General features: G+C 44.1%; 1 protein-coding gene across 1 annotated transcript; it reads left to right on the forward strand.

Annotated features, from left to right (window-relative positions):
• The first annotated feature begins 1,321 nt into the window (after positions 1 to 1,321).
• On the forward strand, positions 1,322 to 121,291 carry LOC142292037 (uncharacterized). The gene is made up of 7 exons (XM_075337140.1): positions 1,322 to 1,405; positions 13,805 to 13,882; positions 14,004 to 14,145; positions 14,247 to 14,397; positions 14,508 to 14,842; positions 119,989 to 120,332; positions 121,250 to 121,291. Exons 1-7 carry the CDS (start codon positions 1,322 to 1,324, stop codon positions 121,289 to 121,291), a joined length of 1,176 nt encoding a protein of 391 aa, XP_075193255.1.
• The last annotated feature ends 22,888 nt before the right edge of the window (positions 121,292 to 144,179 follow it).

The raw sequence follows: 144,179 nt of genomic DNA on the forward strand, positions 1-144,179 counted from the left end.
CGTCATAGTCATGTGACCAGTCTGTAGCCAATGAGATAATAGCCACGTAACTGGTCACATGGCTATTTTGACGTCACGATAGGTCCTGCATCACTGCTGGCAGTGCTGGTCACCGGGAGGATTCAGCGATCATCGGATGGAATAGCGGCACGAGACAGAGTGCAGGAGGGATCGCGGGGACCGGTATGTGTTATGGCAATGTTTATTAACTGTTTGTGTACATTTATCATGCATTTTTATGTGTTTGTGATTGCCTCTCATTATATCCTATAGGTTCGAGTTTGGTTCGTCGAACGTTCGACGAACCGAACTCGAACGGGACCTCCGTTCGACGAACCGAACTCGAGCCGAACCACGACCGGTTCGCTCATCTCTAGTAATGATGCCCTATATGTCATCAGAAGCTACTGTTTGGCCACATGGCAGGGCTGAGCTTGAAGGAGTGATATTTGGCTTATGGAGCACAGCTTTTGCTAAAGTAGCCCTTTGGGTGCCAGAACTGCAGAAACACCCCAAAAGTAACCCAATTATAGAAATTACAAATAATGTATCTGTGGCTGCAGTGGCTATTTTGTAGCATCCATGTCATGCTCTTTTTCTGGAAAATAACAAATATGCCAGTTTAGTGCCCATACATTGTACCCCATATATTGTAGAGCTTGCATATATTATGCCCAGTTTGTGCTTCTAGATAGAGATGAGCAAACTTGTTCAAAAAAGGTTAACAATTTCAAATTCAGCACTAGCCTTTAGGTACTTGAGATAGTTCAGAGGGCTATAGTGTAGGAATAGATATATAGGTATAGAATAGGAAAGTGCAAGGGCATGCAGAGTAGGGAATTTTGTGTGCCAAAAATCGTCATTTAATCATCTAGTGATTGCCAATTGTGCAGGCCTTCTAAAAATTTATATTTTATCATGTAGAGATTGCAAAATCTGTCATCCAGCCCCAAATTTCTATTTTATCATATAAATGCTTTTAATTGTTTGGTCAAGCACAAAATTGCTATTTCATTGCAATTTCATCATCTAAATAGGGTCAGATCTTTCAACCAGCTAAAAGTAGCAATTTTATCATCTAAATAGTGCTAATTATGAAATCCATCCCAAAATTGCTATTCAATCATCTAAATAGTGCCAAATCTTTTACCCATCCAAAAGTTGCCATTTTATCATCTAAATAGTGGTAATTGTGTGGTCCTGCCCAATATTGCTATTTCATCATTTAACTAGTCATTGGTAATTTAGTGACAGGTGACTGAAAGGTGTAGGCCCAGGGTTTTGAAACAGCTGGTAAAAAGAGGGGAAGGGTACATCAAACATGAGTGGGAAATCCCATGGTCATGGTAAAAGGGGAATAAGTGTGGTGTTGGAGGTGTATTGTAATGGTGTTGGAGGGTCAGAGGTAATGTTGCTAAAAGCTCTACTAAAAAAATACCGGCTGATCTTACAAAAAATACAAGTGACAACTTCTATTACTGGATGGGCTACTTGACTCCCTTTCTTTAACAGGCGCACAGCAGTATGACTTGTAGATGAGGGCAAGAAAGGGCTTGTGCTACAGTGGATGGCAAGCACTGCGTCTAGTGGCCTCTCCTCCTCTTCCTCCACCTCAACATCATATACAGTCTAGTACTCAGAAGTGGCACCCCAATTACCCTTCTTTCCCCCGACATCAACACTCTTCAATTGGCCAACTGACTGTGGGGAACCATAGATGGGCAAGTCTGCTGAGATTTTCACCCAATCTATTACATGATCAACAGAGGGCTGCTCCAAAGATTCCCAGACTTAGGAGGAGGAAGGAACCTGCATCGATGTCCAAAATCTTTGTCAGTTGGATCTGGCGTTAGACAAAGTAGGTGCAGTGCCCGGTCGTGGTCTTAGCTTGTCACCCCCACACGCTCCTACTCCCAGGCCTTCGCTCTTCTTACCTGCCCAGAATTTCCACACTCTTCTCTTCTGCCCTGGGGTCTGCCGCTGTCTCTCCCTACTTCCAGATCATGCACAGGCTTTCAGTGAGTGTCCGTAGGGTGTGCTTGGCCATGCCCAGTTTCTTAAAAGGCCGGCGCCCAATTACCCGGAAGTGATCCCTGAGGTCACTTATTATCTTAAGATATTTAAGACCGCCTTCCCTTATAGGAGGCACCTGAGCAACGTTGCCTCCTAGTGTGTTTCTAGTTCTCAGGTACCATTATGCTACTGTGTCTAGTACTGCTTGCCTTGTCCTACTTCCAAGTCTGTGTTTCTAACCTGTGTCTCATCCTAGAGCCTGCTTACTACCATCACCTCCGTGCTGTCACGTCTGAGCAACCATCTCAGTGCTGCCACGTCTGAGCCACCTTCTCTGTGTTGCCTAGTCCAAGTTAGTCTCCGTGCTTCCCCATTCAAGCACACCAGCAGCAGACACTAAGAGACTTTACCAGTCCATATGAGCCGACCTCCACTGGTTCCTGGCAGTTATGCATTTAGGCCCCCTGTTGCTACTCCAGACAATCCCTCTTTTAGGGGTTTGCTACTGATTAACTCCTTCAGTGGAGTCCGGTGTACGGCCCAGTGGGTCCACTCCCGGATGTTTGCCGTTCTTTGGCGACCATAACAATAGGGTATGAGCAGAATTCAGACCCTGATCAACAAACATTAATCCCAGGGGTGGAGATGATAATAATGAGACTCAGACACCTGAGATGCACACATACTGTACTGTGCTGTCAGGGAAGGAAGAGGTGGAATGTGACTGTCAGGGAGAGGAGTGGGAAAACAGAGAGGATGATTTTGAGGGTCTATATTCCACTGGGTATGAATCCAGAGGCATGCAGCTGAGTAGCTCAGCAGAGGAGGTGTAGAAGGAGGAAGATGACTAGGTTACGTTGTCACTTCCCACACAAACACGTAGTGATGCAACCACAACAAGAATTATATCCTCAGCTACAACTTTGTAGAGGCATAAATTGCAATAATTTTACTACTACGTGCATGAACCGGCACATGTGCAGCCAACATGTGTTATTCTGGGAACATTACTGCACCAAAACGCGACCTAGCGGGTCTGGTCAACTACCTTAATAGTAGGCACTGTAATGCACCGGAAACATGGCAAGGCTGGGAGTGGTTTGTGACCTAATGCCATGTTTTAATGCAACTTTGTCATGGTTCGCCTTCCTGTCCACATGGCTAGGCGACGGAGCCTTCTCTTGGGCCTCACTTCCGGACCCTGCATGCCTTAAAAGCTGACATTTCCAGTGAACCAGCGCCGGCTATAAGCTTAGAACTGCTTTGCCTGTGATTGCTGGTCCTGTGAGTGATATCCTGATCTGTTTGTTCCTGTGCCCTTGTCTGTGTTCTGTCCCCTGGTCATCCCTCCTGTCCTCTGTCCCCTCTCCTATTTCCCCACTCAGTTGCTTCCTCCGTTACTGACCTTGGCCTGACTCCTCTTCTGCTCGTTCCACCGGTCCTGCTTCTGCCCGTATGGTGTTTGACCCAGCCTGACTGACTATTCCTCGCATGCCCTGCAGTTCTGCTTTTCAGCTGTGCTGTGAGGCAGTGTATGAGAACGCTGTGTATTTACTTTCTGGTTCTCGTTGCTCTGTGTAGTGTTTTCTGCTGCAGAGCTCTGGCTCCCCCTGGTGGCAGCTTGACAAACTTATAATGAAGGAATCTACTTTTTAATTTACACATTGATGTACCAGATATTTCTCCTTTTCTTCAAGATAGTGTTACTTTTCTCAACAAATGTAAAATGTCTGTGAGGTATTAGAATAGTTAAAAAGTTAAAAGATGATTATTGCTACAGAAATTTCTTTATATTATTTTCATGTTCATCACTACAACACAATAATTTTAAAAATGCTATGAATTATCATGTGTAATATTTAAAATTTTTCTACTGACCATAAAATTTCCTTTTTGCTAATCTTCGGGGATTTCTTAATACATTTCTGCAGAACTGTACGGAAAAGTGCCTTGAGTCATCATTGTACTGACCTTGAATTTATCTGTGTATGTAAATTCATATTCCTTTTTAGTTCTGTTTTTTGATGCTAGGAAAATTAATTTATAATAAGCATTTATGCATCCAACAAAATCATCTTCTTTAAATCATTGTAGAGTTTGACATTCATACTATCCCAAGTTTAGAGTGTATGTGCACTGCCAGGTAACTTTTCAGAATAAGTAACTTGGATTCTACATATTGTGGCATTTTTTTTCCACAGTTTTTTGGCTCTAGTCATTAGAAAGTCTAAGGGGCACTTTGCACACTGCGACATCGCAGGTGCGATGTCGGTGGGGTCAAATTGAAAATGACGCACTTCCGGCATCGCATGCGACATCGCAGTGTGTAAAGGCTGGATGATACGATTAACGAGCGCAAAAGCGTCGTAATCGTATCATCGGTACTGCGTCGGCGTAATCCATGATTACGCTGACGCAATGGTCCGATGTTGTTCCTCGCTCCTGCGGCAGCACACATCGCTGTGTGTGAAGTCGCAGGAGCGAGGAACGTCTCCTACCGGCCTCCCTGCGGCTTCCGTAGGATATGCGGAAGGAAGGAGGTGGGCAGGATGTTTACATCCTGCTCATCTCCGCCCCTCCGCTCTGATTGGCCGCCTGCCGTGTGACGTCGCAGTGACGCCGCACGACCCGCCCCCTTAACAAGGAGGCGGGTCGCCGGCCACAGGGACGTCGCACGGGAGGTGAGTGTGTGTGTGAAGCTGGTGTAGCGATAACTTTCGCTACGCCAGCTATCACCTCATATCGCTGCTGCGACGGGGGCGGGCACTATCGCACTCGGCATCGCAGCATCGGCCTGCGATGTCGTAGTGTGCAAAGCCCGCCTAACAGTGATCTTTATTTGTGCTACATCTATCTCTCTCCAACTCCTTCCCTTTCCCCTCTCCCTTGAATTCCATAGGCAGCAGAAGTAATTTGATGCCTCCCTAAAGATATGTCTGTAGCCAGATTTAGGCGGGCTTTGCACACTACGACATCGCAGGTGTGATGTCGGTGGGGTCAAATTGAAAATGACGCACTTCCGGCATCTCATGCGACATCGTTGTGTGTAAAGCCTAGATGATATGATTAACGAGCGCAAAAGCGTCGTAATCGTATCATCGGTGCAGCGTCAGCGTAATCCATGATTATGCTGACGCGACAGTCCGATGTTGTTCCTCGCTCCAGCGGCAGCACACATCGCTGTGTGAGAAGCCGCAGGAGCGAGGAACATCTCCTACCGGCGTCACTGCGGCTTCCGTAGGATATGCAGAAGGAAGGAGATGGGCGGGATGTTTACATCCCACTCATCTCCGCCCCTCCGCTCCGATTGGCCGCCTGGCGTGTGATGTCGCTATGACGCCGCACGACTCGCCCCCTTAACAAGGAGGCGGGTCGCCGGGCAGAGCGACGGTCGCAGGACAGGTGAGTCCATGTGAAGCTGCCATAGCGATAATGTTCGCTACGGCAGCTATCACAAGGAAATCGCTGCTGCGACGGGGGCAGGTACTATCTCGCTCGGCATCGCAGCATCGGCCTGCGATGTCGCAGCGTGCAAAGTACCCCTTAGGCTATGTGCGCACTAGAAAGTGCCATTTTCTTAACAAAAAAATGGATCCTCTGAAAGAATCCTGCACCCGCGGTAAAAAACGCGGTAAAACCGCGTTTTTGCAGCGATCTGCTGCAGTTTTGCCACGGTTTGCCGTGGATTCACCGCGGATTTACCGCGGATTTTCCACAATTTGGTCCCCGCGGTATTTACCATTATCTATGGCAAAAACCGCAGGTACCTGCGGAAAAGAAGTGACATGCTCATTAATTCTGCGATGGAAAATCCGCAAGCATAAAAAAAACGCAGTGTGCACACAGAATTTTTTAAAACCCATAAGATTTGCTGGGGAATGACTGCAGCAATGTTAGACACATTTTCTGCTGCAATTCCGCGTCAAATCTATGGCAAAATCCGCGGTAAATCTGCAGCATTCGCACAGGGCCTTAAGCAGCTTTTGTTAGTAAATGATCAGTGCAGAAGAGAAGACATGACTGATAAGTCAGAAAGAAGCATATTATTCTGATAATTTATTTTTTATTTCTCTAAGGCCAACATAATCTGCAGCATTTAACAATTCAAGGGGTATTTTTATAGATAAGGCTACGTTACCATGTCCTGTAATGTAATCCGTTTTGAGATCCATTTGGAAAATGCAAAAAAGCATCTGTTAACAGATCCGTATATTCCCCATTGACTTTAATAGTGATTGATCCATTAACAGATGGTCCAAAATGTGTCCATTAGGACCAATCTGTTAGTGTCCATTGTTAGAAAGACCAAAATGAATGAATGCAAGACCTTTTTCCAATGGATCTAAATACGGATGTCTAACAGATCTGTTAGTGTATAACTGGAGTCAATGGTCAACAGATCTGTTAGGAATGTATCCATTAAAGGATCCATTGCCCATCAACTCTTATTCTCTTATTATGCTATAATGGATCCGTTGCCCACAAATGCTAGATCAATAGAATAGAATGGAATAAAATAGGATAAGATCATACAGGATAGGACAATTGATACAATAGACAGACAGATAGCATGGGCAGCTGTTTAGCTGAATTAAAAATAATTTTTTGGAAAAAAATGATGTGACGTTCTTCCTGCTCTGGATACCTCGTGGCACACTTTCTCATTGCGGTGATCCTCCCAGCCTCCTCCGCTTGTCCACATTGATCCCCAAGGCTCCAACACAGCGGTAAGACCTTTACCTGGCTTACTGCATAGCGTTTCTTCTGTGTTACTTTTGGGCTGCCATTTCCCCTTCTATTCTAGTTCGACTGTAGTTGTCCTTTGCCTCTCATGTCATCCACAGCCTGAGGGTACTTCCCTCCATCCTACCTTTCCATTACCTTCTCCTTGCCATTGTATTTTGTATTATTGCTATATTATCCATTATTGATATTTATGTATTTACTTATGTGTTTCATATTATCTATTTGGGCAGTCTTGACTAATATCCCAAGACAAAAAAGGAAAATGACACAAAAAACACATGTGATCAATACCAGTAATTTAGAAATGCTGATGAAGTTGTGTTTACACACTCCATGCAGGACTCATGATTGGCAGGTATCCTTCATGTGTTTTATTAGAGAGGCTGTGAGTTTTTAGACACACTGGTAAAATCATAATGAGACTGCCTCACTTTTATCTTTCGTGCATCTCCACACGTCATCTAGAACTGGATCTGTAACCAGGAATTCCAACTGTTATACTAAATTCCCAATTATCTGTAAATTTCTGAATCTTAAAATATTTTGTAGTCTACCCCTATTAAAAATTTGTCACATTTTACTTGTGCTGATACTGCATCTTCATGTGCCTTCGGTTTGTTACAGAATCAAATAAATATGATTCTATGACAAAACAATGTGGGTTTAAAGTTAATTGACATTCTTGTTACTTAGGCCTCCTTCACACATCAGTGATTCTGGTATGTATGTTGTTGTTTTTACATGTTGTTTTTACTAATCACGGATGTATGAAGACCCATTAAAATCAATAGGTCAGCGCACACATCAGTGATTTCTCACTGACCATGTTTCTGTGCGGTGCCAAGTCCGTTTTTGTCTGGCATCCACAGTCCACACAGTCATGGGATCCATTTAACATGAACCAGAGAAAATAGATATTTTTGAAATAGAATTATTTTTATACTCACCTGTCTCCAAAGATGCTGTCTCCGTCCGCTGCCATCTCCTGCTTCCAGGCTGGCTAATTATGCTCATGAATGTTCACTGCACCGTGACTGTTAAGTAATTACAGAGGGGAGACAGCAGCGGTCGGAGAGAGGAGAGCCGGAGACATCAGCACCAAGGAGAGCAGCACCGGGGACAGGTGAGTATAGGAGTGTGTGATCTCCATGTGCTATCATGTATGGAGTACATGGAGAACACACGGGTGCCAAAATCACGGCACACGGAGGGCCAAATGCATCTTTAACTCATTAATGATAAATGTGTGTGTTTTTGACTGACGCGTGAAAGAGGCCTTAGGAGCTAATCTCCATGGAGTGGCTTAAGGTGGCTTAAGGTGGCTTTACACACTGCAACATCGTAAACAACATCACTGTAACGTCACCGGTTTTGTGACGTAATAGCGACCTCCCCAGTGACATTGCAGTGTGTGAAACACATCAGCAACCTGGCCCCTGCTGTGAAGTTGCTGATCGCTACAAATCGTTCAGGACCATTCTTTGGTCCTTTGTTTCCCGCTGTGCAGCAAAGTCTCAGTGTGTAAAGGGGACTTAAAACACTGGAAACGAGTGATGTGTCACAATATCTGTCAATCACTATTCTCTGTCAGTCGGTCTCTCCCTCTCGGTCTCTATTCTCTCTCTATCAGCGGGTAACCTCAGTGACAGCTCAGCTGATCGCGCTACTCACCTCATTTTCTGCGTGGAGGTGACAGGAGCGGCGGTGTCTTCTGCTGCTCCTGTCACCTGCATGCAGCAGAGCTGGATGCGACGCTGGAGGTCCGTGGATTACGCCGGACATGGAGGGCTTTTTGGGGCTGATTAAATTGATGATGAGGGAATGTGTTTGTGTTTTTTATTTCTAATAAATGATTTTTTCAGTTGTGTGTGTTTATTTACTGTAATTTACAGATTAATCATGGAAGGTATCTCGGGGAGATGCCTGACATGATTAATCTAGGACTTATTGGCAGCTATGGGCTGCCAATAACTCCTTATTACCCCGATTTGCCAACGCACCAGGGCAAATCGGGAAGTGCCGGGTACAGTCCCAGAACTGTCGCATCTAATGTATGCGGCAATTCTGGGCGGCTGCTGACTGATATTGTTAGGCTGGGGGGCTCCCCATAACGTGGAGCTCCCCATCCTGAGAATACCAGCCCTCAGCCGTATGGCTTTATCTGGCTGGTATTAAAATTGGGGGGGACCGCACGCCGTTTTTTTTAATTATTTAATTATTTATTTCACTGCACAGTATAGACCCGCCCACCGGCTGCTGTGATTGGGTGCAGTGAGACACCTGTCACTCAGCGTGGGGGTGTGTCTCACTGCAACCAATCATAGGCGCCTGTGGGCAGGGAAAGTAGGGAATACGAAATTGTTTAATGAGCGGCCGGCTTTTTCAAAATAGTAAAAGCCGCCGCAGCAGTGTGAATGCCGTGCAGTGCCGCATCGGGGATCGGTGAGTATGAGAGAGGAGGGGAAAATGACCGACAGACTGTGAGAGAGGGACAGAGATAGTGAGAGACCGACAGAGAGAGAATAGAGACCGAGAGGGAGAGACCGACTGACAGAGAATAGTGATTGACAGATATTGTGACACATCACTCGTTTCCAGTGTTTGACTAGCTAGGTCGTTCTGCAGGTCCGGATCGCTGTTGCGTCGTTGGCCAGGTTTGACTGTTTGACAGCTCACCAGAGACTCACCAGAGACTTTGTAGCGATCCCGGCCAGGTTGGGATTGCTGGTGGGATCGCTGAAAGTCTCAGTGTGTAAAGGGGCCTTTAGAGACATGTGCACCGATACACCTTTGTAGTGTACAATTACCCTTAGGTTTTGTGATCACACTGGAAAATTAGATGAGATGAGACTACAAATGGAGCAAGCCAAATATAAACACTTTAATTATAATACGATGTTAACAATTCCTCCCAGTGTCAACAACAGCATTTGTTATTTTGTTTCAGTTATTTGATTATTGGATTATTTCCTTTCCTCACAATTTCTTGATAACTTCTGCAATAAAACTACCTTCCAGTTCTCTAATTAGTGTTCTACCTGAGTGTACAGAGAAGGTTTCCAGTGTAACTACTTGCTAACTGCATCCATTAAACTGAGTTATCTGCCCTGCTGCTTTTACTTGCTTAGAAATGATTATCTTTATTTTAAACGCAAAGTTAATGTAATGTAAGGAAGAGGACAATAAAAGGGATTGTGCAATGAGGGTGAAAATAAACTTGCAAAGTTTAAAGTAGACTTTGCTTAATACATGGTTAATAAAGGGAATGGAGTACTGAGACAAAACAGAATTTGTACCGTACTCGGCACTGGAACATTAACGGGAATCTTCTATTTGTTGAGACAAGCAGATGCATCTGTTTATTTGATAATTCTAATGAGACATTATTAAGCAAAACAACCCGGTCTCCCTTTTCTATTCATATAGTACATGGCGAAATATGTCAATTACCACTTCTCTATGCAAATGGCAGTACATAGAAAGCTGAACACACATTAATAACTTTATGCGTTATAATAAAGAATATGTAAATAGGTGACATCAAACTGGGGAAAAAAAAGTAAATTAAGAAGACTCAATTCTACACAATTCAGTGGTAGAGTAAAAGTCGCAAAAAAACAAACAAACAATAAATCCTGAAGGAAAAATCTGTCACCCCAGAACGGGACCGGATGGGAGAGAAACTGGTTGGGGGCCCTTGCCGCTTACCCTCAAGCTAAAGGGAAGCCCTAGGCTGACCCTCATCCAAGAATTACACTTAAGGGTAATGACATTAGAGTCTCCAACCTTGCCCTATCTCCTGTCTTTTCCCTGATGGTAAAGTCCCTCCCACCCCCACCACCCAAGGGGACAAACTGGGATGGAGTCCCTCACAAACACCCCACCAATAATGTTCCAAAACGGGCAAAGGCACATACAGACATCAACAAATAACTAAACAACTAGAGGAAAACATACAGAGGTGAACTGGAACCAACAGGGAATAAGGAAAAGTAACTACACCAAGGATTACTTCCAAACAACCCATCAACAGGGAAGACAAGCAGCAGCAAAAGGAATGTGTCCGTCCACCTCCGGGCCAAGCTACAAAAGGATGATGAATAATCGGAACCCTCTGCTGGAGGCAGGAGGTTTTTATCCAGGCCAGATGTGAACATCAGTGGACACAGCTGAACGGCATTAGGAAGTCTGCTGCTTCTGCATCAGAAACTGCATTAACCCCTAGAGTGCCCAAGTAAAGAAATATGTTTAATCATAAACAAAGTAAGCAACACAACAATTGCCCCAAGTCCGTGGCAAGTCACACGGTACCATGTGAGATAGCGTGACAAAATCACACCACAGGTAGCCATGAAAACTGCTATATTTGAACCAGCATTTTCAATTCAAGGGCTTGATGCTCATGTGTTTAGATTCATTTTCATTTTCCGAATCTGAGATATATTTTAGACTATATTTCTGATAATACATCCCATTTAATGCAATAGACGAATATCACTAGGGCTTAATGAAAATACCTTTCAGGTCCTCTGTGGTGCCGCATCCGGAGGAGCCACTTCCACTTCCTTCACAATTGCCGTGTCTTCGCATGTTGTGCTGTGCCACTGTCCGGGTACACTTACCAGAGACTTTGCTCTTTCTCTGTGATGCGGTGAGTCATAACCACTGTCTTGGAGATCAGGCACTTAGGCCCCCTAGGGTTGGGCTGGACAGCCCCTGTATAGGGGTTTTCTCCTGGCTGCTCCTCCAGGGGAGTCCGGTGCATGTTCCGGTGGTGCCTCTTCTGGTCACCTTCGCACTCCTTTCCTGTTTAAGGATTATCAATAAACCTAGTCTATTGCTCACCATCTACGCTCTCCCGTGTCCTGCTTGCGGTCAGCTACCGCAGTCCACTGCGGTCTAGTGGCTTCACACATCCATGATCACCATGTTGCTGCGAGCGTTATAGATCACCACAGGGTTAATATCTAAATATGGAACTAAACCAGTTTATTGTGCAAGTTAACAAGGTTTAAAAATGAATGATGAGAGAGCATCCACGCATTAGTTGTTACTCGTTCGAGCATCAGGGTGTTCAAGTGCGACTTCATTAATGAGTATAATATAAGTCAATGGGCATTTTGTAGCTCAGATGTTTGAGGCTTGATTGAGTAACGAGCTTTGCTGAGCTCATCACTAAATATCCCACCATGCAATTGCTCCCCAAAAAAGCTCCACAATTATCCTAATGGGTGTTGAAGCACTAAAAGCAGATCTGGCTGTCCAGACTTTAGATGTCTATAGAAGAAAGTAAAATATTCATATTCAAACCATCCATTTCCACTGGGCTTCGCCTTTGTTGTCCAACACAGAAACAAAAGACCAGTTCAGATCACCATACTAGATAGGATACCACAGAAGATGCGGTGCACTGAAAAAAATATCAGGCCGATTCCTGACTAGAAGTAATCCAGATTAGAAGGAGACTAGCATTCGCAGATAGTATATTAAAATCTTTGCTTTATTTTTCCATAAGTTAAAACATAGACATAGTCTACGTATTTCGAACAAAAAATGTTCTTAACCCCTTCACCCCGGGGGATTTTCAGTTTTTGTTTTTTGCTCCCCTTCTCCTGAGAGCTGTAACTTTTTTTTATTTTTCAGTCAATCTTACCATATAAGGGCTTATTTTTTGCTGGATGAGTTGTACTTTTAAATGAAACCATAAGTTTTACCATATAGTGTACTGGAAAATGACGAAAAAATTCCAAGTATGAAAAAATTGCAGAAAAAGTGCAATTGCACAATTGTTTTTTGGATATTTTATTCACCGTGTTCGATATATGGTGAAACTGATGTGTTGGTGTGATGCCTCAGGTCAGTACAAGTTCGTAGACACCAAACATGTACAGGTTTACTATTATCTAATGGGTTGAAAAAATTCAGACGTTTGTCCAAAAAAAGTGGAGCACTTTTTGCGCCATTTTATGAAACCCGTAGAGTTTTATTTTTTCGGCATCTATAGCTCATTGATGGCTTATGATTTGCATCTTGAGCTGACATTTTTAATAGTACCATTTATGCACAGATGCTACATTTTATCACCTGTTATTCCATTTTGTGCAAAATTTGCGGCGGCCAAAAATTGTAATTTTGGCATTTGGAATTTTTTGCTGCTACGCTATTTACCGATCAGATTAATTGTGTAAATTAAGTAAACAAAATACCATGAAGAAATATATGTATATATAACCATAAAACTAAATAAAGAATAATACAAAAAAAGGGAAAATAATAAATAATTAAATATATTCATCTAGAATACTCTATTGCCAGCTCTCTCTCCTCATGCATGTACTACAAACTGGTCCCCAAATACTCGATAGGTGCAAGATACCAATATATGCACGATAAAAAAATATAAATCAATTTATAAAACAAATATTTGGATATTATGTAATATTTATTTTGGTTGGATTTATGGTATCTGCAGATGCTGGTCTCCTTCTAATCTGGTTTGCCTTTGTAGGTTTAACCTCACTTGAGCTTCTGAGATAGAGTGATAGAGCCCCACTGGCAGTTTCTATCCCAGTCTGCGATACTTAGGCTATGTTCGCACGTTGCGTTTTTTACCGCGTTTCTGCAGCGTTTTTGGCAGCAGCGTTTTTGGGCAAAAAGGCATGCGTTTTTGTTTTCCAGCAAAGTCTATGGTAAAAGCAGAAATCCTGTCTGCACTTTGCTTTTTTTTCAGCAGCGTTTAATTTGCATATTTGTGGTCAAAAACCATGCTGAAAAAGAAGCAGCATGTCAGTTGTTTTTGCCATTTCTGCAGCGTTTCCTTAACATTGGAGTCAATGAGAAATGGCAAAACGCATGTTGAAGTGAATAATCTGCGTTTAATGTGCGTTTTACATGCTTTTTACCAGCGTTTTACAAACCAAAAACGCAGGTGCAGTAGGCAAATAAACCAGGCACAAACGTCATTACCTACATCACTTCCTTTGTACTATAAATACAGAGCTGAGTATGTTTCAGTGCCTGCTACTATTGTGATTTCTCATAATAGATAAACTTTGATCTACTGAAATTTATAATGGCTTGGTTCCAGCGAATGAAGATCGATGTTGCAAAATTAATTGCTATGGTAAGTACCTGATTTATTTTTCAATATTTTGCTTAAAAAATGTTATAATGATAATGGCAAGCTTTATAATCTTAGAAATTTAGGAATCACTTCTTTACTAATTTGTAAAATTATGTTACAGGTTGAATCCATGCCATGCCTTTGGGATCCCACATGCCCTGACTATATGCAAAAAAACAAGAGGATGGACTGTTGGGGAACAATCTGTGCTGAACTGTTCCCACAATGGCATGAGGCTGATGCAGCCTTACAACATAAAATTGGTATATTTCTTGTTTAAATTAGTTGTTTTTATACTGTTACTATACTTATTAAAATTAATATAAGTTTTGTGTTTTTTTATTTCATTGCACAATTAAAATAGAGCTTGATGTGCGGAAAAGGTGGCGTTCAGTTAAGGACAGATTTCACAAGATAAGGAATGAGGGCATGAAAAGTGGCAGTTCCCCTAAAAAACCAAATTTCATCTATTATGATGAGCTGTCATTTCTCTGCACAAGTCGGAAAACTAGAGAGTAAGTATTCATGTAACAGTATGTTAAATTTGTTTTATGACAATAATGTTATCATCACAATAAATTACATTGTATTTATTTGTTTTTTATTTTTTCTTTCACCTCAACAGAACTTCAGGAAATGTAGCAGTACAAACACCTGTTGATGATGAAGAGGGGCAAGAGAGCCTTCTTCAACCACACCAGGAAGGGCCATCAGCCAATATAGATCAATTTTCATCTGAACATGAAGGGGATATAGAAAGTGGTACTGTTCAAGATAAATCACCACCTAGACCTACAATAATTACCTCAGGTCCCACAAAATATATTAAGCCAAAAAACAAAAAAAAAAACACCAAAAATATCCAATTAGAGGAGGACGTTATTTGTAACGAAACCTTAAAATTATTGAATACTAGTGCCAAAGAAGATGACATTGATCATTTTGGCATTAGTATAGCAGGTAGAATCAGAAAAATTAAAGATGAGAAGAAAAAAAATACATGCATGACAGCCATATGTGGGATGCTGACTTGCTATGAGGAAGAGGGTAGTTTCCCTTCCTCTGGCGCAATTATTTCTAAAATTGAACAATTTTTTGATGACGTCAAAAACCCACCAGCCCAAAAGAATACAGCTACTATTGCCCATAACCCAATCTACATACAAAAACCTTATTCTCTAAATACAAATACATATAATCAAAATGTGCCCCAACAATATTTGCATCCAGGCATTCAAACTCAAAAACCACAATCTAGTCAAATGAATCTACAACCCCCGTTAAATGTTAATTTGCATTCCCAACAACCACCACAAGGATATTTCAGCAGGCAATTATTTTCAGAACCATAATGTCATAATGATATAATGTTGTTTATGTTTATAAAAAATTATGTATTTTTCAAAAATATCAATTATATGTTGCACATATGTTTAAATGTGCATAAAAATGGCTTTATGACGTAAATAAAGCTTTGAAAATAAATTATTTTATTTGTGACATCAAAATCTGTGTTTGTATACTTTAAATTTGCAACATATGAAGTGTTTTCATGTTCAATCTTGATGATTTTAGAGTTATCATTGCGTCAGGAAGTGACATCATAACAAATTAACATAAGCAAGACAGGAAAGGCAGACATTTTTGTATTTGAATCATTTAACTTTATTTTTGAGTTCAATGACATGACAAACGCATATGCGTTTTTAAGAAGAAAAACGCATGTAAAAAGCGCTAAAAACGCAATAAAAACGCTACAAAAACGCATGCGTTTTTAGCGCTAAAAAATGGTCAGAAGCCATTTGGTCAAAAACCAAGGGAAGGAAAACGTGCAGAATAAACTGCAGGTACACCGACGCAACGTGCGCACATAGCCTTACAAGGAACTCTGGATGAATGTGGTGATGTCACATCAATTAGCTACAAAGTCCTGCAAAGTCCAGCACAATGCATTAAACAGGTTACAGAGACCAGGGTGGAGTTAAACCTACAAAGGCAAAGCCCAATACCCATTAAGGTAATTGTGAAACTTTTTGAGGGGTGTAACTGCCTGGTGGGCCATTATACCTTGTCATCTTGCACAATAGCCTGGTTTACATCCCATTAAATGGTTATTCCCATTTTTCATAATAAGTATGGATGGACAATACCTGTAAAAGTAAAGAACTTTCCAATTTACATTTTATTAGAAAAAAAAATTATTCTACCAATATTTGCAAATATATTTGTTATTGTTGGCAGCTCATTTTTGAAGAGAGGCAACCACTGCCAGATGGCTTTGTGGCAAAACAGGCATCATACTAACAAACTCTCTACTTTTCAGCTTGTAAGCACTGCTGTGATGCTTGGTGAGATTGCTGTGGTTCATTGTTTTCTCCTAATCACAATAAGCTTTATCTGAGATGCAGAGTTCAAGCGTTCTCATCAAGAGCTGCTAATCTGAACAGTCACTACAGTAGATTTACTTCCACCCCATATACCAGCAAGTTGGGAGACTATGGACCACTGCACGTCTAAGGAAACAAGATAGTAACAACTCAAGGGAATCTGTCACCAGGTGCTTGCAACCTAATCTGAGAGCAGCACAATGTGGAGACAGAGACTCTGATTCCAGCGATGTGTCAATTACTGGACTGCATGCTATAGTTTTGATAAAATCACTGTTTTATCAGGTGGAGATTATCAAAAGAGGATGAGAAAATCTATTGCTATGTAGTGCTCCATATTTATGAGCTTTGTTTATCCCTTTCTCAACCACTGATTGGTAGCTTTCTGCTTACACACAGTGCACACAGAAAACTGTCAATCAGTTTTGTTGGCAGGGTTATGTAGAGCTCAGCGTTTGGAGAACTAATACATATGCAACAGATAAAACAGTGATTTTATCAAAACTACATCAAAAAGCCCAGTTAAGCTGGGTTCACACATAGCGACAGCGACGTCGCTGTTACGTCACCATTTTCTGTGACGCAACAGCGACCTTGTAAGTCGCTGTTATGATCGCTGCTTAGCTGTCAAACACAGCAGAAGTAGCAGCGATCATAACGACATGCGTCACTGTGCTTCATGTGCAGAGAGAAGGGAGCTGCGCACACTGCTTAGCGCTGGCTCCCCTGCACTCCTAGCTACAGTACACATTGGGTTAATTACCCGATGTGTACTGCAGCTACATGTGAAGAGAGCAGGGAGCCGCGCACACTGCTTAGCACTGGCTCCATGCTCTCCTAGCTACAGTACACATCGGGTTAATTACCCGATGTGTACTGCAGCTACATGTGCAGAGAGCAGGGAGCCGGCGCTGGCAGCAAGAGCGGCGGAGGCTGGTAACGAAGGTAAATATCGGGTACCCAGGGAAAGGTCTTCCCTTGGTTACCCGATGTTTACCGTGGTTACAGCTTACCGCAGGTTGTCAGAAGCCGGCTCCTGCTCCCTGCTCGCTTCATTTCGTCACTCTCTCGCTGTCACACACAGCGATGTGTGCATCACAGCGGGAGAGCAATGACCAAAAAATGAAGCTGGACATTCAGCAACGACCGGCGACCTCACAGCAGGGGCCAGGTCGTTGCTGGATGTCACACACAGTGACAGCGATGGGACGTCGCTGCAACGTCACAGAAAATGGTGATGTAGCAGTGACATTTTTGTCATCGTCGCTGTGTGTGACACCACCCTAAGTGATTGCACATGAGCGGATCTCTTTAAATTTACCAAACGTAAAAAAATTTGATTTGCAGTGGATACATTTGAGTGAATTTCAATACAGAAAGTTTGTAAGTGCTTGAAAAATACATGTGGGGAGAAGAGAGAAAACTCTGCAGATTATAACACCTCACACGCTACAGGAGAGAGGGAACCCTGCTGATTATAAGAGCTTACACACTACAGGAGAGAGAAATAAGAAGACCCCTTTGATCATAAGAACTTACACTCTACAGGAGAGAGGACCCTGCTGATCATAATAATAATAATTTTATTTATACAGTGCCAACATATTCTGCAGCATTTTACAACTGAGCGAGGACATATACCTACAAAAAGTCATCACAAAGCAACATGTAATTCAACAGATACAGAAGGAGTTAGGGCCATGTTCACAAGCTACATAAGGAAAGGGTAGTAAATAGGGATGATCGAATACCTCAAATATTCGGCTTCATGAATATTTGCCGAATAGGTCACTGCTATTCACCACTATTCGTGAATATTCGATGCACAATGTAAGTCTATGGGAAACCCGAATAACAACTATTCAGAACTATTTGCCATAGACTTACATTGCGCATCAAATATTCTCATAGTGGCTTCTATTCGTCGGATATTCGCAAAGCCGAAAATTTGAGGTATTCAATTATCCCTAGTAGTAAAATAAGGAAATAGATAACAAGTGCTTGTCATATACAGTTCGATAAGATATATAATTGTAAGGTTTTTAAATAAAGCTGCATGAGCCGTCATCAGCTAGTATTTGTCTGCGTACAGTTACCAAGTGCTACTGGGTGAATGGAGGATATTGAGACAGATGAATAAGAGGGACCAGATTCTGAGGAAAAGAAAGAAAGAGAGAACAGAGAAGAGTTAGATTAGTGAAGTGAGGAAAGAAGTCCATATAAAGAGATTTGTTGTTAATGCACGTTTAAAAATGTAGGGGTTCGATGAATCATCCAGGGTAGTACATTCCGGAACACTGGTGTAGCATGAGAGAAGCCTCAGAAATTAAAGTGGGTGGTTTTCGATTAAGTAATATGTTAGTCTTAGAGCACTTTCAGAATAGAAATCACAGGAAGGGTGATAAACAGATGAATAAAATAATGTAGGGTGGTGCAGAACTGTGGAGAGCTTTGTCGGTGAAATGAGGAGTTTATATTGTACTGTGTAGTGGATAAGTAATCAGTGCAATAAATGTCGCATGGTGGAGGTATTGGTTAAGCAGTTGGAAAGTGATAGAAGCTGGCTGCTGCATTTACAACAGCCTTTAAAGGAGGAAGTTTGGCAAGGGGGAGATCGAACGGGGAGTTGCAGTAGTCCAGATGAGAATGAAAAGGAGTGTAAGTAACAGTTTTTAGAGTTTCAAAGGTCCATAAAGTTGTATTCTGGATTAGTGTTGAACGGACTCGGATCGGCAAAATCCGGATCCGCATGGTTTGAGCGGCAGATCCGAGTCCGACCCCACCGCGGGATTCCGGGTGCCCGATCAGGATCCGGATTTTTTTTTTCCCTCTCTCTCTCTTTCTCTCGTCCCGCATTCCACTCCCCATTGACATATATGGTGCCGGATTCCGTATCGGATCCGAACTTCTATATCAACCCGCCGCGGATCCGCAGGACCCGGATTATTCCCAGTCCTCTCAACTCTATTCTGGGTATATCTTTAAAACGCAGGTGACATGAATAAGTGGAGCGATCAAGTATAGGGAATAAAATAAAGTTCTGTGTCACTTTTGACCCCTGAGACATCAAGCATGCTGCTTGAGCGTTATGATTGAACCACTCAAGGAAATTGCAATACCAAGTATAGGTAGCTAAGTAAATGGAGGAAATACAAGTTCAGTTTTGTAGAGATGCAGTTATAGATAAATGGAAGACATGATGTTAGAGACAGTGGACACACAGTCACTAGTATTTTGCATTGAGATGGAGTGAAATCAGTTGAACAATTGTATAATTGGGTGTCATTAGCATCTGGATGGTACTGGAAACCAAATCTGCCAATAGTTTATCCAATAAGGACAGTGTACAGATAGAACAGGAGGTGGCCTAGGAGTGAACCTCGGAGCAACCCTGACAGTAAGTGGAAGAGAAGAGGAAGAATAGATGGCAAATTATACAATGAAGGAGCAAGTAAGAGAGAGAATGAAGAGAGAGAGAGCAGTTTTTTTGAGGCCTACAGTTAGGTCCAGAAATATTTGGACAGTGACACAAGTTTTGTTATTTTAGCTGTTTACAACAACATGTTCAGAAATACAATTATATATATAATATGGGCTGAAAGTGCACACTCCCAGCTGCAATATGAGAGTTTTCACATCCAAATCGGAGAAAGGGTTTAGGAATCATAGCTCTGTAATGCATAGCCTCCTCTTTTTCAAGGGATCAAAAGTAATTGGAAAAGGGACTTTAAGGGCTGCAATTAACTCTGAAGGCGTCTCCCTCATTAACCTGTAATCAATGAATGAAGTAATTAAAAGGTCTGGGGTTGGTTACAGGTGTGTGGTTTTGCATTTGGAAGCTGTTGCTGTGACCAGACAACATGCGGTCTAAGGAACTCTCAATTGAGGTGAAGCAGAACATCCTGAGGCTGAAAAAAAAGAAAAAATCCATCAGAGAGATAGCAGACATGCTTGGAGTAGCAAAATCAACAGTCGGGTACATTCTGAGAAAAAAGGAATTGACTGGTGAGCTTGGGAACTCAAAAAGGCCTGGGCGTCCACGGATGACAACAGTGGTGGATGATCGCCGCATACTTTCTTTGGTGAAGAAGAACCCGTTCACAACATCAACTAAAGTCCAGAACACTCTCAGTGAAGTAGGTGTATCTCTCTCTAAGTCAACAGTAAAGAAAAGACTCCATGAAAGTAAATACAAAGGGTTCACATCTAGATGCAAACCATTCATCAATTCCAAAAATAGACAGGCCAGAGTTAAATTTGCTGAAAAACACCTCATGAAGCCAGCTCAGTTCTGGAAAAGTATTCTATGGACAGATGAGACAAAGATCAACCTGTACCAGAATGATGGGAAGAAAAAAGTTTGGAGAAGAAAGGGAACGGCACATGATCCAAGGCACACCACATCCTCTGTAAAACATGGTGGAGGCAACGTGATGGCATGGGCATGCATTGCTTTCAATGGCACTGGGTCACTTGTGTTTATTGATGACATAACAGCAGACAAGAGTAGCCGGATGAATTCTGAAGTGTACCGGGATATACTTTCAGCCCAGATTCAGCCAAATGCCACAAAGTTGATTGGACGGCGCTTCATAGTACAGATGGACAATGACCCCAAGCATACAGCCAAAGCTACCCAGGAGTTCATGAGTGCAAAAAAGTGGAACATTCTGCAATGGCCAAGTCAATCACAAGATCTTAACCCAATTGAGCATGCATTTCACTTGCTCAAATCCAGACTTGAAAGACGGAAAGACCCACAAACAAGCAAGACCTGAAGGCTGCGGCTGTAAAGGCCTGGCAAAGCATTAAGAAGGAGGAAACCCAGCGTTTGGTGATGTCCATGGGTTGCAGACTTAAAGCAGTGATTGCCTCCAAAGGATTCGCAACAAAATATTGAAAATAAAAATATTTTGTTTGGGTTTGGTTTATTTGTCCAATTACTTTTGACCTCCTAAAATGTGGAGTGTTTTTAAAGAAATGTGTACAATTCCTACAATTTCTATCAGATATTTTTGTTCAAACCTTCAAATTAAACGTTACAATCTGCACTTGAATTCTGTTGTAGAGATTTCATTTCAAATCCAATGTGGTGGCATGCAGAGCCCAACTCGCGAAAATTGTGTCACTTTCCAAATATTTCTGGACCTAACTGTATAGAGAGGAGCACAGTGAGAAGGAATTAGTGATCCACAGTGTCAACTGCAACAGAGAGATCCAGTAGAATCATTAGATTTAGTTGTAAATTGATTGTTAGAAACTTTAATAAGAGCAGTTTCTGTAGTGTATAGAATATAAACCAGATTGTAAAGAGTCAAGAAGTAATTTATCTGAGAGACAACAATTTAGACAAGAGTGGACCATGTGTTCCAGGAGTATAGAGTTGAAGAAGAGATTATAGACAGGTCTGTAGTTAGCAGAACAGTTCAGTCGAGGTATCTTTTTAGTAGAGGAGTTATTAGAAAGAGCTTACGCAATAGAGGGAAGAGAGAGAGAACCGTGCTGACCATAAGATCTTAAACTCTACAGGTGACAGAAATTTATCCAGTGACTCTGAAGATGGAAAATGACTCATACAAACTGTGATCCACTGGGAACCGTTGATCGTTGATGGCCCTGGTATGCACCATTGCACTAGTATAATAATCTATAAGATGTCAGAGCTGCAGGGCATCATGGGAAGACCAGCGCTGCAACGCAAATGATGTTAGCCTGCTCTGACGCTTCAGCAGTGTTGGAAATAGTGCTGGACAATATATTATTTTTGCGAATGAGATCACAAGATGTTCGAATATCCATGACCTGAAGCCAAACATCATATTAATAACAAACATATTAATTAATGATAACAAGCTGGAATCAGTGTTTTTGCCAATACATCATGCAGTTCTCAAACATCATAGCAAAAAGCTAGTGACAGATTCCTTTTAGGACTCATATGGCAGAAAATGATCCATTATCAGGGGTGCATCTACTAGCAATGAAAAACTAAATTAATGCAACTGCAAAAAATAAAGATAAAAAGTTAGAAAGGTAGTGTGAGTATTGTCTAATCAGGCTTTTTTGGGCTTTGACTCTAATATGACTTTAAATTGCATGTGGACATGGTATATGCATCCCCATACCATCTATGCTGTCTTTAATCCCTTAACGACCAATGACAAACATAGGAATAGCATGTCATGAACAGTTCCCAGTTCCCACACCATGAAGTGTTATGTCTGTCATGGCTTTAAACTGTCACTTTAGGAAAACAGTAAAAAATAGGCCAGGAAAAGGGTTAAACAACACTGTGGTGCCGCAAAGGTAAAATTCCATTTGAAACTGGTATAAAAAAGTGATGCTATTGGACTACTTGTTTCATAGATTAATCTCCTTCTTCAGGACAGAAATCACATTACAGCTTGTCCGAAACGCATAGACCAATAAAACAAATTTTTTTATACAAGATGTGACTGGATTCTACCTTTGCGGAAGCGCCGTGTTATTAAACTCTTTATCTCATCTGTTTTTTACTACATATATTGGTCTTGGTTATGACTCTCACAACCCCACAGGTGAGCCTCCATAATCTGTCCTCACCCCATTGTTCTGCTTGAATAAGATTCTATCTGTTCTTTTGTTTCCCACCTTTGTTTTACTGTAGAAAAACACCCGCGTCAAAAAAAACGCGGCAAAAAACGCACGCGTTTTGCCGCGATTTGGTGCGTTTTTTTGCTGCTTTTTACTGTGTTTTTGCTCACTGCATCTTTATGCGTTTTTTATCAGTGAACAAAAAAAAAGGTCTGATGTCATTTCCTTCTTCAATGTGTTCTTCATTCTCCACTAGTGTATGCAGAAGAGCAGACAGCTGCAGAACTACAAGGCTCAGCATGCTCCATCCAATAGTGTATGCAGGAGAGCAGACAGCAGCTGCAGAACTACAAGGCTCAGCATGCTCCATCCAGGACTGTATGCTTGAGGGAGAGTCAGGTGGAGCAGACCTACAAGGCTCAGCATCCTCCATCCAATAGTGTATGCAGGAGAGCAGACAGCAGCTGTTGAACTACAAGGCTCAGCATCCTCCTTCCAGGACTGTATGCAGGATTTCTTTGCCCCCCCAAACAAAAAAAATGACGTGGGCTTCGCCATATTTTTGTATGCTAGCCAGGTACAGCAGGCAGGTACGGGCTGCCCCCAACCCCCAGCTGCCTATTTGTACCTGGCTGGGAACCAAAAATATAGGGAAGCCCTTTTTTTTTTAATTATTTCATGAATTTCATGCAATAATTAAAAAAAAAAAATGACGTGAGCTTCGCCTAATTTTTGAGTCCAGCCGGGTACAACTAGGCAGCTGGGGATTGGAATCCACAGTGCAGGGTGCCCATGCTTTCTGGGCACCCCCGCTGTGAATTGTAGTCCCGCAGCCACCCCAGAAAATGGCGCTTTCATAGAGGCGCCATCTTCTGGCGCTGTATCCAACTCTTCCAGCTGCCCTGATGCCGGGTGGCTCGCTGGGTAATAATGGGGTTAGGGCTAGCTGTATAGCTGGCCCTAAGCCCGAAATTCATGGTGTCACGCCAATATTAGACATGGCCACCATGAATTTCTAGTAAAGATAAAAAAAACCACAACACACAGAAAAATATTTTTATTAGAAATAAAACACAACACAATTAGTGACTCCATCTTTATTGAAATAAAGAACCCCCCTCCGCAGTAATCCTGGGTCAAGGGTCCCGTGCCATCCAATCCGGATCCAATATCATCTGATGGATTTGCTGGAAGGCAAAGCGATCAGATGATGTGTCAGGTTCTAGGGGCTGAAGCACATCACACATCAGCTGATTGTATAAAAGCCGTTTATACAATCAGATGATGCATCGGTGCAAAAAAAAAAATACTCACTTATGTGCTGATTACCGGCAGCTCCTGCAGCGGAGTCTGATCCCGTCCGATCGCTGCAGCAGCTGCCGGTAATCAGGGATGAAGTCTCCTGACGCATCCGCTGATAGGTGAAGCCGGCCGGCCGCTGGCGTCAGCCCGAGACTTACGATCACCTGATGCGTCAGGTGACTACATCAGGTGATCCATCGCCAGGTCCTGCATCTATCGTACTGCACACACCCGGAGCGGCGATACCGTGAGAGGAGCTGGGAGCGGGCATGGCAACGGGAGGCTGCAGAAAGGTGTTCACTTTTGTTTTCGCAGCCGCTTCCACCTCCCGCCCAGACATGGCGCCGCACGGCAGCATACATGCACAGGACGGGAGGTGGAAGCGGCGGTGACGGTACCGGGAGGATTCACGCTTCTGTGTTTACTGACAAAAGGAATCCTCTTCCTGTACACGTCACTTTACTACTGACCTCCTGCGTTTATAGCTGCGTTTTTGGTCTTAAAAACGCACCAAAACGCACCAAAACACAGCTATTTGCGTTTCTCATTGCGTCTTTCAGCATCCCATTGCACTCAATGGATGAAAAGCACAGTGAAAAACGCGGGAATAATTGACATGCTGCGTTTTTGTGGCACCACAAAAACGCAGCTGAAAAAAAACGCTGTGTGCAGACAGCAAAAATGAAAACTCATAGACTTTGCTGGGGAAGCAAAGTCATGCAGTTTTCTGAGCAAAAACGCACCCGAAAACTGCGCAAAAATGCCGCGAAAAATGCACTGTGTGAACTTACCCCAACAGTCCAGTGCTGACAGCTGTAGCTACCAACTGACTGTCACGTGAAGAGGTGTGGGGACCCATTTCATTTGTCCCCACTCTCAAATCGCTGTGATCGGTGAGGCAATCTAACTGACCAATCCCAGCATGGTTATTAGGGAGGTACTATTATTTAAGCATCTCCCTAATAATCACTGCAGGGGCTCAGCACAGCTTGCATTCGAGCTCCTGTTTAAAAGCCAGGGATAGTGCCTTGGATTTTTTCCAAGACCTGGAGATGGTATATATATAATGGCAAATTCTCGATTGGAATGGATTTGTATGTTTTAAAGTTTTTTTATTGAAATTGGAAGCTGGATCATTTACCCTTTCACCTGCTAATTTAAAGTAGAGCTGCAGAAAATGTTTTTAGGAACTTTTTTGTGTGGTATAACTATATGGTTTAAAAGTATAAAAATTCAAAATTTAAAAATTGTAAAATTTTCAAAACTGTTGCCAAGTTTTTTATATTTTCATAAACGCAAACAATATCGAACAAATTTTTCCAATATCATGAAATACAAAATGTTATGAAAAAACAGTCTCAGAATCGCTGGGATATGTTGAAGCGTTCCAGAGTTTTAAACTCATAACTTGTTACTGTCCACATTTAAAAAAATAGGCTAAGTCATTAACATACAATGTGGCTTGGTTCTTAAGCAGTTAATATGAAAAGATATAACATGAAAAACAAAAACCCTAAATGTAACTCATTATCCATATAAATAGTTGTGAAGAAAATGAGCAATTTGGCAGAGTAGTCATGTTTTCTGATTAAAACCTAATACCCGGCATTTTCAGAGACTGAATACCTTGCATAATAGTTATCATTTTATCTATGAATAACTATCATTATTATACAATATATAAATTGTTAATAGAATACATAAATTGAAGATTTTCTTCAATCCAACTGATTTACATATGACATAAGAAAGGAAATAGGTCCAGTATTTTTGGAAAGATATTTTTGAAAGCATTTTTGGATAGACATCAAAGCAATAAAATAAAAACTATAATATAACACATAAACAAACATAATTGCTGCAATTACAATGCCTTTCACAGAACACAAGCTGTTTTTATTACCAGCTCACACAGACTATAAAAACACATGAAATCAAAATATATTTTGCATACATTTATATCCTGAGTTTACGATCATTTCATACAATGCAGCTGTTTGGATTTGAAGAACCAGACTTTCCAAAAGTGGTGTTATTTAAAGCAAAATTGTCTCCTTTTGTTATTTCTGATAATCTTTCTATGGTAGTAATGTATCCCACAGTGCCAAATGGTTAAATAATAAAACACTAAACTATAATCAGCGCTTCCCTTTCCTAAGATCTGAGAAGAAGCTTTGAATTCAGTCCAAAACCTAATATCCTACAATGAAAAGAATATATATATTTTTTGTAAAATGCAATGATTATCAGGCACTTTATTATTAGATTCATTGTTCTGGGTCTCATGAACAAGTCGGGCAAATAGCAAATACTTTATACCACTGATTAGAGAAAAAGTTTTTAAACTGTAGTTATAAACCATTCTCTGCAGAACTAAAAAATGATTTCTTTACTATAATAGTAATGAATATGATATACTCTGAAAATTATTTTCCATGGGTGAATACTCAAAATAAGACGAGGTTCACATATTTTTAGTGTCCCATAACAAGAAAAAAATGATGTCTTGGGACTGCTCAACAAACTCTGAACATAATAAGTATTCATTTTCTTTGCAGCCTGTAGAGACTGGTAGTGACAGTATCTTCTTACTACTTAAGGTTTTTCAGAATGCAAATCATCCATAATGTTAGGAGGTGTACAGTTAAAGGGGTTGTCTAGGCTATGACTAAAACTACGGAGGGAGTGAAAAATACTGAATTTTTAAAGTTTGCACTAAGCCTAATGTTAGGATTCTCTGCTGTTTCACAATCCCGACTGTGGTCGTATGATCTTCCATATACAATTTACATACTGATGATCACATGTGGGCTTCTTTCTCTCCTACTTATCCCAATGGTGTCAATGATGAGAAATGGAAGAAAAAGCTTGGGCAATTGATCAGAAGTACAGTATATAATCAGATGTGAACAGTCACATTACGAGAGCCGAGAATATGAAACAAAGTGAAATCCTAAGGGTATGTGCCCACGATCAAGACTCACTGTGTCCTGGATGCAGCAGGTCCTGACCTGCAGGGCTGTGAGTCTCCTCCACAGGAGAACGCAGAAGACTGCAGCTGCTCGTATACATGATCAGGGTTCAGTGTGCTGCAGTCTCTTACTTGTGTTCTCCCTATGAAGGATGCATGCGAATCTGCAACAAACAATTGACATTTTGTGGCTTGGAAAGCCACACCACAGGTCAGTATTTGCTGCAGAAACTATTATTTGACTTCAGGCTAGATGGATTAGACTTAAGGCCCTGTCACACGCAGAGAGAAATCTTTGGCAGATCTGCGGTTGCAGTTAAATCATCGATATATTGTTCCATTTGTACACAGCCACAAACTTGGCACTGATTGTCCACAATTTCACTGCAACCACAGATCTGCCGCAGATTTATCTCTGTGTGCGACAGAGCCTTTAGTTTCACAAGAGGGTGATGGCAAATCAGCCAACAAGATTTCAGCACCTCTGGGAACTCCTTCAAGATTATTGGAAAGCCATTTTAGGTTTTTAGGTGACTACCTGATTAACCTGCTTGAGAAAATGTCAATGGAATGTAAAGCTAAGGACTCTAATGCAGGCGTCACATGGTATGATGGGGAATGGGGATTCAAAATAATTTTTAAAAAGAGGAGGGGGAAAAAATAAAATAAATGAAGAGTTTGTGATGCCAGTTGGGATGTTCGGCTGTGGTATGGCCAGCACTGCTGGTGGACCTCAGGAATTAGGTGGTGATGCGCAGTGCCAGAGGGTTGCCCTCTTGACCCCCCCCAATTAGGGCTGGTTCCTAGGGTATGTATTGAGGTAAGGATGATGTAGCAGTCAATAAGTCAGTCAGTGAAAGGACAGGAGCTTTTACCTTTTACTGGAGCTCTGCATACAGTCTTGGATATGCTTTACAGCCTTCACAATGAAGGGGGTTTTCTCTGGCCTGATGGGAGTTTGGCTTCTCTGCTGTGTGGTGGTAGTGTACTCTTCCTGCCACTATTTCTCTACCTGGAATAGGTATCTTGGTATCCTTAGATTTCCAAGAAGAGAATAATCTGGACTTTTGATCCCTTCTGGTGAGCAAGTGACTGGAATCCTGGAGGAAAACTCTCTATTCCTTCTAGACGTTTTCTGACTCACACGTGCCACTGTGCTCCCAGGCAAATGCCACTGCCCCTTATAAAAAGGCTGCAGACTCTCAGTTTTGTCACCAACCTTGAAGGTACCGATGACCTAGGAACTGATATCCTGACAAATGTAGCTAGCCCCTCTAGAGGTTTCTAGAAATCACCTCAGGACAGGACCTCTCTTCATTACACTCCTCAATTCACATCACACATCGACCAGCTGCCCCTGACTGAAATTTACTTCACAACTCCTTTTAGGGCTCATCCCTCAAGAGTTGGTTTTCTCTCCTGTGACAGCCTCACTAAGGGAGTGTATAAAAATATGTGTTTTGTTGTAAGCAGCAGAGATTCCAGCCAAATTCCCGCTAAGGCTTACAATACATGTTAAACAGATGACAATATACATGTAATTGTATGATGTTATTTGTGGCAACTAGGCACATGGCGTCACATTTACACCTGTTTGTTTTGAAGTTCCGGCTGCTGCATCTGCAGCATACCATATCGACCAAGCATGCTGTACCAACCGCAGTTGCATTGTATCGCAACAGCCAAGCTTGGTGTACTGGCCTCTGCTGCACCATACCATAGCTGCCAAGCCAATTATGCCGGCCACTGCTGCATCATACCACATCGGCCACTACTGCATCATACAATACTGGCAGAGCCTGTTGCATCAGCTGTCCTGATGGCACCTGCCTCTTTCAGAGACTGTCAGTGTTCATACCACTGGGGTCAGCTGTCACAGCACCAAGTCTACCAGAGTGCCACTTAGGTTTCTACCTGTATCTCAAATCAACCCTCACCATCAGGGGATTTGGTGAAAACCTATGTGAGCCATATTTTGTATTCTGTGGCCCAGTGGGTCCACTTCCTGCTCACACTTGCGAGCAATACAGACAGCTGTATTGATCAGCTGACATATGCCTCTATCAGTGATCTGTCTATGGCTGTTAAAGGGAATCTGTCAGCATATTTTTGTTACCTATCTGAGAGCAGCATGATGTAGACAAAGAGATCCTTAATCCAACAATGTATCACTTTGATTAGATGCAGGCGTTTTGACAGAACCAGAATTTTGAGAATTAGACATGTAGTAAAGCTACGAGAGCTGTCCCATCCACACCAGGCTCTCAATAGAGATTGAACATTGACAGTGAGGTGACAGTCATATGCCTGGATGATGCCTCCTGCATCATTCACAAAGCTGGAGGAAAACTCGCTCATGCAGATTTATGTTTTAGGCTCTGACTGCAGTAGGGCAGAGAAAAGAGCACATGTGTGAGCAGGCAATGTTTATGCGCATGCACTATGTGGCTATATGGCTGATGAAGGAGGTGTCATCCACATCAATTAAAGGAAAAGAATGGCAATCAGCGGCAAAGAGGAGGGACAGACACCACAGCAAGGACGTCCATCAGACCAGACCTTCAAACCTTCCACATTTACATACAAAAAGTGAGAATATAAAAGGGTTTTTGGGAGTGTACACAGGTTGTCAGGGGATATTCTACACCTTTATGGAGTGGAACGTGCTTAAGGTGGAAGTTAGTTCACACATAAAAAAGAATCTGGTGACAGGTTCCCTTTAATGCCCTAACTTACATTTTAGTTGGTAAGAGATCTTTGAATCCAGCTCAGGATGGAGCCTGTTTCATATCAATCAGATGTCGGTTTTGTTACATACTCAACATCTGCCTGTAACTACAGCAACTTGAGCTAAGCTCCAGTCGCTGTGGTTTATCCATTTAAATGCCACTGTCAATCAGTGAATTGCAATCACAGGGTGCTGATGGGTACCACTGCATCTAAGCGTCTGCCAAACACACTTATCACTATAATCTTAGTCCTCTTGTGAAGCTAATCTGCAGGCTGAGCTTTAGGGGCCCTTTGCACACTACAACATCGCAAGCCAATGATGCGATGCCGTGCGCGATAGTACCCGCCCCTGTCGCAGCTGCGATATCATGGTGATAGCTGGCATAGCGAACATTATCGCTACGCCAGCTTCACATGCACTCACCTGCCCTGCGACATCGCTCTGGCCAGCAACCCGCCTCCTTATTATGGGGGCGGGTCGTGCGGCGTCATAGCGACATCACACGGCAGGCGGCCAATAGAAGCGGAGGGGTGGAGATGAGTGGGACGTAAAAATCCCGCCCACCTCCTTCCTTCCACATTGCGCCGAGACGCAGGTAGGAGATGTTCCTCGCTCCTGCGGCTTCACACACAGCGATGTATGCTGCCACAGGATCGAGGAACAACATCGTAACATCGGTCATTACCAATTCAAAAATGCTTTACACACTACGATATCGCCTGCGACGCCGGATGTGCGTCACTTTCAATTTGACCCCACCGACATCGCACCTGCGATGCCATAGTGTGCAAAGTGCCCCTTAGGGGCAAACAGCAATTTCACTATCTGCAGTAATACTTTGGTACTGTAGTATACAAATTAAGCAATCAAAACATTGCTGGTAAAGTCTCCAATGGTGACTAAAAATAAAGTAAAAATGGAAAAAAAAAAGTATGAAAGCTAAAGCTCTGTTTTCTTCATGCAAAAATAAAGTTAAAAAATACTGTTGGTATAGTATGATCATGACTAAAATAAGTCAGATTAAGCAAACTATTAAATTATTGAAACCATACATTTTTTACATTACACCGCACTAACTTTTTCCTATTTTCAATACATTATATGATAAAGTAAAAAGTGTCTTTCTAAACTAAAACTCATCTCGCAAAATATAAGCCATCATACTTCTAAAAATATAACATTATGGCTCTTAGAACAAGAAGAGGAACAAATATCAGCAAAAAAAAACTAAAAACAAAATCTAGATCCTTAAGTGTTAAGTGTGCCATAGGTCAGGTTTAGATGTTGTATTCGAGGTATAGAGCACAATTCCTGGACCAATCTAAAATCTCCTGGACCCCAAATCAGCTGCCTGCTATATGACGAGAAAGCTATTGACTCCAGATTAGATGAGTTTGCTATTTGTCTGGGAATTGAGGTCTGGAAGTGGACAATAAATTATGGTCATCTGAACATGACCTTGGGCTACTTAACACCTGAATTCTGAAATTCCGTTTGACCTGTTTTTAGACAAGAAAGCCATGGAACCCATAGGGTGGAGGGGCGACATGACTAGAGGGAAGGGAAGGAGTGATGGGGTTAATACGAACAGGAGATGATTGTGTATAGGGCAGAAAAGGGATTGGTGGGTAGGAGGAGTTCTCTGGAGGAAGAGGGGGGCAGATGAGGGGTGTAAGTAAGGAATTTTGTCTTACCCCCTCTCTCTTGACTTCCAGACATGGAGCGATCAGGACAACCGCCAGGATGTCTGCTCTCCAGGACCTGCAGTGTTGAATCTGGGTGGTGATAGCAGTGCACGGGCCCCTGGCAGTACAGTCCCACGTCAGGGCTGCCGGAGGTTAACTCGTCGGCACTTCCCCCTCACCCCCCTCTCAGCAGCGGGCAGCGGTTTCGCCCCCCCCGCAGGTACTTGCCGTGTGCGGGGGGAGCGAAGAGGAGATGTGAGAGCCCCTTCGGGGACCCTCCGTGGCAGTGCGGGCAGCGGCGGCACTCAGCGGCTGCTCTGGCCGGCGGGAGGAATCTCCGTCCAGGCCGCTGCAGCCGGGAGGTGGGCGTGGCTAGTCTGCAGCCTACTTACGGTCTCAAGCCGTGGCCTGGATTCCTAGATGCGGCGGCTCCTGGCTGGGAGAGAGCTCGGCGGAGGACGGAGGCCAGCGTTACCCCCCGCGGGCGGCGGGGGTCCGAGGGGCTCCAGCCAGCAAGGGTCCGGCACTAGGGCAGGTGAGCCTGGTGCTTCGGTTGCCCGGAAGGCATCGGTGAGTGGGGGTGACGGCAGGAACCGTGCGGTTACTGCCCGGTCACTCAGATCGGGCGTGCAGCTCCCGGCAGCAGCGGTCTCCCTTAGGAGGGGGAGGGCCCAGCATACAGAGGCTTCGTGGGCCCAGGAGGGCAGAATGCGGCGGCGGCTCTATATCAGAGTCTGCTGGCAGTGGGTCAGGCCACAGATACCCCTTGCAGGTGGTAAGGAGGGGATCGGGCCAGAAGAAGATGAGGCCCACGGTGGCAGCCCATGGGACGGGACGGTCTCAGGGGTTGTCGCCGCAGGTCAAAAGACAAAGCCTGGAGGGCAGCACCCACCCAGCGTACCAGGAGGACGGCCGAGGTGGTGGCGGCACTTCGGTGGCGTCTGCGTTACCTGTGCCAGCGGCGGACGGCTCCAGCGAAGAGGAGGAGGGAGCGGTAACGTTGGAAGAATCGGATGTCTGGATGGAGGAGGAAGGGAAGACTTCTATTCCAGCATACGCCGGGTCGCGGTTGGGTGAGACAGCCGTGGATTTGGCGGGGTTGGGAGCAGTTGGGGGTGCAAGAGGGTAGTATTGGGGGGGCGGATGCAGATACGGCAGCGCCAGGTGGGTCTGTGATTTTGAACCAGGCATGGGGCCTCCTGCAGAGGATGGTGTATAATCCAGTTGCGGGGAGTGCGCGTGTTCTGTCGGCGGCATGGACGGGATCGGCGGTGGTCGGTGCAAGTGCGGCAGGCGGAGTGAGGGCGCCTGAGGCGGCAGGGGAGAATGTTCTGGCAGAGGTGGCAGGGGCTGTGAGCTGGGGGCTCACCTGATGGAGGATGTGAGGGATAAGATTTGAAAAGGGGAGAATGTAGAAATATTTTCTCTGCTGCCCCTGGAACAGTTTCACCTGGATAAGGTCAAGCCGTTTGACTCCAAGAAGCAGAAGGAGGAGGAGGGGAAGCGCCGTTATAGGCTCATCCCTCGTACATTTGCAACTTGGCTGCAGGCATTTGCGTTTTTGGTGAGTGTATTGGGAGAAGGAATTGGAAAATTGTTCGGCATTGTTTGGATATATAGATGCGTTTGGCGAGGCTTATAGGTCATATGGCAGTTTAGCCTGGCTTCGGTACGACAAGCAATTTCGGCAGAGGAAGGTGTTGTGTACAAGTATGTGGTAGGATCATAAGGGCATACCCTTATGGATGCGGTTGATGGCGGCTCCTAGTCAGCCCTTTCAGGGGGCAGCCAGGGGGATCGGGAGTTGGAACCCCGGCGAACCAGAAGACGGGGGGTTTTGTGGGCAGTATAATGATGAGCAGTGCAAATTTGGCGCAGCCTGTCATTTTCAGCACAAGTGTTCGGGCTGTAGAGGGAGACATAGTAATTCCCGTGCTTTTTGCATTCTGTCGGTGTATCTTCGCCGCCTTATGGGAATTTGCGCTCGGCAAGGGGACGCCTGGATGTTGTCAGTGGTTAGTTGGGTAAGGAAGTGGCTTTGGGCAGGATGGGCGGGCCATTCGAGGCCCTCCTTGTCATGATTGAGTTGTTGCTCCGTTGGGGGTAGTGCCGAAAGGAGCTGAACAAGTTTCGGCTTATTCAAAACTTATCTTATCCGGAGGAGTCATCGGTGTATGTTGGCATTGCTCCGGAATTGTCGACAGTTTATTATGTGTCGTTTGCTGGATTTGGTTAAGGTGGTGAGCCGTGGAGCATTGATGGCAAAGGCGGATGTGGAGGCGGCATTTAGGCTGTTACTGGTCCACCCTGATAGCCAGCATTTCTTGTGTTGCTGTTGGGATGGGAGTTATTACGTTGATCGTTGTTTGCTGATGGGTTGTTCCATTTCTTGTTCCTATTTGAGGTGGTTATTTCTTTGTTGAGTGGGTTGTGCGTGGTGTGTCCGGGCTTACATCGATCATTCATTATTGGATGATTTTCTTTTGCATCGGGCCGGCGGGTCCGATGATTCGTGTGGGTTTGTTGTTTCATTGCAGAAGGTGGCGGATACTCTTTTGGCGTCCCGTTGGCACAGGAAAATACTGAAGGTCCAGCGCCAGTGATGCGGTTTTGTTGGAGATAGAGATTGATTCTATGGCTATGGAGTGTAGGCTTCTGTGGGAGACGGTATGGACCTATGGGGATGTGATGGAGGCAGTGAGATCAGCAAAGAGAGTGCAGTTTAAGGTGGTGCAGTTTTTGCTGAGGAAGTTGAACTTCGGGTGCAGAGTTACGCCGATGGGGCATGTGTTTGCTGGACGGCTGGCAACGGCTACGCCAAGGGTGCAGCAATCGTCTCATTTTGTGGGATGGTTTTTTTTACGGTGATTCAATGGCAACACGTTGTGGCAGGGTTAGGTGGTGCCTAATGGAGCGTTGCAGCTGTACTCAGATGCAGTGGGACCGGTTGGTTTTGGGGCAATTTTTCGGGGTCATTGGTGTGTGGGTGCATGGCCGGAATCATGGCGTACGGTCATTCTGGTTTTTAAAAAAAAGGGGTTTGGCATTGTTGGTATTGTTTCCAATTGTGGTAATGGTCGCGTTATGGGGGTTCGCAGTTTTTTCCGAGAGGAAGATGTGCTGTCATTGTTAATATTAGTTGGTGGTGAATTCAATTAATAGTTTGTTTGCTAATTCTGGGCCAGGGGTGGTGTACTTGTGGCATTTGGTTCTCAAATGTATGCAGTAAAAAAAAAAAAAAAAAAAATCATGTGCGGCAAAGCCCATACCGGGGGTCAACAAAGGGGTAGCTGCTGCTTTGTTTCCATTCAGTTCCGTAGGTCTCGTGAGTTAATGCCGGGGGCGGACGAGGTTGGAACGGTTTGTCCAGAGGGCTTGTGGAGTCTAGTGAGGCTGTGATTCGGGAGCTGCTCAGGAGCTCGGTGACTGAGGTTACTTGGTGCTGATATGCAGAAGTGTGGGCGGCATGGATAATGTTGTTGGGGGCCATGTTTGAGTAGGGCCTGGTGGATCATTTGGTGGTGTTGTTGGCAGTGGTGAGTAACGATTTTTCAGGTTGGTCAGTCGGCATCAGCAGTGGAGCATAGGGTGGTGGCTGTGGCTTTCTAGTTGAAGATTAGAGGTGAGAGGGATGTTTTCGCAGGATTTTTGGGTTCAGCAGGACTTGAAGGGTTTTTTTGCAAGGGTGTGAAGGAGCGGGACACAAGGGTCCGATCTCTTTTGTTTTGTTAAAGCGTTTGGTGAGTGGTTTGCGGTTGATATGCTCATCTGATTATGAGCAGGTCTTTTTTCCTTTTGTCCAAACGATTTGTGTTAGCCTTTTATGGGGCTTTTCAGATCGGGGAGTTGGTCAGCCCATCTACGGTTAGGGGCGGTGGTTTGATGTTAGAGGATGTGTCTGCGGTGGAACAGAGGGTTGAGCGCCGGCTTCGTCGCTCAAAAAAACAAATCAGGTGGGTTGTGGAAGGTTGGTGATGTTATATGCGGTCCTGGGTGCGGAATTATGTCAGGGGGACGCCTAGGCCCATTATTGTGTCACGTGGATGGGTCCTTTTTGTTAAGGTAACAGTTTGTGGCAGTGCTGCGGACTTGCTTGCAAGGGGCGGGGGGAGGGCACCCGGAGGACTACAGGTCGCATTCCTTCAGGATTGGGGCTGCCACGGAGGCCCCTCGGTGGGGTCTCGGGGAAGAGGTTGTGAGACGTATTGGGAGGCGGGAGTCCTCTTATTTTTTGTCGTTACTTTCGGCCTCAGTTGTTATCATGTTGAGGCCAGCGGGGGGGGGGGGGGTTGAGTCTTTTTTGGAAGTGGAACATGTCTTGGTTGGCGTAACCGGTTGGTATTGTATCTGTGGGTTTATAACCTGTTGGTTTTGTGGTAAGGATGTGCCTCATTTGGATATTTGGGCACTCGTTTGTTTTTGGGGGGATCGGCGGGCTGAGGCTCACCCGAATGGTCACCAGCTGGGTCTGGACAGGTCGATGGTACTGGTCCTGTATGTCGGAAGCAGCGATTTGGTGACCCGGGCATCTCGAGAGTTAATTAGGAATATATATATATATATATACATATATATATATATATATATATATATATATATATATATATATATATATATATATATATATATATATATATATATATATATATATATATATATATATATATATATATATATATATATATATATATATATATATATATATATATATATATATATATATATATATATATATATATATATATATATATATATATATATATATATATATATATATATAAAAAAAAATGGTTTGTTGGGTTTGTGGGAGATGTACCCAGGCTTAATTGTGGGGTGGTTTGATAGCGTGGCCAGGTTGGAGTGGAGAGAGGCTCGTTCTGTGGGCAGTATCAATCGAGCCATATTGGGGTGCGGCACCCAGAGTTGGAGTCGCTGAACTGGTAGTTTCGGAGATGCAATGTGGTGCATCTTAACGATATTGGTGCTGATTTGTGGGCGCTGGGATTGCGTGGAGGTGTGGAACAAGCTTTTGGTTTGTGGCGGGTCCAGGCCACGTAAGGAGTCACGTGCCCTGTCCTGTGGTGGGGGTAGGTCTGGTCCAGAGGCGGTTAAAGGCAATGGTAACTGGACAGAGAGACACCATCTTGGTATGGTGGCTCCGGGTTCCAGGATGTTGTAGGCATGGGGTTCTGCAAAGTTGGGGGTATTAATCCGTGGGTGATTAATACCTCATCTCTAGGTCAGTGTGTTGCGGCCAGGGATATTGGGGTGAGAAGTTGTTCCTGGACTGGGCCTACTCAGGGTTATATATTTACTGTATTGGTTACTGTGTTACCTATTGTTATTTGTTGAGGTCGCCCGTTGGACGGCGCCCCCCTTGTGTTTAGAATGTAAATAATAGGTAATAAAGGCTGCTGTGGCCAATTTAAACCAAGCCACATGCAGTCCGTGTATTACTTACAGATGGTATTGGTGGGTAACACACATACAGCACGACTGGAGAATCCTTCCTCAATGGTCAAGGTAAAATGAAATGAATGTTTACATCTGATGCAAATGGAAGCAGAAGGATGCCTATAAGGGGGAATCTGCGTTTCACTAGATTTTCAAACTTTAAATGGAAGTACAAGAGCATCATGAAGAAGTTTTATTTTCCATCCTAAAACTGACACATAACAGAACCCAGATAGATATTTTTTACATTATGGTATAATAAAGCCGGTTTCACATGGATGTTGCTGCATAGTTGTTTCAACGGGGCATTGTAACAAAAATCTGAGTGGATACTGATATAAGAAATAATTGCGTTGTTTGCATTTGGACTGTTCCCAACTGTACAGCACATCAGGTTTTACAGCAGACAGAAGAAGAAGGCATAGGTCTAATGAAGTAATCCCAATATTTGTCGCAATGTTGGGATACATCTCTAGACCATCTCCTATCGCTAAATGGAAAAAACTTCATGGAAATTGAAGCATTTTAGCATTAGTTTTGCCATTATCTCTGATTCATTGCATTGAAGCAATATACAGTGTGTCCACCCATATCCTGCCCACTGCCATTAACTTAAGAACGGCGACAGCTATAGGCATAGAAGTGGTGTCTAGGTAAAGTAAAGTAGCCATGCGCTACGCAATGAAACCACATATAGTGCCACCTGGTGGAAAACAACGGAGTTAGCATTTTTATCTCGAAAACGGAATGAGATAGAGACAAAAAGTGAATTAAAAAATTTTAGGGCATCATCAATTCATTATGAATCTACACCTTGCATACAGAAATGCTATGATATGAAACCCATGACCCCCAAAAACATTGAATGCTGGTCACGCATATGGTGCTCATTTAACTTTGATGCTCAAAGTGTCAGCTGCAATGCACATCTGGACTTTGGACAGCATACTGTATCTTGCTGCATGTTGTGCAATATGGTAGGTGATATGTTTGCACAATCATCTGAAATACATCGTTGTAGGTCCTGCAATGTTGGTGGACGGGTTGCATACACCTGCTGTTTGATGTGACCTCACAGAAAAAAGTCCAATGTGGTCAGGTCAGGTGAGCGTAAAGGCCACTCCATGCAGCCACCATACCCAATGACTTGTAGGAAGGTCTCCATGAGGTATCGCTTTACGTCCACAGCCTTGTGAGTTTTACATGTTCTAATCATAGCATTTATGTATGCAAGGTGTCGAGTCATATTGAATTGATAATGCCCTACAACTTTGTAATTCACTTATTTTCTCTATCTCGTTCCGTTTTTGAGATAAAAATGCTTACTTTGTTGTTTTCCACCAGGTGGCGCTATAGGTGGTTTCATTTTGTTGCACATGGCTACTTTACTATACCTAGACACCACTTCTATGCCTATAGCGGCCGCCGTTCTCATGTTAATGGCGGTGGACAGGATATGGGTGGATACACTGTATACAAAGCATAAAAAAATGAGCCTAATGCAAAGAAAATATGTGAACCCAGCCTTAACACGTTGTATGTTAAGTTCAGAAAATGCTACATTTGTATATTTGTTATAATGTTTTGTGCATGTATTTTCTTTGAAATAATATGTAACAGTTTTGTGTGGATGAGGATTCTCATACAAACTTCTATTTTTGGTTTATGACAAGTCCACTTTAAGTTTTCATATTTTGGTAAGAAACATAAAGAGTTGTGACCATAAAATCAAATATTACATCTCTTCAGTCTGTAGGGTGAGCAGTGATCTGTGAAATGAAGAGGAGATTATGCTGAAAATAACAATTGATTTTTTTGCTCTTTTTTTCCCTCTCTCTGAAATAAACTTTAGACTTCCTGAAGTCACTGACTGTTTCAAGCACACTGGTTTTTGAAAATCAATACTATCTAAACCTCAGGTTACTGTGAACAGATCAACTAATTGTGGAATTTTTCATACTGTAAAGTAGAGTACCAGTTCTTTTTCTCAGTAATATAATTTTAATGATTTCATCTTATTAACAAATCATCTTTCATCTCATTAACACAAAATATATTTATAATCAGAAATTAAAAAACAATAACAATCTGTATGATATAACCTTATAAATAAGTCTTATTTCACATCAATGAATGTTTACATGGATTTACTTATGGTTTTGCTGCTGTAACATACTTCATTCTTCTGTGACAGTATTTTAGAAGGAGATGGAGATGGTGCTAAAATGAAAGGATTGGCTCGCAATTGACATTCCACTGCATCCTAAAAGGGTTCAATGTGATATTAAAAGGTAATTGTCATTTAAAAAAATTGGTTTTATATACACAAGGGATGTGACCACACAGTCAGTCAAAACATCATTATGACGCATGCAGAGTGGTTTACTATCTCAACAGAAAGTTTAAAGCAATGTCCAACTGGAGTTCCAATGGTTCACCAGTAACATAGATTTTGAAGGCCCACTCTTCAACTGCATACAAAAATATCCTGACCTTAGTATGCAAATATATCACAACTTCTATTCAATATTAAACTGGGTAGCTCAGTAAGTTTATGTCTCTATGATTTCCACTGTTAGAGCAAGTTTACAGTCATAAATCTTTTGTCGTGCTAACAGTAAATCATCCTGAGACCCCTCATGTTGGAGCTGATTGTTAATCATGGGAATAGGTTCACTCAAAATTTTGCCTTAGATCTTCAAAGAGAAACTTCTTCAAACAATCTAGAACTAACCCGGCCATGAGCAATGCTTTTGCTAGCATGATGGAGCACCAGGTCACAAGGTTAAAATGATAGTTAAAGGGGTTGGCTACTACTTTTTATTAATGACCTATCCCTAAAGTGCCCTTTACTAGAGATGAGTGAACCAGTCGTGGTTCGGCTCGAGTTCAGTTCACTGAACGGAGGTCTCGTTCGAGTTCGGTTCAGCGAACGTTCGACGAACCACTCGAACCGCATAGGAAACAATGGCAGGCAATCACAAGCACATAAAAACACCTAGAAAACACCCTCAAAGGTGCCCAAAAGGTAACAAACAACTCACAACACAAACACATGGGAAAGTGACAAGGACATATACTCATGCGAAAACAAAAGAGCAGGACAAGGAAAAAGAGAAGCAGACACAGATATAGGCATGGCACGCCCTTCTAAAATCATGTAAAACACCGCAAGGTGACTCCAAGCAGAGTCTCCCTTTTTTCCAAAAATTGGGCCCCACACATACCCACCCCTTCAGTGGCAGCACTTGTGCACCAGTTGTACACTTCACAGCTAGTTTTGCATCAAGCACATTCAAAAATACGCCATATTTAACCGTCCCCAGGATGACATCGGGGTAGGTAGCAAAGTCTTTCCTGATCCCAGCTCTGTGCATCTCGGATCATTTTTAAAAACACAGCAAGGGTTACTCCAAGAAGAGTTACTCCAAGAAGAGTTTTCCAAAAATTGGGCCACACAGACACCCCATCAGTGGCAGCACTTGTGCCCTAGTTTTAAACTTGACAGCTAGATTTGCATCAAGCACATTCAAAATACACAAGCATTTACTCTCCCCAGGATGACACAGGGGTAGTAAATTCCTTGTGGATCCATGACTTGTTCATTTTGATGAACGTTAGTCTGTCCACATTGTCACTGGACAGACGCGTGCGCTTATCTGTCAGCACACACCCAGCAGCACTGAAGACATGTTCAGAGACAACTCTGGCAGCTGGACACGACAAAATCTCCAAGGCGTAAGTGGAGAGCTCTGGCCATTTTTCAAGATTTGAAGCCCAAAATAAGCAAGGCTCCATTTGCAAAGTAATGGCATCGATGTTCATTTGGAGATACTCCTGTATCATCCTCTCCAGCCGTTGACTATGTGTCAGACTTGTTGTCTCTGGTAGCCTTGCAAAGGAGGGTCTAAAAAAATTATGAAAAGATTCCATAAAATTGCTGTTACCAGCACCAGATACGGTGTTACTGGTACGGGTAAACTGTTGAAGATGACGAGACCATCCCATGTTTGTCAAGTTACAACTGGGAGAATCACTCCCTGCACGTGCACGGTTGTTTGGTGGAAAAGCCGAGCTAAGATCGAGTAGCAGCTTCTGCTGATACTCCTGCATACGTGCGTCCCTTTCTATGGCTGGAATTATGTCACAAAATTTGGACTTGTACCGGGGATCTAATAGTGTGGCAAGCCAGTAGTCATCATCACTTCTAATTTTGACAATACGAGGGCCATGTTGGAGGTAGTGCAGCAAGAAGGCACTCATGTGTCTTGCGCAGCCATGCGGACCAAGTCCACGCTGTGTTTGTGGCATAGAGGTGCTAACCGTTCTTTCTTCCTCTGACATCTCCCCCCAACCTCTTACAACTGAAATTTGACCAAGGTCTCCCTCATCCGCTGAATCTTCCATGTCCATGGACAGTTCGTCCTCCATTTCTTCATGTTCTCCTGCACCTTCCTCAACATTTCGCCTGCTACCATGCGCCCTTGTTGATCCCTGTCCCCCATGGCCCCATGCCTGCCGCGTTGGTGTTGATGAACGTCTGGACCTTGGTGATATTATTGTGCCTTGCGCATATGAATCCTCCTGTAGGTCCTCCCCTACCTGTTGTCCCACCCCCTGACTCCGAATAGTGTTTAGCGTGTGCTCCAGCATGTAAATGACTGGAATTGTCATGCTGATAATGGCATTGTCAGCGCTAAACATATTCGTCGCCATGTCGAAACTGTGCAGAAGGGTGCATAGGTCCTTGATCTGAGACCACTCCATCAGGGTGATCTGCCCCACCTCTGCATCTCGTTGGGCCAGGCTATACGTCATGACGTATTGCACCAGGGCTCGGTGGTGCTGCCACAGTCGCTATAACATGTGGAGAGTCGAATTCCAGCGTGTCGCCACATCGCATTTCAGGCGATGACCTGGCAGGCCGAAAGACGTCGGGAGTGATGCAAGTCGCTCAGCAGCGGTGCTTGAATGGCGGAAGTGAGCAGACAGTTTTCGTGCCCTGTTCAGAAGGCCATCTAGGCCGGGATAGTGTGTTAAAAATTGCTGGACAACAAGGTTCAACACGTGAGCCATACAAGGCACGTGTGTCACCTTGCCCAGGCGAAGGGCCGCACCCAGGTTTGCAGCATTGTCGCACATGGCCTTACCAGGCTGCAGGTTGAGTGGAGACAACCATTTATTAAACTCAGTCTCCAGAGCTGCCCACAACTCATCCGCTGTGTGACTCCTATTTCCAAGAAATGTCAAGCTAAAGACCACCTGATGCTGTTGCGTTCTGCTGCCAGCATAGTAATGAGGGGTGCGTGATATCTTCTGCGCAGTGAGAATGCTGGTGGCCTGACCAGGCAGGTTTGGGGCGGAGGTGGAGGACCCAAATGAGGTGGAGGAGGCAGAAGCAGTGGCGGAACTTGGACAGAGAGAGGATTGACACACAAGTCGTGGGGACGGCAAGACTTGTGCAGCAGACCCTTCACCATCTATCAACATAGTTACCCAGTGCCCAGTCAGCGACATGTAACGTCCCTGTCTATGCTTACTGGTCCAAGTATCGGTGGTGAAATGCACCCGTTCACACACAGAGTTTCTCAAGGAAGCGGTGATGTTGTGTGTGACATGCTGGTGTAGCGCGGGCACACCTTTCTTAGAGAAGTAGTGGCGACTGGGCATCTGGTACTGGGCCACAGTGACAGGCATAAGGTCTCTAAAATCCTGTGTGTCCACCAGGCGGAAAGGCAGCATTTCGGTAGCCAAGAGCTTACAGAGGGATAAAGTCAACCTCTTAGCTTTTTCATGGGTCGCAGGAAATGGCCTTTTATTTGTCCCCATCTGAGGGACAGAGATCTGGCTGCTGTGTGTAGACGGTGTTGAGTAGGGTGTCCCTGGAAAAATGCAGGTTTGTGAGGAAAGTGCAGGCGTAAACATGATGTTGCCTTCATCCAACGTTGGTGCTATCGATGTCTGAGAGAGCTGTACACACGCACTTGTTTCCCCTTCCAAACCAACTGACGACCTACCAAGCAAACTGCCTGTTGCGATTACAGTGGTGGAAGTTGTGCATGGAAAACCAGGTGTGACAGCTGTCCCCACAGTCCTAGAAGATGAAGAGCGCGCGGATGCACTGGAAGGGGCAGGCGGTGGATTGTTCGCTCCACTAGGCCGCATTGCAGCACGGTGAGCTTCCCACTGGGACATATGATATTTATTCATGTGACGATTCATGGAAGAAGTTGTCAAACTTCTGAGGTTTTGCCCTCTACTAACAGAATCACGACAAATTTTACATATCACCTTATCATCTTTTGCTATGTCAAAAAAGACCACAGTGGTGGCTGAGGATGCAGTTGTAGACATGCTACCAGTACTCCGACTCGGTCCAGGAAGGCACAAGGTAACTTCGTCGTCAGTTGCATCCTCCTCCACCGTCTCTGTTGACCTCCTCGAGGGCCTGACTGTGGGTTGACAGTAGGTGGGATCTAGAACTTCCTCATCAATTGTTGTGTTTGCACTCCCCTCACCCTCAGACCGAGCCTCTTCTTGCCCTGACCGGTTATTTAAGTTGTCATCCCAATCTGGTATCTGCGTCTCATCGTCATCAGTATGTTCCTCATTGTCTATTACAACAGGTGTTTCAGTTTGTGAATAAGGGTCAACATTATGCTCAGAAACTTGGTCATCACGGCCTGAATCAGAGTCACAAAGGTTCTGGGCATCACTGCAGACCATTTCCTGGTCTGTACTCACTGTAGCTTGGGAGTAGACCTCTGATTCCCAGGCTATAGTGTTACTGAACAGCTCTGCAGACTCAGCCATCTCAGTTCCACCATACTGTGCAGGGCGGATGGAGACTTCAGAGCTGGGAGAAAGCAAGTGTGATTGGGATGACAACTCAGAGGACTGGTGTTTTTTGGATGCGATAGTTGAGGTGGAGGAGAGGGCACTTGTTGGACCACTTGAGATCCATTCAAGTATTTTCTTTTTTTGGCCATCATCTACATTTGTTCTAGTTGTTCGTGTCCGTAAAAAAGGGAGCACATCGGATTGTCCACGGTAAGTAGTAGACATCTTACTTTTGCTGGAAGATGGTCAATCTTCAGCAGATGTTAATGGAGCTTTGCCACCTTCCCCATGGACAAACCCTTTTTTTCCTTTTCCAACACGCCTCTTCCCCTTTCCACCAGCATCTGACATTTTGCCACTCATTTTGATTGCGACAAGATTGTGCACTTAAAATGTGGTAGTAAAAATTGAAAGGTGGTGTAGATTGCAGTGGTGGTCTCTCTTTATTAACAGCAGAATAAACTACAATAACTATCCCTGACAATGCAACTACGGCCCTTAAACTGGCAGCATAGTTTGCTAGTATAATGGCTTAGTAACAATGAGTTTGAGTGTGCAATGCAGAGGTGCTGCACATAGGTTTGCACCAGTGGGACACTAATGGAAGTCCAAGAGCCACTTTTAGGATGCCACTAAGTTTCCTCAGTGTTTGCTAGTATAATGGCTTAGTAACAATGAGTTTGAGTGTGCAAAGGGCAGGAGGGTACAGTGGCAGGGTTGTGGGTCTGGGTAGAGGAAAGGAAGCCTCCCTTTCTATCCCTCCTAATGGGGAAATTCAGCGAGGGAATCCCTGACCTTAGCTACACAGACGCTGTCATCTTGTGTATCTGTTAAAATCTGTTTTCACGGACCTGACTGTCACCTATGGCTCTGACCCTGCCCTTACAAGGACTAATAGAAACTTCTATCCCTATTCTGTATAGCACTGTGTATAGAGCGTACACAGCAGTATCGGAGACAGGAGCTATGCCAGCGGTGACTGACACCAAGACGCAGAAGGCAGATAATGGCGTGCTGGAGGAAAATGTCCGTTTTTATAATGCATGGACATGTGACATTGACATCCTTTCACACATGCCGTTGCTTCTCTGGCTAAAAGTCCACTTAGCTGTGTGTTTCTGGGATTGGCTGACATGCTGGCCCGCCCCATTACACGCGCACGCTTAGGGAAGGAAGACATGGAAAAAAAAAAAAATGGCGATCGCCATTATCCAAACAGCAGTGATCTGAATGCCCTGTTCCTGCACACTATACACTGAAATTTCATAATAGTGTGAGTCACAGAGTGACTTACACTATTACAGCGGAAAGTCAGCTAGTAATTAGCTTGTCTTTTTGCTGCTAGAACCGTTCTCGAACGTATCTAGAACTATCGAGCTTTAGCAAAAAGCTCAATTTCTAGTTCGATCTAGAACAGCCCCCAAAATCACTCGAGCCGCGAACTGGAGAATCTCGAACCGCGAACAACTCTACCCTTTACACGCTACGATTTATCTGACGATATGTCGTCGAGGGTCACGATTTTCATGATGCACTTCCGTCATCCTTAGGCGGGCTTTGCACGTTGCGACATCGCAAGCCGATGCTGCGATGTCGCACGCGATTGTCCCCGCCCCCGTTGCAGCAGCGATATCCTTGTGATAGCTGCCGTAGCGAACATTATCGCTACGGCAGCTTTACATGGACTCACCTGTCCTGTGACCGTCGCTCTGGCCGGCGACCCGCCTCCTTATTAAGGGGGCGGGTCGTGCGGCGTCACTGCGACGTCACACGGCAGGCGGCCAATAGGAGCGGAGGGGCGGAGATGAGCGGGATGTAAACATCCCTCCCACCTCCTTCCTTCTGCATATCCTACGGAAGCCGCAGTGACGCTGGTAGGAGATGTTCCTCGCTCCTGCGGCTTCACACACACAGCGATGTGTGCTGCCGCAGGAGCGAGGAACAACATCGGATTGTCGCGTCAGCATAATTATGGATTACGCCAACGCTGCACCGATGATATGATTACGACGGTTTTGCGCTCGTTAATCGTATCATCTAGGCTTTACACACTACGATGTTGCATACGATGCCGGAAGTACGTCATTTTCAATTTGACCCCACCGACATCGCACCTGCGATGTCGTAGTGTGTAAAGCCCGCCTTAGCGACGTCGTTGCGTGTGACACCTATGTGTGACTCCGAAAGATCATAAGTAGGGGGAAAATCGTTGATTGTTGACACGTTCAGTTTCAAAATATTGTTCGTTGTTTGAAACGCAGCAGACATACTGCTGCGTTTGACATCCTGCCAACGACGAACAACATCCATACGACTGCCTTGGTCAAACAATATATCGCTGAACGATGTAGCGTTTGTTAGATGTATGCGTGTGACCGCTACAAAATGACCTATGAGCGATTTCGGCAAATCATAACAACGATCTGGGCGTGTTACATCGCTAACGAGATCGCTAGCGATATTGTTGTGTGTAAAGCAGCCTTACGATAGATCATCAATATTTGAACATATACATATACCCACCCATCCTTTTACCATTTTCTTAGCAACATCACAATTGCTGAATCCTGGAGCCTTCTCATGCTAGTCTTGGGCTTTTGGCCTGGCTGGGGCCTTATCAGAGTCAGAAATCCCGGCCTAGCGTGAAAGGGACGGGGATATCAGTGCTTGCAGCAGTGAAGAAAATATGAGAAGAAATCTGGTAGGGGACACTGAGGAGCAGAGTGGCCTAAGAGTTGAGCGATAAAGAAAGTATTTGTATTTTCCTTCAACCTATAGATGTCCTTTTACTGGTCAGAAGTGTCCAGTGGCCATCATTCTGCCTAATGTGTGAGAAGCAAATTGAACAAAATCTGCATTTTGGTGAATGTGGATTTTTTTAATATTTGAGTAGAATTAAATATCACTTGATTATGTTCACTAATTTTGACTCTCGCATGATTCGTTGAAATTTGTTTTGCTGATATGCATGCTTAAAGATATTTGGATACATTTTGGTTGGTAATAGGTTGTTCATATTGTTCTAAAACAACATGCTAAGACATCACTGGCTTGTATGTCCGTAGCTTTTTTTTTACTCAATATAATGTTTGATACAAATCAAGAATTTGTATTACTATATAAAGAATTGCATTAAATGGGGTTTGGGCTTTGGTGCGTTAAATAATTTTTGTGTTGTGTGAAGGTGCAGGACTTCTAGAGGAGAGTGTATTCTTAATTCTTCTCTGTCTGAATTGAGTATGGAAGACAAACAGACAGCTTGGCAGGATGAGCACCATTTTTGGCTTGCTTGTGCTATTCTTGTGATTCTTATTATGATTTTTCGCTGAATGTTGGCAAAGGTAGATTCCTATAAAATGTTCTTCTGATGTGTAGAGTGCAAATGACAAAACATGAACGTAAGAAACAACAGAGATTGTAACAAGTATTCCAAGAATTTCTCATTGTATTGAACAAGAAATATGAGCTGTATGACTAATTCTACACCTACACAACCAATGCAAAAGGAAGCTATTATATGGCAAGGAATTTTAATAAAGAAATGTATGAATAAGTAGTGATTCATGTTGTGTGTTTTAAAAATTGATATATGTGATTATATATATATATATATATATATATATATATATATATATATATATATATGATATATATTCTTTAGGGTAATAATCACAAAACATGAAGACAGTAGGTACAATTTTAATATTTAAAAGACTACCTAAAGTGTCAACATGCAGGTGTGCAATGCTGTTATATAAAATGTGCAACTGCTGGAAGCCACAGTTTGCCATTTCCTAGATTATAGCATTGAAGGGCAATATGACTGATACTGTAAAATGTATAAGGCTATTTCATAACTAGTAAGAAACATTCTCATTTATAATTAAAAATACAGTGGACCAAAATACAAGTGCATCTCAATCAATTAGAATATCCTCAAAAAGTTAACTTAGTTCAGTAATTCAATACAAAAAGAGAAACACACATATTACATAGAGTCATTACAGAGTGATCTAATCCAGGTGTTTTTTTTCTGTTAATGTTGATGATTATGGCTTACAGCCAATGAAAACCCAAAAGTCATTACCTCAGAAAATTAGAATCTGCATACATAATCAGCAGTTGTGTCTGTCCACCTATTCCTTCATGCACCGCGTCACTGTCAGTTGCGCAAACGCAGTGACATGCATGTTACCGCAGCTTCCGATGAGTCCCCGATGCCGTGGCCACAATTCTCCGGCTTCCAAGTCCTCACTACACACACACACACCCACCCACACACACACACACACACACACACACACACACGCACACACACGCACACACATACACCTGGATACTCACCTGTCCCCAGCGATGCGGTCCCCGGCACTGAAATCCCAAGCGCTGCTCCGATTTCCAGCTCCTCACTGCACTGAATACCTCAAATTTGGCATGAGCCTTGCCCATTCATATTTGGGTTTGGATTCCTGAACACTTTATTGAAAATCAGCAATCAGCCTGTATTCGATAACTTAGTGTTTGCATGCGTGCTTTTCTATTACCTTAATATGACTTTGGCTAGGATAGTGGTGCTGTATGATGTATCATACCATACATCATTTCTGTCCAGGCTTATTTCATGAGGTTTTTTTTTTTAAATTCCGTGGAAGCATTGTTTAAAAGAAATGTCTGATTTTCATTTGGTAATTTTCATAGATTTTTTTATTTCTTTATTATTACTTTTGTCAGATTCAAGTTATTTCTGTGACCATTGTGAGTTTTTCTTTCATTAAATGAGGGGTACCAACAATTTTGACCATGTGTGTAGTACTGACTACTGGGTTGCCACTCTGTTAGATCCACAGTACAAGAGTAAATTTAGCAAGATTCTTCCCCCCTGAAAGGGACGCGTGGATGATGGAGTATCGAAATGAGCTCGTACACCATCTCAACAGTAGTTTTCTACAAGATAGCAGTGAGGCACACAGCATGCATCGCACTTGTAGAATTCAATTTGCAAGCACAGGAACATCGCATCATTAATACAGAAACTTTAGCAGCAGCAGAAGTTCAAGTGGAAAAAGCAATTTCTTAGAGGTTTGACACCCATTTTTCACACCATCGCATACACCAGCAGAACAAAGTAGAAGTCTAACAAACAGTGAATGACTAGAGAGAATGGAGCTGGAGTATCTAGAGCTCAATATCGATGCCATAAGGGAGGGATTGGATCGTTTTGCACTTTGTCTTCAAATATCGAAGAGTGGCCTAAGCTTGCCAGTCACCCCTTGAAAGTTTTGGCCTGCCTGGCAGTCAGCTTTCTCTCTAAACATGTCTTCAGTGCTGCTGGCGGTGTATTGACAGATACTTGTATAGCTGTCCCCTGAAAGTGTAGAGTGCCTAACATTTAAGATGAACAAGTCATGGATGTCCAATAACATTGCCACCCTCAACCCAGACTGTGAAGATTATACAATGGTTTAGTGCCAGGATTCTGGGAGCAAAGTCTGTCAATATGCTGTTTCTGGTGAAGGTAGAAATGCTCATTCAGGTCTTGGTACAGTGTTTGCCCCATGCATCCTTGTTGCAGTTTGGGACTATTTGTAGTCTGTGCTAATTATTGCCACTTTTCCTGTGGCCTGACCTTAATTTTTTGAAATGTGGAGACTCCAAGTAGGGTCTCCAAATTGTCTTTTGTCTGTAGTGCCAGGGTTCTGAGAACAAGAGGCCTACACTTGTCTTACATCTTGCAGTCTCTGGTGAAGGTAGAACTGCTTATTCAGGCCTTGTTCTAGGGCCGGTCCCACACATTCATGTTGCTTTGTTGGACTATCTGTAGTCTGTGCCAGTTGTTGCCGCTTTTCCTGTTTCCTGACATTAATTTTTGGAAATGTAGAGACTCCAAGTAGGGTGTGTCTTGTCTGTACTGGCAGGAGTGTGTGAGTAAGAGGCCTAATCCTTTCACTCATCCACCTTTTTAATTTTAAAATTTAAATGCCAGGCCACATCCTGGATGTTGCATGGACCATTCTCCCTGATGTGCAAAGACACTATGGGAAAATGGGGGTTGGTGTGCAATTGATACCACTTTCCTGCTGTCTGCGTGAAATATTTTTAAATATGAAGACTCCAAGATGGGTCTCCAAGTTGTGTCTTGTACGTACTGGCAGGGGTGTGAGAGCACAAGCCCTATACCTGTCTCTCATTCTCAGTCTCTAGGACATTCTTGGTTATGCCAAAACCGTGGTGCTGCACTGTAAAATGTATGTTTTCTATTTTCAAAGCTCTTTGACCCCCCCTAAAAGTGTTTTCTCTGCCTTAGGTTTGGCCTCCCATTGAATCCAATGGGGTTTGAAAAGGTTCAGTGAATTTAGTGTTTGTTCAGTAAGGCTCAGCGAACCAAACATTGAAAGGTTTACGCATCTCTAATCTCTAGTCACAGGGACAATAGGACAGAGCAGGAGAGTAGAGGTGAGCAAACCTTTGGAAGTTTGGTTCGGAGGGCACATTCAAACCTTAGATAAGGTTTGGTTTGTGACCCTGTCTTGAACTGAACCACAATGGAAGTCAGTAAATGGGCAGTTTGTGTCTCTGCCCACAAACAGACAGCCATAAGCAGAACACTTCATGGGGACGGTGGGCAGGATTATTCAATTTTTTTTCGTGTGTGTGTGCGCGAGCTGTTCAATCACTGCACGCAGCTTGCACAGGGCTGAGTATCACTCAAACCCAGACACAGCGCTGCTTGCTTGAGTGGTTTGCCCTCGTAACTCACTTGAACATCCAACCCAAACTTTGTTTTTCATAGTCTGTTTTCGAACCCGAACCTCAAACATCAGCTTTGTTTATCTCAAAGGAGGAAGAGGAATCCTGGAAGACTGGAGACAGGCTTATTTTCCAGGTAGCACATAACCCATAGCCTGGAAGATCCATCATCCAGGAGGTATGCAGGCTCATTTCACCTTTACCCTACCTCTTTGTCAAAATTAATAACTAAAAAGACTCAGAAGGGTGACAGATTCCCTTGAAAAGGGTTCTTTCGTAAAAACAAATGATTATCAATCCATGGGATCCACATGATAGGTGATTACTTATTAATCAGTGGAATTTGACCATTGCACATTTCACCAAGCAAAAGAATGGGGAACTTTTATTCTTGACTTGTCACTTTTATCCAAAGTTTAAAATAGAACTACTGATTGGCTGTCTTACCTCAGCTCCATTGATCGTGAACTGAAAAAGCAAAGTGGAAAGGGCACTTAACATGCTGCGATCTCACTAGCGAGATCGCTAGCGAGCGTACCCGCCCCCGTCGGTTGTGCATCACGGGCAAATCGCTGCCCGTGGCGCACAACATCGCTTGGACCCTAAGGCGGCGGTTCGTTCGGCTTCACAGCGACATCACTAAGTGGCCGCCCAATAGAAGCGGAGAGGCAGAGATGAGCGGGACGAACATCCGCCCACCTCCTTCCTTCCTCATTGCGGGCGGCTGCAGGTAAGGTGAGCTTCCTCGTTCCTGCGGTGTCACACATAGCGATGTGTGCTGCCGCAGGAATGACGAATAACATCGTACCTGCAGCAGCAATGATATTTAGGATTTGGACAGCGTGTCAACGATCAACGATAAGGTGAGTATTTTTGATAGCGGTCGCTCGTACGTGTCACACGCAACGACGTCGCTAACGAGAACGGATGTGCGTCACGAATTCCGTGACCCCAACGACATCTCCTTAGCGATGTTGTTGCATGTAAAGCGGCCTGAACTCTCGGGAACGACTAAATGGGAATAAATGGATTAGTGGTTGATTCGAACATGTCGCGCCATGCTAGTGAGGATACAAGTTCCACATTTTGCCAGTCATTGCACAGGGCCCAACAGTAGAACCCCCACTAATCAGTAAGGTATCACTTATCCTCTGGATAGGTGATTACTTGTTTTTACTTACAAAACCCCTGAAAGTTCATCTTTGCTGCTGTGTAACAGTCACAGGACAGTGAGGGGTTAAACTTCCAAGTATTTTATCACCAATGAAAATAAGCACTCTCCCTATTGTTATCAGAAAGAACAAGTTATTGCCTAATACAGTACAATCCACTATACCAGCAACAATATACCAGTGATACTACATAAAAAGAACAAATACCACCACACAATGACCAGATCACATAGTGAAAGGATAATATCAAACAAATGAGACAAATACCATCACACCAGACCGCATATTATGACCAGAATGTGACCGAATACTACATAAAAGGGACAAATACAGCCACATCATTACCAGGCCATATAGTAAATGTCCATAATAACTGAATAATACCACAAACAGGGGACAAATTCCACCACATATTTACCTTTCCACATATCATTACACAGTGACCAAAATATACTACAATACTGATCATGGCTAAAAACTCTAATACCATTAACACTAATATTATCACTGGTAACATTATAATCAGTAGCTCTGTATGTAGTATGTATTGTAAGTGTGCAGGCAATTCAGTGATCACTGGTGAAATTATATACATGCGCTATGTATGTAAATAACAAAGAAGAGGGAACCAATCATAATTACAGATGCGTGTACCTGTGGAAGTTCGGTTTGGCGGGTGTAGCCGAGCTTTAAATTAACATTGGTTTGGGACTTGAACTTGACCTGAACCCCAATTGAAGTCACTAATTGGGAAATTTTGGTCGCCACATGCAGTCAGCCATAAACAGATCACTTCCTGGGGAGGGTGGGCAGGGTTTTTAATTTTTTTTTTTGGGTGAACACTATATCCGGTCTTGCTTTTGTTACCCCAGTGCGAGCAGTTGAAACACTTCAAATGTTTTGCATGGGGTTGAGGACCAAGCGTACCCAAGCGCAGCAATGCTCGTGTGAGTGGTATTCATACGATGTTTGTTATGTAAAGTCTGTTTTTAGTATGAACATCGAACATTGGACCTTGGGTTCCCTCATCTCTAATCATAATGTAAATAAATACATGATTAAAGAAAAAAAAAGAAAAAAAATCTTTATTAGAATGAAACAATGGTGCATAATGGACATACAAAATAAAAGAGGAGTGTCCACAGCTCCCTATATATAGAATAACAAATAAATATAGAAATGGTAGAGCAAGCAGGAGACCTGTGGCATCAAATTAATGGGAGTTAATTTAATTGTCACATTCATTTATTATTAATCTGCAGTGGCTAAAAAGAACACACACATACCGTATTTTTCGGATTATAAGATGCACTTTTCCTTCCAAAAATTTGGGAGGAAAATGAGGGGTGCATCTTAACCCCTTCAGCCCCAAGCCTATTTTCACCCTAAAGACCAGGCCATTTTTTGCAATTCTGACCAGTGTCACTTTATGACGTTATAACTCTGGAACGCTTCAGCGGATCCCGGTGATTCTGAGATTGTTTTTTCGTGACATATTGGGCTTCATGTTAGTGGTAAATTTAGGCCGATATTTTTTGCGTTTCTTTGTGAAAAAAACGGAAATTTTGCGAAAATTTTGAAAGCGTCATTTGACGTTTCAAACGCAAAATTGTCTGGGATAATTAGCGTATTCCATGTTGCGTTTGGAGACCCCCTAAGGTGCCGAAACAGTAGAGCTCCCCCACATGTGACCCCATTTTGGAAACTAGACCCCCATGGCATAGAAAAAAAAAACAGCGGCAGATGGGGGGGCGGCAGATGGGGCGGCAGCAGATAAAGGGAGCATCTCTGATTGTGAGACGGCGGCTGGGATAGGGTGGGGGCGGATGGGAGAGGGCGCAGTGGATGCAGGAGCGGCAGAGGATGGGGGAGGGGGGGGATGGGGGGGGATGGGTGGGAAGGGGAGTGGGAGGTGAGATTGGGGATAGTTACCCTACAGGATGGATCTAGGCAGCTGGATCACAGGAGATGAAGGAGGCAGCAGATCGGGGAGGGTGAGAGGTGGGGGAGGGAGCGCAGCGCAGATCATGGAGGAGACAGGTGAGCAGAGCACAGATCACGGGGGTGAGAGGTGAGGGAGAGCGGACAGCAGATCACGGGGGTGACAGGTGAGGGAGCACAGATCACGGGGTGACAGGTGAGGGAGCGCAGATCACGGCGGTGACAGGTGAGGGAGCGCAGATCACGGCGGTGACAGGGGAGGGAGCGCACATCACGGCGGTGACAGGGGAGGGAGCGCACATCACGGCGGTGACAGGGGAGGGAGCGCACATCACGGCGGTGACAGGGGAGGGAGCGCACATCACGGCGGTGACAGGGGAGGGAGCGCACATCACGGCGGTGACAGGGGAGGGAGCGCACATCACGGCGGTGACAGGGGAGGGAGCGCACATCACGGCGGTGACAGGGGAGGGAGCGCACATCACGGCGGTGACAGGGGAGGGAGCGCACATCACGGCGGTGACAGGGGAGGGAGCGCACATCACGGCGGTGACAGGGGAGGGAGCGCACATCACGGCGGTGACAGGGGAGGGAGCGCACATCACGGCGGTGACAGGGGAGGGAGCGCACATCACGGCGGTGACAGGGGAGGGAGCGCACATCACGGCGGTGACAGGGGAGGGAGCGCACATCACGGCGGTGACAGGGGAGGGAGCGCACATCACGGCGGTGACAGGGGAGGGAGCGCACATCACGGCGGTGACAGGGGAGGGAGCGCACATCACGGCGGTGACAGGGGAGGGAGCGCACATCACGGCGGTGACAGGGGAGGGAGCGCACATCACGGCGGTGACAGGGGAGGGAGCGCACATCACGGCGGTGACAGGGGAGGGAGCGCACATCACGGCGGTGACAGGGGAGGGAGCGCACATCACGGCGGTGACAGGGGAGGGAGCGCACATCACGGCGGTGACAGGGGAGGGAGCGCACATCACGGCGGTGACAGGGGAGGGAGCGCACATCACGGCGGTGACAGGGGAGGGAGCGCACATCACGGCGGTGACAGGGGAGGGAGCGCACATCACGGCGGTGACAGGGGAGGGAGCGCACATCACGGCGGTGACAGGGGAGGGAGCGCACATCACGGCGGTGACAGGGGAGGGAGCGCACATCACGGCGGTGACAGGGGAGGGAGCGCACATCACGGCGGTGACAGGGGAGGGAGCGCACATCACGGCGGTGACAGGGGAGGGAGCGCACATCACGGCGGTGACAGGGGAGGGAGCGCACATCACGGCGGTGACAGGGGAGGGAGCGCACATCACGGCGGTGACAGGGGAGGGAGCGCACATCACGGCGGTGACAGGGGAGGGAGCGCACATCACGGCGGTGACAGGGGAGGGAGCGCACATCACGGCGGTGACAGGGGAGGGAGCGCACATCACGGCGGTGACAGGGGAGGAGCGCACATCACGGCGGTGACAGGGGAGGGAGCGCACATCACGGCGGTGACAGGGGAGGGAGCGCACATCACGGCGGTGACAGGGGAGGGAGCGCACATCACGGCGGTGACAGGGGAGGGAGCGCACATCACGGCGGTGAGGGGACGAGCAGCAGATCGGGGGGGACCGGTGGCACTGTGGCAGATGGAGGGCGGCGGCGGTGGATTGGGAGGTGTGGGGGTGAATGTGCGGGCAGCAGACACGAGGGGTGGTGGTGCGGGTGGCAGATCGCGGCGGAGGGCAGCGGCGGATCGGGAGGTGTGGGGGTGAGTGTGCGGGCAGCAGATACGAGGGGTGGGGGTGCGGGTGGCAGATCGCGGCGGCGGATCGGGAGGTGGGGGTGAGTGTGCGGGCAGCAGATACAAGGGGTGGGGGTGCGGGTGGCAGATCGCGGCGGCGAATCGGGAGGTGTGGGGGTGAGTGTGCGGGCAGCAGATACGAGGGGTGGGGGTGCGGGTGGCAGATCGCGGCAGAGGGCAGCGGATCGGGAGGTGTGGGGCTGAGGGTGCGGGTGGCAGATCGCGGCGGAGGGCAGCGGCGGCGGATCGGGAGGTGTGGGGGTGAGGGTGGCAGATCGCGGCAGAGGGCAGCGGCGGCGGATCGGGAGGTGTGGGGGTGAGGGTGCGGGTGGCAGATCGCGGCGGAGGGTAGCGGCGGATCAGGAGGTGTGGGGGTGAGGGTGCGGGCAGCAGATACGAGGGGTGGGGATGCGGGTGGCAGATCGCGGCGGAGGGCAGCGGCGGATCGGGAGGCCGGTTTCATACAGTGCAATGGCAGCGCGGCAAATTCTGGGTCCCATGCTCCGGTCTCATAACAGCATGGGACCGGAGCTTGTTGCTCTGCCATTGCACTGTGTACACTCACTGTGCTAGCGTGCTGCAGGGACGATGACGGGGGCGGTCACCGGCAACAGGTACACTGTGATTGGAGAAATCGGTCACAAGGCCGATCTCTCCAATCAGAGTTATTGGAGCTGGGGGAGGGTGATCCAGTGAGGTCACCCAGCTCCAGCCAATGGCCAGTGCTATAGCTGCACTGGCCAGGGCTGGATTTCAATGTTTCAGTCACTTTAAGTGGCTGGAACATTACAGTGGCTGTGATTGGTTGAGCGGCGTTCGTCAGCCAATCACAGCCTCCGTAGGTCCGGGGAGGAGGCACCACCCCTCCTGAGGTCAGGTACAGGTCCCCTCCTTCCCGAATCTGCGGTTTATGTTAACCGATCACAGTCACCGGAGGCTCCGGTGCCGCGATTCCGCCATGACGGAAAGATCCGTCCTTGGTCGTTAAGGCCCAGGGCACAAGGACGGATCTTTCCGTCCATGGTCGTGAAGGGGTTAAAATCAGAATATAGCTTACCAGGAGATGGAGAATTGGAGCAGGGGCTGTGCAGGCAGCTGTCTCTGCGGACGGCTGTTTGTGGGGTGGCCTATCTGTGTGGGCGGCTGTCTGTGCGAGTGGCTCATTGACTCTCTGTGCGGGTGGCAGTTTGTGCAGGTGGCTGTTTGTGCAGCTGGCTGCCTCTCTATGCGGGCAGCTCTCTGTGCAGGCGGCCAGCTACCTGTCAGTGCGGGGGCTGGCCGGATGCCTCTCTGTGTGGGTACCTCTCTTTTCGGGCAGCTGGCTGGCTGCCACTCTGTGCAGGCTGCAATGGCTGTGTGGAGGAGGGCGATGCGGCAGGTGTCCCAGATGCTTTGGTTTCAAATGATGGCGCCCAGAGTCGCCGTGTGTGCAGATGGAGCTCTCAGCTCAAGATATTGTCATTGCATTGAGCTGAGAGCTCAATCGGTGCACATGCCACTCCGGGTGCCATTTCACTGAAGCCCGCACCACTGCATTTTTTGCACATTGGAGTGTATATTCAGCATTTGTCAATTTATTGATAGAGGTCCTTTTGCACTTTGCACTTTATTCCAAGGCCCCATTGTCTTGGCTGATATACGCATTAAACACCTATAGGCAACTACTCACGTGCTATTTAACTAAATATATTTATGATTTTTTTTTTCTAAATCTGATGAGAATATTAATTTATTGATATATTTATCACCAAGTACTGGCTTATTTATGCAGTGTATCGTATTGAGGATAGTTTTGTTTTCATTTACTGTTTTTAAACTGTTTTTTTCAATAAAAATCTAATTTTAGCCGAATACTTTGGTCTTCATTAGTGTTATTATATGAATTAAGTTTGAGAGGCTATGTACTTTGCTTACAAGGTATTGTATTCACTAATTTGATTTGCAGAAGAGGTTAAATAATTTTGATTACAACTGTTAACCCAACCCTTTCCAAGAAAGATACAAGTAGAACTACATCAACATCCAAGAGAAGATAGAAAAGTTCTTCATCACATGTAAACATAGTCTGTGAGATCAATCCAGCAAAATATCAAAAGTTATGGTGTTTAAAAAAAATTCTTCCAAAATTACAGTGATGGATAAAGTAAAGAGAAATATAGACAAAAAATCCCATTTACTTATCCATGCTTTGATGTGGCCTTTTAGTATTACCATCCCAAACATACCCTTTATATACAGCCCCCTCCCATAAACAACATGCCAGTACAGAAAGTCATATTTAGCTTACATATATAGAAGCATGAAATGCTTAAAAATGAATACATCATAGAAGGCAAACAAATTGTAATGATGAACTTAAAAGGCATTTTCCACTTTCAGAAAAGTTAAGATTAAATGCTCTAAAATAACGAACGGAGCAAGTAGTTGCCCTCCTTTGGTCTCAATTGGTGGAGAAAGGATCACATTTATCTGATAGGATATATGACAAAGTTTGTTACAGAGTATTTGCTTGTATTATTGATCTATGCAAAGTTCATTGAAAGGGCAGCAATAACATTGCGCAACAAAAAAATAACTTTTTGTCTGCTACTGCGCAAAAACCTTTTCTCCTATATTAACTAGAGTGTGCATATTCCAAATCCAAACTTAGAACTGTTCCAACAGGTCAGGAAATTGTATTATGTTTAACCCCTTCACCCCCGGGCGCTTTTCTGTTTTTGTTTTTTTGCTCCCCTTCTTCCGAGAGCCGTAAGTTTTTATTGTTAACGTCAATCTTGCCATATAAGGGCTTAGTTTATGAGGAATGAGTTGTACTTTTAAATGAAACCACAAGTTTTAACATATAGTATAGTAGAAAACGACAAAAAAATTCCAAGTGCGGAAAAATTACAAAAAAAGTGTGATTGCAAAATTGTTTTGGGGTGTTATATTCACCGTGTTCACTATATGGAAAAACTGATGTGTTGGTGTGATGACTCAGGTTGGTGCAAATTCACAGACACCAAACATGTATAGGTTCACTGTTTTCTAAGGGGTTAAAAAAATCAGAAGTTTGTCTAAAAAAAAGTGGCGCACTTGTTGCGTAATTTTCCGGAAATCGTAGTATTCTCATTTTTCAGGATCTTGGACTTGGTGAATTATTTTTTGCGTCTTGAGCTGATGTTGTTCATGGTACTAATTTTGCGTAGTTTTAATCACCTGTTATTGCATTTTGAGCAAAATTTGTGGCGACTAAAAAAATTATTTTGGCGTTTGGAATTTTTTTGCCGCTACACCGTTTACCATTCAGGTTAATTGATTTTATATTTTGTTAGATCAGGCATTTCTGAACATGGCGTTACCAAATGTGTGTATATTTTTTATTTTTTTAACCCTTTAATTTTCAATGTGGTGAAAGGGGGGTGATTTGAACTTTTAGGTTTTCTCATTTTTTTAAAAAACTTTTTAAACTTTTTTAGATTTTACTAGTCCACCTAGGGGACTATAAGGATCAGCAGTCTGATCGCTTGTTCCTTTCTGGAGATCACAGCTGCACAGATCAGCAGAAAGTGTTATGATCCGGAACCATGGAAGACCATCACAAATCATTGGCAAAAAGGTGACAAGAGCATTGGCAACTAATCTGGCTGCCATCCCATTACTAACCAACATAACTAGAAGTAGCCGAGGGGTGAACTAACATCCTGTGCACCGCGAACCCAGCCGGAGAACTAATTATCCTGAAGGTAGGAAAGATGAATAACTCTCTGCCTCAGAAAATAGACAAGAATAGCAAGCCCCCCACATTCAAAGACTGCAGTAATATAGGAAAAACACAATATACAGGTAGATGACAGGATTAGCAATAGGTGAGGCCCCCGCTGACTAAAATAGGAAAGGACGGTAAAGGGACTGATGGTTTCCAGAGAAAAACCCTACAAAATACTAACTTCCTGATAGTACAAAAAGGCCCTCAGATCGCTCGATCTAAACTCCGTCCTATACCAGGTGCCCTTGTCATACCAATGAACAGAAAACAAGAATTATAACAAATTCAACAAGCCACAAACACATGGACCCAAAAAGGAGCTATACTCCACACAGAACTGCAGGGAGTTCCTCAACAATCCACTGAGGGGGAAAATCCCTGGAAGGAAATAAACTGAAACCAACCACAACAAATGACAAACCCAGATAAGCAAAGAACCAGACAATAAATAAAGAGCAAGCACTTATCTGGGGAAAATGTGTTGTAGAGCAGGATTAAGCAGGCTAGAGATACAAAGAACAACTGACATCCGACAACAGCCTGCAATCAGACCAGGACTTAAATAGGCAGAGAGTTAGGAAAGGAAACACCCACTGCACAACACACCTGGTCTCTATCCAAACCCTTCCTGGCCACCAGAGGGAGCCTCCCAGCAGCCAAGACATATCTAACATTCACAACAAGAAAGGCTGCTTTACTCTCACACACGGTAGTCATCACATGATCCTGTGCTAGCATGGCAACCATCAGCACCATGTGATCACGTCACGTGACTTCCAATGGTGCCAGGTAAGTGAATTCTTACCGCTGCTGGGATGTACACCGCACTGTGACATTTTGACTGCGCGATGTAAGAGGTTAACAGGCACGAGTGGAATGTGGATCCACTCGTGCCTAATAGCTGCACATGTCAGCTGTTCAAGTTAGCTCACATGTGTGTGACTCACTGCAGGCTGCCCGCTGCAGTGAGTGTACTGACATAAGGCAGGACGTACCCAGTACATCCAATCTTGGAAAGAGTTTAAATTTGTACAAATGTATGAAGTCATTTGAAAGGATTGAATACATTTGTACAGAATGAGTTCCAGAAACTTGATTCTACATTAAAGTTCTCATAGTAAATAGTTTATGAAAATTTCATGGAATAACAAAATTACAAGAAGTTCTGTAATTCTGTCTTAAAATCTTACTTGAGCACGGCCCACAGTCCCATCAGAAGTGCTTCAGGCATCTGCTTCTGCGTTTGTGAGCAATCATATTATTCCATTGCAAAAACCAGCAGTAGTCCCCTGTTAGCCCAGTATAATAACTAAAGAATGTTTATAGCCCAGTATAATAAACAGCGCAACAAATAGGAGGCACCCAACTTTTAGCTTGATCTCCAATTTGACAGTCAAAGTAATACTTGTAAGGCTATGTGCGCACGTTGCGTCGGAGTACCTGCAGTTTATTCTGCACATTTTCCTTCCCTTGGTTTTTGACCAAATGGCTTTTGACCATTTTTTAGCGCTAAAAACGCATGCGTTTTTACCGCGTTTTTAGTGCGTTTTTAGCGCTTTTTACCTGCGTTTTCACCTGCGTTTCTGCAGATGTGTTTTTGAGATCAAGACACTGAGAAATAAAGTTGAATTAGTCAAAAAGAATGAAAAAAGAGAAAAAAAGTATAAAATTAACTTTTAATAAAACTATATGGGAAATTATCAATTTTAATGAAAAAATAGTGGTTATGCACATTTTATCAGAAAAATAGGGGAAGTTTCTAATTTTTTAACATTTAAATTTTCGGTTATTGTGTGTGTGTAAAGGAACATTAGAACCCATTAATTTTTGTCCAGAAAAACATGCGTTTTTGGAGCCAAAAACGCAGTGGAAAAGCAGGTAAAAAGCATGAAAAACGCAGGAATTGTGATCTTGGTTGCGTTTTGCCATTTCTCATTGACTCCAATGTTAAGGAAACGCTGCAGAAATGGCAAAAACAACTGACATGCTGCTTCTTTTTCAGCATGGTTTTTGACCCAAAATATGCAAATTAAACGCTGCTGAAATAAAAGCAAGGTGCAGACAGGATTTCTGCTTTTCCCATTGACTTTGCTGGAAAACAAAAATGCATGCGTTTTAGCGCAAAAACGCTGCTGCTAAAAACGCTGCAGAAACGCGGAAAAAAAACGCAACGTGCGAACATAGCCTAAGCAAGACACACTCACTTTGTGAGATTCTTGCGCTGCTCATTAGTAGTGTATTTGCCACATATGTAGCAGAAATTGTTCAGATTGTTAACATATTTGCATCTATCCATTTTAACCGCTTAGTGACAAGAGAAAATGTTTAAAGTCAGACGTATGTCACTTTATGATGTAATAACTCTGGAATGCTTCATCATATCCCAGTGATTCTGAGACTGTTTATTTGTGATACATTGTAATTGATGTCAATAGTAAATTTAAATATATATATTTTGAATTTAATAATAAAAATATCAAATTAGAAAAATATTTTTTACAATTTGCAATTTTCAACCTTTGAATGGTTATCACTTTAATGCAGATCGTCACACCACACAAAATGGTTAATAAATTACTTTTCCGCCACTCTATTAACCATCTAGGTGAGGTAATCACTATTTACAGCAGCATTTAAAGGGTTAATTGCCCATGGTCACTAACAACACCCATTGTGACCGATGCACCAACATGTCAGTTATAGTGGAAAGTCGACAGCTGCTGCATTTTCACCCATTTGGAAATACTATTCTCTTATAACTCAGGTCAGTAAAAAGACGTATTGCTTGTCACTAAGGGGTTAAGATTATAAACTGCTCTAACTATAACAGATCTAATCTCTTTTGCCAACTCTGTCCAGCTTGCCTTATATACTTACTGCTGACATCAGCCGATAGACCTGGTTGTGTGAGTCTGGACAGGTGAATGATTACAAAAGAATTTAATGCATTAATATTATAATGAGTGAATATAGGCTTTGCATGCATAACTTAAAGTCTAGATGTGCCTGGCAAATTAAGAGTTCATAAATGAAATCAGCGCATTCAACTTAGCATAAATCACATTTTTTTCTCTCAGTACCAAAATCATTGTTGGGCTATGTCCGCACTTTGCTTTTTACCTGCTTTTTACTTGCTTTTTTGCTGCTTTTTCAACTGCAGCGTTTAATGCCAAAATGGATGTGTTCTGCTTTTCAAGCAAAGTCTATGGGAATTTGGGTTTCTTGTCCGCACTATGCAGTTCAAAATGCTGCCTTTTTCTGGCAGAAATTTGGGCAAAAACTCTGCTTTGCAGTGCAAAACCCAAATGGTAAAAACACTTGACATGTTGCTTCTGTGAAAAGCTGAGTTTTTGCCCAAATTTCTGCCACAAAAAGGCTGCATTTTGAACAGCATAGTGCTCACAAGAAACCCAAATTCCCATAGACTTTGCTTGAAAAGCAGAACACATCCATTTTGGCATTAAACGCTGCAGTTGACAAAGCAGCAAAAAAGCAGGCAAAAAGCAAAGTGCGGACATAGCCTTACGCAGTATAATCACTGCGCTTATTAAAGGTGTAGTTCAGAATTGGAAATCCCATTATTAATGGCCCCAAGGTGCTGCGTAAAATAAAAAAAAATATACTTCTTAACTTCATAACAGCAACAATCCTCCACCCCCTGTGTCACCTGTTGCTTTTTTTATGTTTCCTTTTCTCTTTACACTAAGCGGCTAGGCAATGGAGTTGTTTCATAGATGCCTCTCCATTTCTTACCCTTGGGTTTGATGCCAGCTGACATTTCACAGTTGACATCAACCAAAAACTTATTACCCTCGATTGCCACTGCATCAGGGCCATGAGAAAGAGCTGGGAAAAGTGAAAGAGCTAGGAAAAATGCTGGGGTGGCTATGGGCTGCTATTTTAAGTCTGGGAGGAGCTAAATAACTATGGCAGTTTCCAGCCTGATAATATCAGCCCCAAGCTGTCTGATTAGCTTTGGCTGGGTATAAAAAATGGGTAAATCCCACATATCAGAGTGCCAGCACTCAACATTAAACAGCATTTCTGCCAATCAAAGCGAGGCTGAAACACCACTCTTATCAGCAGAAGCATTGAGACAGTGCAGGCTCAAAGTTCCCTAAAGGGGCAAGTCAAATCAATAAAAAATGTAAAAAAAATAGTTTTGAAAAATCTGAAAAAAATCTGAAAAGTTCAAATCACCCCCATTTTGACCCGGTGAAAATAAAACAATAAAAAAATAAAAAACTACACATATTTGGTATCTCCATTTTCAGAAATGCCTCATCTATTAAAATATAAAATCAATTAATCTGATTAAGAAAAAAGAAATAAAACTCCAGAATTACTTTTTTGTCCCCCACAACATCGAATTTAAATGCAATAACAGGCGATTCAAGGATCCCAGCTAACCAAAAATGGTATGATTAAAAATGATAGCTCAAGACACAATTAATAGGCACCACTCAGCACCAGATACCGAAAAATAAGAACACGATGAGTCTTGGAAAATGGTGCCAAAAGCACAATTCTTTTTTTTTTTTTTTACAAGCTTCTGATTTTTTTCACCACTTACCGTATTTTTCGGACCATAAGACGCACTTTTTTTCCCCAAATGTTGGGGGAAAGTGGGGGGGTGCGTCTTGTGGTTTGAATGTAGGGCTGCGGGGAATGAGGGTGCTGCGGTGGAGCGGGTCATCGGGGGCATGAGCAGGCTGTAGCAGAATGCCATGACCACGTGGGCCCGCTCATTACATATGCACGCCCATCCTTCCACCCATCTCTCAGCGCTGATAGGTGGGCGGGGTGATGGGCCGGGGGGTGCGCGCATAGTAAACAGCCAGCCGTGATCACCCCTGGCAACTACAGCCTGGAGTGATCATGTGCAGCTGTATTCACTGCTCCCTACGCATCATCATCAGCGCGGGGTGCAGTGAATCAGTACACTCACCGTTCCCTTGCAGCATCGCGATGTCCTCCTGATTGCCGGCCGCGCGGTGTGGAGACTAGCGGGGCTCACAGCGATGACGTCATCGCTGTGCGCACGTGTCCACACAGCGGCGCCGGCACAGACAGAAGGAGATCGCGGTGCTGTAGGGAGCGTGGCCGGCTCTACACAGTGCTGCCGGCACAGACAGAGGAGGAGCGACGCTGCGTGGAGTGAGGAAAGGTGAATATAAATGTTTGGTTTTTTTTCTATGTGTGTGCCGCAGGATGGGCGCATATGAGCAGGATGATGGGCGCATATGAGCATGATGATGGGCGCATATGAGCAGGATGATGGGCGCATATGAGCAGGATGATGGGGGCATATGAGCAGGATGATGGGGCATATGAGCAGGATGATGGTGGCATATGAGCAGGATGATGGGCGCATATGAGCATGATGATGGGCGCATATGAGCAGGATGATGGGCGCATATGAGTAGGATGATGGGCGCATATGAGCATGATGATGGGGGCATATGAGCAGGATGATGGGCGCATATGAACATGATGATGGGCGCATATGAGCATGATGATGGGCGCATATCAGCAGGATGATGGGCGCATATGAGCAGTATGATGGGTGCATATGAGCAGGATGATGGGGGCATATGAGCATGATGATGGGCGCATATGAGCATGATGATGGGCGCATATGAGCAGGATGATGGGCGCATATCAGCAGGATGATGGGGGCATATGAGCATGATGATGGGCGCATATGAGCAGGATGATGGGGACATATGAGCATGATGATGGGCGCATATGAGCAGGATGATGGGGACATATATCAGGATGAGGGATATATATATAAATATAAGGATGGGGATTATTTACAAGGCAGGAGGATCATTACCAGGATGGGGTACCTTACTAGAGAATTTGGGGACATTACCCCCATAACAGTGTCCGCAGCAGATCCTCGCCACATAACAGTGTGTCATGACCACATTTTTTGCTTAAAATTTTATTTTCCTATTTTCCTTCTCTAAAACCAGGGTGCGTCTTATGGTTCGGTGCGTCTTATAGTCCGAAAAATACGGTAGATAAAAATAAAACTATACATATTTGGCATCTACGAACTTGTACTGACCTGGAGAATCATATTGTCCAATCAGTTTTACCATATAATAAACATGGTAAATAAAAAATGAATTGTGGAATGGCACTTTTTTTTTTTTTGCAATTTCACCACACTTGGAATTTTTTTCCTGTTTTACAGTACAATATGGGGCAGAGTTAATGGTGTCATTAAAAAGTAAAACTCATCCCGCAAAAACCAAGGCCTCATATGGCTATATTAATGACGCACTCAAGGGCTTTGGAGTACTCGGTCCCAGGCTGCATATTACAGGGGAAGTTCATTGGGTGGACGTTACCCGGTTCCATGACCCTGCGGGTCGCTTAAAAGGGGTTTTGTACAAGGGAAGAATAAAAATTGTTTTCATGACAACACTTGCGGTATGTGGCTATATGGGGAAAGCCGCCGCTGCAAAGTCTCTCACTGCTGGGGGTGGTGGTATTGGGCAGCTTGGTTGTAATGGCTCTCCACAAGTTAAGCTAGGCCCCAGGGGAGGATGATGGTGGTTGTAGTATATTGGTGCAGATGTGTAGGAAGAATTCAGACAACACAGGGGCTGCGGTTTAACTTGTGTTTTATTCACTGGTTTGAAGTTGCTGCTACCCGGTTTGTGCTGGTCTTTACCAATCCGGTATTCACTTTGTTTCAGTGCCGGTGTAGTGAACTGGTGAGCTTTAATTCCATGCACCCTATAGTGGTTGGTGGGTCCCTGTTGCTTGGAGCGTTTTTGGCGTCCCCCTCCTGTTGTCTCCATCCTGGCCTCAATGAACAGTGTGAAATATTCATATTAATAAATATCTCATCAGGACATTCATGGATATATTAATTTCTAAAGGACATTCGCTAAGGCAAGTAGTAAAAAGAGAAAGAAGAGGCGAACAACGTCCAATATCATCAAGAAAATAATTTATTCAGTAATATTTAATATATCAAAGAGGAACCTGCAGGAACCTCCTATGTATCCATATACATCTTCCCTCTTTTTTGCCATCATTTAAATACTGGATGTGAGCCTAAAAGCATGTTTTGTGACTGTGATACCATTGGGCCAATATTTCCATACATTGTGGATGTAATTCTGTTTTGGCCCTCTTTATATATACAGATCGATGTACTTCGTTTAGTGTTGGGTTCTACGCGCAGCGCTCAGTTGGATATATTTATATCTACTATTCACCGCTATTTCTTCCATACCATGTACTGTTCCATTTAAATCTAATTTTGATATATTAAATATTACTGAATAAATTATTTTCTTGATGATATTGGCCGTTGTTCGCCTCTTCTTTCTCTTTTTACTCCATCCTGGCCTGTACGGCAGACAGCTTCAACCTCGCTTGGGTCGGACCTCTGTCCCTGTTCCCAGGTTCCCTTTCTGCTGCTGTGCCCCGGACACTAATGTCGATAAGGTCCTTGATGGTCCCCTCACTGGGCAGATTGTTATCAGATGAGCCTGAAGCGTCTTCCTGAACTAGGGCTCTGTACCCCGTCAGTGCTCATTCCAGTGAGTACTTGCACTGTACTCTCCCTGGCAACCGTACTCCTTCATACTCAGTGGTCACTTTACACTTTCCTGTCAGCACATCAACTTCTGACTGACTTTCTATCTGACTTTCCACTATCACTTCTGACAAGATGTCCGTCATCCATCCACTTCACTGAATAGCCCCTCCTCCTCCCAGGTTTGTGACTAGTAGATTGGATTCATCTCAGCCAATAGGTGTCCACCCGTCAGGACCATCTCTAGCCTTTTAACCAGTCTGGGAAAAATGGCGAGGATTTGTGTGTGTGTTTTGTGTGTGTCTTGTGTTAGTTACCAGCACTGGTCTTCCAGGAATCCGGGGTGCCACATTGACAAAAAAGGAGAAATCGAAAATTGCTCGGGGTTGAAGTGGTTAATATATTTTATTAATCTAGAAAATAACTTATTTTCATATTGCTATGGTGCAATAAAAAGTTATGGCTTCTGAAATGCAATGAAGTATAAATTAAAAAAATTAAAAAAAAATACAGAAATAGCCCAATTAGGAAGTAAACTTTAATCTGTTGTGTATAGATAAAATACTGGTTCTGGTATAATATCGTCATAACTCATTGCATACATTTTTACATTATTTTTTGTATGCTCTCTGAACCTTAATATAATCGTTCTGCATGATATGAAGATGCCATTTGAGCATGATAGGTGTATCATTTTTATTATTATTTGAAGGAAATGAAAACCAAATCACCTCACTGCACTGAGCTTCCTAAAATATTAATCCACCTGTGCTGGACTCGCTATTTTAGTTGTGTATGCGTGAAATTAGGAATAAATATTCTAACAGTTAATAACCATAAACCTGATTTGTTTTGTTTTTCTACAGGCATTCAGTTTGATATTTTATTTCTCAATAGTTTTCAAAATTGGCTATAATACGTTTATATGTATCACAGCATGAGAAAATGTACAGTATATATAGATATTTTCACATTGATATTGCAGCACCAAGTAGGAAAATTTGTGGAATTATGGTAATCACAGGATAGATAAACATGCTAATATTATGCAAATCATTATAAAATGGAAACATTTTCAAAACTTCTTGATTTCTTCAGTATTGTGTATGTTTGCCACACAGAATTTCATGAACACATGCATGCCGTGGATGCTATCAATTAAGTTATTAATAGTTGACTGAGAAATGGTCTATCAGGTCGAATGTAACAGGACATAAAAAATCTTAAAGAACGTCTACTGGCAGTTCCTTTTGTATTTGCCGATCGTATAGATGAGCTTGATGGAAACAAGCCTTGAGATATTACAGGCCACAGGAGCATATTTAAGCCATCCAGTCTCCTCATAGCACAAGAGTATGCGGCCGGCTATTGTCATGGCTGTATCACCGGCTTCATATGTGACTAAATCTGGACCGCATGTGAAATTTGACTTTCTATATCAATCCTAAGAAATTAAACAGTGCATACACAAAAAATCAAAGGCAGTTTGCATGATAATGGGCTATAACTCTAACATCCAGCTACATGTATTCCATTGACCTCACACCCATTCTCAAAGTATATAATGGGGCAGAGCAAGACAACAATGGAGTCTGAAATGGAGAACTATCCTCCTCTTCAGATATAAATCCCATTTTTGTCTTAGACACAATGATAGCTGGAGAATGGTATGAAGACTTTGTGGGTGTCCCTATCAAGAGGTCTTCTAGAAGAAATGTCCCAGTAATGTTACTCATGGGATTGGATTATGATTTGTAAAGGACCACATATGGCAACTGCATCCCTCTAGTCTTTTTTTTTCTATACACTAGCAGCTCAGCATTTTATTATTTTGGTCAAGGAACCAGTGGTATGGCCATTTCTCCAAAGTATTCCTCGAAACCTCTTTCTCCACAACAGCACTACTCTACATGTTGCTTGTTTTACTTTAACCAGCCTGCCTGGCCCAAATGTGCTACTACTGTCTGCAGCCTCTCTGCACTTGAATTACATTGAACATATATGAGACTTTATTGGTCAGCAATTGCAAAAGTACCTGCCATGAGCAGATTAATTGATTTGTGGGCTCAAGTTCATTCAGCATGGCAGATTAGTCCTCAGACAATCATTAATAGCATCATTGATAGTATGTCAAGGTGTATAAGTGCATATGTTTCTGCTTGTAGCACTTATATTAGATACTGAATAAATGAAGTTGTTTGAAACTTTTATTTCATATTTTAATTATATGCAGTTTCAATGTCAAGGATAATGTGTGTATTAATTGCATCACCAGAAAAAGTCATGGAATGATGGACATTACAGGATCTATAGAAATTTTAATGATGGATATAATGAAAATATGGAAACAAAATTTTCCCAACATCTTTATTTTTGTATACTGTCTTTATTTATAACAGGGAAAAGGGAAAGGGGAAACATAAAATGAGGTGTAGCAAGCATTGAAATTACTTATTTTACAATTTGTGTCCTTTTTTAACAAACAATAGGCTTTATTTTTTATTGTCGCATATGACTGCAACAAGCAGAAATTATTACAATCCTTCAAAAGTGTATATACAGTAAAACACAAAAATGAGTACAGCCCAGACATTTTGTAAATATTTTATTACATCTTTTCTGTCATGATCCAGGACCAGTACTCCCCACTCCACAGTTTCCCAGACCCGGCCTGGGCATGTCAGGGGTTAACTCCCATCAGCCTCGTTTTGGTTTCAAGAGACACTATATCTGGTCACTGCACCTGCATTCCTGTGCTGGTTAGGCAGAGTCACACTTGCGATTAACTCGCACGAGTGCAATGCGAGAAAATCTCGCATTGCACTCGGACCAATGTTAATCAATAAGGCAGCTCCGATCTGCTATTTTTTTCTCAGTCCAAATCGGACTGAGAAAAAAACCGCAGCATGCTGCGTTTTGGTGAGTTTCCCGTGCGAGTCACTCCAATGAAAGTCTATGGGTGCGTGAAAAAAAACGGATGTCACACGGACGGCACACACACCATCCTAGTGACATCTGTTTTTCTAAATACACTTATTGCATGTTGCAGAAAACACTGGAAATGAGTGAGGTCTGTCAATGTCGGTCAATCTCTATCTCTGCCAGTCGGTCTCTCTCTCTCTCTGTCTGTCGGTCTTTCTCTCTCTCTGTTGGTCTATCCCTCCCCCCCTCTCATACTCACCGATCCCCGATCACCAGCGCGGCGCAGCACGGCTGTCACAAAGCTCCGGCGGTTTTTCCGCTTTTGAAAAAGCTGGCCGCTCATTATTCCATCTAGTATTCACTGCTTTCCCTGCCCACCGGCGCCTATGATTGGTTGCAGTCAGACACGCCCCCACGTTGAATGACAGCTGTCTCGCTGCAACCAATCACAGCTGCCGGTGGGCAGGTCGATATCATGTAGTAAATGAAATAAATAAGTAATTAAAAAAAAACGGCGTGCGGTTCCCCCCAATTTTGATACCAGCCAGGGTGAAACCATACGGCAGGAGGCTGGTATTGTCAGGATGGGGAGTGCCACATTATGGGGAGCCCCCCACTCTAACAATATCAGCCATCAGCCACCCGGAATTGCCGCATCCATTAGATGCGATAGTCCCGGGACTGTACCTGGCTCATCCTGATTTGCCCTGGTGCGGTGGCAATCGAGGTAATAAGGAGTTAATGGCAGCAGCCCATAGCTGCCACTAAGTCCTAGGTTAATCATGGCAGGCGTCTCCCCGGGATACCTAATAAAGACATACACCAAAAAATCCTTTATTTGAAATACATGACAAAAAAACACCCTCTTTCACCACTTTATCAAACCCCTAAATACCCCTCCAGGTCCAACGTAATACACAGACGTCCCACGACGCTTTCAGCTCTGCTACATCAAAAGCTGACAGAGAGCGGTCACAGACCACGACCACTGTCTGTGAGCTCCCCGCAGCGACTGAAGTGAGTCGCGCTATCAGCAATGACGTCACTGAGGTTACCCGCGGCCACAGATCTCAGCTGGAGGACTTCTGCTGTGGCTGCGGGTAACCTTAGTGATGGCACCGCTGATAACGCAGATCACTTAAGCCACTCAGGGGATTTGCGGTCACTGGTGAGACCTTCACTGGTGACCGAAAATCAGGCCATGACACACAGACAGAGCCGCATGATGACAATGAAGTCGGGTAAAGTTCATCCGACTTCATTCTGATCGCGCGGCTCTGTCTGTGTCTGCTGTCAGTGGCCATTCAGCTCTGCTACATTGCTCTGTCTGTGTCTGCTGTCAGCGGCCATGTAGCAGAGCTGAATGGCAGATGACATAGCTGCTGAGAATAAAAACGGATCCCATACGGATCACACACGGATTGCACATGGACTACAATCATGAGAAAAATCACAGAATCGCATTGCTGTTGCATTGCACTTTCTAGCATGAGACTCGGTCCAATTTTACACTCGCAAGTGTGATTCCAGCCTTATAGTTTTGCTCTGCACCCTCTGACTGGCTCTGGTGAGACTTTCCTCCTTCCCGTGTTTGAGTTTACTGACCCTCCGGTTTTGTCTTCTGTTCCTTGTGCCTTTTGTGTTTCCCTTTGCCTACCCTGAAACTCAGCTGCTTCACGGTGGCCATACAGTGATTTAACAAGACAGGTTCCACTTGCCTCACCATGTTTGACTAAAGAAGATAAGTACTCACGCTCAGCGTCAATTCCAGAGGTTGTCTTTTAAATAGATGAATGAGTGCTGACAGCATTACTGCAGAGTTTAAAGGGGTGGAGGGGTTAACCTGTCAGTATTCTGACCATATGCCGCACACTGCAACAAATTGATCTGAATGCTTGTCGTTCCAAAAGGAAGTCTCTTCTAATGATGATGCACCAGAAAGCTCGCAGTTTGCAGACAACAAGCAGACTAAAGACATGGATTGCTAGAACCATGTCCTGTAGTCTGATGAGACCAATCTAAACTTATTTGATTCAGAGGATGTCAAACCTGTGTGGTGGAAACCAGGAGAGAGGTACAAAGGCAAGTGTGTCTTGCCTACAGTCATGCATGGTGGTGGAAGTGCAATGGTTTCGGGCTGCGTGAGTGCTATTGGCTGTAGAGAGCTACAGTTCATTGAGGTAACCATGAATGCCAACATGTAGTGTGACATACTGAAACAGAACGTGAGCAGTATTTCAACATAGCCTCAAACACACTTCCAAGACGACCAATGCCTTTTTCAAAGAAACTAAGCGTAAAGGTGACACGCCCACTCCAGGGCCGGGGACACCTGGAACTGGGCTGGACTATTTTGCGGATGTCAGCGGTGGCTGTGCTCGGCTCCGTGACCCTGATGGTGTCTTTTGAAATGATAAAAGGAGATGATGATGGGAGTCAATACTAAATAAAGTTTGTGACGCCACCTGTGGATTGCGGCTATTGGGCTGTGGCTGCTAAACGGGACTCCCGGGGCTGGTGTTGTGGCAACTACGGTGTTTATGCTCCCCACAGGTGGAGCGGGTAACCCAGGGGCAACCGTTAGGAGAGTCTGTGGTAGGATCGGGTGAACTTTACGGTGCTGGGCCAGGCGGTGGACAGTAACAGACACAAACAAGGATTACTTTACCTTCTCCTTTACTTGGCTTAACTGATGAAGTCAAGGGAGCCTGTTACAGGTGGTAATGGCAGTACGATAGCCTGGAAGTGGTCCGGGAAACTCACACTGGCTAGGAGAGTAATGAGGCCTGATCCCTACGCTCTGTCTGTTTATGCAGGGCCCCGCTGCTTCAGCTATGCTGAGGCCCATTCCGCTGTTCTCTGAGTTAATTTTTACCTCCCCCGTATGACAGGTGCCGCTCTGCTCATCATGGCTCTCAGTCCTGGCTCTGCAGCCATGCCTCTGGGTTTGGGGTGGGCAGGAGACCTGAGGTCCTTCTGTCCTCCGGATGTGTCCATCGGTACTCGAGTACTGGAGTGGTCACGAACTCCGGTATTTGGTTTTTGAGCGGTGACTTTGGGGTGAGCTGGCTGCGCTCCACTCTCAGGTGTCCTTCTCCTCTTTGCTTCGCTGCAGACCGTACTTCACTGGGCTGAGCGAACCGACTCCAATTCCAGCTCGTACATCCACACTACTCGACTTCTATCTCTTAGCTTTCCTCAGGACTGACTGACTCCTCCCTCAGTTTCAGAGCTTAAGGAATGCTCCCTGGAACTCCAGGTGTAGAGCTCCTCCTGCTAGCTCGGAGGAGGAATTGTGTTGTATTATGGTACTCACTGGCCAATGGACTCCCCCATCTGCCTCCAGGATTAACCCTTTTAGGGAGGGCAACACTACTGTGGCATCCAGACCGCAAGGGTGCCACAAAGGTGCAGGACTGATCAACTATGTTTCCATACCAAACTCTATTGAGCATCTGTGTGGCATGATCAAGTGGAAGGTGGATGAGAGTAAGGTGTCTAACATCCACTAGCTCTGTGATGTTGTCATGGAGGTGTGAAAAAGGATTCTAGTGGCAACCTGTGAAGGTCTTTTGAACTCCATGCCTAAGAGAGTTAAGGCAGTGATTGAAAATAATAGTGGCCATGAAAATGTTGACACTTTGGCACCGTATAGCTACTTATGATAATGGGTGTACTCACTTTTGTTGCCTGCGTTTTAGACTTATTGCTGTGTGTTAAGTTACTTAGAGGGCACAATAAATTTATACTGTTATACAAGCATGACACTGACTACTTTACATTTTATCAAAGTGTTAAATCTTCAATTTTGTCTCAACAAGGCATACCATTTTTGGATGGGCCCCTTAGCCTAAAATTTATCCTCTCCTGGGCTAAAAGCCTACAAATTTAAAAGGCAGGTAAGGTCTGGCACTAATTTAAAATTGCCTTTAGCTGATGTGATCAGTGATCAGCCAAATATGGGGGCAGTCACCACCTCCAATAGTATACCAAAAAAACTGACTGGCATCTCCAAGCAAAATTAAATAAGTGTTAAGATGTAACATCTGCTATGACTTCATAAAACAAAAAAAAATAGAATACAGCAACAGCAGTGATCTGCTGGACTTAAAGCTCAATCGATTAATGCTAATTAAAGATTTGCAGGAACTTGGTCTAGCAACCTTTTTGTTAATTCTGGGCAACCAGACCAGAGCCATGCCAACCTCTTCCTGTCTGCCGTAATCTTCTTATTGGTAGTCCCAGTGTAACACATTCACAATGAGATTGCGCCAGACCTATTATTCAGAAGCGCTAGGGAACCTGACAAGTAGAGTTGTTTACATGTGTACAATCTTTCAGTCATGATGTCACGCCATTAGCGCTCCCTGCACAGGAGAGCCGACATCCTGGTCCACTCATTTCTCCAGTCCAAGTTCCACCTGTGCTACCCTGTGGACCCGGGTCTCCTCTGCACCTCTGTTGGTACCCCGTCTTCCTCCATCACAGGAATGCCGACATCCTGCTTCTGCCACCTCATTTTCCCGACCTATTCTTTGGATCTCGAGGTCTGTGCATGTGTAATAGCATGCTTAGGACCCGGCCGCACTCTCTCCCTTTTTCTTAAAGGGTCAGCAAGACCTAACCCGGAAGTTCCTCATTATTGCTCCTACAGGTATTTTGTATAAAAGGCATCCTCCTTTGAAGCGTGCTGTCCATGCTCGGCGACAATCAAACTTAACTGAACTGGATTTGTTTTATAAACAGGAATGGTCAAATATACCTTCATCCAGGATCCAGGAACTCATTAAAAGCTACAGGAAGCGACTAGAGGCTGTTGTTTTTGCAAAAGGAGGATCTACAAAATATTACTGTCACTTTTATGTTGAGGTGCACATACTTTTGCACCGGTCAAATTTTGTTTAAATGCAGATTGCAAATTTTCTGTTAGTACAATAAACCTCATTTCAATCCAGAAATGTTACTCAGTCCATCAGTTATTAGATATATGAAACTGAAATAGCTGTTGCAAAAACCCAAATTGTTATAAAGAAAAAAGGTTATTAGTAGGGGTGCCCAAACTTTTTCATATGACTGTATACTCAAAAAAATAACAAAATAGTTGAATAAATCCCTTCTAAAGGGTTAAAGTAAAATGTTATTTTCTTTTTTGTACTCTTTTTTTCTTACAACAGTGTATGAGTTATATACAACATTTTAGTTGTATATAACTCAAGCTGTTAAAGTTGTGAATTCATATGAAATGAAATTTGCGAATCACACAGACCTGCCCACTCTCTATTATTTAGTAATTTTAAAGACAAAACAACATGAAGTCTAAAAAGATCAATAGTAATGTTTTAAATTCATAGCACAGCTCTTTACTGAACATTTTTCCCGAAGGCTGGAGAAATAGACTGCTTACTAGGAAGCAGTGTAATGCATTTCTTTAGTCATGTACATGGAATCAAATGGATTAACCCTGTGCCACCCCTCTAAAAAATGATTTATAACATCATTTTCCTAGGCCATTTTGAACATCTTACTACCTGTCTTCATTTTCTTAAAAACATTCATCAACTTCAATTATTTTCCTTAGTGCCTCATATCTGTCCTTGCAGCAGAAATGCTATTTAAGAATAAAATACTATTACATTCAATTTACTATTAATTTAACTTGGATTAAAGCAGTACTGCAATTAAAAGAAGCTGGTGGTCTGACCGTGTAGTCTGTCTACTGTAACTTATATCTGGATTTTGCATGTAACCCCTTCTCATGTACAACACGATGGAATTAATGGTGCGCCTGCAAAAGGGAACCTTGGTCCCTTGTCTGATAAGAGCAGTATTGTGCATACACACCACCACTCGATGTTTTCTTTGTGGAAATGCTACTTAGCTGAGTACAGAGCCTGGTTTTGCTAACAGTTTGAATGGAGGCAGCCTTCAATCAAGTGAACTGCTATCCCATTTAGGCCCCCTTCACACGTCCGTGAAAATCACGCACGTTTTTCACAGATGTGTTAAAAGATGCGTTTTGTCCTCAGTGTGCCGCTTCTATGGCACAACGTGTGTTCTCCATGTGTTTTCCGTGATAACACAGAGAATCGGAACTTTCTGCTCACCTGTCCCTGTCGTTGCTGTCCGTGGTGCTGATCTTCAGTCTCCGGTCCTGCCAACTCCCTACTGCTGCTGCTTCCGGCCCGCAGTGGAGTGAATATTCAATAAGCGTAATGAGAGGGGGTCAGAAGCAAGTGACAGCAGCGGCAAAGACAGCAGTGCTGGAAAAGGTGAGTATAGAATTTTTTTTTACAAACACGTGTGTTTTTTCCGATGCATGTCACATGGATCACATCACATATGCGGTCCATGTGACACCCGTGATGCCGGAGAATAACTGACACGTCTATGTGTGGAGCACACTGGCACACGTATGCTCCACACGTACACACGGTCCATAGCAAAACACGCATGTGTTTGCAGACCTATTGATTTTAATGGGTCTACGTGTGCCCGTGTCGCCGGCACGTGAGGAAACGAACCAAACACGTACCGGAGAAACGGATGTGTGAAGGGGGCCTTAGACAAGGAATAAAAGTTTTTCATTCTGCCAAATGAAGAAGGTCACAGCCCTTAAGCATGCAGTGATCTAGATGTTGTATTTTATACTGTGTGTAGGTGATAACTACTGTAATATCCATTTAAAGAGGTTGTCTGGCCATAACATACTTATGATCTATATAAAGCAGATATCAACAATCTATCCTATATATAAGATCCATTAAGGCTAAAGACAAGGAATATAATTGCCGTGCACTCGGTCAAAAGATGGAGGCGCAAGAAGACAGGATGCACAATCTCAGAAAGTCTGAGTGAGTAAGACGTTCACCACACTCTCAGGTTGTGGTTGCAAGAATACCTGTTTCTTTATTATATGTATGCTATTTTACATATGCTAGATAAAAAATGGTGATGGGAAATGCGGCGAAATGTAATGTTTTGACCCACAAGAGACTTGTTCACGCTGTCACTTAAGAAACGTTGGTTCTCCGGCGCTCCCGCGCCTGTGTCCAGCTAGTCAGGTCTGATTATATGAAGCAGTGATTATATCAAAACTAAACAAAGCAGCCCAGTAAGTGACACATCGCTTGAATCAGTATCTCTGCCCCTACATTATGCTGCTCTCAGAATAGATGGCAAAACCTGGTGACAGATTCCCTTTAACTTTGTGAAACATTTATATTCGGCAATTTTAGGTAAATAGTAAAGATGATGAAATTTAAAATGTAAATTTGCTGGCTTTGTCAGATTTTCCCAACAATTTTGATTTGTGGAAAATAAATTCACTGCAAATCACCATCAAAAACTATCAGTAAGGTTGCATTTACATTATTTGTATTCAGGCCATTATCCTTCAAAAAATGTGCAGCTTTTTTTTCCCACATTTCAGGCTTCAAACATAAAGATAAACATTTTAATGCTATGGTGAAGAATCAACAACAAGTGGGACATAATTGTAAAGTTGAACAAAATGTATTGCTTATTTTAAACTTTTTAAAAAAATAAATAACTGAAAATTGGGGCGTGCAATATTATTCTCCCCTTTAAGTTAATACTTTGTAGCGCCACCTTTTGCTGCAATTACAGCTACAAGTCGCTTGGGGTATGTGTCTATCAGTTTTGCACATCGAGAGACTGAAATTCTTGCCCATTCTTTCTTTGCAAATAGCTTGAGCTGAGTAAGGTTGGATGGAGAGTGTTTGTGAACAGCAGTTTTCAGCTCTTTCCACAGATTTGCGATTGGATTCAGGTCTGAACTTTAACTTGGCCATTCTAACACCTGGATACGTTTATTTGTGAACCATTCCATTGTAGATTTTGCTTTATGTTTGGGATCATTGTCTTGTTGGAAGACAAATCTCCTTCCCAGTCTCAGGTCTTTTGTAGACTCCAATAGGTTTTTTTTCAAAAATGGTCCTGTATTTGTCTCCATCTATCTTCCCATCAATTTTAACCATCTCTCCTGTCCCTGCTGAAGAAAAGCATGCCCAAACAATGATGCTGCCACCACCATATTTGACAGTGGGGATGGTGTGTTCAGGGTAATGAGCTAAGTTGCTTTTATGCCAAACATTTCGTTTGCATTCTGCCCAAAAGGTTTGATTTTGGTTTCATCTGACCAGAGCACCTTCTTCCACATATTTGTTGTGTCTCCCAGATGGCTTGTGGCAAATTTTAAATGACACTTTTTATGGGTATCTTTGAGAAATAGCTTTCTCCTTGCCACTCTTCCATAAAGGCCAGATTTCTGCAGTGTACGACTGATTGTTGTCCTATGGACAGACTCTCCCACATCAGCTGTAGATCTCTGCAGTTCATCCAGAGTGATCATGGGCCTCTTGGCTGCATCTCTGATCAATCTCCTCCTTGTCTGAGATGAAAGTTTGGATGGACAGCCGGGTCTTGATAGATTTGCAGTGGTATGATACTTCTTCCATTCTAATATGGTCGCTTGCACAGTGCTCCTTGGGATGTTTAAAGTTTTGGAAATCTTTTTGTAACCAAATCCGGCTTTAAACTTCTCAACAACAGTATCACAGACCTGCCTGTTGTGTTCCTTGGTCTTCATGATGCTCTCTATGCTTTAAACAGAACACTCAGACTATCACAGAGCAGATGCATTTATACGGAGACTTGATTACACATAGGTGGCTTATATTTATCATCATCAGTCATTTAGGACAATCTTAGATCATTCAGAGATCCTCAATGAACTTCTGGAGTGAGTTTGCTGCACTGAAAGTAAAGGGGACTGTCATGATTGACTCCTGGCTCAGCTGGAGCTGAGCCTTTTTTTTAGTTTCACAAGTCACGTTAGGGGTAAATCCTTTCTGCCTCGTTCTGGAGGTAAGGCTGCTTTATTAGGGCACTGTTTCTCTTGGACTTCGCCAGTAATACTTCTGGCTCTGCTGTGTTCTGCTCTTGAGTGACCTGTTGTCTGCCCTGCCCCCTCCTGACCTCCGTGTTCACCTGACCTCCGTGTTCACCTGACCTGTTAACCTCCTCTGTTGCCTGTTTCCATCAGTGTCTCTCCCGCTGTCTCCCTGTTCGTTCCTTATCTGTTGACCTTTATTCTGTCTTGTCTTCCCACTCCCCCTCGCTTCTAGGCTCTGATTTCCCGGCTACTAACTATTTGCTTCCCTCTGACTATGTTTAGACTTTGCCCTTGTGTACTTACAAGACCTCATGTTGTGACACGGCTTTCTGATGATTCTACTGCCATCTGGTAAGCTTGACTAATATTACCTCTGCTAGGGAATTCCCTGCTCATACGTTTCCTCCACTTTTATGCCCCCTAGTGGTTTACCAGCTAACTACCTTCTCAGATAGTTTCAGGAATCCTCTCAGTCCCACATTACTGCGTTGTACTGCTATTGTACATCTTAGAGTACAGCGTGACAGGGACGAATAATATTGCATGCTTCACTTTTCAGTTATTTATTTTTTGGAAAAGTTTAAAATAAGCAATAACTTTCATTCAACTTCACAATTGTATACCACTTGTTGATTCTTCACCATAACATTAATATTTTTTATCTTTATGTTTGAAGCCTGAATTGTGAGAAAAGGTTGAATACGTCAAGGGAGCCGAATACTTTCGCAAGGCACTGTAGGTGAGGTGGTTGATATAGGTGAGGTGGTAATGGCTTGTATTATTATTATTATTATTATTATTATTATTATTATTATTATTATTTGTGTTATACTTTTTAATGACACCATACATTTTATTATATGATATAATGTATGTGGTGGGAAAAAATCCAGGTGTGGGGGAAAAGCAAAAAAAGTGAAATTATGGAATTGCTTTTGTTTTTTGGCACTTGACTTGGCACTATGATTTTCCAGGTTAATACATTTATGTAGATACTAAACATGTATAGCTTTTGTTTTGTTTTCACAGTAAAAAAAACCCGTCAGAAATGCTTGCATTGTGACTTTCTGAGAGCCGTAACATTTTTTTAGTTTTTGGAATATGAAGCTGCAAGAGAGCTTATTTTTTTACGTGAGCTGATGTTTTTATTGATAGTGTCTAGGGGTATATACAATGTTCTTATAACTTATTATTTTTTTTCTGTTGAAAAAAAATTCTGTTTTGTTCTGCTGTTGAGAAGGCAGATTATATGCCAACAATTGGGTACTGTTACATTTATTTTATACTTTTCAGTTGTTGCAGTTGGTTTACTTTGACCTTTTGTTCGCACCACAACAGCATATTTTGTGTATTATCTTAGAAAATGTATCTTATCTTATCTATCTATTTATTTTGTAAAAAATAAGCACCAGTTATATATCAAGAAGAGAGCAAATGGGGGGGTGAACTTCTCCAGGTATAAGAGTAACCTGAGTATTAGAACCAAAAATGGAAGCAGCACTAAAAAATAATGCAAACTTTAGGACTTTAATGGCATATGTGGCACTGTTTCGGCTCGTATCGGGAAGCTTTCTCAAGACTGAATTCATTTTTTGAATATATATATTATATATATAAAAAAAAATATATACCGTATTTTTCGGACTATAAGACGCACCTGACCATAAGACGCACCCTGGTTTTAGATGAGGAAAATAGGAAAATAAAATTTTAACCAAAAAATATGGTCATGACACACTGCTATGGGGCGAGGATCTGCTGCTGACACTGTTATGGGGGTAATGTCCCCAAATTCTCTACTAAGGTACCCCATTCTGATAAGGATCCTCCTGCCTTGTATATGATCCTGCTTATATACCCCCCATCCTGCTAATAATATACCCCCCATCCATCCTGCTCATGATATACCCCCATCCATCCTGCTTATGATATGCCCCCATCCATCCTGCTCATGATATGCCCCCATACATCCTGCTCATGATATGCCCCCATCCATCCTGCTCATGATATGCCCCATCCAACCTGCTCATGATATGCCCCCATCCATCCTGCTCATGATATGCCCCCATCCATCCTGCTCATGATATGCCCCCATCCATCATGCTCAAGATATGCCCCCATCCATCCTGCTCATGAAATGCCCCCATCCATCCTGCTCATGAAATGCCCCCATCCATCCTGCTCATGAAATGCCCCCATCCATCCTGCTCATGAAATGCCCCCATCCATCCTGCTCATGAAATGCCCCCATCCATCCTGCTCATGAAATGCCCCCATCCATCCTGCTCATGAAATGCCCCCATCCATCCTGCTCAAGATATGCCCCCATCCATCCTGCTCATGAAATGCCCCCATCCATCCTGCTCATGAAATGCCCCCATGCATCCTGCTCAAGATATGCCCCCATCCATCCTGCTCATGAAATGCCCCCATCCATCCTGCTCATGAAATGCCCCCATCCATCCTGCTCATGAAATGCCCCCATCCATCCTGCTCATGAAATGCCCCCATCCATCCTGCTCATGAAATGCCCCCATCCTGATAAATGGCGTGTATCCTGTGGCACAGGAAGAAAAAAATAAACGTTTATACTTACCCTTCCTCACTCCCTGAAGCACCGATCTCTGTCTCAGCTGCAGCGCCGCTGTGTGGAGCCGTCACCGTTGTCTACAGCATCGCGTCTTCCTGTCTGTGCCGGCGGTAAGCTGATCGATTCTGGTGGATACTAGCGGCGCGCACAGCGATGACGTCATTGTGGTGCGCGCCGCTAGTGTCCAGATCAGCTGACCGTCGGCACAGATAGGAAGACGCGATGCTGCAGGGGGGCGGCTCCACACACGGTGACGGGTGAGTACACTGATTCACTGCACCCCGCGCTGATAATGATGCATGGGGGGCAGTGAATACAGCCGCACATGATCACTCCAGGCTGTAGTTGCCAGGGGTGATCACGGCCGGCTGCTAATTATGCACGCACCCCCCCTCCCGCCCATCACCCCGCACACCTGTCAGCGCCGGTTTCGCTGAGAGATGATGGGCGGGAGGATGGGCGTGCATATGTAATGAGCGGGCCCACGTGGTCACGGCAGGCTGTTACAGCCTGCTCGTGCCGCTGATGACCCGCTGCACCGCGGCACCCTCATTCCCCGCAGCCTTATAGTCAGACCATAAGACGCACCCCCCACTTTCCCCCAACATTTGGGGGGAAAAAAGTGTGTCTTATGGTCCGAAAAATACGGTATATATATATATATATATATATATATATATGTAAACACAGGTGCATCTCAATAAATTAAAATATCATCAAAAAGTTTATTTCAGTAATTCAATACAAAAAGGAAACACATATAATATATAGAGTCGTTACACACAGAGTGATCTATTTCAAGTATTTATTTCTGTTAATGTTGATGATTATGGCTTACAGCCAATGAAAACCCAAAAGTTATTATCTCAGAAAATTACAATATTATATAGGACCAATTCATAAAATGATTTTAAGATTTTAAACTCAGAAATGTTGTACGTATGTACAGTAAATTCACTCAATACTTGGTTGGGCTCTTTTTGCATGAATTACTGCATCAATGCGGCGTGGCATGGAGGCGATCAGCCTGTGGCACTACTGAGGTGTTCTGGAAGCCCAGGTGGCTTTGATAGTAGCCTTTAGCCCGTCTGCATTGTTGGGTCTGATGTCTCATCTTCGTCTTGACAATACCCTTTAGATTTTCCATGGAGTTTACATCAGACGAGTTTGCTGGTCAATCAAGCATAGTGATACTGTGTTTATTAAACTAGGTATTGGTACTTTTGGCAGTGTAGAAAGGTGCCAATTCCAGCTGGAAAATAAAATTTCCATCTCCAAAAAGCTTGTCGGCAGAGGAAAGCATGAAGGGCTCTAAAATTTCCTGGTGGATGGCTACATTGACTTTGGTCTTGATAAAACACAGTGGACCTACATCAGCAGATGACATGGCTCCCCAAACCATTGTGGAAACTTCACACTAGACCGCAAGCAGCTTGGATTGTGGCCTCTCCACTCTTCCAGACTCTGGAACCTTGATTTCCAAATGAAATGCAAAATTTACTTTCATCTGAAAACAGCACCTTGGATCACTGAGCAACAGTTCAGTTCTTTTTCTCCTTGGACCAGGTATGATGCTTCTGGCATTGTCTATTGGTCATGAGTGGCTTGACACAAGGAATGCGACAGTTGTAGCCCATGTCCTGGATACATCTGTGTGTGGAGGCTCTTGAAGCACTGACTCCAGCAGTAGTCCACTCATTGTTAATGTCCCCCAAATTTTTGAATGGCCTTTTCTTAACAATCCTATCAAGGCTGCGGTTATCCTGGTTGCTTGTGCACCTTTTCCTACCACACTTTTTCCTTCCACTCAACTTTCCATTAATATGCTTGGATACAGCACTCTGTGGACAGCCAGCTTCTTTAGCAATGACCTTTTGTGGCTTACCCTCCTTGTGGAGTGTGTCAATGACTTCCTTCTGGACATCTATTAAGTCAGCAGTCTTCCTCATGATTGTGTAGCCTACTGAACAAGACTACGGGACCATTTTAAATGTTTGGGAAGCCTTTGTATGTGTTTTGTGTTAATTATTCTATTTATCTGAGATAATAACTTTTGGGTTTTCATTGGCTGTAAGACATAGTCATCAACATTAACAGAAATAAACATTTGAAATAGATCACTCTGTTTGTAATGACTCTATATAAATATGTGTTTCCCTTTTTTATTGAATTACTGAAATGAATTAAGTTTTTGATGATATTCTAATTTATTGAGATGCACCTGTATATACAGTGGGTAAAAAGTATTTAGTCTACCAATTGTGCAAGTTCTCCCACTTAAAAAGATGAGAGGGGCCTGCAATTGACATCATAGGTAGACCACAACTATTAGAGACAAAATGAGAAAACAAATCCAGAAAATCACCTTGTCTGATTTGGCAAGATTTTTTTTGCAAATTATGGTGCAAAATAAGGATTTGGTCAATAACAAAAGTTCATCTCAATATTTTGTTCATACATCCTTTGTTGGCAATGACAAAGGTCAAACGTTTTCTGTAAGTCTTCATAAGGTTGGCACACACTGTTGTTGGTATGTTGGCCCATTTCTCCATGCAGATCTCTAGAGCAGTGATTTTTTGGCCTATCACTGGCAGCATGGATTTTCAACTCCCTCCAAAGGTTTTCTAGGGGGTTGAGATCTGGAGACTGGTTAGGCCTCTCCAGGACCTTCATATGCTTCTTACGAAGCTACTCCTTCATTACCCTTGCAGTGTTCTTGGGATCATTATCATGCTGAAAGACCCAGCCACATTTCATCTACAATGCCGTTGTAGATAGAAGGAGGTTTGCACTCCAAATCTTACTATACATTGCCCCATTCATTCTTTCATGTACACAGATCAGTTGTACTGGTCACTTTGCAGAGAAACAGCCCCAATGCATGATGTTACCACCCCCATGCTTCACAGGGGATATGGTGTTCTTTGGATGCAACTCAGCATTATGTCTCCTCCAAACATGATGAGTTGTGTTTCTACTAAACAGTTCTACTTTGGTTTCATCAGACCATATGACATTCTCCCAATGCTCTTCAGGATAATACAAATGCTCTCTAGTAAACTTCAGATGGGCCCGGACATGTAAAGGCTTAAGCAGGGGAACATGTCTGGCACTGCAGGATCTAAATCCTCGGCAGCATAGTGTGTTACTGATGGTAGCCTTTGTTACGGTGGTCCCAGCTTTATGCAGGTCCTTCACTAGGTTTCCTCATGTGATTCTGGGATTTTTGCTCACTGTTCTTGGGATAATTTTAACCCCACAGGGTGAGATCTTGCATGGAGCCCCAGATTGAGGGAGAATATCAGTGGTCTTGTATGTCTTCCATTTTCTTATTATTTCTCCCACAGTTGATTTCACACCAAGCTGCTTGCCTACTGCAGATTCAGTCTTCCCAGCCTGGTGCAGGACTACGATTTTGTTTCTGGGGCACTTTGACAGCTCTTTGATCTTCACCATAGAGGAGTTAAGAGTGTGACTGTTTGAAGTTGTGGACTGGTGTCTTTTATACTGACAGTTCAAACAGGTGACATTACTACAGGTAATGAGTAGAGGACAGAGACGCCTCTTAAAGAAGAAGTTACAGGTCTGTGAGAGCCAGAAATCAAGCCTCTCTTATCTTTTTAAGTGGTGGAACTTGCTCAATTGGTGGCTGACTTAATAATTTTTTACCCACCGTATATATATATATATATATATATATATATATATATATATATATATATATATACAATATGTATATACACTGTATATATGTATATATAAAAAAATATATATACATATATATAAATATATATATATATACAATATATATACACTGTATACATGTATATATATATATATATATATATAAATATATATATATATATATATATATATATATATATATATATATATATATATATATATAAATATATATATATATATATATATACACAATATGTATATACACTGTACATATGTAGGTACTATCTGTGGTTTCCCAATATGACTGAGCCTCAACACTTAGAAACACTTATTGAGCTTAATTAATTATCTTACAAAATGCAGTTGACATGTAGCACTTATCACTGCGGCGGCACCTGGCAGAATTGCTGCATTTATGTGTTTAACTTTTTAAACTACAGTAAAAAAGAAAGGATTTTAAAGTCTGGTGTCAGGTGTAATAACCAGTGCTATAATTGACTCACAGAACTATGTTCACTTGGTTTTTGTTGGGTAATTAATTTTATTTAATTTATTAGCAAAAGTCCTCTTTCACTAGTAAAGTGCATGCCAATGTATTGCTCCGTCATTTGTAATCCTTTGGGAGTGCACACTCTGCTACTGTTCTTGCTAATGAGCCATTACTTATTTCAGTCGGCTTTTTTTTATTTATTTAAAATATGAAGTATTCTTGCTATTTTTATAAAGCTACAAGAAAAATGAAACTCTACTCGTAGCGCGTATTTTACATTTATATTTATAGCCAGAATTTTAAAATTCAAAACAGCCTTTTTAAAAACAAAAAAAAACAAAAATCAAAATAAAAAAAAACTTTGCCGGCATTTACATTGAAGTCATAAATAAATATAACATCTGCGGTATACAAATCACAGGAGAATGTATTCTTCATATAAATGATATCATACATCACTATGATAGAATGCTAATAATAAAATAGTTCAAGCGAGTTGTAAACTAATAAGCATTAAGTTAATTTAATTTCATTATTTATAATAGGTTGCCATTTTTACTTCTTTCTCTTGAAAATATTTGGAAATGTTACCGTAATAAAAGAATTCTAAACATTTTGTGCATAATAAGATATTTTTCTTTTCTATATTCATTTATGTATTTTTTTGGTCAGTCACAAGAATGTTCAAAAGAACGAAAATGATCATTATAGAAAATTTGAGGTAGGTGCACGCAAAGTTTTTTAAAGAATCTTTTGAAGACACCTGAAAAATGATTTTAAAAAAATGCTAAAAAGACTCTTCAAATTAATTTCTAATGTGAAATGCCTGATGGGAGAAAACAAAGTAACTTCTTTAAAACTCCTGATAGAAATTGCTACAGATCTAGCACTATCTAATGAAAAGGGAAAGGCTGTAAATCTGCTTCAGAAAACAAAAAACTCTCCAAAAACTAATTCAGTAAAATAAAAATTCCTCCAAAAACTCTCTATTGGTATGTGCACATGGCGTGCTTTTGATGACTTTTTACAGTAGAAACTTAGCGGATATTCCAAATCTAGGGGTTTTGAGGTTATGAGTTGTATTTGTAAGGTTTCTTCTCAGCTTCCGCTCAGTTTCTGCTCAGTGAAAAACTCCTTGTGCATATAGCCATACAAAGAGCATTCCTGGAAGAGATTTACACTAGACAATTTATTATTTTTGACTGCCTTAAACAACTCCATGTGTATATGCCCTAGGAGACTAATCTATTGCCGCTGCCAAAAAATATATTGTTCAAAAAATAATATTTTTTTAGCAAGGATAATTTTACTTTTATTACAATATGTTCTAGAGTTGGATATTCCATTTTTTCGCAGCAGTATCATATTTGGCTTTTACAGTTATGCTTTATTCCCTTTATAGATACTAACATTATTCTTGTTTCTAAATAAAGGGAGCCAGAATTTAGCTAAAACAATTGAAATAAGTCTTTAAAAAGAAAGCTTCATCAGGATTTTATGCAACAAATTAATAGCATGCATTTAAAGACTCTTAATGCAAATGACGAGGCTAAAATTGTGGGCTGCACCTTAGGCGGAAACCATTTTAGTGCATGTCGTAACACCACCGAGGATTGGTGCACATTTCTTTGTCCATGCTTCCTACTACAACTCCTTTTTGTCCACCTCCTCCTCATCTGGTCAGTGTAACACCTGTATGACCTACCACAGCTCAGCTCACCCAGGGGGAAACCACAGTAGGCTTCTCTGAGACAGCTGTTTGGTGTTAAAATTCCCCACCAAGCTGGAGCTTGGATTGACTTATGAGCTGTATGAGCCTTTTTAAAATTATTGCTCTGTGGGACAACTTTGCCTCTCATGAAAGTGTGGGTGAACCAGGAATACAGACTACATAGGAGAAATTTGTTCTGTGGTGGAAGTCTGGAAATCGTGACTGTGTGAGTGAACTGGGAATGCAGGCTCTGTAAGTGCCTTTTTTAAATTGTTGTTCTCTGAAGAATCTCTGAAATCCATTTCTGTGGGGTCACTGTTAAATTTTTTTTTGGCTGGGAGAGCAGTGCAGTGACATAGCTAACATCATTAGTTCAGGCCAGGTCACTGCAGGGTATAACGAATGCCGACGTCATGTGGTTAGCTGAGTTCATTACCTGCAGTGATGAACTCTGCTGAACTCATGACGTCAACACTCGTCACTGAGATCCAAGGCATAAGCATTCTCATGCAAACTGTTCCATGAGCCCGTCACGTTACCGCTAGTCACAGTCTCGGGCCGCCCACGAGACTTGATGTGAGAATGCGGCATCATGGAAGTCAGTGATGAGCGCTAATGTCACGAGTTCAGCGGAGACCATCACAGCAGATAACGATCGGAGCTAACCTCCTGATGTCAGCACTCATCATCCCGCAGCTGCTCACACACTGCTGTGTGAATCCGTATGGGGCTGATCAGGGCAGTGCAACATAGACTGCAGGGGCACTGATAGACTGAAGCCACATGGAAATTGTTCAGTGTAGCTTCAGGGGATCCCAGAAACTATATGTGAGTCAGAAATGCATGCAGGCAGATTCTCCAGGCTCTCCCAATTTAGTTTAATCACTTTCCTATCCATTTCAGCATTTTTCTCAGGACCCCAGACCTCTTTGTTGGGTCCAGCATGAAAATTACTCGCATTTCCCATTGACTTGTATTGTACTCGCTATTCGTAATGGATACATGAATATTACAAAGTATTCATTACGAGTGTAGCAAATACGAATATTATGGTATTTGCTCATCTCTAGTCTAGACACATGAAGAATTACAGGTACAAAAAAGAGGCAAAAAAGTAGAAAATATTGTAGGTGGGACAGTATTTTCCTACTTTTAAATGGAATAAAAAATTTTTTTTTATAAATTTATATGGAATAGGATAGTCAACGACTCTATTGCATACCAATAAAACAAATATATTTAGCGGCATTATGGTAAAAAAAAAATATTTTTTTGCCTTTGATGTGTAAGTAGAGCAGTAACTATTTATTTTTCTCATTTATAGTGCCATCATATCATACAGTAGTTTTCTGATATCTTCATGTCAAAATTGAAGCCCACAATCTAAATTCTTTACAAATCCTTTGGACAAAAATAAATCCATCGGGTGCATATTTCATTGATTCAATGACTGATACTTTCTGCAGAGGCATATCTAGGGAAGGCTGGCGGGGCATGTGCCCTAGGGCAGTGTCAGGAAGGGGCGCTATCGGGCTGACTGATGCAGCACTGAGTCTCCCAGGCGGCCAGGGACTGCGTCAGCAAATTTCAGCAAGGGTGGTGATGTATGCTGATCATGATCAGCGATCATGTCGGCATCCGCACTTCCTTGGCTGATGGCTCTTACATCCACACCTGAACGCAGCCTTCTCTGCGGCCTGCAGAAGTTCATCTGTGGGGGGAGCTAACACGCAACGTGCACTGCGTCCAATAGAAAAGGGAGATGCTATAATGTACGGGCTCCTTCCAGGTATGACTTGTCACTTGTCATGAAGCTGGACATTCCCACTAACCTGGAAGGAGCCCATACATTCTACAACCAACAGATGAAGACACTGTCAGACAGGAGCCGAAGCATCAACTAACTTCACGCTGAGCTGTATGTCCTGTCGCCACCTACCCAGTGCTATATACCCTAGAACTGTCTATTAACTCCACCCCAGTGCTATATACCCCTGTGCTGTATACCCCAGAACTGTCTATTAACCCCACCCCAGTGCTGTATACCCCAGAACTGTCTATTAACCCCACCCAGTGTTGTATATCTTAGAACTGTCTATTAACCCCACCCAGTGCTATATACCCCAGTGCTGTATACCCCAGAACTGTCTATTAACCCCACCCCTGTGCTATATACCCCCAGAGCTGTCTATTAACCCCACACAGTGCTACATACCCCAGAACTGTCTATTAACCCCACCCAGTGCTATATACCCCAGAAATGTCTATTAACCCCACCCAGTGTTATATACCCCAGAACTGTCTATTAACCCCACCTAGTGCTATATACCCCAGTGCTGTATACCCCAGAACTGTCTATTAACCCCATCTAGTGCGATATACCCCAGCATTGTCTAATTAACCCCACCCAGTGCTGTATACCAGAGAACTGTCTATTAACCCCACCCAGTGCTATATACCCCAGTGTTGTATACCCCATAACTGTCTATTAACCCCACCCCTGTGCTATATACCCCAGAACTGTGTATTGACCCCACACAGTGCTGTATACCCCAGAACTGTCTATTAACCCCACCCAGTGCTATATACCCCAGCATTGTCTAATTAACCCCACCCAGTGCTGTATACCAGAGAACTGTCTATTAACCCCACCCAGTGCTATATACCCCAGCATTGTCTAATTAACCCCACCCAGTGCTGTATACCAGAGAACTGTCTATTAACCCCACCCAGTGCTATATACCCCAGTGTTGTATACCCCATAACTGTCTATTAACCCCACCCCTGTGCTATATACCCCAGAACTGTGTATTGACCCCACACAGTGCTACATACCCCAGAACTGTCTATTAACCCCACCCAGTGCTATATACCCCCAGAACTGTCTATTAACCCCACCCAGAGTTATATACCCCAGTGCTATATACCCCAGAACTGTCTATTAACCCCACCCAGTGATATATACCCCAGAACTGTCTATTAACTCCACCCCAGTGCTATATACCCACATAACTGTCTATTAACCCCACCCCAGTGCTGTATACCCCCAGAAGTTTCTATTAACCCCACCCCAGTGCTGTGTACCCCAGAACTGTCTATTAACCCCACCCCAGTGGTATATACCTCCAGAACTGTCTATTAACCCCACCCAATGCTATATACCCAAGAATTGTCTATTAACCCCACCCAGTGCTATATACCCCAGAACTGTCTATTAACCCCACCCAGTGCTATATACCCCAGAACTGTCTATTAACCCCACCCAGTACTATATAGCCCCAGAACTGTCTACTAACCCCACCCAGTGATATATACCCCAGAACTGTCTATTAACTCCACCCCAGTGCTATATACCCCCATAACTGTCTATTAACCCCACCCCAGTGCTGTATACCCCCAGAAGTTTCTATTAACCCCACCCCAGTGCTGTGTACCCCAGAACTGTCTATTAACCCCACCCCAGTGGTATATACCCCCAGAACTGTCTATTAACCCCACCCAGTGCTATATACCCAAGAATTGTCTATTAACCCCACCCAGTGCTATATACCCCAGAACTGTCTATTAACCCCACCCAGTGCTATATACCCCAGAACTGTCTATTAACCCCACCCAGTGCTATATACCCCAGAACTGTCTATTAACCCCACCCAGTGCTATATACCCCAGAACTGTCTATTAACCCCACCCAGTGCTATATACCCCAGAACTGTCTATTAACCCCACCCCAGTGCTATATACCCCCAGAATTGTCTATTAACCCCACCCAGTGATATATACCCCCAGAACTGTCTATTAACCCCACCCAGTGATATATACCCCAGAACTGTCTATTAACTCCACCCCAGTGCTATATACCCCCATAACTGTCTATTAACCCCACCCCAGTGCTGTATACCCACCAGAACTGTCTGTTCCCCCCACTCCAGTGCTATATACCTCCCAGAGATGTATCTCTCCCCACCCCAGTGCTGTATACCCCCCAGAGCTGTTTGTCCCCCACTCCAGTGCTGTATACCCCCCAGAGCTGTTTGTCCCCCACTCCAGTGCTGTATACCCTCAGAGCTGTTTGTCCTCCACTCCAGTGCTGTATATCCCCAGAGCTGTATGTCCTCCCCACTCCAGTGCAGTATACCACCCTAGAGCTGTATACCCCCCAGAGCTGTATGTCTCCCACCCCAGTGCTGTATACCACCTCAGAGCTGAATGCCCCCCTCTAGAGCGGTATGTCCCCCTCATTGCTGTATGTCCTCAGCCTCTCCTGTGATATATATGCAGCAGTATCAGTGTGCTTTGTGTGTGGCCATGTCTGTTAGTCATGGCCACCAATCAGCGCGGCACAGCCACACAGCCAGGAGGAGCTGGACGGAGACAAGCAGGGGAGGTGAACCTGCCGAGGAAGAGCTGGACGGAGACAAGCGGGGGAGGTGAGTGAGGCTGCTGCCAGCTTCCCCATATTAATAATATCTGTAATGTGTCTGTGTGTGCATGTATCGCAAGATCAGGTTACAGTCGCATGACACTCGGCTCATGCTCGCAGTAGAGCCTGAGCCGAGGGTCATTAGCATATCGCATCTGTTGCACTCGCATTGGATGACATACGCTAATGTGACTCCAGCCTTTATTTGTGATACTGACTAATTCTCATCATTATGTTTCAGTCCCACTTGCGCATTGCTTCTGATGCGAGAGCATCAGATGCGATATGCTAATGACACTCGGCTCAGGATCTGCTGTGAGCATGAGCCGAGTGTCATGTGACTGTGATCCAATCTTGCAATCAGATCACAGCTTCGGACAAGAGGAACAGAGGGAGTAATTCTGTCCCCTTCTCCACGGCCTGTCTCTGCATACATCGTACTGCACTCTGATGACATCCAAGTGCAGTGCAATGTTTCACATGCTCCTGTAGACCTGTATGGATGTCTGAGCTGAGACTGCAAATCTTTTTCATTCCAATATATCATGAAAAATCAATCACAGATGGACACTGCCCCATCATTTTACACTGGTGCGAGTGCAATTCCATGTTTTATCGGATTGCACTCGTCCATGCAAAACGCAAGTGGAACCGAGGCCTTTCTGCAGTTCCTGTATAGTCCTCAGTCTGATGATGACTGATAACTCCCAAGTATCACCTTACCATTGTTAAAAGGAATCTGTCACTAGGCTTTTGCTCCCCCATCTGAGAGCAGCATAATGTAGAGACAGACCCTAATTCCAGCGATGTGTCACTTACTGAGCTGTTTGCTGTCATTTTGATAAAATCAATGTTTTCTCTGCTACAGATCTAGCAGTTATACAGAGCTCATAAATATTCTGGAATACCTGGCAGCAGGCCAAGCAGTCCTGTAATGATAATCTACTGCTGATTAAACAGTGATTTTATCAAAACTACACTAAGCAGCACAGTAAGTGACACACCGCTAGAATCAGGATCTCTGCCCCTACATTATGCTGCTCTCAGATTAGGTGTTAAAATCCTGGTGACAAATTCCCTTTAAGGATTTACTGGAAGTTGTAGATTCCTCCAATACTATTGTCTATGTGTCTGACCTGACATTACAATTGATGTAGCATTCTTGTGGTTTTGATGATGTATTTCTGTACTGATGAGAGTTTTGATGCTGTGTTTCTAAACTTATGGGGTTATATAGATGTATTTCTGTGCTACTGGTGGTTCGGATGATGAATTTCAGTACTGCTGGTTGTTGTGATGCTGTGTTTCTGTACTGTTGGGTGTTACATTTATGTATTTCTGTACTTTTGGTGGTTCTGGTGCTGTTACTACTTCTGATCCTGTACACAAGTAGCAATACATAAATTGTAAGATTGGACAACCCTTTTACTTAGAATTGGGCTACACTGCTTAACTGTATAAGTAAAGTCTTATCCAGGTTTGAGAAGAAAATTTTCAGTCTCTCTAGTTGACTGCAGGCTTCTGAATTCTCACAGTGCTTAAACACTTTTCGGATTTTCCGGTGCCAGTGATGAGAGTGGATGGTCATATGAGCACAAGTATGAGATTTTTATATTTCTGGCCACATTCTGACTACAGTTGAGCGCGGTTCGAGGTTCTCCAGTTCTAGGCTCGAGTGATTTTGGGGCCTGTTCTAGATCGAACTAGAACTCGAGCTTTTTGCAAAAGCTCGATAGTTCTAGAAACGTTCGAGAATGGTTCTAGCAGCAAAAAAAACAGCTAATTCCTAGCTGGCTTTCCGCTGTAATAGTGTAAGTCACTCTGTGACTCACACTATTATGAAATTTCAGTGTATAGTGTGCGGGAACAGCGCATTCAGATCACTGCTGTCTGTATAATGGCGATCGCCATTTTTTTTTTTTTTCCTTGTCTTCCTTCCCTAAGCGCGCACGTGTAGTGGGGAGGGCCAGTATGTCAGCCAATCCCAGACACACACACAGCTAAGTGGACTTTTAGCCAGAGAAGCAACGGCATGTGTGATAGGATGTCCATGTCACATGTCCCTGCATTATAAAACCGGACATTTTCCTCCAGCACGCCATTATCTGCCTTCTGCGTCCTTGGTGTCAGACATCACTGGCGCAGCTCCTATCGCCGATACAGCTGTATTACGCTCCAAACACAGCGCTGTACAGCATAGGGATAGCACTTTCTATCAGTCCTTTTAAGGGCTCGTACCGGCAGGGTCAGAGCCATAGGTGACAGGTCCTGAAAACAGAGACAGCGTCTGTATAGCTAAGGTCAGGGATTTCGTCGCTGCATTTCCCCATTAGGAGGGAATAGAAAGGCAGGCTTCCATTCCTCTACACAGAGCCCCACAATCCTGGCACTGTACCCTCCTGTCCTCTGCACACTCCAACTCATTATAACTAAGCCATTATACTAGCAAACACTGAGTGTACCTAGTGGCATCCTAAACGTGGCTATTGGACTTTTGTATAGTCCCACTAGTGCAAAGATATTTGCAGCACGTCTGCCTGCATTGCACACTCAAACTCATTATAACTAAGCCATTATACTAGCAAACACTGAGCGTACCTAGTGGCATCCTAAACGTGGCTATTGGACTTTTGTATAGTCCCACTAGTGCAAAGATATTTGCAGCACGTCTGCCTGCATTGCACACTCAAACTCATTGTTACTAAGCCATTATACTAGCAAACACTGAGCGTACCTAGTGGCATCCTAAACGTGGCTATTGGACTTTTGTATAGTCCCACTAGTGCAAAGATATTTGCAGCACGTCTGCCTGCATTGCACACTCAAACTTACTGTTACTAAGCCATTATACTAGCAAACACTGAGCGTACCTAGTGGCATCCTAAACGTGGCTATTGGACTTTTGTATAGTCCCACTAGTGCAAAGATATTTGCAGCACGTCTGCCTGCATTGCACACTCAAACTCATTATAACTAAGCCATTATACTAGCAAACACTGAGCGTACCTAGTGGCATCCTAAACGTGGCTATTGGACTTTTGTATAGTCCCATTAGTGCAAAGATATTTGCAGCACGTCTGCCTGCATTGCACACTCAAACTCATTGTTACTAAGCCATTATACTAGCAAACACTGAGCGTACCTAGTGGCATCCTAAACGTGGCTATTGGACTTTTGTATAGTCCCACTAGTGCAAAGATATTTGCAGCACCTCTGCCTGCATTGCACACTCAAACTTATTGTTACTAAGCCATTATACTAGCAAACTCTGAGCGTACCTAGTGGCATCCTAAACGTGGCTATTGGACTTTTGTATAGTCCCACTAGTGCAAAGATATTTGCAGCACGTCTGCCTGCATTGCACACTCAAACTCATTGTTACTAAGCCATTAAACTAGCAAACACTGAGCGTACCTAGTGGCATCCTAAACGTGGCTATTGGACTTTTGTATAGTCCCACTAGTGCAAAGATATTTGCAGCACCTCTGCCTGCATTGCACACTCAAACTTATTGTTACTAAGCCATTATACTAGCAAACACTGAGCGTACCTAGTGGCATCCTAAACGTGGCTATTGGACTTTTGTATGGTCCCACTAGTGCAAAGATATTTGCAGCACTTCTGCCTGCATTGCACACTCAAACTCATTGTTACTTACTAAGACGTTATAATACCAAAAATTGAGTAAACTTAGTGGCATCATAGAACTGTCTGTTGTATTCCATTAGTGCCCCAGTGGTGGCAAGCTATGTGTAGCACCTCTGCATGACACCCTCCTGCTCTGTTTTTAATAAGCTATAATGATAGCAAAAAATACTGCCATTTAGTGGCATACAAAAAATGGCTGTAGGACTCCTTTATTGTGCCACTTGTGCCAAGCAATCTCAAGCACCTCTGCATTCTACCCTCATGCACATTTTGCTATGCTAATTTTATAGCAAACTCAGGGAATTCCTTGCTGCATTTGATCATTAGGAGGGCTAGAAAGTGAGGCTTCTTTTACTGTCCTGGTACCCACAGAACACGGCCACTGTACCCATCTGTCCACTTTTGCCACGCTATTTAATTTGCCCAAAGAGCTGACTCTTTTACTGCCATCCTAAAATTGTCTGGAATACTAAGTTAGTGTTCCTTTGCTGCCAAGCAAGGTACAACACATGTGCATTCTACACTCCTTTCCATTTCTGGAATGCAATTATTAACTGCAGGTAGTCCAGCCAATCTGTGACGAAGGTGCAGGCGTGGATATAATGTAGCCTGCATCCAATGATGGTTCTCTCGATGTCTGACAGCTCAACAATACCTTCTGTTTCTACTTCCAAAACAAGTGATGACCTGCCAATCACACTCCCTGTTGCGGATAAAGGAGTGGAAGTTCAGTGTGAAAAACCATGTGTAACTGCTGTCCCCACAGTCACAGAGGATGAAGAGCACGCAGATGCACTTGATGGGGCAGGCGGTGGTTGCACAGGCACGCTAGGCCGCATTGTAGCACAGTGAAATTCACATTGCGACTTATGCTTCATTTTAAGTTGTGTAAAGGGTGGGCTCCCCAGTATGCAGCAAAACCAGGCAACAGGAAAAGGACTCTAGGCAGTTGGGTTGATAAATGATTGTTTAACTTTACCAAAACAAACAATAAGAACCATGCATACAATTTAACCCTTTAGTGACGCAGCTAATTTTCACCTTAATGACCAGACCAAATTTTGCAATTCTGACCAGTGTCATTTCATGAGGTTATAACTCTAGAACGCTTCAACGGATCCCGGTGATTCTGAGATTGTTTTTTCGTCACATATTGGACTTCATGTTAGTACCAAATTTAGGACAATATTTTTTGTGTTTATTTATGAAAAAAATTGAATATTGGCAAAAATTTTGAAAATTTAGCAATTTTCAACTTTTGAATTTTTATACCGTTAAACCAGAGATTTCTGTGACACAAAATAGTTAATAAATAACATTTCCCACATGTCTACTTTACATCAGCACAATTTTGGAAACAAAATTTTTTTTTGTTAGGAAGTTAGAGGGGTTCAAAGTTTATCAGCAATTTCTCATTTTTACATCAAAATTTACAAAACCAGTTTTTTAGGGACCACATCACATTTGAAGTGACTTCAATAGGCCTAGATGACAGAAAATACCCAAAAGTGACACCATTCTAAAAACTGCACCCCCCAAAGTACTCAAAACCACGTTCAAGAAGTTTATTAACCCTTCAGGTGCTTCACATGAACAAAAGCAATGTGGAATGAAAAAAAGCAAAAATTAAATTTTACCTAAAAATGTTGCTCTAACCCAAATTTATTCACTTTTAGAAGAAATAACACAACAAAATGGACCCCAAAACTTGTTCCCCACTTTCTTATGAGCGCGCCGATACCCCATATGTGGTCAGAAACCTCTGTTTGGACAAATGGGAGGGCTCGGAACAGAAGGAGCAATATTTGAATTTTGGAAAGCAAATTTGGCTGAAATAGATTGCGGGCACCATGTTGCATTTACAGGTCCGCTAAGGTACCTAAACAGAAGAAATCCCTCACAAGTGACACCATTTTGGAAACTAGACCCCTCAAGGCTTCTATCTAGGGGTATAGGGAGCATTTTAGATCCACAGGTACTTCACAGATTTTGTTAACGTTACGTTGTCATATTGAAAATTTTAATAATTTTCTCAAAAATGTTGCTTTAGCATCAATTTTCTCACTTTTTCAAGAGGTAATTCCAAAAATTTGACCTCAAGGTTTGTTAACCACTTTTTTATGAGCGCGGTGGTACCTCACATGTGGTCTGAAACCTTTGTTTGGACAAATGGGAGGGCTTGGAACGAAAGGAGCAATATTTGAATTTTAGAAAGGAAATTTGCCTGAAAAAGATTGCGGGCACCATGTCACATTTGGAGGACCCCTGAGGTACCTAAACAGCAGAAACCCCGCACAAGTGACCCCATTTTGGAAACTAGGCCCCTCAAGGAATTTATCTAGATGTTTGGTGAGTACCCTGAACCCTCAGGTGCTTCACAGAATTTTATAACGTTGAGCCATGAAAAAAAAAAAATAAAATTTTACCACAAAATTGTTATTTCAACCAGGTAGCTTTTTTTTTACAAGAGTAAAAGGAAAAAATTCAGCATAACATTTATTGTGCAATTTCTCCTGAGTTTGGCGATACCTTATATGTGGTGGAAATCAACTGTTTGGGCGCATGGCAGGGCTTGGAAGGGAAGGAGTGCCATTTGACTGCAAAATTGGCTGGAATCAATAGCGGACGCCAGGTTGCATTTGGAGAGCCCCTGAGGTGCCTAAACAGTGGCGGTCCCCCACAAGTGACTTCATTCTGGAAACAAGACACCTCAAGGCTTTTATCTAGGTGTATAGTGAGCAGTTTGAATCCACGAGTACTTCACAGAATTTGATAAGCTTAGGTTGCCATATTGAAAATTTTCATTTTTTTCACAAAACTGTTGCTTTAGCATCAAATTTCTCACTTTTTCAAGAGACAACAACAAACCGTGGACCCCACAGGTTTTTATCCAATGTCTTATGAGCACAGGGATACCCCACATGTGGCCAAAAACCTCTGTTTGGATAAATGGGAGGGCTTGGAATGGAAGGAGTACCATTTGAATTCTGGAAAAGTTGAAATAAATTGCGCGCACCATGTCACATTAGCAGGGCCCCTTGGGTACCTATATGTCAGAAAACCCCCACAAGTGACCCCATTTTGGAAACTGGATTTTATTCAGGAGTATAGTAAGCATTTTGAATCCACAGGTACTTCACAAAAATGTTGCTGTAGCAACAAATGTCTCACTTTTAGGCTATGTGGCCATGATCCAGCGACACGGCGTCCAGTACACAGTGTCAGCCTCCTGCAGAGATGTGAGTGTTGTCCACGGGAGAACGCAGCTGCCCATGCCCACGATTTGGGTTCAGGCCGCTGTGGAGCTCTATGCTACCTGCAGAGAACACTCATCTCCGCAGCATAAATTGACATGCTGAGGCTCGGGAAGCTGCGCCACAGGTCGGTTTATGCTGCGGAGAAAAGAAGCACAGTGGGCATGAGATTTCTAAAAATCCTTCCACTGTGCTTCTACAGCACAACGCAGCGTCATGGACACAGGGAAAACACTCTGCGCCCAAAACGCTGCAAACCCTGATTGTGGGCACACAGCGTAAAATGCTACAATGGATGAATGGATAGATGTCAAACATATATAACGTCCCACCCCCTGCATATTCTAAGCTGGCGCCCTTTAGTGCCTTTCATGTGGCACTAAAGGGTGCCTAGCCTTGTATTTAGCCCCCCAAAAAATTAATAATTAAAATAAACGACGTGGGGTCCCCCCTATTTTTGATAGCCAGCTAGGGTAAAGCAGACAGCTGTAGCCTGCAAACCACAGCTGACAGCTTCACCTTGTCTGGTGATCAATTTGGAGGGCTCCCCAGGCGTTTTTTAAAAAAAAAAAAAACGTGGGGTCCCCCCCAAATTAGATCACCAGCCAAGGTGAAGCGGACAGCTGGGGTCTGGTATTCTCAGGGTGGGAAGAGCCATGGTTATTGGACTCTTCCCAGCCTAAAAATAGCAGGCCGCAGCCGCCCCAGAAGTGGCGCATCCATTAGATGCGCCAATCCTGGCGCTTCGCCCCAGCTCATCCCGCGCCCTGGTGCGGTGGCAGACGGGGTAATATATGGGGTTGATACCAGCTGTAATGTCACCTGGCATCAAGCCCTGGGGTTAGTGATGTCACGGCATCTGAACAGATACCCGACATCACTAACCCAGTCAGTAATAGAAAAAAAAAAAGACAAAAAAAAAATTTATTTGAAAAAACACTCCCCGAAACATTCCTCTTTTACCAATTTATTGAAAATAAAGAAATTCCGGTCGCTGTAATCCATTTTGGAGGAGGTCCCACGCCGACTCTGGATCTTCTAGAATATGGGGGGCACGTTCAGGGAACGTATCCCCCATTTTCTGGAAGAGCAAGCTCTCCATGAGCAGTGTGGGTGCAGTAATCTGAGATTACTGCACTCACACTGCCCCGGTCCAACCTAGGGCAGAGTGACCTGCAGTAACATCATTCCAGAATATGAGGGGCACGCTCACAGAACGTACCCCCCATTTTCTGGAACAGCAGTCTCTCCATGTGAGGAGTGTGACTGCAGATTACCGCACTCACCCTCCCCCGGTCCACAGTGGAGTAGCCTGTGCAGTTGCGACGTCAGCAGGATCCCTGCTTGCAGGGATCCAGCTGACAGCCGCTGTCTGCGCATGCGCCGCCAGCATTGAAGAAGAAGGAGGCGGCGTGATCGCGGGACGGAGCGGCAGACAGGAAACGTATAACCGGGGGCTTGGGGGGGAGGTGACGGGGGGTGACCTAGCAGGACCTGGGGACACCTTTCTGTCGCATGTGACGTGTCACATGCGGCAGAAAGAGCAGAATGAATGCGGCCGCGCGCTGTGCGCCGCCATCTTCCGGAGGGGGGGAGGGGGGGTGGTGGCTCTGGAGAACCGGAGGGGGCTCCGGTGACCAGAGGGCTCCGGTGGACCGGAGGAGGGGTCAGGGGGAGGACATTTCCCTCCGATCTGAAATGTTTGATCATTTCAGATCGGAGGGAAATGACTGCAGAGCCGGCGCCGGCGGCAGTTTTCTGTGCGCTTCGGCGCCATTTTGGATGTCCGGTGGGGGTAGGGGTGGGGGTGGGGGGACTCTCCGGTACCGGGGGCTTTGGGGGCACTAGGGGGTTAGATTTCTTTCTCATCTGACATGTTTGATCATGTCAGATGAAAAAGAAATCAGTTTTACCGGCCATTTCTTTTTTTTTCATGTGTTCGTCGGTATACAGTGAGTGAGTATACATGATCGGGGTCCAAAAAAAAACACCCCGATTCATAATCTGGGGGGTCTCAGCTACCCCCGGTAGCTGAAACCCCCGAGATTTTCGGTCGCTGGGGGGCGCTACAGGGTTTTTTCGGGCCGCCGCTTTAAAGCGGCGGAACAGAATAAGTACCCTGTTTTGCCGCCGCTTTAAGTCGTACGGCCGTCGTTATGAGGTTAAATAATTGAACAATCTATTCTGTTGCCTACTACCTGCTAATCCCTCTGTGTAGCAGTAATTGTGTGTTTGTGCGTGTGTGTGTGTGATTGTGTGCGCGAACACGACTTACCAGTGGCGCATCACAAGAGCTTCCAAGTTATCTACCTAAACATAGTCAAAACACATTACCCCCCCTGAATACCCTTGTTAGCTGAAGCCTCACAGATAATGCAGATGATAGCAGTGTGAATACAAACCACACAGCTCTGCAACACAGTCATGGAAATCTTGAAAAGCAACAGTCAATGCAAACATGTGTTGCTGTCCCTCTATGATTTAAACTGTACGTGACAATTTGACAGTGCAGAGGCAGCAAGTCCTATTGTCTATATAGTTGGCCTACCCAGAACAGATATGTGTTTTGCTAATAAAACAAAGTGTTGTGTGCCCGCATTATTGTCTGGGCACAGCCTACCGTACCCGGGTACTGTGATGTCCAGTTTCCAGAAATACAGACTTTACGCTCCTCTCACGGTAAACAGTATAGACAGCACTGTAAGAATGTTGGTCTGTGGCACAGGATGTTGCTCACTGGCATTACGGGGCTCATCATCAAAGTACAACATGACTCCCCTCACAATTGAACGAAGTGTTTCCGCGGTGGCTCCTTGCTGTAACACACACCTTTAGCTTTTCCTTCTGTTCATAGACAGCATCTCCAAGTCCACATCCGAAGACCAATTTAATATTGCTATAGTGACCAAACCAAGGCAGATCCAAAAAAACAGCAGCCCCTTGTGTGTAGTCTGCAACAATGCATGCAATGGCAAATAAGCATGTGGCATTGACAGTGGCTAAAGCTGAGCAATACACCTTCACGCTATCAATTCATATCCATGGGACACTTCAAGGAGGAACTACTCAAAGGTGTGAGTTTTTGCCTTCTACTTACAGATTGTTGACAAATCTTACAGATTCCATGACTTGGGTGATCCTTTGCGATGTCCAAAAATTCACAGGCTAGGCAAGGCTTACAGCCCATGCGACCTGCATAGCCAACACGACTTCTGCTCATAGTCAAAGTTGTGGTCCAGTATTCAGTTGTTGACGTGCTTCCAGTACTTTGTCTCTGGCCAGGAAGACGCAACGTAACCTCGTCGTCAGTAGCATCCTCCTCCACCTCCTCTGCTGACCTCATCGACTGGCTGACTTTGGTTTGACAGTAAGTGTGGTCTCCAACCTCATCAATAACCCTGTGTGTTTTCATTCCCCTCGTCCTGAGTCCTCCGAGAAAACCTCTTCCTGCCCTGACCGAATAGTAAAGTTGTCATTCCAATCAGGTATCTGTGCTCCTCATCATGTTCCCCATTGTCTCCACCAGGAGGATTGACTTTTTGGAAATAAGGGTGTAGATTAGGCTCAGCACCTTCTTCATCGGGGCCTGGATCCCACTCACAAAGCTTCTGGCCATCTGCGCAGATCATTTCCCCTGTCTCATGGAACTCGCTACTTCAACACGTCACATTATCTGCTACACCCGCAAGCTTCAAACTGAATCTGAAAACTCATCTGTTCAGTAGAGTTGAGCGCGGTTCGTGGTTCGTGGTTCTCCAGTTCGCGGCTCGAGTGATTTTGGGGCATGTTCTAGATCGAACTAGAACTCGAGCTTTTTGCAAAAGCTCGGTAGTTCTAGAAACGTTCGAGAACGGTTCTAGCAGCCAAAAAACAGCTAAATCATAGCTTGGTTTCTGCTGTAATAGTGTAAGTCACTCTGTGAATCAAACTATTATCACATTTCAGTGTATAGTGTGCGTGAACAGCGCCTTCAGATCACTGCTGTTTCTATAATGGCGATCGCCATTTTTTTTTTTTTTTTTTCTTGTCTTCCTTCCCTAAGCGCGCGCGTCTTGTGGGGCGGGCCAGCATGTCAGCCAATCCCAGACACACACACAGCTAAGTGGACTTTGAGCCAGAGAAGCAACGGCATGTGTGATAGGATCTGCATGTCACATGTCCCTGCATTATAAAACCGGACATTTTCTTCACGGACGCCATTATCTGCCTTCTGCGTCTTTGGTGTCAGACATCACTGTCGCAGCTCCGTCTTCCTGAGTCCTATAGCCGATACAGCTGTATGCGCTGCATACACAGCGTTAGACAGCTTAGGGAGAGCACTTTATAGCAGTCCTTTTAAGGGCTCCAACCGGCAGGGTCAGAGAGCCATAGGTGACAGGTCCTGCAAACAGCAACAGCGTCTGTGTAGCCCAGGTCAGGGATTTCCTACCTGCATTTCACCATTAGGAGGGAATAGAAAGGCAGGCTTCCATTCCTCTACCCAGAGCACCACAATCCTGCCACTGTACCCTCTTGTCCTCTGCACACTCCAACTGATAACTAAGCCATTATACTAGCAAACACTCAGTGTACCTAGTGGCATCCTATACGTGGCTATTGGACTTTGCTATAGTCCCACTACTGCAAAGACATTTGCAGAGCGCGTCTGCCTGCATTGCACACTACAACTCATTCTAACCAAGCCATTATACTAGCAAACACTCAGTGTACCTAGTGGCATCCTATACGTGGCTATTGGACTTTGCTATAGTCCCACTAGTGCAAAGACATTTGCAGAGCGCGTCTGCCTGCATTGCACACTACAACTCATTCTAACCAAGCCATTATACTAGCAAACACTCAGTGTACCTAGTGGCATCCTATACGTGGCTATTGGACTTTGCTATAGTCCCACTAGTGCAAAGACATTTGCAGAGCGCGTCTGCCTGCATTGCACACTCCAACTCATTAAAACCAAGCCATTATACTAGCAAACACTCAGTGTACCTAGTGGCATCCTATACGTGGCTATTGGACTTTGCTATAGTCCCACTAGTGCAAAGACATTTGCATAGCGCGTCTGCCGGCATTGCACACTCAAACTCATTTTAACTAAGCCATTATACTAGCAAACACTCAGTGTACCTAGTGGCATCCTATACGTGGCTATTGGACTTTGCTATAGTCCCACTAGTGCAAAGACATTAGCAGAGCACATCTGCCTGCATTGCACACTACAACTCATTCTAACCAAGCCATTATACTAGCAAACACTCAGTGTACCTAGTGGCATCCTATACGTGGCTATTGGACTTTGCTATAGTCCCACTAGTGCAAAGACATTTGCATAGCGTGTCTGCCTGCATTGCACACTCAAACTCATTTTAACTAAGCCATTATACTAGCAAACACTCAGTGTACCTAGTAGCATCCTATACGTGGCTATTGGACTTTGCTATAGTCCCACTAGTGCAAAGACATTAGCAGAGCACATCTGCCTGCATTGCACACTACAACTCATTCTAACCAAGCCATTATACTAGCAAACACTCAGTGTACCTAGTGGCATCCTATACGTGGCTATTGGACTTTGCTATAGTCCCACTAGTGCAAAGACATTTGCAGAGCGCGTCTGCCTGCATTGCACACTCCAACTCATTAAAACCAAGCCATTATACTAGCAATCACTCAGTGTACCTAGTGGCATCCTATACGTGGCTATTGGACTTTGCTATAGTCCCACTAGTGCAAAGACATTTGCATAGCGCGTCTGCCTGCATTGCACACTCAAACTCATTTTAACTAAGCCATTATACTAGCAAACACTCAGTGTACCTAGTGGCATCCTATACGTGGCTATTGGACTTTGCTATAGTCCCACTAGTGCAAAGATATTAGCAGAGCACATCTGCCTGCATTGCACACTCCAACTTTTTTAAACTAAGCAATTTTACTAGCAAACACTCAGTGTACCTAGTGGCATCCTAAACGTGGCTATTGGACTTTGCTATAGTCCCACTAGTGCAAAGACATTTGCAGAGCACGTCTGCCTGCATTGCACACTACAACTCATTGTTACTAAGCCATTATACTAGCAAACACTCAGTGTACCTAGTTGTATCCTAAACGTGGCTATTGTACTTTTGTCTATTCACAGTATTGGAACGATATTTGCAGCACGTCTGCCTGCATTGCACACTCTAACTTTTTTAAACTCAGCCATTTATAGTAGCAAACACTCAGTGTACCTAGTTGTATCCTAAACGTGGCTATTGTACTTTTGTCAATTCACAGTATTGGAACGTTATTTGCAGCACGTCTGCCTGCATTGCACACTCAAACTTTTTTAAACTCAGCCATTTATAGTAGCAAACACTCAGTGTACCTAGTTGTATCCTAAACGTGGCTATTGTACTTTTGTCTATTCACAGTATTGGAACGATATTTGCAGCACGTCTGCCTGCATTGCACACTCTAACTTTTTTAAACTCAGCCATTATACTAGCAAACACTCAGTGTACCTAGTGGCATCCTATACGTGGCTATTGGACTTTGCTATAGTCCCACTAGTGCAAAGGCATTAGCAGAGCACATCTGCCTGCATTGCACACTACAACTCATTGTAACCAAGCCATTATACTAGCAAACACTCAGTGTACCTAGTGGCATCCTATACGTGGCTATTGGACTTTGCTATAGTCCCACTAGTGCAAAGACATTTGCAGAGCGCGTCTGCCTGCATTGCACACTCCAACTCATTAAAACCAAGCCATTATACTAGCAAACACTCAGTGTACCTAGTGGCATCCTATACGTGGCTATTGGACTTTGCTATAGTCCCACTAGTGCAAAGACATTTGCATAGCGCGTCTGCCTGCATTGCACACTCAAACTCATTTTAACTAAGCCATTATACTAGCAAACACTCAGTGTACCTAGTGGCATCCTATACGTGGCTATTGGACTTTGCTATAGTCCCACTAGTGCAAAGATATTAGCAGAGCACATCTGCCTGCATTGCACACTCCAACTTTTTTAAACTAAGCAATTTTACTAGCAAACACTCAGTGTACCTAGTGGCATCCTAAACGTGGCTATTGGACTTTGCTATAGTCCCACTAGTGCAAAGACATTTGCAGAGCACGTCTGCCTGCATTGCACACTACAACTCATTGTTACTAAGCCATTATACTAGCAAACACTCAGTGTACCTAGTTGTATCCTAAACGTGGCTATTGTACTTTTGTCTATTCACAGTATTGGAACGATATTTGCAGCACGTCTGCCTGCATTGCACACTCAAACTTTTTTAAACTCAGCCATTTATAGTAGCAAACACTCAGTGTACCTAGTTGTATCCTAAACGTGGCTATTGTACTTTTGTCTATTCACAGTATTGGAACGATATTTGCAGCACGTCTGCCTGCATTGCACACTCTAACTTTTTTAAACTCAGCCATTATACTAGCAAACACTCAGTGTACCTAGTTGTATCCTAAACGTGGCTATTGTACTTTTGTCAATTCACAGTATTGGAACGTTATTTGCAGCACGTCTGCCTGCATTGCACACTCTAACTTTTTTAAACTCAGCCATTATACTAGCAAACACTCACTGTACCTAGTTGTATCCTAAACGTGGCTATTGTACTTTTGTCAATTCACAGTATTGGAACTTTATTTGCAGCACGTCTGCCTGCATTGCACACTCAAACTTTTTTAAACTCAGCCATTTATAGTAGCAAACACTCAGTGTACCTAGTTGTATCCTAAACGTGGCTATTGTACTTTTGTCTATTCACAGTATTGGAACGTTATTTGCAGCACGTCTGCCTGCATTGCACACTCTAACTTTTTTAAACTCAGCCATTATACTAGCAAACACTCAGTGTACCTAGTTGTATCCTAAACGTGGCTATTGTACTTTTGTCAATTCACAGTATTGGAACGTTATTTGCAGCACGTCTGCCTGCATTGCACACTCAAACTTTTTTAAACTCAGCCATTTATAGTAGCAAACACTCAGTGTACCTAGTTGTATCCTAAACGTGGCTATTGTACTTTTGTCTATTCACAGTATTGGAACGTTATTTGCAGCACGTCTGCCTGCATTGCACACTCTAACTTTTTTAAACTCAGCCATTATACTAGCAAACACTCAGTGTACCTAGTTGTATCCTAAACGTGGCTATTGTACTTTTGTCAATTCACAGTATTGGAACGTTATTTGCAGCACGTCTGCCTGCATTGCACACTCAAACTTTTTTAAACTCAGCCATTTATAGTAGCAAACACTCAGTGTACCTAGTTGTATCCTAAACGTGGCTATTGTACTTTTGTCAATTCACAGTATTGGAACGTTATTTGCAGCACGTCTGCCTGCATTGCACACTCAAACTTTTTTAAACTCAGCCATTTATAGTAGCAAACACTCAGTGTACCTAGTTGTATCCTAAACGTGGCTATTGTACTTTTGTCTATTCACAGTATTGGAACGTTATTTGCAGCACGTCTGCCTGCATTGCACACTCTAACTTTTTTAAACTCAGCCATTATACTAGCAAACACTCAGTGTACCTAGTTGTATCCTAAACGTGGCTATTTTACTTTTGTCTATTCACAGTATTGGAACGATATTTGCAGCACGTCTGCCTGCATTGCACACTCTAACTTTTTTAAACTCAGCCATTTATAGTAGCAAACACTCAGTGTACCTAGTTGTATCCTAAACGTGGCTATTGTACTTTTGTCAATTCACAGTATTGGAACGTTATTTGCAGCACGTCTGCCTGCATTGCACACTCAAACTTTTTTAAACTCAGCCATTATACTAGCAAACACTCACTGTACCTAGTTGTATCCTAAACGTGGCTATTGTACTTTTGTCAATTCACAGTATTGGAACGTTATTTGCAGCACGTCTGCCTGCATTGCACACTCAAACTTTTTTAAACTCAGCCATTATACTAGCAAACACTCACTGTACCTAGTTGTATCCTAAACGTGGCTATTGTACTTTTGTCAATTCACAGTATTGGAACGTTATTTGCAGCACGTCTGCCTGCATTGCACACTCAAACTTTTTTAAACTCAGCCATTATACTAGCAAACACTCACTGTACCTAGTTGTATCCTAAACGTGGCTATTGTACTTTTGTCAATTCACAGTATTGGAACGTTATTTGCAGCACGTCTGCCTGCATTGCACACTCAAACTTTTTTAAACTCAGCCATTATACTAGCAAACACTCACTGTACCTAGTTGTATCCTAAACGTGGCTATTGTACTTTTGTCTATTCACACTACTGCAAATCTATGTGCAGCACCTCTGCATGACAACCTCGTGCTCTGTTTTTAATAAGCTATAATGATAGCACAAAATACTGCCATTTTGTGGCATCATAGAACTGGCTGTTGTATTCCATTAGTGCCCCACTGGTGACAAGCTATTTCTAGCACCTCTACATCACACCCTCATGCACATTTAGCTACGCTAATGTTATAGCAAACTCATGGAATTCATTGCTGCATTTCATAATTCGGAGGGATAGAAAGTCAGGCTTCCTTTAGCTTTTCCTTCTGTTCATAGACAGCATCTCCAAGACAAATTTCCCCTCCACGTCTAAGTGTGGAGAGGCAGCTAGTGCGCATGCGTGTGCCGATGTACCCCAGCTGCAGCATAATTACAGTGTTTCGCCTAGTGAGTATGCTCAGCCTGACTGTGCCATTCCTGACGCTAAGTCTTCATTTCGGGATACAGCGCATGCTCCCACACTAAGTGTGAAAAGCCTCTTTGCACAGGTGCTTGCATTCTGTGCCGGGTCTAAGTCCTGTTTTGTGCCTAGACACCATGCTAAAGCTGATAGTCTTTTTTCAGAGACTGTATTTCATTCTACTGAGCATGCTCAGGCACTTCCTGCATCAGAGACTAGGTCCGGTAATGAACTCTTTGGCCCTGGCCCTGATGTGGGGGTCCCATATAGACCACAGGGCATCAGGTGTCCTCCCAAATGGCTTGCAGAGGCCCACACCTATGACTTGTCACCGCATTATTGATGGTCAGACGATGACTGGTGAGGTGTTTGGGTCATGGCAGCCATGAGGTCATCATTGAAGTTGCGTTTCCAAATAGGACGCTAGTTATGCCACTCATGACGTGTCACTCTGCTTTTGTCTCCAGGAGGTGCATTGTGGTTCACCCTGGTTTGGGGCGGACCCAGGTTATAAAAGGGGCTGGAGCCAACAAGGAGGTGCGCAGTCTTCTATTATGCTCCGAAAGAGCACACCTCCATGTGTTGAACCCATTGCGGCTTTAGGCCAGAGGTAGGCAGGGATAGGGTGGTGGATGCAGGCCACCACCACAGTTGGTAACGCAGAACGGTTAAGACCAGCTCCTGTCCTAACAGTCCTGCTTGTGCAGCCCAGTGGCATTAACAGGCCTGCTGCTGCTGATGCGCCTGCTGTCCACAGGTGTGGCCCCTACGCACACGGTCAGCGTACTCAATGGCCCCTGTGTTGTTAACAGGGAGTTCCTGGGCTGGGTGGGCATGTGGACCCTGTGACGCTAACAGGGCTCACAGTCTCCAGATCCGAATGGCGTCTAACTCGGTTCAGGCTACTATTAGTTTCATAGCCACACAGCTCTGTATCCTCCACCAAACCTTCAAGTTGCCAACCTCTCCTTTTCCAACTGGGAGCACGGTGGACACTGACTGCTGAAGGTGATATATACCTTTCTCTTTCTTTTCTTATTAATTTTTGTTATATAGCGGTCACAGATTATATACCACTTTATCCAAATCTGCCAGTCCCACTGTAACAGATGTTGTTTCTTCAGCAAATGTTACAGTTGTTTAACCACCAAATCCACGGACCAAAATTTTTTTCCCCTTTCCAACACACCTGTTCCCCTTTCCAACAGCATCTGTCCTTTTTCAACTCATTTTGGGATATGACCAAAAGTGCAACTGTGCAGGGACACCGTACTCAACGCCATCTCAGCACAGCAGCCATCCCTCGGTCCCTCCGATGTGGACAAGTAAAAGACCATTTCCTCCTATCCATGACAAAGTGTTGAGATTCACTCTGTGCAGCACTGGTGTTTAGTGGAAAAGTAGATCTAAGATTGCGTACCACATTCTGCAGATACTCCTGTATACGTGCGTCTATTTCTATGGCAGGAATTAGTTCGCCAAATTTTGTCTTGTACCGGGGATCTAACAGTGTGGCAACCCAGTATTCAGGATTACTTCAAATTCATACAATCCGAGGGTCATGTAGGTAGTGCAGCAAGAAGGCGCTCATGTGTCTTGTGCATCCAGGAGGACCAAGTCCTTGGTGTGTTGGTGGCAGAGAGGTGAGAATCGTGCATCCTTCCTCTGCCCTCTACCCACAACCTCGCACAACCGAAATGTGAGCAAGCTCTCACTCATCTGCTGAGTCTTCCATGCCCATCGCCAGTTCGTCCTCCATTTCTTCATGGGCTCCTGCACTTTCATCAACACTTTTTGCTGATACTATGCGCCCTTGTTAATCCCTCTCCCTCACCATGACTGCCGCATAGGTGCCGCTGACCATCTGGACCTCGTAGATCTTGTTATCCCTTCCGCATATGACTCCTCCTGTACTTCCTCCCCTTCCTCTTGTCCCAACACCTGACTCCGAATAATAATTACAGTGTGCTCCATCATGTAGATGACCAGAATTGTCACGCTGAGAATGACATTGCCAGTGCTAAACATCTTCGTCGACATTTCAAAACTGTGTAGCAGGGTGCATAGGTCCTTGATCTGACACCACTCCAGCAGCGTGATCTGCACCACCTCTGGATCAACTTATCCCAGGCTATATGTCTTACCGTATTTCAGCAGGGCTCTGCGGTGCTGCCACACACGCTGCAACATGTGCAGATTCCAATTCCTGCGTGTCGGAACATCGCATTTCCGGCGTTTAACTGCCAGACCCTAAGACTTCCGGAGTGATGAAAGTTGTTGAGCTGCTGTGTGCGCACGATGGAAGTGAGCACATAGCGAGCGTGCCCGCTGCACAAGGCCATGTAGGCCGTGATGGTGTTTTAAAAATTGCTGGAGAATTCGGATCAACACGTGAGCCATAAAAGGCACGTGTGTCACATTGCCCTGAGGATGGCCCGCAGCCAGGTTTGCATCATTGCCGCACACGGCTGTTAAGTCACCAACGGAGTCCGCTCCGTCAATTTGTACTCCGGTCGCCAGGTGACAACGTGTTCCTTTCATGAATAGTGCTGATGATGGGAGAGTAGTCGATGCCAGCGGCGCAGGTGGACGCAGGTTATGCTCACCCACTGGGCTGCATTACCTTGACAGATGCAGAATCTCTGGCTGAATGTAGCTGGTGGGTATCTCACAGATGAAATACCATCATTCAGCTACAACCAATGGGAAGACACCACACCCTTTTTTATGCCCATCCTGTCTGCAGACCACTGCCAGACATAGCTATGAACCTCTGGTTAATTTTACCCCCAGTTCAGTTTTATGATTTTGTGTGCTTGTTACCTGACTACTTTTCCTGCTTGCTGTTTATGTACCTTGTTGGCCGATACGCATTTCACCTCTGCTTGTTTTCTGATTAAGTCCTGGCCGTCCCATTCTGTTCCTGTTCCTCAATTAATGTTTTGACCCTGCCTGACTACTATTCTCTGTAATAGCGGTGTGACTCACATTTCCCATACATTTCAAAGTAAAACTTTGACCGCCTGATGGCATTGAGCTCTGCTGCCAGCATAGTAAGGAGGTGTGTGGTAGTCCTTGTGCGCAGTTGCAAGGAAGGGTGGCCTGACCACACAGGGTTTGCGCAAAGGTAGAGGACCCACACGAGGTTGAAGAGGCAGAAGCAGTGTATTAACTTCTACATACAGAACAAGGATTGAAACAACTCGTGGGGACGGCAAGACTTGTACAGCAGACCCTTCTCCATCTCTCACCATAGTTTGCCAGTGCCCAGTCAGTGACATGTAATGACCCTGTCTATGCTTACTGGTCCAAGTATCTGTGTTGAAATGCACCCTGTCGCACACAGATTTTCTCAAGGAAGTGGTGATGTTGTGTGCGACATGCCGGTGTAGCGCGGGCATGCTTTTCTTGGAGAAGCAGTGGTGATTGGGCATCTGGTACTGGGGCACAGCGACAGACATAAGGTCTGTAAAATCCTGTGTGTCCACTACGCGTAAAGGCAGCATTTCGGTAGCCAACAGCTTACAGAGGGATAGAGTCAACCACTTAGCTTTGTCATGGGTCGCAGTAAGTGGCCTTTTATTTGACCACATCTGAGGGACAGAGATCTGGCTGCTGTCTGTAGACGGTGTTGAGTAGGGTGTCCCTGGAAAAATGCAGGTTTGTGAGAAAAGTGCAGGCGGAGACATGATGTTGGCTTCATCTTGCCTTCAGATCTGTTCATCTTGTATCATTTTTAAAAAACACAGCAAGCAAGGGTTACTCCAAGCGGAGTCTCCCTTTTTTTCCAAAAATTGGGCCCCACACAGACACCTTATCAGTGGCAGCACTTGTGCCCTAGTTGCAAACAGGATGTTTTGATTTGCATCAAGCACATTCCAAATCCACAAGCATTTACTCTCCCCAGGATGACACAGGGGTAGTAAATTCCTTCTGGATCCATGACTTGTTCATTTTGATGAACGTCAGTCTGTCCACATTGTCACTGGACAGACGCGTGCGCTTATCTGTCAGCACACACCCAGCAGCACTGAAGACACGTTCAGAGACAACGCTGGCAGCTGGACACGACAAAATCTTCGAGGCGTAACTGGAGAGCTCTTGACATTTTTCTAGATTTGAAGCACAAAAGGAGCAAGGCTCCATTTGCAAAGTCATTGCATCGATGTTCATTTGGAGATACTCCTGTATCATCCTCTCCATCCGTTGACTATGTGTCAGACTTGTTGTCTCTGGTGGCCTTGCAAAGGAGGGTCTAAAAAAATTATGAAAAGATTCCATAAAATTGCTGTTACCAGCACCAGATACGGTCCTACTGGTACGGGTAGACTGTTGAAGATGACGAGGCCGTCCCATGTTTGTCAAGTTACAACTGGGAGAATCACTCCCTTCACCTGCACGGTTGTTTGGTGGAAAAGCCGAGCTAAGATCGAGTAACAGCTTCTGCTGATACTCCTGCATACGTGCGTCCCTTTCTATGGGTGGAATTATGTCACAAAATTTGGACTTGTCCCGGGGATCTAATAGTGTGGCAAGCCAGTAGTCATCATCACTTCTAATTTTGACAATACGAGGGTCATGTTGGAGGTAGTGCAACAAGAAGGCACTCATGTGTCTTGCGCAGCCATGCGCACCAAGTCCACGCTGTGTTTGTGGCATAGAGGTGCTAACCGTTCTTTCTTCCTCTGTCATCTCCCCCCAACCTCTTTCAACTGAAATTTGACCAAGGTCCCCCTCATCTGCTGAGTCTTCCATGTCCATGGACAGTTCGTCCTCCATATCTTCATGTCCTCCTGCACCTTCCTCAACATCTCACCTGCTACCATGCGCCCTTGTTGATCCCTGTCCCCCATGGTCCCATGCCTGCCGCGTTGGTGATGATGAACGTCTGGACCTTGGTGATGTTGTTGTGTCTTGCGCATATGAATCCTCCTGTAGTTCCTCCCCTTCCTGTTGTCCCACCCCCTGACTACGAATAGTGTTTAGCGTGTGCTCCAGCATGTAAATGACTGTAATCGTCATGCTGATAATGGCATTGTCAGCGCTAAACATATTCGTCGCCATGTCGAAACTGTGCAGAAGGGTGCATAGGTCCTTGATCTGAGATCACTCCATCAGGGTGATCTGCCCCACTTCTGCATCTCGTTGGCCCAGGCTATACATCATGACGTATTGCACCAGGGCTCGCCGGTGCTGCCACAGTCGCTGTAACATGTGGAGAGTTGAATTCCAGCGTGTCGCCACATCGCATTTCAGGCGATGAACTGGCAGGCCGAAAGACTTCTGGAGCGATGCAAGTCGCTCAGGTGCGGCGGTTGAACGGCGGAAGTGAGCACTGCAGACAGTTTCCGTGCCCTGGTCAGAAGGCCATCTAGGCCGGGATAGTGTGTTAAAAATTGCTGGACAACAAGGTTAAACACGTGAGCCATACAAGGCACGTGTGTCACCTTGCCCAGGCGAAGGGCCGCACCCAGGTTTGCAGCATTGTCGCACACGGCCTTACCAGGCTGCAGGTTGAGTGGAGACAACCATTTATCAAAATCAGTCTCCAGAGCTGCCCACAACTCAGTCGCTGTGTGACTCCTATTTCAAAGACATGTCAAGCTAAAGACCGCCTGATGCCGTTGCGCTCTGCTACCAGCATAGTAATGAGGGGTGCGTGATTCCTTCTGCGCAGTGAGAACGCTGGTGGCCTGACCAGGCAGGCTTGGGGCGGAGGTGGAGGACCCAGATGAGGTGGAGGATGCAGAAGCAGTGGCGGAACTTGGACAGACAGAGGATTGACACACAAGTCGTGGGGACGGCAAGACTTGTGCAGCAGACCCTTCACCATCTATCACCATAGTTACCCAGTGGCCAGTCAGCGACATGTAACGTCCCTGTCCATGCTTACTGGTCCAAGTATCGGTGGTGAAATGCACCCGTTCACACACAGAGTTTCTCAAGGAAGCGGTGATGTTGTGTGCGACATGCTGGTGTAGCGCGGGCACACCTTTCTTAGAGAAGTAGTGGCGACTAGGCATCTGGTACTGGGGCACAGCGACAGACATAAGGTCTCTAAAATCCTGTGTGTCCACTAGGCGGAAAGGCAGCATTTCTGTAGTCAACAGCTTACAGAGGGATAGAGTCAACCTCTTCGCTTTGTCATGGGTCGCAGGAAGTGGCCTTTTATTTGACCACATCTGAGGGACAGAGATCTGGCTGCTGTGTGTAGACGGTGTTGAGTCGGGTGTCCCTGGAAAAATGCAGCTTTGTGAGGAAAGTGCAGGCGGAGACATGATGTTGCCTTCATCCAAAGTTGGTGCTATCGATGTCTGAGAGAGCTGTACACACTCACTTGTTTCCCCTTCCAAACCAACTGACGACCTACCAAGCAAACTGCCTGTTGCGGTTACAGTGGTGGAAGTTGTGGGTGGAAAAACAGGTGTGACAGCTGTCCCCACAGTCCTAGAAGATGACGAGCGCGCGGATGCACTGGAAGGGGCAGGCGGTGGATGGTTCGCTCCGCTAGGCCGCATTGCAGCACGGTGAGCTTCCCATCGGGCCATATGATATTTATTCATGTGACGATTCATGGAAGAAGTTGTCAAACTGCTGAGGTTTTGACCTCTACTAAGAGAACCATGACAAATTTTACAGATCACATAATTTGGGCGATCTTTTTCTATGTCAAAAAAGGACCTGGCTAGGCAAGGCTTAGAGGCCATGCGACCTGTTGATCCACCCCGAATAATGCTCAGAGGCAGAGTGGTGGCTGAGGATGCAGTTGTAGATGTGCTACCAGTGCTCCGACTGTGTCCAGGAAGGCGCCAGGTTACTTCGACGTCGGTTGCATCCTCCTCCACCGCCTCTGTTGACCTCCTCGAGTGTCTGACTGTGGGTTGACAGTAGGTGTGATCTAGAACTTAATCATCAATTGTTGTGTTTGCACTCCCCTACCCCTCAGACCGAGTTTCTTCTTGCCCTGACCGAATATTTAAGTTGTCATCCCAATCGGGTATCTGCGTCTCATCTTCATCAGTATGTTCCTCATTGCCTATAACCACAGTTGTTGGAAAGGCAGCATTTTGGTAGCCAACAGTTTGCATATGATGAAAGTCAACCTCCAAGCCATTTCATGCCCTTCTAAAAGCATGTAAAACACAGCGAGGGGACTCCAACCACAGTCTCCCTCGTTGCCACTAACTGGGCCACACACACACCACTTGACTGGCATCGGTTGAGCCCCCTTTTGAAAAAGAAAAAGATGCTTTGCATGAAGCACTCTCAAAAATACGCGTGCCTTTCCCGTCCCCTGGCTGACCCAGGGGAAGAAAAGTCCTCTGAGAGCCATGACTTGTTCATCTTGGTTCTTTTAGAGACACAGCGAGGGGACTCCAACCACAGTCTCCCTCGTTGCCACTAACTGGGCCACACACACCCCACTTGACTGGCATCGGTTGAGCCCCCTTTTGAAAAAGAAAAAGATGCTTTGCATGAAGCACTCTCAAAAATACGCGTGCCTTTCCCGTCCCCTGGCTGACCCAGGGGAAGAAAAGTCCTCTGAGAGCCATGACTTGTTCATCTTGGTTCTTTTAGAGACACAGCGAGGGGACTCCAACCACAGTCTCCCTCGTTGCCACTAACTGGGCCACACACACCCCACTTGACTGGCATCGGTTGAGCCCCCCTTTTGACAAAGAAAAAGATGCTTTGCATGAAGCACTCTCAAAAATACGCGTGCCTTTCGCCTCCCCTGGCTGACCCAGGGGAAGAAAAGTCCTCTGAGAGCCATGACTTGTTCATCTTGGTTCTTTTAGAGACACAGCGAGGGGACTCCAACCACAGTCTCCCTCGTTGACACTAACTGGGCCACACACACCCCACTTGACTGGCATCGGTTGACCCCCCCTTTTGACAAAGAAAAAGATGCTTTGCATGAAGCACTCTCAAAAATACGCGTGCCTTTCCCGTCCCCTGGCTGACCCAGGGGAAGAAAAGTCCTCTGAGAGCCATGACTTGTTCATCTTGGTTCTTTTAGAGACACAGCGAGGGGACTCCAACCACAGTCTCCCTCGTTGCCACTAACTGGGCCACACACACCCCACTTGACTGGCATCGGTTGACCCCCCCTTTTGACAAAGAAAAAGATGCTTTGCATGAAGCACTCTCAAAAATACGCGTGCCTTTCCCGTCCCCTGGCTGACCCAGGGGAAGAAAAGTCCTCTGAGAGCCATGACTTGTTCATCTTGGTTCTTTTAGAGACACAGCGAGGGGACTCCAACCACAGTCTCCCTCGTTGCCACTAACTGGGCCACACACACCCCACTTGACTGGCATCGGTTGACCCCCCCTTTTGACAAAGAAAAAGATGCTTTGCATGAAGCACTCTCAAAAATACGCGTGCCTTTCCCGTCCCCTGGCTGACCCAGGGGAAGAAAAGTCCTCTGAGAGCCATGACTTGTTCATCTTGGTTCTTTTAGAGACACAGCGAGGGGACTCCAACCACAGTCTCCCTCGTTGCCACTAACTGGGCCACACACACCCCACTTGACTGGCATCGGTTGACCCCCCCTTTTGACAAAGAAAAAGATGCTTTGCATGAAGCACTCTCAAAAATACGCGTGCCTTTCCCGTCCCCTGGCTGACCCAGGGGAAGAAAAGTCCTCTGAGAGCCATGACTTGTTCATCTTGGTTCTTTTAGAGACACAGCGAGGGGACTCCAACCACAGTCTCCCTCGTTGCCACTAACTGGGCCACACACACCCCACTTGACTGGCATCGGTTGAGCCCCCTTTTGAAAAAGAAAAAGATGCTTTGCATGAAGCACTCTCAAAAATACGCGTGCCTTTCGCCTCCCCTGGCTGACCCAGGGGAAGAAAAGTCCTCTGAGAGCCAGGTCCACATTGTCAGTGGACAGACACGTGTGCTTATCTGCCAGCAGACCCCCAGCAGCACTGAAGACAGGTTCCGAGAGAACGCTGGCTGCAGGACACGACAAGATCCTCAAGGCGTACGTGGCGAGCTCAGGCAATTTATCCAGATTGGAAGCCTAAAATGAGCAGGGCTCAAGTTGCACAATAATGGAATCGATGTTTCTTTGCATATACTCATATATCTGTGTGTCTCCCTCTTTTTCCTTGTCCAGCTGTTTTGTTTTCACATGAGTATATGTCCTTGTCACTTTCCCATGTGTTTGTGTTATGTTGTGAGTTGTTTGTCACCTTTTGGACACCTTTCAGGGTGTTTTCTAGGTGTTTTACTGTGTTTGTGATTGCCTGCCATTGTTTCCTATGGGCTCGAGTTCGGTTCGTCGAACGTTCGACGAGCCGAACTCGAGCCAGACCCCCCGTTCGGCGAACCGCCTCGAGCCGAACCGGGACCGGTTCGCTCATCTCTACTGTTCAGAAATGACTTTAACCTTCAATGACACCACCACCATACGTACTTGACGCTCAACCTACACCATTCCTACTGTCTCCTCCCAAAAATCCTTTAGAATGTAATCCCGCAAGGGCAGGTCCCTCTTCCCTCTGTACCAGTCTGTCTATAGTTACTTGTATATGTATTCTGTATGTAACCCCCTTCTCATGTACAGCACCATGGAATCAATGGTGCTCTATAAATCAATAATAATAAAAATAATAATAACTTCCTTGTCTGTACTCATTGCAGCTTTGGAGCAGACCTCTGATTCCCAGGCTATAGTGCGACTGAACAGCTATGCAAACTTAACCATCTCTGTTACCCCATACTCAGCAGGGCTGGTGGAAACTTGAGAGCTGTTAGGAAGCAAGTGCGATTGGATTGACACCACAGAGGAATGGAGTATTTGGGATCTTGAAATTGGGGTGGAGGAGAGGCCACTTTATGGAGCACTTCAGATCCATTGAAGCAGCTGCTGTTTTGGCCTCATCTACATTTGTTAGCGATGGTTGTGTCCGTGAAAAAAAGGATCATATCAGATTATCCATGGGAAGAAGTACACCTGTTCTTTTGGATGGTATTTGTTGTTACAAAACCTGTAACCTGAAGCCTGCTGCGGTTTCATTTGCGCCCAGGCGTCAGCTGCCATTTACGGCTGGGCCTTGGGTTGTCCAGCTGGCTGCTTTCTCCTCCACATCTAAGTGTGGAGAGGCAGCTAGTGCGCATGCGTGTGCCGATTTACCCCAGCCGCAGCCTAACTACAGTGTTTCGCCTAGTGAGTATGCTCAGCCTTACTGTGCCATTGCTGAGGCTAAGTCTTCATTTCGGGATACAGCGCATGCTCCCACACTTAGTGCAAAAAGCCTCTTTGCACAGGTACTTGCACTCCGTGCCGGGTCTAGGTCCTGTGTTGTGCCTAGACACCATAAAGCTGATAGTCTTTTTTCAGACACTGTATTTCATGCTACTGAGCATGCTCAGGCACTTACTGCATCAGAGACTATGTCCGGTAATGAACTCTTTGGCCCTGCCCCTGATGTGGGGGTCCCATATAGACCACAGGGCATCAGGTGTCTTGACAATGTGGCCAGGCCACTCCCAAATGGCTTGCAGAGGCCCGCCCCTATGATTTGTCACCGCATTATTGATGGTCAGACGATGACTGGTGAGGTGTTTGGGTCATGGCAGCCATGAGGTCATCATTGAAGTTGCGGTTCCAAATAGGACGTTAGTTATGCCACTCATGACGTGTCACTCTGCTTTTGTCTCCAGGAGGTGCATTGTGGTTCACCCTGGTTTGGGGCGGACCCAGGTTATAAAAGGGGCTGGAGCCAACAAGGAGGTGCGCAGTCTTCTATTATGCTCCGAAAGAGCACACCTCCATGTGTTGAACCCATTGCGGCTTTAGGCCAGAGGTAGGCAGGGATAGGGCGTTGATGCAGGCCGCCACCACAGTTGGTAACGCAGAACGGTTAAGACCAGCTCCTTTCCCACCAGTCCTGCTTGTGCAGCCCAGTGGCATTAACAGGCCTGCTGCTGCTGATGCACCTGCTGTCCACAGGTGTGGCCCCTACGCACACGGTCAGCGTACTCAATGGCCCCTGTGTTGTTAACAGTGAGTTCCTGGGCTGGGTGGGCATGTGGACCCTGTGATGCTAACAGGGCTCCCAGTCTCCAGATCTGAATGGCGTCTAACTCGGTTCAGGCTACTATTAGTTTCATAGCCACACAGCTCTGTATCCTCCACCAAACCTTCCAGTTGCCAACCTCTCCTTTTCCATCTGGGAGCACGGTGGACACTGACTGCTGATGGGGATATATACCTTTTTCTTTCTTTTCTTAATAATTTTCGGTATATAGCGGTAACATAGTATATACCACCTTATCCAAATCTGCCAGTCCCACTGTAACAGATGGTGTTTCTTCAGCAAATGTTACTGTTGCTTAACCACCAAATCCACGGAAAAAAACTTTTTTCCCCTTTCCAACACACCTGTTCCCCTTTCCACCAGCATCTGTCCTTTTTCAACTCATTTGGTATATGACCAAAAGTGCAACTCTGCAGGGACACCGTACTCAACGCCATCTCAGCACAGCAGCCAGCCCTCGGTCCCTCAGATGTGGACAAGTAAAAGACCATTTCCTCCTATCCATGACAAAGCGTTGAGATTCACTCTGTGCAGCACTGATGTTTAGTGGAAAATGGTTCCTTCTACCTACAGCTCCGGGGTACGGCTATGGGGGCGGCATGCGCCCCCTCATATGCCAACCTATTCCTGGGGCTGTGGGAGAGGGAACTATTTATGGGGGATGTTTTTCCATCTATGGAGCGTGTTATTTTTTGGACACGCTTCATAGATGATGTTTTTTTCATCTGGAAGGGATCACAATTGGAACTAGAATCTTTTTTCTCATGCTTAAATCGAAATGAACTCAATATCCGTTTGACTTTTAAATCAGACCCTAATCAGATTGATTTTTTAGATGTTCTAATCAAACGTGATGGATCAAACCAGCTGCAGACGGACATCTATAGAAAAAAGACATCAGTGAATTCCTTCCTCTACGCTACATCCGCCCATCCACCACAAACCTTCAGAGGGATACCAACGGGACAATTTCTCCGGATCAGACGAGTGTGTTCAAATGATGTCGATTTTGAAAGACAGGCAACTGCATTAAGAAAAAGATTTACTGATCGTGGATACAGCAAGAAAATTATCAATAGGGCATATTACCGAGCTAAGAACTCGGATCGGCAACAGCTCTTATATTCTACCAAAACAGATTCATCATCTAATCAGGTAAGACTGATCACTAAATTCCATTCTCAGTGGTCGACAATGCGAAACTGCATTAACAAGTTTTGGCCCATTTTACTTACTGACCCGATCATTAAGCAGTATATCTCCCCGAAAGCGAGTATCACTGCAAGACGAGCACGTAACCTTGGAGATATTCTTGTCTCTAGTCATTATCGACCAACGCTGCAGAAAAACTTTTTTTCGGATGTTCGCCCCAAATGGGGTTGTATTCCATGTGGCAAATGCGTGGCCTGTCCCAATGTTGAGAGAGCCACTTGTTTCTCGAATTCATCTAACACTAGAGTGTTTACGATCACACACAGTATTACGTGTTCTACCCGCTCAGTAATATACTATGCCACTTGTCCCTGCCCTCGAATCTATATCGGATTAACGACAAGAGAGATGAAAGTTCGTGTGTGTGAGCACATGAGGGACATTACATCAGCTCTGAAGGAAGATGACATTTGTTCCCTGAAGAGTATCCCTAGACACTTTAAGGAACATCATCACTGTGATGCCTCTCTCTTACGGGTCAGGGGCATTGATCGAATAATTTCAAATATACGTGGGGGCAGCACAATGAAGAAATTATCCCAGTGTGAGAGCAAGTGGATTTGGACCTTAGATACAGTTTTTCCCAAAGGACTGAATGAAAATTTGTCCTTTGCTCCATTCCTTCATTCTAATTAATACTGTTCTTATTCAAACAATTTTTGCATATTTATATTTATATGTATATTCTTGGAATTGTTATTCTGGCCATTATCTGATATTTTATGGTGTCTTTTTTATGTATTTTTATTTTTTCCCTAAAAAATTTTTGTATTTTTATACCAGCGGTTGTTTTTTTTTTTTTTTTTAAAAAAAATGTTTCTCTTTTGTATTCTTACATTCTCTTTATTTTATATTTCTAGATTTATCCTCCCCCATTTTTTCAACTTATTCGTCATCAGTGATCCTCGGAACATCTACGTATTGTCCTATTATATGGAGCTTTTTGTATGCACATATAATTTATGTATAGGCACTTGCTTTATTTAAAAAAAAAATTTTTGTTGGTGATATATAATTCGTACTTTGACAATTGTATTTTTGGGTGTAGTTGTTTGTATCTATAGCTATATATTTCACTATTTCACGCATATACACATTATCTCAGTAGAGAAACTCTTCCTTTTTTATGGGTAAATTCTATTTTTGGTATGCACACTTGCATTTTTGGTAGCATGAATTTTTCTGTAATTAATATATTATCAATATCACTTTTTAGCTATTTAGAATAAATATATATATATATTGAATGTTTTTCTTGTTACAATTTAGTGTATACATATATGTGTAAATGTGTATGTATATGTACTTTACACACATTGAAATATATTTATGGATTATTTTATATACATATTATTCACTAGATTTCACTTTTTAATATTTGTATACATTGGGTAATTTATTCCCCTTTATTCATTGCACTATGCACTTTATTCACATATTTACTATATATAGCTACATATATTCTCATATATACACATGATTTTATGTCTATATTCTTTCCATGGACTACTTGCACTGATGTTTATATATATTTCCTTGTTAGATTTTCTCATTTTACTTCCTTATTGTATCTTTCTATTATGTGTATGCGCAGAGCCAGGATTTTTCCACTCGGGACTATGCGCATGCGTCTGACTGGGTCTCCGGCGGTCACTGGCCGCCGCGTCAGCATCCTAGAGGGGCGGCGTCGCGCGACCGGGCTCCGATCATGTGCTTGGTCACATGGTCGGAGCCTGCTCGTGTCACGTCCCTGCTCTTTGGATGACGCGGCTCTGTGTGTTCGCGCGGGTTCCCTGGCTGGACGCATGCGCTGCCAATCAATCCCGGTTAGTGATGTCATCTAAGAGCCCATTGGCTGTCCTGCGCATATAACGTAACCTCTGCTGGTCTGACGCCACGCCCCCTGATGAAGGCTTTATGCTGAAACACGTGTAGGGACGGACGCCAGCACCAGCAGGAGGAGATGCCATTAGGTAATTCCTTGTACAATTTGCTATGGATCTAATTTGATGGTATTACTCTGATCGCTATGGGTCTAATTTGATGGTATAACCCTGATTGCTATCTGTACCCTCTATTATTTATGACCTTGCCTGCTTATGCATACATTTGCTTTATCATTACTCAAAACTTTTTTGATAGTATAAGCAGTGCTGTATATAGCGTTGTACTGGCATATTTGTTTCACTCACTTCTCCCCTGCTGCTTATGTTGGTCTTTTTTTTCAATCACTTTTGTCTATACCTTGTTTTTACTCTTAAACTAATAAAAATTACATTTTATGGCTCTTTGTATGGTCTTTTTTGGTAATCTCTGTTTAGTGGAAAAGCAGATCTAAGATTGCGTACCACCTTCTGCAGATACTCCTGTATACGTGCGTCCATTTCTATGGCAGGAATTATTTTGCCAAATTTTGTCTTGTACCGGGGATCTAACAGTGTGGCAACCCAGTAGTCAGGATTACTTTGAATTCGTACAATCCGAGGGTCATGTTGTAGGTAGTGCAGCAAGAAGGCGCTCATGTGTCTTGTGCATCCAGGAGGACCAAGTCCTTGGTGTGTTGGTGGCAGAGAGGTGAGAATCGTGCCTTATTCCTCTGCCCTCTCCCCACAACATCGCACAACCGAAATGTGAGCAAGCTCTCACTCATCTGCTGAGTCTTCCATGCCCATCGCCAGTTCATCCTCCATTTCTTCATGGGCTCCTGAACCTTCCTCAACACTTTTTGCTGATACTATGCGCCCTTGTTAATCCCTCTCCCTCACCATGACTGCCGTCTAGGTGCCGCTGACCATCTGGACCTCGTAGATCTTGTTATCACTTCCGCATATGACTCCTCCTGTACTTCCTCCCCTTCCTCTTGTCCCAACACCTGACTCCGAATAATAATTACAGTGTGCTCCATCATGTAGATGACCAGAATTGTCACGCTGAGAATGGCATCGCCAGTGCTAAACATCTTCGTCGACATTTGTAAACTGTGTAGAAGGGTACATAGGTCCTTGATCTGACACCACTCCAGCAGCGTGATCTGCACCACCTCTGGATCAAGTTATCCCAGGCTATATGTCATAACGTATTGCAGCAGGGTTCGGCGGTGCTGCCACAAACGCTGCAACATGTGCAGATTAAAATTCCTGCGTGTCGGCACATCGCATTTCAGGCGTTTAACCACCAGACCTAAAGACTTCGGTAGCGACGAAAGTTGTTGAGCTGCTGTGTGCGCACGATGGAAGTGAGCACATAGCGAGCGTGCCCGCTGCACAAGGCCATGTAGGCCGGGATGGTGTTTTAAAAATTGCTGGAGAATTAGGTTCAACACGTGAGCCATACAAGGCACGTGTCTCACATTGCCCTGACGATGGCCCGCAGCCAGGTTTCCATCATTGCCGCACACGGCTGTTAAGTCACCAATGGAGTCCGCTCCGTCAATTTGTACTCCGGTCGCCAGGTGACAACGTGTTCCTTTTATGCATATTGCTGATGATGGGAGAGGAGTCGATGCCAGCGGTGCAGGTGGACGCAGGTTATGCTCACCCACTGGGCTGCATTACCTTGACAGATGCAGAATCTCTGGCTGAATGTAGCTGGTGGGTATCTCACAGATGAAGTACCATCATTCAGCTACAACCAATGTGAAGACACCACACCCTTTTTTATGCCCATCCTGTCTGCAGACCACTGCCAGACATAGCTATGAACCTCTGGTTACTTTTACCCCCAGTTCAGTTTTATGATTTTGTGTGCTTGTTACCTGACTACTTTTCCTGCTTGCTGTTTATGTACCTCATTGGCCGATCCGCATTTCACCTCTGCTTGTTTTCTGATTAAGTCCTGGCCGTCCCATTCTGTTCCTGTTACTCAATTAATGTTTTGACCCTGCCTGACTACTATTCTCTGGAACTGCAGCCTTACACAGGTATTGATCACCTTGGGCCCTGTGTAATTCCTAATCCCTGTATAGGGGTTAAAGGGTTTCAGGGTTCTAGGGGTCCTGCTTGGTGAGTGGCTTCCCTCTAGCCTATCATTTACAGCCCATCTGAGTGTGTGGATCAAGGAAGGCGTTACACCGTGCTCTCTGCAGAAGGCCATGTGGGCCAGGATAGTGCTTTAAAATTTGCTGGACAACCAGGTTCAACACGTGAGCCACACAAGGCACGTGTGTCACATTGTCACAGCGAAGGGCCGCACCCATGTTTGCATCATTGTCGCACCCGGCCTTCCCTGGCTGCTGGTTGAGTGGAGACAACCATTGATGAAACTCGGTCTCCAGAGCTAACCGTCCTCAACTTCTCAGCGGTGTGACTCACATTTCCCATACATTTCAAAGTAAATCTTTGACCGCCTGATGGCATTGAGCTCTGCTGCCAGCATAGTAAGGAGGTGTGTGGTATTCCTTGTGCGCAGTTACAAGGAAGGGTGGCCTGACCACACAGGGTTTGGGCCAAGGTGGAGGACCCACACGAGGTTCAAGAGGCAGAAGCAGTGTATTAACTTCTACATACAGAAGGATTGACACAACTCGTGGGGACAGCAAGACTTGTACAGCAGACCCTTCTCCATCTCTACCCACAGTAACCCATTGCCCAGTCAGCGACATGTAACGCCCCTGTCCATGCTTACTGGACCAATTATCTGTGGTGAAATGATCCCTGTCACACAGAGTTTCTCAAGGAATCAGTGATGTTTAGTGCGACATGCTGGTGTAGCGCGTGCACGCCTTTGTTGGAGAAGGAGTGGCGCCTGGGCATTGGCTCTTGGGGCACTGCGATGGGCATAAGGTCTCGAAAATCCTCGATTAAAAAGGTTGGAAAGGCAGCATTTTGGAAGCCAACAGTTTGCAGATGCTGAAAGTCAACCTCCAAGCCACGTCATGCCCTTCTCAAAGCATGTAAAACACAGCGAGGGGACTCCAACTACAGTCTCCCTCGTTTCCACTAACTGGGCCACACACACCCCACTTGACTGGCATCAGTTGACCCCCCTTTTGAAAAAGAAAAAGATGCTTTGCATGAAGCACTCTCAAAAATACGCGTGCCTTTCCCGTCCCCTGGCTGACCCAGGGGAAGAAAAGTCCTCTGAGAGCCATGATTTGTTCATTTTGGTTCTTTTAGAAACACAGCGAGGGGACTCCAACCACAGTCTCCCTCGTTTCCACTAACTGGGCCACACACACCCCACTTGACTGGCATCGGTTGACCCCCCTTTTGAAAAAGAAAAAGATGCTTTGCATGAAGCACTCTCAAAAATACGCGTGCCTTTCCCGTCCCTTGGCTGACCCAGGGGAAGAAACGTCCTCTGAGAGCCATGACTTGTTCATCTTTTTTGTCTTTTAGAAACACAGCGAGGGGACCAAATGTTTGGACACACCTCCTTATTCAAAGAGTTTTCTTTATTTTCATGACTATAAAAATTGTAGATTCACATTGAAGGCATCAAAGCTATGAATTAAAACATGTGGAATGAAATACTTAAAAAAGTGTAAAACAACTGAAAATATGTCTTATATTCTAGGTTCTTCAAAGTAGCCACTGTGACGGGGTATGCGGCAGAGCAGTAAGGGATGCCAGGCCAAGGAACAATCCAAAGGGCTTTATTAGAACCACAAAGATAAAGCACCAAACAAATATAAATCCTTAAAGTCTGCAAGGAGTCCACAACAAAACAAAAGATCCAGCGGCACCTCCCGCTATTCCAACGCCAGGGAAAATATGGCAATGGTCGTTATATGAGTTCCTTGAGTCCAACAGGGTGAACAACAAAATGCAATCCCACGTGGCCACTGATCTCCAATCTGTGATAGTCCATACACAGCCTCTAGGATCCAGCCTCAGCAATAGATCCTAGTCCTTCTCCAGCCGAGATCCAACTAACTGAACTAACATGGGTCTCAATGTTCTTCTCTCCTGGGATCAGCCCCTTAGGTGGGCAGAAGAGTCCAACTCCGCCTGGACACTTGATACATGAATGGACTTTAGAAGTCCTGGCTCTTTCTTGTTTGCCAAGTTGTGGATTGGAGAAGTCCCATGCTGAGAAGAAAAAACAATCCCCCATCAGTAGTACATACAGGACAGTCAAGGAGAGACAGACTATTACACCATGAGCAAAGGCGGGGGAGGGACACACTGTTACAACCCCTTCACCCCTCAATTGGTGTACGGACTAGTGACCTCAACAGGTCGCTTGTCAAGTACACGTAAACATGCCGACCCTTACTCAGGGCTTCTCTTGCCTGGACAATCCGTCTGCATTTTGGTGTTGGCTGCCCCTTCTATATTATATTTTAAAGTTATAGGGTTGAAGAGCCAGGCTCCATCGTAGTAAGCGTCCATTGTCCCCAGAGACTCTGTTCAGCCAGGAGAGAGGATTGTGATCAGTAACCACAGTGAATTCTTGTCCATACAGATGCGGCCTTAGTTTCCTAAGAGCCCATACTACAGCCAGACATTCCTTCTCAACAGTAGCATAGGCCACTTCTCGGTCCAGCACTTTCCTGCTGAGGTAGGCAATGGGGTGCTTCTCCCTGGCTGCATTCACCTGGCTGAGTACAGCTCCCAATCCATAAGAAGAGGCATTCATCTGCACAATGAATCTCCTCTTATAGTCTGGAGCAGCCAGAACAGGGTTGCAGACCAAGGCATCCTTCAGCCGGTTAAAAGCCTCATCACAGGCTGGAGTCCAGATCACCAGCCAGGGCATCGTTTTCTTCGTGAGGTCTGTTAGGGGCTTGGCCACAGAGCTGAAATGATAAACAAATTTTCGGTAATAACTGGCAGTGCCCAAAAAAGCCATAACTTGTTTTTTTAGTTTGGGGTACAGGCCAGTCTCTAATCGCCTGGATTTTGGCAGGTTCAGGATGTAACTTCCCTCCTCCTACTCGATGGCCTAGGTATTGGACTTCACCCATCCCCAATTGGCATTTATCAGGTCGAATAGTTAGGCCTGCTGCGAGAATCTGGTCAAGAACAACAGTTGCTTGATTCAGATGTTCCTCCCATGTGTGGCTGAAGACGGCGATATCATCCAGGTAGGCACAAGCGAAGTCTCCACATCCCCGAAGGATCTAGTCCACCATTCTCTGAAAGGTTGCAGGAGCATTTTTCATTACGAAAGGCATGTTTAAAAATTCATACAGACCAAAGGGGGTTATAAAAACCGACCTTTCTCTACCTTCCTCCGTCAGGGGAATTTGCCAGTATCCCTTACTGAGATGCAAGGTGGTGACGTATCGTGCCCCAGCTAGCCGGTCTAGAAGTTCATCAATGCGGGGCATTGGGTAAGCATCACTGATGGTATGGTCATTTAGTCGTCTGTAGTCCACACAAAATCGAGTACTCCCATCTTTCTTGGGTACTAACACAACAGGAGAGGCCCAAGGACTATGGGAGGCCTGAATCACCCCAAGCTGTAACATCTCCTCCAGCTCATGCTGCATGGTGTTTCTAACTGATTCTGGTACCCTGTTGGGAGCCTGCTGTATGGGACGAATGCAATGAGTGTCCACATGATTTTGGGTTACTGTGGTTCGACCTGGTTGGGATGAGAAAGCAGCCTGTCTCTGATGGAGCACTCCCAGCATTTGTTTTTTCTGTAAGGAATCTAAGTGATCTCTCAGAGGAACCTGTTCCACAGTGGATGGGGCTCTGGCTGCTTCAACAAGATCAGGTAATGGGTCCTCATCCTCCTTACCATCTTCTGAAGCCAGCCGACAGCTTGCTATCATAGGTAATGTCCGGTCATAGTACTCCTTAATCATATTCACATGGATAGTCCTTTGTCTTAGACCCTGATCATCTAGAGCAAGAAGGTAATTGGTGTCGTTTAGTTTTCTGAGAACCCGGAAGGGTCCCTCCCATGTTGTCTGGAGTTTATTTTGCCAATGGGGAACAATCATTAAGACTTGCTGTCCCTCTACAAATTCTCGATAGCGTGCTTTGCGGTCATACCATGTCTTCTGTCTGGTTTGAGCCATCCGCACATGATTCTGAGCCAAACTAGCAAGTTGAGCTAGGGTTTCCCGACGCTTGAGGACATATGGAACAACAGGGGTTCCTGTATCTTCAACTTGCCTCTCCCAATATTCCTTTAGCAGAGTTAAGGGTCCTCTGACCTTTCTTCCATAGAGTAGTTCAAAGGGGGAAATCCAGTGGACTGCTGGGGAACTTCCCGATAAGCGAACAGGAGATGTGGTAGGTACTTCTCCCAGTCAGAATCCCTGTCAGTGAAGGCCCTTAGCATATTTTTCAGTGGTTGATTTAACCGTTCACAAAGTCCATTGGTTTGAGGATGGTATGCTGTAGTTCGAATTGCTTATACTCCACAGGTGCACCACAGACACTGCACCAACTCTGACATGAACTGGGAGCCTTGGTCCGATAAGATCTCACTTGGGAATCCTACTTGGGTGAAAATGGTAACAAGGGCCTCGGCCACCTTGGCTGCAGAAATACTTGACAAGGCCACTGCTTCTGGATATCGGGTGGCGTAGACCACAACAGTGAGAATGTACTGCTTTCCAGATTTACTTGGTTTAGCCAGAGGTCCAATGATATCAACAGCTACTCTTTGAAAGGGTTCTTCTATGATAGGGAGTGGTTACAAGGGTGCCTTTGGGTGACCTCCGGGTCACACTTTACGCTGACATATGTCGCAAGTTCAGCAGAAATGTGCCACTGCTTGAGAAATTCAAGGCCAATAGAAAATTTGAGTCAATCGTCTCTCGGTGCGGGTTTTCCCTTGATGGCCGGCAGTAGGAATGTCATGAGCAAGGTGTAATAGGGAAACTCTGTATTTCTGAGGAACAATCAGCTGTTTGCTATAAGTCCAGGGTTTATCTAGGGAGTCAGCATTGGTAACCCGATATAGAAGTCCATTTTCTCTGATAATTCTTTCCCCATTTTCTCCTAACTACCCTACTTCAGCCCGAGCTCTAAAGCTAGCCAGGGTGGGGTCACTCTCTACCTCTTGTCTAAACTGAACTTTATCCCAAGTGACATTCATATGAGACCCACAAGAAAAATCACTCACCGGCTGTGACGGCAGTTCGGGTGGTCTCCTGTCCATTGATGGGTTGAAAACGTCCACATCTGCTGCTCTCTTGGCTTGACTTCTGGTTATTGCACCAACAAAGTGGCATTGAAGAGTCCTCACATCATTCCCTAGAGAATGTCTGCAGGAAGGCCGCTCATCACACCAATCATGCATTGTTTTGCCCCAAAACCATAATCCAGGGTCCCACTCGCTCTTGAAATGGATCTTTGAGTACCTCCAGCCAATTCAATGACAATTCCTGGACCCATTTGCATTGCTTCTGGTTGAATTACTCGGGGATCTGCGATGATGAGAAAAGCCCCAGTGTCACGAAAGCCAACAACTGTTTGGCCATCCAGCACAACCTCCTGTAGATGTTTATGCTGAAGATCAGAAGAATGGGCGGATGTGGCTCGCACCCCATAGACTCCTGGTTGGGAAGTCAACATATCAGAGTCTTTTGTGGAATCATCAGGGAGTGAATCCAGCTCTTCTCCTGTTGAGGTTGTCTGTAGATAATGGACAGGCAAAAGGGGTCTGTAACTGTTTTGCCTCCGAACACCTGGACAGTAAGCTTGCAGATGACCCAGCTGCCCACATCCATAACATCTACGTTCCATGAGTCATTCTCCATGTCGTACTCCCAAAGAGGAGGCAGGAGTAATAGGAGGCACATTCCCACAGGGTCCACCATGTGTTGGTAGTCTAATGGGACGGTGAACATTGGAGGCCAAAGGAAAAGGGACCACTGGTGTTGGGGAGCTGGTAGTTTTTTTCTTACTGACTAGTAGCCTTTTCCATTGAGGCTTGATGGTGAGAAGCTCATCAGCTAGAGCAGCAGCTTGTTCCACTGTCTCTGGTCTCCTCTCGCGCACCCATTCCCTGACATAAGCAGGGCACCTGGCATAGAACTGCTCTTTCAGGATGACCTGGAGGAAGGTCTCCCAAGTTAAGGCCCCCTCTCCCTCCAGCTAGCGATGGCATACTTGTTTCAGTCTGTGAGCATACATCTTGAAAGACACTTCCCCATCACAGGTTAACGTACGGAACTGAGTCCTATAAGTATCTAGGGTCATGGCATAATGTTCTAGAATGGTCTGTTTTATCTCCCCATACTCACAATTCTACTGAGGGTCCATAGCTCTATAGGCATCGGCAGTTTCACCCTCTAAGAGGCCCACCAGGTCTCTGACTCGCTCTCTTTCTGGGACTTCCATTAATCGGCACTGATGCTCAAAGTCTTGGAAGAAGCCCTCAATGTCGCCTGCAGCTTCATTAAATGGCTTAAAGTCCTTGCGGGACACTCTGGAGAATTCCCTCATAGTGGGTGTTGTGGTTACAGTTTGTCTGGAGCCTCTAGCTGCTTCCACAGCAACTCTCCTCTCCAGCAATGCTGCCCTCTCTTGAGCTCTGCGAATAGCCTCCCTCTTATCTTCTATGGTGGCCTCATCTCCAAGCAGTGCCATCTCCTCCTCATACCACACAACCCATTGACTTTTTTGGGTATTTACCTCCAGCTCCCATCTTTCCTCCCCTTGCTATGAAAATCCTTCCTCGGTGACATCTTGCAGGCAAGCGTTTTCAAGTGCCTCAATTAGTTGCTCCTTAGAGAGTCCTTTGTAGCCGACTCATAATTCATGAGCCTTTGTTTGTAGGCTCACCACAGTCCAGTTCTTGTACTCTGAGGTTCTGATTCCAGATGTTAATGGGCCTTTGTCCTCCATTCTTTCTGCTATGATCCCACCACTGCCAACCAGTTTGTGACGGGGTATGCGGCAGAGCATTAAGGGATTGCAGGTCAAGGAACAATCCAAAGGGCTTTATTGGAACCACACAAATATAAACCCTTAAAGTCTGCAAGGAGTCCACAACAAAACAAAAGATCCAGGGGTGCATCCCGGTATTCCAACGCTAGGGAAAATATGGCAATGGTCCTTATACGAGTTCCTTGAGTCCAACAGGGTGAACAACAAAAAGCAATTCCACGTGGCCACTTATTTCCAATCTGTGACAGTCCATACACAGCCTCTAGGATCCAGCCTCAGCAATAGATCCTAGTCCTTCTCCAACCGAGATCCAACTAACTGAACTAACATGGGTCTCATTGTTCTTCTCTCCTGGGATCAGCCTCTTAGGTGAGCAGAAGAGTCCAACTTTGCCTGGACACTTGATACATGAATGGACTTTAGAAGTCCTGGCTCTTTCTTGATTACCAAGTTGTGGATTGGAGAAGTCCAATGCTGAGAAGAACAAACAATCCCCCACCAGTAGTACATACAGGATAGTCAAGGAGAGACAGACTATTACACCATGAGCGAAGGTGAGGGAGGGACACACTGTTACAGCCACCTTTTGCTTTCAGTACTACTTTGCACACTCTTGACATTCTCTTGATGAACTTCAAGAGACAGTCATCGGAAATGGTTTTCCAACAGTCTTGAAGGAGTTCCCATAGATGTTTTGCCCTTTTTGGCCCTTTTGCCTTCACTCTGCGGTCCAGCTCACCCCAAACCATCTCGATTGGGTTTAGGTCTGGTGACTGTGGAGGCCAGGTCATCTGGTGTAGCAACCCATCACTCTCCTTCTTAGTCAAATAGCCCTTACACAGCCTGGAGGTGTGTTTGGGGACTTGTACTGTTAAAAAAAAATTATGGTCCAACTAAACGCAAACTGGATGGAATAGCATACCGCTGCAAGATGCTGCAAACAAAAAAGGTTTTGTCCGGCTCACCTGCTCAATGGAGACCACTGAACTTTGGACTGTGGACTGTGCACAGAGGGAAAGTTGGCAAGGCTTGCACAGGTAATTCAAGAGAGGAATCCAGCAATCCATTCCAAGGAATTTTTACTTAAAAATGCAAAATCTTTATTTTAAATTGATGCTAAAAAGTCCATTACAAGGTCGACATAGGCCCACCTATGTCGACCCTGTAATGGACTTTTTAGCATGAATTTAAAATAAAGATTTTGTATTTTTAAGTAAAAAATCCTTGGCCTGGATTGTTGGATTCCTCTCTTGAGTTACCGCTGCAAGAAGCTGTGGTAGCCATGCTGGTTCAGTATGCCTTCAATTTTGAATAAATTCCCAACAGTGTCACCAGCAAAGCACCCCCACACCATCACACCTCCTCCTCCATGCTTCACGGTGGGAACCAGACATGTAGAGTCCATCTGTTCACACCTTTTCTACAAAGACACGGTGGTTGGATCCAAAGATCTCAACTTTGGACTCATCAGACCAAAGCAAAGATTTCCACTGGTCTAATGTCCATTCCTTGTGTTCTTTAGCCCAAACAAGTCTCTTCTGCTTGTTGCCTGTCCTTAACAGTGGTTTTCCAGCAGCTATTTTACCATGAAGGCCTGCTGCACAAAGGCTCCTCTAATAGTTGTTCTAGAGATGAGAAGGTGTGTCCAAACTTTTGGTCTGTACTGTATGTAAATCACAGACTTGAAGTTTTGTGACTCTCCGCCAGCACCAGAGAATCCTGACAGTGTGCATTGTGAGAATTCAGAAGTCTACAGTCCCATACAGTGACACATAGTGACTGCAGATTTTTATCTCAAACCTGGAGAAACCCTTTACTTATAAAATTAAACAGTGTAGCCCAATCCTAACAGCGTGTAAAATACTCCCTGTCAGGATTTAGCTCTGCTCACTGGTTACAGCAGACACCACATGGCCTCTACACTTATATGTGATTTTAATTCTTGCATGAGACAATTAGCTTTTCTTCCTATGTTTCTCTTTGAACATTGAGAGAATTATAAAGAGCAGCTCATCATCACATGACGAAATGTGCAAATCACATATAAATAATTGGTCACATGGGGGGCGCCAAATTGAATTCTTGCCCCGGGTGCCGGAAAGCCTAGATACACCTCTGCTTTCTGGCAGAGAAAGAAGCAAATTACAGAGTTGCTTATTTTATGGCCTTATCAAAGGGCCGGTTTTGACCCCAAAATGCAAACTTGTTTGGCTGTGTGTGCTCATACAAATTATGAAGAGAAGTGCAAGAGTTTTCTTCTAAAAATGAGAAGATCACATAAAATTAGAATGTACCTGTTTATACAGATTTTCCTGGGAAATTTGATTTGGATTGCAGTTATTCTCTGTGAATTGAAAGTCCTTCATTATTCTTGGGGACTCCCCAGACCCAAAATCATAAAAATTGCTCACCTCTAGGGATCATGTGCTCCTCACTCATCCAGACCTCGTCACCTTTTCTTATCAACACCTCAAGCACCAAATCCCAAGGCTTCTTCCAGACGGCCATAGAAGTGATGAAGTGAGTATGTTATTGCTTGCTGTATATCAGATCTGCACTCCTGAGCAAAATGGAAACTGGAGCTAGAAGCCAACTTGATGAATTCACTTTGAGCAAATTACAAAAAATTAAATGTATTTTTCAAAATGAAAATTTTTGTAAAATTTGAGTAGAATTCAATTCCACTTTAATATACTGTAGTAAAATGTGCATGAGAAGGATCGTCCAGGACCTCATCAGAGGCAGAATCTTTGTTTTAGCATGAAGAAGGGATTCAGTGCTTGGTGGGGGTGATAAAAAGATGTATCAAGGACCAGATGGTTGACAGTGAAGAGCAGATAGGACAGAGATGTAAATGATATGATGTATGTAAAAAATAATTTTTGCATCATAGTTTTTTAATGCAGTGGAGTCTGGGGAGAACATAATAAATGACATTCAATTCATGGAATATAACTTATCTGCAAATTGAATTGTCCACAAAAATTCTCACAAACTGGCAAATTCATATTTCAGTTGATCCATTCATCTTTAATTGGAAGATCTCATTTTTCATGTCTTGGAGTTTTAGTGTTATTTAGGAACTATCTTACCTTTAGAAAATATAGATAAATGTGACACATATAATAAATTAATATAAAGGTTAGTATAAAATTTGCTTCATAAGTCTTGATCACAAATAGTGTTTTTGATGAGTTTGTGTTTTATTTTCCTTCCCTTTTATAACCTTAGATGTGTTTTGGAATAATCATCACAGCTTTTCAATAGCGATGGGCGGCCCCCGGACTGTAAAAGTCTGGATCTGTGCAGTATCAAAAGTATCCAAGTGCTAGGCCTGCACCCGGAGTTGACAGGGAACTCTAGGTAATGATCCAGATCTGGCAACTCAGGAATGAAAATAAAATATAGGAAATATAAAGAAAATAAAAATAAAGCAAGCATGCTATTCTTACCCAGTAGCAGCCGTGGCTGTAAACTACTTTCGGGGCCACTAATTCTACTTATGGGGCCTCTTATCATTGCTCACCCATATTTACTGCTTTCCCTGCATACGAACAGTCGTGACGTCTGTTGGTTGCCGTCAAACGTGCCCTTAGCCTGTGTGACAGCATGTCTGAGTGCTTGCAATTATAGACCCTGTCTGCGGCAGTGTAAAACTAAATAAATGAAAAAAAAATTGGTGTAGGATCCCACCATATTATGATACCCAGCAGAGATAAAGCATACAGCTACAGGCTGCAGCCCCCAGCTGTGCACTTATCTTGGCTGTGTATCAAAATAAGAGAAACTGCATGTGGCTTTTTTAAAATTATTTGATTAAATAATTTTAAAAAATGGTGTGCAGTCCCCCCAATTTTGATACTCAGCCATGATAAAGCCCAACAGCTAGAGGCTGGTATTCCCAGGCTGGAGAGACTCATGGTTACTTTGGCCCCCTAGCCTAAAAATAGCAGATGCCTGGAATTGTTGCATCTATTAGATGTGACAATTCCAGAACTTTACCGGGAAATTCACTATTGCCCTGGTGCTGGAGGCCCAATCATCTTAGGTCTCCCCACCCTGAGAATACCAGCTCTCAGCTGGCTCCTTTATCGTGGCTGAGTATCAAAATTGGGGGGGGGACCGCACACAATTTTTATAAATTATTTATTTAAATATTTAAAAAAAATCCACATGCATTTCCTGTTATTTTGATACACAGCCAAAATAACCACATGGCTCTGGGCTGTTTCATCTGTGCTGGGAATCATAATATGGGGGGACCCATACCCAATTTTTTTACTTATTTATTTATTGTTATACCACGATAGGGACCCACAGACAGAGTATGTGGTTGAAAGAAGTCAGACAAGCTGTCACAAAGTGTTACGTCACCGCCGGAGTCTGCTCCAGCGACTTCTGCTCCTATCGCCAGGCGACGCCGTGTTCCTGCCGTGGATGGTGATGGGAGAGGAGTCGATGCCAGCGATGGGCGCAGGGTCCGATCATCCACTGGGCTGAGTTAGCTTGGGATCTGCAGTACCGCTGGCTGATTGTGGGTGGCATGTGTCATCCAGCTGAAGTTGCCAGCATTCAGCTACAGCCAATGGGAAGACACCACACCCTTCTTATTCCCCCTCCTGTCACATGACCACTGCCAGAGATAGTTCTGATTTTCCTGGCTCCTGTTACATCCTATTCTGTTTGGTTATTCCTGTGTGCTGACTTCCGCGTGTTTTCTGACTACCCTTCTGCCTGCTGTTTATGTACCTCACTGCCCTATCCGGATTTGACCTTTGCTATGTTTGCTGACTACGTCATTGCCTGCCGATTCTGTCCCTGTTCCGCTATTCCTGGTTTGACCCTGCCTGACTACTACTCTCATCGGACTGCAGCCTTCCACAGGTAGTGATCTCCAGTTCCCTGTGTAATTCCTAATCCCTGTATATGGGTTAAAGGGTTTCAGGATTCTGGGGTTCCTGCTTGGTGACTGGCTTCCCTCTAGCCTCCCCTTTACAGCCCTTCTGAGTCTGTGGATCCAGGCAGGCATTACACACAGGCTGGGGATGTATCTGACTGCAACCAATCACAGATGGCAGGACAAGCAGTGCATATGGATGAGTGATAATGAGTGGCACTGAAGAAGAATGAGGATCCTGGAAGCAGTTACAGAAGAGCCAGAGACTGGTAAGTATAACGCACTTGCTACAATCCCCTATCCCTTTTACCATCATTTTCATTCTCCAGATTCTTGCCCTATAGACTTATATAGGAAGCGGAATCCGTCCAGAAATAAAGGATCAATTCCAGGTTGGAACCATTTTTTTTTAACCCAGTTAGACCCGCCAATTCCCAGTTGTCACAACTTTTCAACTCTTTCAGTGTTTTCACTGCAGTTCTTCCCATTCTGATGGAGTAGCCAAAGAGCAAAAAAAAAAATCAAAAAATTAATTTAAAATATTAAAATAAAACAAACAAAAACAAAATGTCATCTGTGGTTTGCATGCAGGAAAAAAATAAAAAAAACAACATGGAATCATACTCTTATTCTGTTCTAAACAGTAGCCGTCATTTTTTTATCAGCTTCTATGACTATCTTTGACACATTTGCTTTGTTCCTTTTCTTGTCTTGTTCTAGGTATCACCATTCTACAGACGTATATTATATTTATCCCTAGTTGACATATTTAGAAAGCCTTTACATTTGACAAACTCCTTAATGTATTCTTTCTTGTTTGCCTCAATGCTATTGGCTTCCAAGCTTGTTAAGCTGTTCATTCGTGAAGGGAGAGATTGTTTATTTTGAAGATATCTAACTTAGACAGTTGATCATTTTTTTAGGATTCTAAGCAATTTAAGGTCAGAAAAGTTTGAAATTATAAAAAAGACAATAATTATGTATTCTTTCAGAATATTGCTAGCATTCACTGTTGTCCAAGTACAATCATAAAATAGGTATGTACTTATGTTAAAATCTGTAGCATTATATTTATATTCATTTCTTCACAGCTTTGTTGTAATTTTATCTAATAATCATTGGTGCGATATTAATACATTTTGTTTTAAATGGAGACTAGATGGCATCCCCAGAACACTCATAATACAGTGGGTGCAGAAACTCTGCTAAAGACAAATGGTACATTTAGAAAAGTCCATCAATACCCCCTAAAGAGTGCTGATTTACTGTATAACAAGTTGTTTGGTGTTCATTTACTGTCTTTTTTTTTGCAGAGGTGAATAAGAATTATGATGGGGACAGAGCAATCACTAATACAATTGTTCTGTCACCATATAATATCATGTAAACTGTACACTACGATATAATGGCTACTCTTTAATTGATATATTGATATATTGAATATTTCCTTATGTCCACTGCAGGTGGTGCTTATGTGGGTGTTTCTTTTCCTTTGTTTTATATGTCAGGTAGATTCTGAGGTCTATTATTGATATTTACCTGCACTGGCCACTGTGATGCTGTGTCCGTGTGTGAGCGCTGCTGCCACGCATGCGCGCGTGATGTGACTTCCAGGTGTCGGCGCCCGGCAGCCTCAGCAAGCCCAGAGCGCATGTCGAGTGACTTAAGCAAGGGAATTCCCTCTGATGTGCGCCCTGGGAGTGAGAGCTGCCATGTGCTGACATAATTTCCGGGTCTTCCGTCCTGTGCGCATGCGCCGCCATAGCAGCGACGCAACACTGAACACGTGTCACTTATCACCAATGATACATTATGTATAAAATGGGGAGCGTGATGAGTGGCACTACCACTCGCCTACAGCCCGCTGATGAAGCATATGCGACACGCGCGTCCAGGATAAGGTTACTCTCTCACCCACCTCTGAACCTGCACTATTGGGTTTCCTATCCATACACTATGGGTAAGTCTACAAGATTATTTACTATGTAATTGAATCTTAATATATGATCCTGTAGTGTATTTCCATTAATACATAATTGTTATTTAACCCAGGATGTTATAAAGCTATATGGAATAGAGATTGGATAAACTGTGCTGGTTCCTTGGTGGGTGAGTGTGATTGAATCCACCTGCTACCTCATGTAATTTATTATATGGAAACTTAAACTTTTAACTATTGTATGTCCATTTGAAAATAAAATTGTTTTTCTATATTTGGATAAGTGTCCTGCACGTGTTTTTTGAACATGAAGTATTGTAATATCATGTTAGCTGAAGCATATTTGCAAAGAGAGATGTTTTGCAGATTACAGTGATATTTTTGCCAGCGTAGACTTTCCAATTATAAGACAAATAAACGTTAATCAGTATATTTGGAAATGAGTGGATAATCACGCACGTGCTTTTCCAACCATGCTCATTCACTGAATATCTACTTGTCTAAAAACATCTACTGCATGATTATTTACTCATCTAAATGTTGACCAAAATCCGAAACACTTTAATCAAATGCGTTTACCAATCAGAAAAAAAAAATTCATGAGCACCAAGAAAACACACAATGGTAAAAACAATTAGGAATTTACATCCAAAGCCAGCAAGCTGATTTTAGAGTCTAATTGCAATGGCTGCTATTTCTAAAGTATCCAATTTAGAGGAGTTGGTGGTCAAAAATTATATCTCATAGCACAAAAATTATTAGGCATAAATCTCATAATATATCAATATCCAGTGGCTCACACTATTGATTTTCACTCTATCAAGAAAGATACATAAATAAATTAGAGGTAAAACATGAAAATATACCAGACTAACTCCCCAAAGCAAAAATAAACAAAATAATGACTGACATCTAGAAAATATTGGGGAAACTTCCCTAGATATAGAAAAATCTAAAGCTCAATGTGAATGTATATACAAACAAGTGACTGCTCCTAAAATGTAAATGTTACTCCAAAAGTACAACAGTAAGTATTTTCCTGCTGCACATGTAAATATGATAATTAGGATGATGAACTAGCCATGAAATAATGTAAAGAAGCACTACAACTCAAAAATATCTCCCGGATCCGTGCTTTTCTTAACCAAGAATCTTCAAAAACATTAGTGCATGCCCTCATCATCTCCCGCCTCGACTACTGCAACCTCCTGCTCTCTGGCCTCCCTTCCAACACTCTTGCACCCCTCCAATCTATCCTAAACTCTGCAGCCCGCTTAATCCACCTCTCCCCTCGCTACTCCCCAGCCTCGCCACTCTGCCAATCCCTTCACTGGCTTCCCATCGCCCAACGACTCCAGTTCAAAACATTAACCATGACATACAAAGCCATGCACAACCTGTCTCCTCCCTACATCTGTGACCTAGTCTCCCAGTACCTACCTGCATGCAACCTTAGATCCTCACAAGATCTCCTTCTCTGCTCCTCTCTTATTTCCTCTTCCCACAATCGTGTACAAGATTTCTCCCGTGCATCCCCCATACTCTGGAACGCTCTACCTCAGCACATCAGACTCTCCACTACCGTGGAAAGCTTCAAGAGGAACCTCAAGACCCACCTCTTCCAACAAGCCTACAACCTACAATAGCCCTCAGCCCAGTAGACCACTGCGCAACCAGCTCTGTCCTCACCTATTGTACCATCACCCATTCCCTGTAGACTGTGAGCCCTCGCGGGCAGGGTCCTCTCTCCTCCTATACCAGTCTGTCTTGTACTGTTAATGATTGTTGTACGTATACCCTCTTTCACTTGTAAAGCGCCATGGAATAAATGGCGCTATAATAATAAATAATAATAATAATAATACTAATAATAATAATAAAGCACCATATGATTAAATACCATGAACCTCCTAGAATATTAAAGGGAGCCTGACTGGTAGCTCAACACCTATAAAGTAATTATATGGTAGAATCTGCCTTTTATGACTAATTACAGGCAACCCCATTGTGTGGGGAAAGATTAATTTAAATAGTGTTACTTTTTAAACTTATATTTTGCATATCCAAAGGACTTTGACTACTCAGCTGTCACGGTCTTCTATCTGTTGTAGAGTTTAGTGACATGTTCTGGGTCATAGTCTCACTTTACCTTGTGAGACTACTTATTAAATGGATTTCCTTCCCTTTGTGGACGAGAGGGTTAATGTCAGTTTACCTTCCAGCAGCTTCTGGTCAGGTGTTCTGGTTTGGACCACTCCCAGGTCCAATATAAATCCTTTGCTTCCAGTAGAGGGTGCCGGTTGTTTCCAATCATATGGAAGCTTGGCCTGGAAGACTAAGGAGCTGGAGAGACCCTCTCTCAGTTGTGCTTTTTGGCTGCAGCAGTTCGTGATGTTTTTGTAATGGTATGGAAGTTACTCTGTAGTCTGTTTACTTCCCCTCTTTGTGTTTTTTCCCCTTGTGCACTTTTAATGGCTCCTTTGTGTGGTTGCCGTATGTACAAGTTGTCATTGTTACCCCTTATCATCTTTATTTGTTGGAGGGGTTATTGACTTCTGTTCTTGCCCCTGGTAGGTGGGTTGTGGAGGTGATCTTACCAACAGGGACAAGGACAGGAGATAGGGTCAAGTTGGGGGCCCGGACTGCCCTACCTTCAGGGGTACCTCCGGGTGTGAGAGTGAGCACTGGGGCCCCAGCCTTAGGGCCAGTATAGTTTTCCCTGCGTCCCTCGATCATCCGTGACATCAGCCTTAATGGAGATATGGAGTTATATAAATAGCTTATAGGTGTTTATCCAGCTGCAAGGTTCCCTTTAAATTCTGTAATAAAAAGATCATAGAACAAGCATAATAAAAGGAGAAAAAATGTTATAAGAGAGAGAAAACTTGAGGTAACAAAATCTGTTACTGGACTACTGGCATTAAGAATATGTTCACATGATGTGCTTGTGTTCCATTATTTTTCTGTGATGTTCCATAACTGTGTTAAAAACACATAATTATTACTTCGGTTTTCAAAACTTGCAACAAAAATACAGCAGTTTTATAGCAATTTAAGATAATTAATTCTGACAATAAATTGTTTCTTGTTAACATATCCTAAGACATTTTCTGATATTTAACCAGGGGTTGTATTTAGAGATGATCTGATCGATAATGAAGTTTGTAATTCGAGCCAGAGTTCCTGGAATCCGTGGTTCCCACAAATTTAAGTACTTGCCAGCCAAAATTTATCACAATTCTGATGCACCAGTGAGTGGGCTAGTGTCATTTCCATGCTGGTGCTTGCTTCCCAACAATGCCATGCAGCTTTTAACACCTAGCAGAGTATCATAACTTGCACATTTGTGTCCAGTCAGATATCAGGGTTCACAGTGGATTGCAATTGGGCACAAGACTGGCAGGTTGCAAGAAATTGTGGGTTTCCATCATGCAACATGGATATCAGATTGAAACCCCTCTCACTCTCTTAATCCTACTCTTTCTCCCTTCCCTTCTTCTTGTCTCTGTCCCTCTCTCTCACTCACAATCTCTCCTTTCCTGTAATGAGATTTGTGCAAATTTTATCTCAGCACATCAATTTTTGAGGCGAATTCTGAGAAGTCGGCAAATTTGCCGAATTTGAAGAATGGGCAGCTTTACCAGCTGATAAAATAAAGAGCCTCATCCACAACTACCTCAAAAGACTTCAAGCTGTCATTGATATTAGAGGGGGCAATACACAGTATTACGAACTGGGGCATGTGGACTTTTGATCAGGGTCATTTGGATGTTTTTGGTTGTCATTATGGTTTAAAAAAGAAAACACAGTAGTTTGACAATAAATGGCTTCACCCAACCACTAACCATGAGTGGAAAAAATGTTTGTGCTATCATTCATATTCTCTGAAAAAAGGCCAAGAAAGCAAAAAATCTGCCGGGGTATGGAAATTTTTGAGCACAACTGTATAGAAAAATTCATCCATTGGTCTCAAACATTGTTAATGAGTTGGGCATAGGCTAAAAGAGCATTAGTTTGTGCATGGTAGTGTTTTACATCAGTTTTGTACTTGAAGGAGTTGTTTTGTCCTTTGCTAACATGATGCAGTCACTCAAGGTGACTGGAGACTTTTGAACTCTTACAGCGTGTATGGTAAGCTATCAGGATTTCCCAGTGGTGCTAGCAATAGAGCTGGCAAAAGAACTTATGCCTGTAAGTTTGTGATTTGAAAACTTCCAGCCACATTCCGATTAGACGTGTTTGGCCGCCCTCAATGCAAGTGTCCAGTCAGCAGAAGTCTGCAATAAATCACAATTTTAGGTCATGTGCACACTAGAAATTGACTTTTTCTCAAGGAAAATCTGGACCCTCTGAAAGAATCCCGCACCTGCAGTAAAAAACACACCAAAACCGCAACAAAATCCGCATGCGGTTTTGCGGCGGTTTTGGTGTGGATTTGTCGCAGGTTGGTCCCTGTGGATTTTTACCATTATCCATGGCAAAAACCGTAGGTACCTACACAAAAGAAGGGACATGCACATTAATTCCGCAGAGGATATTCCGCAGGTAAATCCGTAGGTATAAAAAAACACAGTGTGCACACAGCATTTTTTTTTACCTATAGGTTTTGCTGGGGAATGACTGCAGAAATGTTAGACACATTTTCTGCAGCAAATCCATGGCAAATCCGCGGTAAAATCCACGGTAAATCCACAGCGTACGCACAGGGCCTTATAGCAGAAAACCAAACAACCCATATTTTAATTAATGCTCTAATGGTTATCAAAAAATGAGGATAAGGGCTTAACAAATATGATGTTTGCCTAGAAAACTATCTCAACATTAAAAATAAATCTGTCTCCCATTATTTTGAGTTTTGTCCTGACCTGAATTTGAAGGAGTCAGCTCATTAATAACTCAAATGTGAAAATTCTATAATGTGTTGATGTGTTTTCAAAGACTCACTCAGAAGCTTTAACAGATTTCCATTTTTTCTGAATAATTTAGTTAAAAATCAATGCACACTTTATATTGTTGTCTTGTTAAATTCATGTAAAATAAAAAGTGATTAAATATCTCAATATTGAGGAGTTAAGGGAGTAATAAAAGCAGAATAATTGTAATGGTAACACATGTTGCAGGATTTAGTATTGCCTGTGGGCTGTTTATGCATTAGCCCAAGAGAAAAATATGAATTGAAATTACATTGATTTAGACTACAGTAGGTGTTTGATAATGAGTTTTTACTACACCTTTCTTCAAGTTGTATTTACTAGAATAGAAAGAAAATAACTATTACCTAACATTGCAAATTAAAGGGGATTCTTGTATGTACAAAGAAGCAGACTGATATCTTTAAATGTTTATGCTGAATCCAAGAGAAAATAAAATTGTACAGATGTAGCTTGAAATGCCTAAGAACCATTGAAAAATCTGTGCCATCTAAGGCCTCTGCCACACATACGTGAAAATGACGCACGTGCCGTGAGACACATATTTTCCTTGCGTGTTGCATTAGGTAAGTACGTGTCTCCGGTACGTGCGGGCCATGTGTGTTCTCCGTTTGCTATCCACAATAACACATGGAGAACCGGTAATTTGCATACTCACGTGGTCCTTGCTGCTGTCCAGGGTACTGATCTTCGGCTCCAGCTACGCCCACTCCCCGCTGATACTGCTCCCGGCCGAGCGGAGGGGCGGAGATCAGCGCCCGTGACATCACGCCCACCTCCTGAACACGCTCATAATGAACGCCGGCCGGCAACAACTGTTTACAGCGGAAGATTCTGCAGGGCTGAAGGAGGTAAGTATTTGCTTTTTTTATTTTAAAATCATGACACGTGTTTCTCCGGCGCATGTCACACGGGTCCACATCCACACTACATCCGTGTGGTACGAGTGCGGGCTGTGTGACACCCGTGCTGCCGGAGAAAAATGGACATGTTGGTGTTTTTTAAACACGTACAAACGTACAATCCACACGGACACACGTTCCGTGTGGATTTACGTTAATGTGCCTGTTACCATAGGGTAACATTGGTGTATCTGTGTACGTGTCTCCGGTACATGAAAAAACTGCAAAACACGTACCGGAGGCACAAACGTGTGACAGAGGCCTTACAAGTATCATTTATAACATTGGTATCTGCTTATATGTGAGAGGAGCCCTTGCGTCTCCC

This window comes from Anomaloglossus baeobatrachus, chromosome 1 (genome assembly GCF_048569485.1).
Source record: "Anomaloglossus baeobatrachus isolate aAnoBae1 chromosome 1, aAnoBae1.hap1, whole genome shotgun sequence".
Lineage (NCBI taxonomy): Eukaryota > Metazoa > Chordata > Amphibia > Anura > Aromobatidae > Anomaloglossus > Anomaloglossus baeobatrachus.

What these genes read in the sequence shown, in the direction of transcription:
- LOC142292037 (XM_075337140.1), top strand. Translation starts at nt 1,322, where the DNA reads ATGAGTGGGAAATCCCATGGTCATGGTAAAAGGGGAATAAGTGTGGTG. An exon ending in ATGGTGTTGGAGGGTCAGAG is followed by an intron (nt 1,406 to 13,804) that starts GTAATGTTGCTA and finishes TTCTCATAATAG; the next exon opens with ATAAACTTTGATCTACTGAA. An exon ending in TTGCAAAATTAATTGCTATG is followed by an intron (nt 13,883 to 14,003) that starts GTAAGTACCTGA and finishes ATTATGTTACAG; the next exon opens with GTTGAATCCATGCCATGCCT.